The 122,003-nt window shown below is 45.9% G+C and overlaps 2 protein-coding genes across 4 annotated transcripts; one reads left to right on the top strand and one right to left on the bottom strand.

Annotated features, from left to right (window-relative positions):
* Positions 1-4,622: 4,622 nt before the first annotated feature.
* Positions 4,623-32,673, bottom strand: LOC119659002 (probable multidrug resistance-associated protein lethal(2)03659). Of its 2 annotated transcripts, none has more exons than XM_038066887.1 (11): positions 32,368-32,673; positions 20,812-20,906; positions 20,656-20,741; positions 20,412-20,571; positions 13,906-14,272; positions 13,436-13,853; positions 12,987-13,356; positions 6,784-7,629; positions 6,191-6,714; positions 4,943-6,135; positions 4,623-4,860 (listed from the first exon to the last, which is right to left on the bottom strand). In XM_038066887.1, exons 2-11 carry the CDS (start codon positions 20,886-20,888, stop codon positions 4,831-4,833), a joined length of 4,071 nt encoding a protein of 1,356 aa, XP_037922815.1. In that variant the 5' UTR covers positions 20,889-20,906; positions 32,368-32,673; the 3' UTR covers positions 4,623-4,830. The 2 variants fall into 2 exon arrangements, with proteins under 2 accessions (XP_037922815.1, XP_037922816.1); XM_038066888.1 differs by lacking the exon at positions 32,368-32,673 and adding an exon at positions 31,730-32,273.
* Positions 32,674-41,636: 8,963 nt separating this feature from the next.
* On the top strand, positions 41,637-105,516 carry LOC119659346 (probable multidrug resistance-associated protein lethal(2)03659). Of its 2 annotated transcripts, none has more exons than XM_038067392.1 (11): positions 41,637-42,033; positions 82,101-82,206; positions 82,281-82,366; positions 82,829-82,988; positions 93,479-93,845; positions 93,905-94,322; positions 94,396-94,732; positions 94,797-95,627; positions 103,348-103,895; positions 103,952-105,153; positions 105,215-105,516. In XM_038067392.1, exons 2-11 carry the CDS (start codon positions 82,130-82,132, stop codon positions 105,251-105,253), a joined length of 4,065 nt encoding a protein of 1,354 aa, XP_037923320.1. In that variant the 5' UTR covers positions 41,637-42,033; positions 82,101-82,129; the 3' UTR covers positions 105,254-105,516. The 2 variants fall into 2 exon arrangements, with proteins under 2 accessions (XP_037923320.1, XP_037923319.1); XM_038067391.1 differs by lacking the exon at positions 41,637-42,033 and adding an exon at positions 73,240-73,499.
* Positions 105,517-122,003: the final 16,487 nt, after the last annotated feature.

Here is a 122,003-nt window from a genome sequence, read left to right on the forward strand (position 1 = left end):
TGGGATAAGTCAATTTTCGAGCTATCTACATCAATAGAATCGTATTTTTTTTTCTTTTGGCTTGTGTCTAACGGGGTAAGTGTTACGTCCATTACAATGAAGGATATTCCTTTGCAAATCGTGGGTTGATTTGCTATTAACATAGTATGTTGGTCCCAAGTCCAGGTAAAGGAGGAGGATTTGAGACAACGTACTTTGTACTATATTCAGTAAAACAAAAATAAAATGCTGAGATCAGGGAAAGAGATCAATAGAGTATAGTTGGAGTTATTCAACTATGCTAAATCCTACCTGATCTCTCTTGGTGACAGGTCCCACGACAGGCCGACCAAGAAAATGGATACAATGTCATTAGAAACAAAATGATCGGATTGAGTCACTAGCCTCGGAAAAATGCTAGGGCTTCCAACTCAGTCGAACCGACAGGACGGGCCCCGGTCCTCTCAAGAAATGGGCAAGGGTTCTTGACGCATGGACAGCGTCAGGACGTAAGTGTCTGCACCCTAAATGTTAGCACCCTAACTGGAAAGATCGAGGAACCCGCAAGAGCCCTTCGGAAAAGGCGCATTGATATCTGTGCTCTGCAAGAAATCCGATGGTCTGGTGCTAAAAGCCGCGACATTGAACGCGAACGCGGTAAAAAGGCTATAAACTTCTCTATTTTGGTAGCCCACAAAATCAATATGGTGTTGGCGTTACCATCTCAGAGGGTTTCCGTGATGCCATTAAAGAAGTCGAACGATTTGATGATCGGCTGATGAAGCTCATCCATATATCAGCTGACCGCACTATTCACTTCTCCATCGTATACGCACCACAGACAGGTCGACCTGATGCCGAGAAAGATGCCTTCTGGCAACTTCACGATGAAAAGACTTGTCACGTGCCTGCTGACCACTATATTATCATTGCCGGCGACCTTAATGGTCATGTGGGTGAAAAGGCAGACGGTAACAGGTGTGATGGGGGACTACATTTTATAATGGGAACAGTAAAATGGAAATCGACTATATTCTTATAAGACGCCAACATTGTACCACCGTCACTGATTGCAAAGCCATCCCCTGTGAGACCCTGCCTAAGATGGAGCGATGGCGTAGACCAGGACGCCAGTCAGCTTTTAGGGATATCGAATTGGTGGACCTCGGCGCAAAACCGGGATGTCTAGAGTTCCTTATTAAGGCAGGCCTAGACCGGATAGCGGTTGTTGCGCCGTTGATGATGATAAAACAACGTAAGGAACGCACTGCCCCTCCGCGTATTAAATGGTAGCGATTTCGTGAGAAGAAATGATCTCACGCGACTAGCAGCCATTGTGAATGTGGAAGAATCGTCGAACCAAATGCAAGACATGAAACACAAAGCGGCATCTGCTACCCTCGGGGTCACGAAGCCGGGTAAGCAGTACATCAACCGAGGTACCTGGCTTTGGAATGACGATGGTGAAATGAAGGTCCGTGAAAAAAAAGCCACTACCACATTTCTCGACGATAAAGTACTGGCCAATTGGAAAATTTATAAGAATGCCAACCGGGAAGCAAAGAAAGCAGTCACCAGAGCGGACCATTACAAAAATATGTACGATAAACTGGACACTCGGGATGGCGAGAGAGATCTGTATCGACTTGCCAAAAGCCGTAACGAAAGCATACAGGATATCGAACACTTCTGTTGTTTTAATGACAAGAACGGTACTTTGCTTACCAACCGTCGAGCCGCAACCGATAGATGGCGAAAATACTTCGAAACAGTAAAATTTGTTCATCCTCCGCTTCCACAATCATTGCCGACATTTGGACCAGTTCCACCTGTCAGCTCAACTGGTGCTCAGAGGTGGCGGTGAGGAAGACGAGGCGGCAATCTTGTCGGCCAAACCAAAACCAAGTGGTCGAGGAGAACCTCCATAGTAGTGGCACCGGAAGCCGCTGTACTCACTTTGGTCTGCCGGCCGTGATTCAGTAGGCGAATGCTCCAAAGACCTAATTAGGGCGATCAGACCCGAGTCTGCACGGGGACTCATCTAAAGTGGCAAATTGGTCACGAAACCTTACCAGGGGTATACTGGTACCATGGGAACCGGGAAAGCCCCTGGACTGACATACTTCGGGTGAACTCCTGTTGTATGTGAGGACAGCTCGGTTATTTGCGGTTGGCCCCCCTAGTGAGAGTTTCATGGTGGTTGTGGTTGTGCTCAAGCGAGAAGAGACCTTCTGGCCTCGACGTGGTGTTGCGTATCAACACGGGTGCCGTACTCCATAGTTCGGTAGAGATTTAGGTAATTCTTGCATCCACCAGTATGAATGCTAAGCCATACACTTGGTACAGACTGGTACCGTTGTTGCTTGTCTCAGCGGGGCTCTGATTGTGGTAACAAAATCAATCCGTGTCTTAAGAGGACTGTAGGATTAAGTCTCACGACAGGTACCTAGGTTAAACACCATGGACGCAACTGTCAGCGCAACTACACTTTGATCTTAGCCATAAGGCCGAGAAGCTACGCCAGGCACTTGGTATAGACTGGTACCGTTGTTGCCTGTCACAACGGGGCTCTGATTGTGATCACAAAATCAATCCGTGTCTTAAGAAGACCATGGGATTAAGTCTCCACGACAGGTACCCACGTAAAACCCTCAAGGACTCACTGTCAGCGCAACTGAAGTCGAGGAGGCAATAAAACGAATGAAATCGGGGAAAGCCACAGGATCTGACGACATCGCATCTGAGCTCTGGAAAGCGAAGAGATGGGACCTAACACCATCTGACTGGCAAGAAAGTACCACAATTCCAAAATGGAAAAAGAAAGGTAATCCAGCAGAATGTTCAAATTACCGTCCGATCCGGTTACTTTCCCATACCATGAAGATTTTTGAACGCATTCTTGACAATCGTATTCACAAAATCGATGAAATAACCGCGAATCAAGCCGGATTTGTCAAAACTGCGGAACTACTGACGCAATACACGCTGCGCGGTTACTCATGGAGAAACACCGTGAGAAGCATCGCCCTATTTACATTGCATTTCTGGATCTAGAGAAAGTGTTTGACCGTGTGCCACACAAACTCATCTAGTATGCTTTCCGACAACACTTAGGGCCAAAAGAACTCGTGCACTGGGTTCAATTGCTCTACCACGATCCGACAAGTAAAGTTCGAAGTATGGCGGGTGTATCAAAACCGCTTCATGTCTCTGTTGGTATTCATCAAGGAAGCTCCCTCTCACCACTCCTCTTTGTATTTGTTATGGACACCGGCTAAGTTTCTAAAATATGCCAATATATTATTAGCTTTATTTGTGCAGATATCGCAACGGAATGTATTTTGAGGCCTAGATTTCGTTTAGATACACTACTGTGATTTTTTTCAGATTTTTCGGTTGGATAGGTTCTGAGAATGAGACCTGTTACACTTTTTGAGGGTCACATTTTGAGCTCTCACACCCCTACATTTCACCCGATATTAAATATGAGACCAGTTTCGAAAAGTACTGAGCCCTTTCATTTGATATCCCACATGGCCACATTCTATGACAAAGAAAATGTGTACCCTCCATTCATATGTATGGGGAGACCTCCCCCCCCTCTTAAACTTAACATAAAATGGCGTCGTATGTAAAGGGAACAACAGACCACACATTCTCATCAATTTTCGTGATAAAAGGTCCAACAGTTTCCGAATAAATCGGGTGTGACAGACAGACAGACATCGACTCTATTCTAATAAGGTTTTCTTTCACACAAAACCTTAAAAACTAACATAGCTGGCATTGTAACAAAATACAAAATCTAGAAAAAGTAATATAGAACATAACTTAAAAACGTTACATGTGTCTAAACTTGTAGCACGTGTCTTTACTGCACGGGCAGGCTCTGACACAATTTTGCTTGCAAGCACGCACACAACGTTGTGAAACTTACGTGGGTTATCTAAATACAACAAGCCTGGCAACACGGGGTCCAGTGCCCAAAAACTGAGTGACAGGTCGAAGGCCTGGCCAATTCTCGTCCCCACTGGCTGGGCCAGAGATCTAAGCTCTTTCTGTTAGTCTGGCGGGGGGGGGGGGGGCAACTAAAACCTACTACAACAACAACCTTTTTTACATCGTCCTCAGAAATTTACGAAAAAACGTGCACTGGAATTATAGCGGTCCACCACACCAAAAGTGTTGAAATCCGGATATGGCTTGTACATCAAAAGTCCCCATTCAAAAATCACTCCATCATCGTCCATGGTGTCCACGTTCCCGATCTCCAGCCTCGAGTCTTGTCAAAACTTTCCAAGATATCCAGCTTATATCGTTAGAATTCCCGCTCAAGTTAGAAAGAGCGAGCATTCTGAGGACCCTTGCTACCGTTGTCGAGGAGCGTGCACACATTCCAAAATCCAAACCTGATATTAGTCCATATCCAAGGCAATGCTGACATTTTGATAGCTAGTTTCAAAATTTGCAGGTTGCTAGCCCACAAATTTCTATCCCTTTTAGTCGCCTCTTCCGACAAACAGAGAAGACTTTGAGGGTATTCTTAACCCCCAAGTCACTGAGCAGATGCGAACTTTCTTTTAGGTACAATTGAAATAAAAACTTTTCGAACTTTTTCAAAATATATATAATACGAGCAATAATCTTTCCGTGTATGTATGTTTTTGTATATATAATTTGCTTCGAGTGATAATTACATCATAAATCATATAAAATATTTCACTAAATTATAGTCTCGGATGTTAAAAATACTTTAGAACTGTCGATGGCATTTCACGTTTACGTTAAGCTCCATTTACGTTGAGACATACATAAAATTAAGGATGACACAACCGTTTTCAATGCGATAGTTTAGGCTTCCTTCTTATTTGCTTCGTACGACTGGAAGTAAGCAGATATCATGGTGAGCGTGAATTATCTTAGCACACTTTACTATGGATAAACAGAAAAGTAGAAAACTCACCTCCTTTGCTATCTTCAATAGATTACTAAACATTGTTTTCCCCGCCTCTTGCGCCATGTGGCGTAAAATTTTCGAATTCGTCTCAGTAAGCAATAAATAAGGCACACCAGATTCGATGATCCTTCCAGAATCCATCACTATGACCCTATCTGAGTGCATGACAGTATTTAGCCGATGAGCAATAGTAACCACGGTACAGTCTTTGAATTTATTTCGTATTGTTGACAGAATTAAAGCATCGGTTTGTGGGTCAACGTTCGCCGTGGCTTCATCCATGATAAGGATTTTGTTCTCCCGAAGGATGGTCCGAGCTAAACAAATAAGTTGACGTTGGCCCACACTAAAATTCGCCCCGCCTTCTGTAACCTTTGTATGTAGTCCATCTGGTAGTTCAGCAACAACACTTTTTAATTGGACTTCTTCTAGGACCTCCCATAATTTAGCGTCAGAATATTCCTCGAAAGGGTCCAGATTGTATCGAACTGATCCAGAAAATAAAACAGGCACTTGCGGGATTATTGAAATTTTTGATCGGAGATCACGAAGGCTCATCTCTCTTATATTACGACTATCTATCAAAATATCGCCATCGTTAAATGAAAGTCTGAACACGGCGTTGATCAAGGACGATTTTCCGGCTCCTGTTCTCCCAACAATTCCCACCTTTTCCTGAGGATATATTTCAAATGTTAAGTTTTTTAGAACATGTTCTGTTTCATGCGGTACGTATTTCAATGAAAGATTCTCGAAGCGGATGTGTCCTTTTTCTGGCCATTCTTTCGGTGGTTTCTTCTCAATAGCCTTCTCTAATCGGTTTTCATTTTCAATCTTTTCATATTCGGTAACACGTTCGACAGCAGTCATTATATTCTCAAGTTCGGCAGATTGTCGCATCCCCCATTGAACCATTCCAGTCATACCGATTGCTTGTGTGATGGCCAAGCCTACATTACCTGGATTTTCACCGCCGAACACAAAGAAACTCAGCGTTACCAGAGCGATATATATCAAACAAATACTGTCCAGCCATAGTCCAAATGCACGTGATATGGAGATCATTGTGTAAAAAACAGAGCTGTGCGCATCCTGCAGGTCATCAAATTCATGAATGAGAACTGTTTGTGCGTCAAAGGCTCGAATCGTGGATAGTCCGTTTAAGGAAGCCGATAGGTGGGAGTATACAGGTGATCGTGCTAAAAAGATCATTTATAAATACTAATAACGGTTCCAAAATCGAAAACTACTTACAGACTGCTTCCATTCTAGTTACATTTCGTGAGGTTTTCAAGTAGAACCCTCTCAAGAAATAGAAAATTATAACTATAAAGGCAGCTGGTATCAGGAACCATACGTTTACCACACTAATCACTACTAGAATACCAATCAGGGTAAAGAACACTTGTATCATGTCGATTAGGATGGACGGAAGAACTTCGTCGACTTGCCCCATATCTTTCGAGAAACGGTTCAGGATTCTTCCAGCCGGGTTCGTGTTGAAGAAGAACATTGTCGCCTGGCTAATTCCCCGGTACATTGCATCATGTAGATTTTTCGAGGCTCTCATTGCTACTTTAAACACTAGGATACTGCGACTCAATGAAACAATAATTGTGCCTAGAATTAGGGCAGTGAAGATAGCAATGTCAATTGAATCCCTTTCTCTGGGCTGAATTTCGGTAGGAAGTGTATCGTTTGTTACAATAAAATCCATCGTGGAGTGGATTTCGAGAGTCTGATTTTGATGAAGTTCTAGCGAGGCTTCTCTGTCCACCCTAAAAAAAAATTAAAAATTGAGTTAGAGGGTGAAATGCTTTATGAATAGCCATGAAAATAAGACTCACCAATATGCCAAGAAGTAATCGCAACCTGAAGCAAACAATTGTGCTGCTACACAAAAGAAAAACATGATGATAAAAATAAAAGGTCCACCACCCGCCTGCAGGTATCTTTTGTATGTAGCCAACCCAATTGATCCATACTGTTGTACTTCTTGCATTAGTAAACGAGTATCAGGAGCGGCTTCCGTTTCTTCCATTGAGGTTATGGACACAATACTGCTTTGTCGATTATAAGCTTCTCTAAGGAGCGCGGCAGTAGCCACAAGATCAACTAAATCATCCTCTTCTTTCTCGTTCTTATCCTCTTTCTCAGAAAGCAAGTTGGTAAAATCAACTCCGGAATCCTTTAGCTGAGAGTAGGTTCCCATAGTCTCAATTTTTCCTTCCTTCATCACAATAATCTTATCGGCTTGCTCTAGAAATTGGAGCTGATTGGTAACCAGTATGACTATGTGCTTCCGCAGATATTTCCTCATGCATTGTTCAAATAGATGTCGAGCGACGTGCGAATCTACAGCGCTAAGAGGATCATCCAGCAAGTATATTGATCCCCTTCGATAGATAGCTCGTGCCAAGCTTATCCGAGCTTTTTGGCCACCGGATAGTGACTGACCGCGGTCACCAACAATTGTTCGATCTCTGAATGGAAATTGTTGGAAGTCTATTTCTAAGGCACATTGTCTTATTGCTAGTCTATAGCGTCTTTTCTCCATTGGATAGCCAAAGAGGATATTTTGCCGTATAGTTCCGCTGAAGACCCAAGGATCCTGGGGCGCATATGATAGGACACCGTTTGCTTCCACAGAGCCAGACTCGATTTGCATTTCACCGAGAATTGCTTGGATCACACTGTAAAGGACAATTTCATTCAATTATATTTCAGATTGTTTTCCGGAAAAATGCGTCAAAACTTTGAATATCTGTGTTTAAGGCATTCTAACTTTACTCGGGATTGGGGGTTGGGAAGAATAAAACCACAATTTACATATCATCATCATCTGGTATCCAGTCCAGGCCTACCTGCGGCGAAGACCACCAATTTGATATCTCTAAAAGCTATTTGGCGTCCCGGCCTACGCCATTCCTCCATCTCAGGCAGGGTCAACCACGTCTTATTTTTCTATCATGGTTATTGCCTATATAGACTTTCGGGTTGGATCATCATCACCCATATGGATTAAGTGACTCGCTCGCCGCAACCTACCGGGCCGGATTTTATCCACAACCTGACGGTCATGGCATCGCTCATAGATTTCGTCGTTATGTAGGCTACGGAATCGTCCATCCTCATGTAGGGGGCCAAACATTTTTCGGAGGATCCTTCTCTTGAACACACAGCAGCACACACGTTTAGAACAAGGTTTACACACCCGCGAGAAGGGATGCGCCATATGGGCAAGGAGACTTCAAAGGGCGATAAATAAAAACAAATCTCATGGTTGGCAGAACCTAGTCAACGAGGTAAATAAGGACTCGTGAGGACTTGGCTATCAACTTGTCACCCGGAAAATCAGTGCTCTGCGAAAACATGGCGTACTAAGTACCGGCTGGATGGACCACGTTGTACGGGCATAATTCTCTAGACATGGACTTGGTATATTGATGCGGCGTGTTAGCCTTGCAATGGAAAAAACGGAAGTAATCATCTCGAACAGAAAGAGAACTCCCACCCAGCGTCCCATATCGATCGGCGAGTTGAATAGTGTCAAAACCAGTGGTTAAATACTTTGGTTTAATGCTCGACTCGAAAATATAAGCTTCTTTGAGCGCACTGCAGCGGGAGTTTCGGCCTTTTATCCGCTAATGGCGAATATTGGGGGCCCTCTATCTACCAGGAGACGTCTTCTTGTGGGAGCAACGTAGTCCGTTCGGCTCTACGGGGAGGTATGGGCTGATGCCCTTGACAAGGAGATGCATCGTAAGCGCTTTGTTCAAGTGCAGAAACGGGGAGCTTCGCGAGTGGTATCTGCTCAGCGTACTGTCTAAGAATCGGCTGTAATCGGCTGATCGTAGGAGTGATCGCCGTTGTCCTCCTTGCTAAGAAAAGTAAAGGCATCTACAGCCGCAAGACCGACCGATTTAAGAGAAGTGGTTGCCCGTGAAGGACGTCAACGCATACTTACTGAGCGGCAAATTTCTTGGCAAAATGGGTCAAGAGGCCGATGGACTGCGCGGCAATTTATATCCATGGCTGAACCGAAGGCATAGTGGGATTGATTACTTCCTTATCCAATTTCAAAGTGGATATGGAAATTTTCAGTCTTACCTGCATAAGATTTGGAAGGGACGACCCCCAGGTGGTGTGCTCTGCAATGGCATGGCGGACGTCGCCGAACACACCCTTTTCTCTTCTGAAAGGTGAAAGCTCTTTCCGGACAAAATTGTTAGTGAGTTGCTGAAGAGCGTTTGTAGATTGAGTTATGTTGCGTATTACGTTGGAGTTCTTCTTGTTGCGAAGTAGATTGAGCTCGATCGATGGAGGGACCGAATAGCAAAGGGTTTTCTGAACTAGCAACTCCTTCGTCCTCTCCCCTTTCGTTGATAAAAGGAATTCCCTGACTTAGAAGCGGAAGGGGGAGTCCAGTGCGACCCCGCATTGGTTATTTTTAATGCGTCAAGGAATTAGGGAGTGAATAAAAGCCATCTTGAGATGAAAGCGAAACAAGGCGCTTTGCCTCACTATGGTCGAATAAAATTCGCGAAGATTCGCGTTAGTTCGATCACCAGGAGTTCACCATTCCAGAAGCAATACTCGTCTTTTTCAAAGTTCGAGAGATATCGTATGCCTTACGATATGAATATAAAAAAAAAGTTGACAAGGGCAAACGTATCAAAACTATTTGAAATGAATTAAAAGAGGACGAAGGAGGCTTACGGTTTCGTACCAGAGCAGAGGCAACTCATCAGACGGTGCCAAACCTTCGGGGTTGGCTCGATAGAATGTTCGGGCCAATATCAGTTCACTAGTTACCATATCATCAAAGATGTCTCTCTCTTAATTTCACTAAGCTAAGTGCAACTTCATATCGAGCACGGATCATGGTGATTGAGACTGCGACAGATTTTAAATCGCTGATGCATTAATCACAAAGGACGCTAGCCGGGCTGTGCTGATAAGTGATAATTTCACTCAACTCTCAAACTTAAAAACAGAAATTTCCCAATAACAACAACAACAAAAAAGAACCAAACATTCCGATTCGATAATTCAATACCAATCCAATTCTCAGGCACTCCACCCTAGTATGGTGAGTCAACGCAGATCGTGTAAACCAAGGTAACGCCGAGCAAAAGATTCGCTAGATAAGCTTTCAAAATCCATACCAAACTCTTAATAAATTATCCAAACACTGTCTTCATAACCAAGTAGAGGCGTGCTATCCTAACTTCGCAGGCCTCCCCTCTGAGAGAGAAACAGGGGAAGAGGGGTGATTTTCCTCGAGCCCGCAGTTTTCTTAGGAAGCTCTGAGGTAGCAACTTTAAAAAAAGTAGATTGATTGTGCGATTTCGACGGTGTGGCGTAATTTTCATCACAGGCCCCAATTTTCTCTCTATGACCCTGCATTTCTTGCTTGTAAGTACGCCAAGAAGATCCTCGAGACTCAGTCGTGCATTGGAACGTTTTGCGGTAAGTCACTTCGGATGAAACGAACGAAATAGAAAGAGGGTGTTGAGGGGATTTTTCATTTCAAGATTAGCTCCAATGATTCCAAATTAGTATTAGCGGATATATGTCGAATCCAAGAATCTTTTGTTTTCGTCAATGTTCTATAAACAAATCAAAGATTTTGCAGTATTATAACCATACTCGTCTTGAACGAACTGGGGCGGGCACCCTTCTCTATGAAGATGAGCCACTATTTTATTTGGGACACACTCAACTCATCAGACGCTGCCTTACCTCTAAACTGTGAGTATACGAAGTGATTATAGGGCGTTATTCGCTCCCTTTCATCTTATATTCTTTCAGTCTCCTTGCACCCATGGCAGAGGTGACGCAGCGTCTGATGCGATGCATTTACACTGGTCGAAAATGCAAATCGTTTGTTTGTTTTTTTAAATTGGGTGGTAACCTCAAACAGATGGGCCCGTGGACCAAAAAGAATGGGAGAAAAAAATGTTATTTTAGCTTCGACCGGCTTAGGCTTAAAAATTTTACAAGACGGATTTGTGTTCGTTATAATTCATACACATGACGTATTTTTGAATTAATAAAAGAGAACAAATACCACCTGGTAACCACCTCGGTCACGCTGCTCCCAGGGCAGAGGTGAGGCAGCGTCTGATGAGTTGCCCTGGACGAAACCGCAAATCATAAATGAGAGAAATTTTCTCTCTAATAGGTCCGGTGCTTAGGAGGACTCCCTCGATACCAAAACGAAAAATTAATTCAAAAATGCTTTGGAAGGACACATTTGGAATATTGCAGACAATTGCCAACTTTGACAGGGAACATAAACGCTAATTTCGCTGATGGTAAATGTTTGAAAATGTTTTGAAATTGCTTCATGCATCAACGCAACCCAGTTGAAATTGAATTCCAAAATTGCAGTACTTTGTGATCGGCTTGTCAGTGAGCGTATTAAATGCAAAATATACTGTAGCGACGTTCGCCCCTCTATCATAACGTAACGGAGATCAAAATGTTGGGTTGTATCAGTAGCAAAACCTGCTATGATTAAATGAGGACATAATTGCCATGTTATCCGCGCTGATTCGAGCTCACTAAAACCCGCCATCCACGTACAGGCCGGCCCGTTGGTTACGCCAGAGGAGCCCGCTATGCACCCGTCCACCAGATGAACTGAATGCACCATCCATGTACCGGCAAGCCCCATCATCATTAGTTCAACTCTGAACGTGGAAGGAGTTGAGACGAAATTTTGAGATGTTTTTGTGTGTATTTTTCAAAAATGTTCATTAGCTATAAGGAGGCCCATAAAATTCATTCTCACTCACAGCATAAGCAAGCATGAAATCCTCATTCACAGCTTAAACAAACATATCTGGTCGTTTGGCCGAATCATTTTTCATTTGATCAACGGACACCAGAAGAGGCAAAACTGACAGACAATTGTATCCTATCCACCTAACGGCTGCCGGACAAATGCGGGCTATTCAGACGTAACTGACAGGCAAAAGTGCACGTGGATGGCGGACTTAACTAAGGTGAGCCTGAACATCGAAGTGGATAGGAAACAACTCAACTACCAACAGAGATATGGGTTGATAAGGTAGATGGGAATTGAAAAGCCTCTTGACTCCATCGGAACCTTCTTCTTTTTCTTCAGCCTTTGTCCCGTTCACAAGCGGGGTCGGCTTGTCGTGATCAGTTTCGCCATTTTATTTTATCAAATGCCTGATCTAGATGCAATCGTGCGAGATCTCCATCTAGCGTATCAAGCTGCCGTTATTTCGGACTGCCTTTTGGTTATTTACCATCGTTTTTGATGTTCAGACCTATCTTGGCAAGTGAATTCTCGTTAACGCGAATTACGTGACCATACCATCGAAGACGCCTCTCTCGCAATTTTTCCACGATCAGTGCAACTCAATATCGATCACGGATATCCTCATTTCGAATGTGATCAGAAGGTGTCACGCCACTCGTTCAACGCAACATTTTCGTCTCCATTACCGCATGACGCCGTTCATTGTGTTCATTGTGTCGGTCAACACTCGGAACCATAGAGAGCGACAGGACGGACAACATTGCGGTAAATTTTAGATTTGAGACGTTCGTTGATACGTCGATCACAAAGAACACCAGTTTTGGAATGCCATTTCATCCAGGTTGCGTTAATGCGTGAAGCAATTTCATAGCGCAGTTCTCCATTGGCTGATAGCGTTGACCCGAGGTATTTAAATCGCTCCGTTCTGGGCAGGTCACTGCCGCTGACAGTGATTGTACTAGTTTCGGTGGGATCGGTTATCAAAAATTCACTTTTATTCAGATTCAGTCTAAAACCGTGTTGCATGAGGCGATCATTCCATTTTTGGACAAGTTGCTCGAGATCAATTTTGATATTAGATGTTAGGAAAACATCATCTTAACTATGACCAAGAAAAGTGATGAACTCAATATAGATGAGCTATCAAACTGGACACAGGCCAAAGAAGGAAAACAAAAAGAAACCCCTATAAGGATATGGATGATATCTTCTATCTGGCAAAAATGTAACTGAAATGAAATTAAGTGATCCTACCTTGATTTTCCAGATCCGACAGGACCGACGATAGCTATCAATTGACCCGGGTTCGCTTCAAAACTAATGCCATCAAGCGTATACTCAGGTGAATCGCTTTTCCATTTCGCTTTAACATTAGTTAGTTTCAAATAACCTTTATCTATCCCCTGGTCAATTGAATCACGCTTTCTATGATGTCTAGCAAATAATTTTAGATCGACGACAGTATCTTCTTCACTATCTGTATCTGTAATTGAAATATAAGTATGTGGGTCTCCATTCAAAGTAATGTGATCATCGACAGGATGTTTTACTTGCGTCTCCGGATAAAGCATAAAACTTTGGATACGCTTGAGCGAGACAAGCGTTTCGGCCAATTGGGCAATGCCTGCATATCCAAATATAAGGATTCATTTATTTAGTTGTTAAATTTAAAAAGATGGATTGTATTTTCAAAGCTTAGTTACCTCGCGGAAACATGACGGTCATTGTTTGTCGCAGGATACCGTAATAGGCAGTCACTACAAACGCTTTCTCGGCGGTGACGTGCTGTCCCAGGAGAGCATACACGATCAAACTTATGAAGATGGAGAATCGCGTTATGAATATCATAAATGAAAGCATAATTCCTTTGATATACGAAGAGGCACGTATTGATTTGATTTCATTTTTCCTGGCAGCTGCAACGAGCCTTCCAAAACTCTGCTCCCATGCATACATTTTGATGATCTGTATCCCTTGTATGATTTCGTTCATGAGTCGAACTCGTTCATCAGTTCGTGTGGCTGTTTGCGTTCGAAACATTGCAATCTTCTTTCCTAGAATTCCTTGGATTGGTATAAATAGCAACAAGAAGATAACCCCTGCTATTGAGGAGACCCCGATCTTGAAAGAAAAAGTAATTAATCTTCTAAATTCAACAGGCGCAGCTACTTACCTCTCGATATATGAGATATACAATGAGGATAGTTTCAAGGGGTCCAACCCAAAGTGCATTGAATCCAATCAATGCGAAATCCATCTTCCCCACGTCGTTGGTAATTAGATTAACGATTTTCCCAGTTGTTGTATCACCTAAAGCAGTTTTATTCAGTCGCAAGGATTTACGATAGATCATCCCCATTGTAGCGATCCTGAGCTTCATGCCACAGTGAACCTGACCCAGCATAAAAGAATGGTTCAGCGCCACGTTCAGCGCACTGCAAAGGATTACCCCTCCGGCGTACAACCAAGCATCTTTGATTTTGCCGCCAGGGTGTGAATAGTAAGATACTAGGTATCCTATGAAAATTGGTTGTGTTACTCTGGAAGCAAATAGTGACACAATTAAAACTATTTTAACATATTTTCAGTAAAACTTTTGTTTGTAATCATACATACAACTTTGATCAAAAAGTTCCCAGATTTAATAATAATCGTTGGCACAACAATCTATATTGGATCACGGCCTTGAAATGTGTTAGAGCACTTCATTCAAGACCGTAACGGTACACTACAGAACACTGTAGGAGGCAAAGTGGTCAGCATTACGATCGCCCGAGATTATTACCCTGATTTGACTCAGGTACTCATTCACAGCTGAGTCGACTGGTATCCGACGTCAAATCACGATACAAATCCCACTGCCGCCAGCGAGGTTTGAACTGCGACCTTCCGTACGACAGCCTTGTGCTCCAACCACTCAGCTATCCGGACACACAGTTTTACCCTACTTTTTTTTTGCTAGGTTGGCACATCTGTTATTGACATTCCACCTAAATTTCAGGGCCACAGCTCAGTAATTGTGAAAGTGACGCCATATTGAGAACATCTGTCTGTCTTCGTGTATTCCATTTGAACAGAATTTGCAGCATTTTCCATGGCTCAGTGCGCCGCATCAACTAAGTCATTGCTAAAGACGAGCTAACTTATGAGTATGATACGCAATAAAGACAACAGGTAAATGAATTGCATTCTACGAATGAAGAGAGCGAAAAATCAAGTGATGCTCACATGTTCACTATTTTCATTATTTAAAATTGTGTTTTGTATCATGAATTATAAACAGAAAGTCAGACATTGAACAAGGAGTATTACTTGGGCGTAATTTTTTTTTATATAATGATGGCAAAGCTCAGGGGAAATTTTCTGATGCTATAAAGCTATAGCACAGCCTTGGCAAGGAGGAAGGAAGTTAGGGATTGGAATGGGGAAGAGATTGAGCGTAAAGGAAGTGGCGATGCACTCCTTGCCTAAACATCTGTATGTTGTAGTCAGACGGGAAGACAGAAGATGGTAGTTTATTCCACATTCGTATAGTTCGAGATAAGAAGGATTCGTGGTATTTCACGATGCGACTAGCACTGATCCTTAGAGTATGGAGATGGGAGCGGCTACTTAGCCGGGTGTTGTGGTTGGGAGAGGCTCTACAAGGGATAAGATCTGATATTTCCTGGGAGCAGTGACCATTATAATAACGATAAACGAGAGAAAGACATCCAACATTTTGTCTGTGCTCAAGAGATTCATTTTGTGATGTAATGCTCATCGGTAATGTGATGAGTTTAAAAGCTCCTTGTTGAATTTTATCAAGAGCAGACAGTGCAGTTATCCTGTACCCGCTCAAATGTGTAAATTGTTTTTCGCAATGCCGAAGATGTGGTCGGTCCAGCTGAGCTTACTGAAGATGTTAACACCCAGTATGTTGAGTGAGGGTAAGTCGGGAATATTCACACAATCGACAAGAATATATTGCGAGGAGGGGGGAGCATAGAGTTTATTTGAAATGAGACAGCATTGGGTTTTAGACGCATTGAATTGAACACAATTTGCTTTGCAAGCAATAATAGACGATATGTCCTCATTCAATGACTCAAACATGCGCTCCCGTTTAACACGCAATTCATTCAATTAAATCTCTAGAAAGCAAGCTTGCGATACCTTCTACGTGCTAAAGCTACCTGCACCGCAATAGTCTTCATCTGAGCTAAAAGCGCCAACGCAAACAGTGTCCATTGGGGGGTGGAAATAGGCATAGAAGGAAACGACAGCATGTGTTCTGACGAAGATCCCTCCAGAAAGCAAACCTGTCCCTTCAGATTCTCCTCACCCGGCAACAAGAGTGAAAATCCCCAACATCGTTGGATATAAACTAAATGTTTTATCATTTTTAAGATTCCTTAAAGAGCAATGCCTAAAATTGTTATTAAGAAACGCAAAGCAGATAAGACCCTCATTTTGGCTGAGTCTATTGCGGACCACAACAAAATATACTCTTTAATCAGAAAGAAAGGATTAAATACTTCAATAGGTACTCCGCCAGCCTTAAGGACTCAGTCTCTTATTATTAGAGGTCATAGGGAAACGGATCCTAAGGATATCCTTTCGAATTTTAACTTGGAACAAAAAGCCATCCTCGAGGAACCAGAAACACCACGCTGGTGGAACTGCAGTCAAATGGGGCATGCCATCAATTAGCGCGAATATTCGGCATATAAGGATATGGTTGCCAGAAGGGAAACTGGCAAAATTAAAAAAATAACTGATCTGACATGAGTTAAGCAAATAATTATGCAGATGTCAACAAATCTGGTCGAACTAAATATTTCTTACGTCCAAGTCGCCAAAGGAGCCTTTCTTGAAATTGCGGCCCAACCTACTACTCCTTCCAGCGCCTTCCAAAAATTTCGATGAAACTCACACTTCAATCCAAAATAATAAACTTAGAATGTATTTATGGAATTGAATGTCGACATTCAACTCTTTGCCTTTGATATTACACAGCAACTTTTACGGCATTTCAGGGACACATTTAAAGAACAGGCAAAATGTTGACTTCACACTATTTGGAATGACTCCGACCCCAACCAAAGTTGTCATCAAAAACCTGTTCACCTCTTTTGCTGCGGTGGTGATAGTTAAGATCACTGATATTCAACGGATTTTGATAGTGTTCGTCTATATCAAAGGAATATCCCCAACTAAGCATTTGGGCTATAACTTGAACGTCTTGGGAAATCTCCAGTTAAAATCCAAATATGGTACCTCATCTTTCGTGGCAATATGAGTTGGGACTTAAGAATACACACAAAGTCTTCCCTGCTTGTCGTAAAACGCAATTGAAAGGGATAAAAATTTGTGGGCTAAGAGCCTGCAAATTATGAAACTTTACTGCTACCATACCGTCAACAACGCATCGGATACGAACTAACTTCACGGCATCGACCTTTGGCTATCGAAGACGGACTATGATTGATTTCTGTAATGTGTGCACGCTCCTCCATGACGGTAGCGAGAGTATTCAGAATGTTCGCTTTCTCCAACTTGAGTGGGAATTCCAACGATATAAACTGGACATTCTGAGGTTAAGCGAAGTAAAATGGTGGCACTCTAGAGAATATTCCTCTCCCTCTTGCCACGCTAATGGCAGTGTGCTTTTGTACTTCGGAAAGCCAAGTGATAACAAACGCGAATTCGGTGTCGAGTTGCTTCTGGCTTCTCCCGCAAGGGGCGCTCTCTTGACCTAGGAGTCGGTTTCTCACAGACTTCTAACTTCTCTCGCAAGGGGCGCTCTCTTGACCTAGGAGTCGGTTTCTCACAGACTTCTAACTGCACGAGTCGCATCCAGGTTAAGGAGCATCACAATTGCACAATGCTAGGCACCAACGGAGACGTCCGTTATAGTGGAGACGGATGCTATCTACAAGCAATTAACGCAATTTTGGGGAGGCTTCCAAAAGTTAACATTGTGATTGTTATGGGTGATCTAAATGCCAAGATTGGATCTAACAACACCTTGCTCGGACATGTAATGGGGACAGAGAGTTGGCGACCGCAGTGATAATGGTGGGAGGTTCGTGAATTCCTGCAACTTCCATTGTCTTGTTATGGGTGGCACATTGTTCGAGCACAGAGCCTATCAAAAGGTCAATTGGGTTTCAACTGAACGACACCGTATGGGCAATTAGATCGACCACTGTGCGATCAGCAGCAGATTTAAGAGTTGCCTGCTGGATTTGCGTAACAAGGGAAGCGTTGACATCGGCCTGGAAAGGGATCGCTCACGTTTGCTAGCATTTTGCGTAAGCCACTTTTCGCAGGGTTAGAGAGCTGCGACCCCCTAACTTCACCAATGACCGCTTGTATGACCCAGCTGCCGCTCGACATTGGGAGAGCTATCTTGTTGATCGAACGACAGATATACTGAGTAACCTGCGTGAGAATACCGATCACCATTGCGCCGCAATCAAAAGTGCACTTTTCTAGGGTACTACACAGGTCTTCGGCCACATCCCGAAGGGAAGGGATCTGGCTAACTGCGGAATCATGGAAGCGGATCGATGAACGGATGAGGTTGAAGGTTCTACTGACTGCTGCGAGCGATGGCGGGCGTGACGCGGTCGAACTCCCATACCGAGCCAAATTCCGAGAAGTTCAGCGTAATGTATGTCGTGGCAAGAGAAAATTTGCTATTGCACTGGTAAGGGAAACGGAATATGCCGCAGATCACAATGATTACAGGACTGTATACCGCATCACGAAATAACTTGCATGTGGTCGCAAAGCTTTCGATGGTCCTATCAATGACGCCGTCACCGTCACATCTGGTTACGGACTGTTCCTGCAAACAGAAGAGAAATCATTTCAGCCATCAGTACACTAAAATGGAGTTAAGTCACTGAACTGCACCTGCAATTACTACTCTCTTGGGAATTCGAGACTTTTCCCAGAGAGTGGAAGAAGGGGATGATCGTCAAGATTCCAAAGAAGGAGACCTGCTTCGTGTGTGACAATTGGAAGGGTATCTGAGTGTTCCCTACCGTTGCAAAGGGAGCAGGCTGGTTTCTGCTCGGAATCCTCCTACATTTGCCACGTCAACACCTTCATTTTAGAATAATACGCAGAATTTACATCCTTTTTAGGTCCAAAGTGGAGCCCGGGGTTCTGGCGGTTGCATCCTGTCACCGATATTATTTCTTCTTGCTATCGATGACGTTCATTATGCTGCCTTGTCCGGAGGACGTGTAGGAGTTCAATGGACAATGACATCTTTCCTCCAACACCTTGACTATGTTGATGACATTTGTTTGCTCTCCCACCGGGTCATGGAAAGAGAGGCAAGTAGAGTTAGACTCAAGATAAACACAAACAAAACCGAGGCTCTCAATCTGAGGGGCATCGCACTCTCCCTGTCTGCATTAACGGGCAGAACAACGAAAGCGTCAATCAATTTGTGTATCTGCACCGAATTGGATGTTGCCCGACGCAGTAACAGCGCTCGATCTGCTTTTCCTGCCCTGTCGAAAATCTGAAAATGCAGTTATCTCAACACCAAGATCAAGGTGAGACTGTTCTGTGCTAGCGTTCTTTATGTGTTGCTGTATGGGAGTAGCATATGGAAAGTGAACTCCACTGTTACTCAACTCCAAGCTTTCGTCAATAACTGTCTACCTCATGTTACCGGAGTATGCTGGCCTGACACTATCTGAAACGAAGAACTTAGTCGGGGCACAGACCTGGCACTTGTACGCACTGTGATCGGAAGACGGAAGTGGCAGTAGATAGGTCACACTTTATTGAGGGGTACGCCATCCCAAGATAGCTAACGAGGTTGGTCGCCCCGAGGACACTTAGCGCAGAACAGTAGAGGAGTGCAAGCGTCTTGAGAAGTCTTCGCGAGCGTTGGTGCGTAGGTGTCTTTGACACGCTATTCTCCACCGAGGGGTGAATGGCAACCATATATACATTTTCCGTGGCGATTTCAACTCGAGGCACACCTACACAATTAACCAAAATGGGAAAACCCTGTTTGCGTTTACACGTCGCCGGTAGATTCATTTGTTCTATTGAAAAAGAAGACTACACACAGGAGATTCGTCTCCTAGTGCATTGTTTGAATTTGTATAGTGAAAGCAAATCATTGCACTTGTCCGTTCCTTCTTCGGTCACTTGCGCGAGAAAAATTCCGCGCATTTACTCTAGTGTTAGTGCCATGTATTTGATACAAATGTAATATGCTATTATTAACTTTATTTGAGCCGACATCGGAATGGGATATATTTTGAGGCCTAGATTTGACACATTGGCCAGCTGCTTATGGGTTTTCAGATCCTGCTTATTAGATATACTGTGGTGGCAAATGACTAGGAGCATGCGGCATTGCACAGCTTTTTATGGCTTGTCACATGGGGTAGCGAAACACACACAAGAAAACTATCTAGACGCCATAGATACATCCATACACCAAGGCCAAACACAGGAGGAACAAATCAAGTGTAAAGGGGGCACGGAACGTCATTGCGTATCCGTGGGATGCGCTGGTATGAATGCGGTACAGTTGATCGGGATTATTTTGAAGGGGGAAATCGATTTGGATGAATAATCTTGTACATATTCGGATAATTTCGGGGAACTTTTTGATCAAGGTATTAAGGTATTAACAGGAGCTGCTATGTAGATTCTTACTTAAGAAAAAACTCCAAACAAAACATAAAAATCGCTTGCTTTAAAATAATTAGGCGGAATACTTTAAGAGCTACTCGTGCCAACTTTGGCTCCTTGCCTTCTTTTGTCTTTTGTTGTACCTCGTCTTCCCATACTTTCGACATTTTACCAGCAAGCTTACCTATGAAATAATAAGAAGTTACCATAAATATTTCAGTTTTAGTAGCCTCTTTTAGAACTGTATTGAAATAGAAACGTTACTTACTTGCTTTATCCTCGTTTAATGCTCTGTAAAGATCCGATGGTTTCAAGTCTTTCTCTCTCCCTTTTAAAAATGTTGGCATAGTATAACTGTGAAATATTTTTAAATTATTTTTAATTGTTAATAAAATCTAAAGCTGAACACTTTGAAGTCTCTTACCAGAAGAATAGGTTTGAAAGAAAGTTAGCCGATTCCCGCGGGTTGTCGGGAAGCTCTGACAGTCTTATCGATTCCATTCTGAATGTTCAGGGTAACTGCAAATATAAGATAAATAATATAATGTTTAGCGTGGTATTGAAAGCCCCCTGACTACGGTGAGAGATTTAGCAAGGGATATTTTGTTATTTATCTTCAATGACGGTTTACCAATTTCTTCAGCACTCTTGGAAAGAAATTTTTAACGGCCGAGGACAATAATGCCAAGCACATCCTCTGGGGACCCAGAATAATCTCGCCGAAAGACAGACAACTGTACGACACTCTAACCAAATCCAAAGGGCTGGATGCTATTTCTTCAGGGCAACCTAAGTATTGGCCCACTGACCTGAGCCTGGTCTTATCCATTTGGAGTGACAAAAAACATGTGTCGAAACAGGATTTGCGGCGCAACCAAATTTGACTTACTATATCTTCGGATAACTCCCCTGTTAGAATCACTATCACCAGCCTAGCTATAAATTTAAACAGGCCCGACAAACTAACAAATAAGAGGACAAACTGGTTGAAGTACACGAAATACATCAGCGCTCATTTCCAGGCCAGAGTTTCACTGAAAACTTGCCACCACATCGACAGTACTGTCTAGCAATTCAATCAATGCATCTTCGCAGCAGCTCAACACTCTTCTCTACCGCTGAACAGTAGTGGTGGATTCAGGAACATATCATCGATAGAAATCCAACAGCTGATAAGGAGTAAACGAAATTTGAAACATCGTTTCCCGAGACTGAAACAGGAGCTCGCAAAAGCTACCAAGAAGCTAGGATACTTCCAGCACTTCACGAACCGTCTCCGTCCTTATTACAGCACCGACTACTCTCCACAGAGGGCAAACAAAAAGCTGAAACATACAGGCTGAGCCACCATTAAGGCATGCTAATGGAAACTAGGCGAGAAGCAATGCTGACAAAGCAGCAGTATTTGCGACTTAGCTGCAGAGTGTTTTTCAACCAAATTCTTCGGGCAGTAATCCACTTTTACTCAGATTACCCCTTGCTCGCCAATAAGCGAGTTTTGGATAAGAAAAATAGACGTCCTCAATTGCGTACTGCAAGAGATCAATCCGAAGAACGCTCCAGGCCTTGACAACATTACTGGCAAAATGGTTAAAGAGTTCCCACTTATCGCTATCAATTATTTCCCTCAATTATTCAATAGGGTTATTCAGCTCGGTTACCTCCCACAGAGCTGGAAAACAATGCTGGTTACAACGCTAACGCTAGCAACCTAATATCAGCCAATCAGTTTGCCTCCTCCTGGCAAAACTATCATCCTTCCTTGCTGACGGAAAAGTAATTCCTCAAAATCGCTTTCGCTTCCGCAAAAGACATAGCACGAATTATGACGGAAATTAGCAAACCATTAGAGGAGAGGAAGTATTGTTCTGCGGTGTTCCTGGACGTAGCACAGGTATTTGTAGGTCTGGTGTACAAAATTAAGAACCTGGCTCCCGCTAATGGTCACAAGATTCTTTAAAAAGTTTTACCGCGTGTGACTACAGCATCGACGATCAAAGGGTAGTATAGGTCTCAGTGCGAACGTGGATTGGTACCCACAATGGAGCATAAAACCTAGAAAGCGCCTGTTGAACTAACACCAACAGCTCTACTATCAAACCCTATGTCCACCTAAACGTGGTGATGGCTGGGAGTTCTTTCTTAATGGAGTAGGCTTTTTAGCCAGCCAAAAAATGAAATCTGCTGTTATCGACTTTGAAAATATAAGCTATGCACTCTGCGTTGGCGAGGCAAATTTAGAAATATAAGTCTCATAAACGTTCACGCCCCTACAGAGGAGAGTGCAGAGTCGGAGAAAGATGCCTTCTACGAACCAGTTGAGCGGGCATTCGAAGCCTGTCCCAAGTATGATATCAAAATCATACTTGGAGATTTCAACAGTCAAGTAGGTACGGAGCCCGTATCCAGGCGATACGTTGACTCTCATAGCTTACATAGGGATACCAATGATAACGGACTGCAGTATCGCACGAAATGGTTGTTGAAAATATCAGGTTTGCGCGAAAGCGGCCCACAAACATACGTGGGTCTCTCCGGACGGGAGCATTTTCAACCAAATTGATCACATGCTGATTGAACGCCGCCACCTCTCAGCCTTGTTGAATGTCAGAACATATAAGTAGGGAGGCCTATATAGACTTGGATCACAATATCGTTGGCACGCGCGGACACGCGCGGAGACTTATCACAAACTCCGTCGAGCGGAGAAGCGACTTCACAGACGGAAGAAGGAAGCGTGGGAGAATCAACAAGTCTGTGAACTCAAAAAGTACAGGGAGCAGGGAGTTTTACCAACAAGTCAGCAGGATGAAGCCTTACACACCTCATCCTGTCCAGACAATGAGGGAAATCTGATTTCCGACAGAATGGCAATATTGAAGCGATGGGTTGAGTATTCTGATGAACTGCTCAACAACCAAAATATCGGCGAGTTGGAGGTCAAGCCAACTGAAGACGAAGGACAAATACTTCCACCACCAAGTATAAAAGAAAAAGCCCGTGCAATCCATTGACTTAGAAACCATAAACCGATGGATTTACAACCGAATTGGTAAGGACCAATTACATCAAGCGGTTCATCAATTGATGCTCAAAGTATGGGACAGCAAACCAATGCCTGACGACTGGCAATGGGGCATTATCTGACCCATACATAAAAAGGGAGATATCACGCAGTGCAGCAATTATAGAGGTATCACGTTGCTGAGTACCATCTATAAGATATTTTCAGCTATCTTGCTAGGCCGGATAGTCCCATACACTCAGGACATCATTGGCCCATACCAAAGAGGCTTCACTCCAAGCAAATCAGCAACGGATCAGATTTTCTCTGTGCGGCAAGCGATGGAAACACTGGTAGAATATGGCCATCAATTGCATCATCTTTACATCGACTTTAAGGCCGCTTATGACAGCACAGCCAGAGTAAAACTGTACACGGCCATGAGAGAATTCGGTATTCCAAAGAAATTGATAAGACTGACTAGGCTGACCCTGACCAATGTGCGAGGACAGATAAAAGCAGCAGGATCACGATATTGACATTATGGGAAGAACAACCCGAGATGTACAGTCTAACTTCATCCAGATCGAGCAGGCGGCGGGAGATCTCAGGCTGCACATTAATGAAGGCAAGAGGAAGTACATGGTGGCAATGCTGGCGCCAAAAACCAAAGAACGAACAACACCGAATCACACTGGTCAAACGAAAACAATCAAGATAGGAAGCTACAACTTTGAGACTGTCTACAATTTCCCCTATCTAGGGTCGAAAATCACAACCAATAATATCTATGACGATGAAATCCACGCACGGTTTTTGGCTGGAAACAAAGCCAGCTTACAAAAACTGTTTCGCTCGAAATGGGGGTGGGCGGGTCACTTAATCCATATCCATAGCCCGGAAAATCTATAAGGACAATATCTATGGTAGAAAAAGAAGATGGGGCAGACCCTGCCTGAGATGGAGCGATGACCAGAGGTCAGGATGCCAGACAGCTTTTAGGGATACCGAATTGTTGGAACCCGGCGCGAAACCGGCATGTCTGGAGTTCCTTATTAAGGCAGGCCTAGATCAGATACCGGTTGTTGGGCCGTTGATGATGATGATGAAGACGCCGCCTCTGTGGAGGAAATAATATCAGTCCAGCCTCAGGTAGCTGACCAAGGGAAGTCGTCAACATATTCTACAGGCATAAATATTAGTGGTTATATAAAGACTGTCTGAAGAAGTACAAGTCTGCCATCTTGGCAATCAAGAAGCAGTCTTGGTTGGAGTATTATCAGAACATCGAAAACACCAGCAAATCCGCGAGGCTCAGTAAGATTCTGTCCAAAGAACATAGGAGCCCATCCTTTGTTAAAAAGTTGGAAGGCTTCTGAATGGAATCGTCTGGTGAAACCTTGGAGTTGCTGGTTCAGACGCACTTTCCCGCCAGCAAGGAGGAGTATGAGTCAGAGCTTTGCTTGGAGGGTTTGCAGCCACCCCAACCGTGCGAGACTATCAAATCGGAGATTACCGAGAATAAGATCGGCTGAGCTATGAACACTTTCTCCGCATATAAATCTCGAGGTCCAGATGGCATAATGCCAGTCATGCTACAGAGGCAGCAGGAAATGGTTGTGCCGCGGTTTTTCGAGATTTACCGGAGGTAACGGAGGTACGTATCACAGTTTTGGAGAAGCATGCCGAAAGCGGGCAGGCGCGGCCAAGAGTCCGGGAGGAACATTCGACCAATCAGCCTCACCTCTTTCGTTTGAGGACCCTAGAACGCGTCCAGGACATCCACGTAAGGACGATTATGAAGAGAACACCTTTCTCTAAGTCCCAGCATGCCTACCTCCAAGACAAATCCACAGAAACTGCTCTCCACGAGGTAATTGGCACGGTTGGCCGATCACTGCAAGCATAAGCAGTATACCTTAGCTGGCTTTTTGGATATAAAGGGGGTATTCAGCAACGTTAGCACCAACGCCATTAAGGAAGTCTTCACCAGTATTGAATTGGGGGGGGGGGGGGGGGGGGGTATCTTACGCATTAGATTATATTCATGATAAGAACCAGGATAATGCAGTCGAATCTGCGAAGCAACCACCTGACTCCCGCTGTGAACAGAGGCACCCCCCAGGGTGGCGCCATCTCTCCGGTGCTCTGGTTAATAATGATGGACAAAATTCTGCAAATATTGGACAACATCGGGGTGAAGGTGGTGGCGTATGTCGACGACTTGGTGATGTTAGTAACAGGGATGTTTCCCACCACATGGAGCGACATCATGGAGAGGCGCGTTGCGAAAGGTGCGGACTCGGCATAAACCCAACCAAAACGGAAATGATGCTATTCACCACCAAGCCAAGAGTACATGAACTCCATCTACCACGGCTGAATGAACAAGGGTTAGTTATTTCCTCCAATATAAAGTATCTGGGTGTAAACCTGGATCCAAAGCTAAATTGGAGATTGAATATAGAAGTGCGAGTTAAGAAGGCTGTATAGTCTTTCTTGCCTGCAAGAGAACCTTTGCAAAGAAATAGGGTCTCCGGCCGAGGATGGTTCTCCGGATGTACACAGCTCTGTTGCGTTCAATCCTAATGTATGGCTCTATTGTATGGTGGCAGGATTTGAGCAAATAGTATAATAGAACGAAGCTTAGTAGAATTCAAAAAACCGCGTGTGCATGTGCTACTGGGATTCTGCAGTCCTGCCCGGCAGATGCTCTCAATGTACTCTTGCATCTCCTCTCCCTAGACCTCCACATTAAATACGTTGTAGCGTGCAGTGCCGTCAGATTACGTGAGTCCGGATGCTGAACACCGAAGTCCTACGGCCATAGTAACATCCCAGATTAGTACCTCGGGAAACCTGAGCATTCCCCACGGACTATGCCACACGAAAACTGATCTTCACGAGAAAATTTGCTGTGATGTGTTTCAAGACTATATCCGTCTATATCCGAGCCCTAAGCGTAATTAGTCATTCTCACCGACAGCCAATCGGGCAATAAGATCTTGTACTCAGCGACGATATTATCCAGGCCGGTGGGGCAGTGGGGAAATGCGCTGAATGGGCAGCATGCTCAAGGTTACCCTCCTCTCGGTTCCCGGTCAAAGGAACAAAAATAGGAATGAGCGGGCTGGCGGATTGGGCAGCCGGGGCTCTGCTCTTGACAGTCCTTCGGCGGGTACAGTCGGGCGGGTCCCTCGCAGGCGATTGTCAAAGGCGGAATCTACTCGCACTACTTAGCAGCCGCGGACCTCAGAGGGCGGAGGCTTACCACCTGTGCCAAGTCAAGGAGGATTTGGTCCGCTTATAACAAAATCCGATCACGAGAACTTCTGTGCCAGACGCGTGCAAATGTATACATACAAGATAACGCTGATCTCCACGGGGCACTGGCCCCAGGGGGACCACGCTGCCAGGCTCAGCATACCCTACAATTCTCATTGCCGAAGCTGCGGGAAGAGAGGGAAATCCTCAGGCACTTCCTTTGCGATTGTCCAGCTCTAATTAGAGTCAGACTACGAACACTGGGTAAACCATTCTCTTGAGACCTCAGAGAGATTTTTAGCTGCAGGGTGGGAGAGCGGCTTTCCTTCGTGAATGCTACGGGCTGACTCCGAAGGTTTGACCCGGTTGGACTCTGCCTCTCTGTTCCCATAGCAACAGTCACGGTCTTAGGAGTTTGTAGCATCAAAACAGCGCACCACGACGCTAATCGGGCTCCTTGAAGCGGCCTGTTCGAGAAACAGATCATCGAACAGTTTTCGCTGCAGAAATCAAAGAATTAATCCACAACAAGAAATAAACTGCATGAAATGCAAAATGTAAATAATTAATATCTATTGCAACAATTCTTACCGAGTACTAGCAAAATCCAGCAACAATTGCCCAAGAAACAGATCATCAAACATTTCTTGCTCCACAGCAAAATGTTTATGATAGACACACGACACCCGCATAATGCCCATATTCAAGTCAGCGACCTTCACCTTGCACCACAAAACGTGCTAACCAGGTAATCGACCCATATCAACTGTGCCTGCAATAATATAGGGAAGAAAACGCTGACGGAAGTTCATCACGGTCAAGGCGACCGAATTACACCTAAGAATTTTTGATAAAATACGCAATTTAGCTTTCATGAAGAATGGATTGGTGGATTGGTACCCACGATGGAGCATAAAACCTGGGAAATGCCTGCTGAACCAACACCAACAGCTCTACTACCAAACCCTATCTCCACCTCCACGTGGTGACCGCTGGGAGCTCTTTCTTGACGAAAAGCTGCAGACGGAGAAGGATGAAGGCGAGTCTCCCGCGCCTAAAAACGGGACAAATTGTACCAACTGGTCCTCCAGGTTGGGGGTTGGGTAGGGCTGACAACCCTACACGGAAAACAACTCGTTACGAAGCCACAACAGGAGCCTCGGACAGGACGGATTTTAAAACGACGGACAAGGAAACGACAAAGGAACAACGATTTGCGTATTTTCTCATGGAACGTGCGCTCCCTGTACAGAGATGAAGCTGATGAGCAGCTAGCCGATACCCTGTCCCAATATAGGGCTGATATAACAGCGTTGCAAGAGATGCGATGGACAGGGACCGGTTTCCTGGAGAAGAGCCACTACACCATATATTATAGCGGTCATCCAGTAAACCATGTGCTCGGAGTAGGTTTCTTAGTCAGCCAAAAAATGAAACCTACTGTTATCGGCTTTGAAAACATAAGCGAACGGCTATGCACTCTGCGCTTGCAAGGCAAGTTTAGAAATATAAGCCTCATAAACGTTCACGCCCCTACAGAGGAGACTGCAGAGTCGGAGAAGGATACCTTCTACGAGGCCCGAACCCTCGAAGCCTGTCCCAGATATGATATCAAAATCATACTTGGGGATTTTAACAGCCAAGTAGGGAACGAGCCCGTGTTCAGGCGATACGTTGGCTCCCATAGCTTACACGAAAACACAAATGATAACGGACTGCGGACTATTCAATTAGCAGGGTCACACGAAATGGTTGTTGGAAGTACCTGGTTTGCGCGGAAAGCGGTCCACAAACATACGTGGGCCTCTCCAGACGGGACCACTTTCAACCAAATTGACCACGTGTTGATCGAACGCCGCCACCTCTCAGCCGCCTTGATGAATGTCAGAACATATAGGGGGGCCAATATAGACTCGGACCACTTTCTCGTTGGCATGTGCTCCGAGCCCGAATAACAATACCACCTAGAATCCCCTCTGACAATCAGGTGAGAGTGAACACTGAAGCCATCCACAACACAACCCTCCGCGACACCTATAAGAGGGAAATGGATGCCGCAATAACCGCAGTCAACAGAGGACCTGGAGATGAAGCATCAACAAATGATCTTCACAACCACCTGAAGAACGTTATCATGGATACGGCCACAAATGTACTTGGCCCCAGCCGTAAAAGGAGTCGGAACGGCTGGTTTGACGATGAATGTAAGCTAGCAACGGAACGGAAGAATGCCGCATACCGAGTAATGTTGCATTCTCAAAGAACGCGGGCACGCGCAGAGACTTATCACGAACTCCGTCGAGCGGAGAAGCGACTTCACAGACGGAAAAAGGAAGCCTGGGAGAACCAACACGTCTGTGAACTAGAAAAGTGCAGGGAGCAACCGCACCAGGCGCGGAAGTTTTACCAACAAGTCGGCAGGATGAAGCCTTATACACCTCGATGCTCATCCTGCCGAGACAAAGAGGGAAATCTGATTTCCGACAGAATGGGCATATTAGAGCGATGGGTTGAGTACTTTGATGAGCTACTGAACAACCAGAACATCGGCGAGTTGGAGGTCCCGCCAACTGAAGACGACGGACAAATACTGCCACCACCAAGTTTAGGAGAAACAGTCCGTGCAATTCATCGGCTAAAAAATCATAAGTCGCCAGGAGCCGATGGAATTACAGCCGAATTGGTTAAATATGGAGGCGACCAGTTACACCAAGTGGTTCATCAACTTGTGCTCAAGGTATGGGACAGCGAATCAATGCCTGACGATTGGCAACGAGGCATTATCTGTCTCATACATAAAAAGGGAGATATCACACAGTGCAGCAATTATAGAGGTATCATGTTGCTGAGTACCATCTATAAGATATTCTCCACTATCTTGCTAGGCCGGATAGCCCCATACGCCCAGAACATCATTGGCCCATACCAAAGAGGCTTCACTCCAGGCAAATCAGCGACAGATCAGATTTTCTCTCTGCGGCAGGCGATGGAAAAACTGTTGGAATATGGACAACAGTTGCACCATCTGTTCATCGACTTTAAAGCCGCCTATGATAGCATAGCCAGGGTAAAACTGTACACGGCCATGAGAGAATTCGGTATTCCGACGAAATTAATAAGACTGACTAGGCTGACCCTGACCAATGTGCGAGGCCAGATAAAAGCAGCAGGATCACCCTCAAGACCATTCGACATCAACAACGGTCTACGACAAGGGGATGCGCTATCATGCGTCCTCTTTAACCTGGCCCTCGAGAAAGTGATCCGTGATGCTGAGGTGAATGCAAGAGGTACGATCCTCTTCAAGTCCACCCAACTACTGGCCTATGCTGACGATATCGACATCATGGGAAGAACCACCCGAGACGTACAAACTGCCTTCCTCCAGATCGAGCAGGCGGTGATTGGCGCGAGATCTTGGGCTGCACATCAATGAAGGCAAGACAAAATATATGGTGGCAACGTCAGCGCCGAAGACGAATCAACCAACAACATCAAACCGCACTGGTCAAACACAAACACGAAGAAGAATAAGGATAAGAGAATACAACTTTGAGACTGTTGACAATTTCTCCTATCTAGGGTCGAAAATCCCAACCGATAACAACTACGATGATGAAATCCGCGCACGGTTGCTGTCAGCCAACAGAGCCTATTTCAGCTTACAAAGACTATTCCGCTCGAAACGTCTCACCATAGGGTCAAAGCTCTTACTGTACAAGACTATGATCTTGCCAGTCCTCATGTATTCCTCGGAAACTTGGGTTCTTAGCAAGAAAAATTGCGAACTCTTGGCCGCGTTCGAGAGAAGAATCCTCCGAAGAATTTTTGGCCCCCTACATGAGGATGGACGATTCCGTAGCCTACACAATGACGAAATCTATGAGCGATACCATGACCGTCCGGTTGTGGATAAAATCCGGCTCAATAGGTTACGGTGGGCGGGTCACTTAATCCGTATGGACGAGGATGATCCCACCCGGAAAGTCTATAAGGGCAATATCTATGGTAGAAAAAGAAGACGAGGCAGACCCTGCCTAAGATGGAGCGATGGCGTGGGCCAGGACGCCAGACAGCTTTTAGGGATATCGAATTGGTGGACCTCGGCACAAAACCGGGATGTCTGGAGTTCCTTATTAAGGCAGGCCTAGACCGGATACCGGTTGTTGCGCCGTTGATGATGATGATGATGAAGAATTATAATTTGTCGATAAAGCATTTTAAACTAAGCAATAATTTTGTATATAAATCAGAAAGAAATTAATAAACCAGCTTGTCATAATCAATCTGTGGTTTTTGATAGTCTCATTACCCGTCCCAAGGATCGGTAATCTTTGTTGTGGCCTAAGAGCCTTAAGCAATTATCCTAAGGATTTTTGCTATACTTCGACCCAACATGGCCACTGATACCTACTTACTGTTCTCACTATAAAATGTAGGAAAATGAGACAATCGTTTGGTAAGCCATATATTCACAAGTACAAGGTCATGAGTATCCGCAAAATCGACTGTATGCTCGGTACCTTCAATGTGTGCTCAAACCCCTATTCCCCTATGTCACCTGTTGCCGTCTTCCTTTTCACCCACATGACTATTAAGATCATCCGCAATGACGATATAGTCAACAGCAGGAACGTTATAGGTCTTTGCATCGAGAAGTTGTCAGAAGGCATCTTTTTCAGGATTGGATGCTGGATGGACTGGTCGGCATGCAAATGGAACCAAGGGAACTTCGCAGTGCAAAGAAAGAATACGCCTATTTGAAATTGCCTATTACTGACATAATTTGAGATTCCGTTGATATCTTATCTTGACAGTTGCGTAATGAGAGATATACATGTGTGAATGATTGATAAACATTATCAACAGAAACGACTCAATAATGGCATGCGCTCGGAATGAAGGCGACGGCCTAGGTGTTTGTAACCCATGAGTCTTTCCGCTATTTGTTGCACAAAAAATTATTTAATTCACAAAAAATATTGGCTACTGATGACCGGCTATCAAGTGGTACCGCACTCAGAACTTTCCCTGAAATGCCACATTATCGCGACGCTAGTCTAAGGTTGTTTACCTAAGTGATGAGCTCCGTCATGGGATGCTGTGAGGCGGGTACTCGTCTTCAAGATGTGTGGTGATGCGTTCAGCGTCACGACCGCATCAATCCAGACGCGAATGGGAAAAAACCTCAGAAAAAAGTCACTCCACTGTTTCTCATTCCAACCGTCCGTCAACTACGCTTTATTTCAGACTTTCGCGAAGAGACGGGTGCTGACGCCACCCAACCGGCGCTTGTTTGTTTTACACATTAAAACATTATTATCAGCAAAATTATTTATACTCCGGATTTTCAGGTGTTGGTGACTATTATCTGATAAATGAGCGAATGCAGTGAAAAGCACTCGATCAGCGCCGATTCCGCCGTTTTGCACTAGCCCGGCACCGAGATAAGGAAGTAATTTATCCACTTAATCAGTGCAAATCCAATCCTCAAAAATAGATTGGGCGCGATCCACTTGGCTTAATAGAAAAGTTTTTTTTCAGAATGATCAAAACGTCCCAGAAGACAACTATCCATTGCCCCTAATTGAAATGCGTATGGACCACTTAGCGCGTCGGAATGCGAGTTAGTCAGCGACCACGCCGTTCCACTAAATCTTCCATAAATTACCTAAATTAATTTTAGGCACGAGAGACATCTTATCTACGAACCTGCGAGGAGATCCACAGAAGCGATCCGAACTGCGTCTGGGCCTGAATTTGCGCTCCAACAGCATCAAAACATTTATCGTGACGACAATGAGGATGTCTTGCACCGCCCACTCCGCGAAACACCACCGCTATCTGTGCACTAATTAAAGTCAATCGTGACCAGAACAGAGTCGCGGCCAAAGTACTCCACCGACTTGATATGATATGCACTTGGGGGAAAACTGAAGAACGACCCGCACCCGCCAAAGGTTGAATGAAAGCATCGTAAATCTTCCCCGCGGGCTAGAGGCAAATATACTCCTAAATCCAACGGAGATTACGAAACTCTCGCTCTCAGATGTTTACTAGAGATCATTCCATTTTGTCCCCAACGGGCTCCATTGAAGCCCCACATATTACGTTGGCTCCAACTTGCCGGCGGAGAAATGTACAGTGGCTCTCGTGGGAATGCGTACACTGAAGCTGGTACTAGCTAGTATGGACGTTTACGTTTTCGGATAGTATAATATCTAGCTTTAAAAAAAAATTACAACCTATCCAAGCTCAAGGCAACTCATCAGACGCCACCTCACCTCTGCCCTGGGAACAGCGTGGCCGAAATTATTATAAGGTGTTATTTGGTCCCTTATATACTTTCATAAACACGACGTGACTATGAATTATATTCAGAGCAAAAATTGCCTACTAAAAACAAGACTAAACTGGCCGAAGCCGGATTTTTTGTTCGTTTATGAATGTGTAGAGAATGTTTCGAAACGGCCCGACAAGCTGGAAACTAGGCGTTCCCTTAGGCAATTCTAAGCAAAATATTATTCATTTTTGAAATATCTTAACCTTTTAGCGACCATTGGCATTCCAATTTCTGAAAAAATTAATGCCTCTATAATACTAAAATCTTAATAACTCAAAAACTACGACAGGCGGAGCATGAAATAAACATAACATTTTAGCTAAGGCTTTATTCTTAAGAACACAAGGGTGCCTGTGTGTGCAAAATAAACTGTGTAGAAGTAATAGTCCTCCAAAAGCAAATATTTTATTTGACTCCACCAAAATTGAATGGAAAAATCAATCTCAATTTAATTGGGATAATTGATTCTAATTACTCAATTAGAGGCCGTTATAGTAGGTTAAATGGAAAGCCACTCTTTAAAAAACACCAAATACCTGAACCTTAAGATACTAAATAGGTAAAAACCTTTCATTACTGTTACATAATCAATATAATTGATTTGTAATAACTTTCACTTTTTAAAAGTCATCATTAACACTTCAAGTTAATTCGCCTTCATTGCTTATAATTCAATCCGGAAAAGAAAGTTATTAGGTTCTTGCACATGAAATGGGCGATTTGATACTAAAATTTGAAATGACTGTAAAGTTTACGAAAATTTATGTTGCGGATGCTGGGAGTCTTGAGTCCGCACCCACTTGGTGGCGGACCGGACCACTTGGGAAGCAACTTACTTCCTCTTTTGTAGTCCACGGAAACCACCACAAAACTTTATTAAAATTGGTTTACTGTTTATCTGTCTGTCTGTCCGTCTGTCTGTCTGTCTTTTTTTTCAGAAGGTGGAAATCTTCAAAAGACATTGGTCTGGACACACCAGCGTGTGGGATTTTTACCCACTAAAACCACCCCCAACTCCATCTCTGCCCCGCGGAAGCACCATCAGGTATTACATCATTATATTATAATTAATCTCACCGTCGTCTCTCAAGCCACTCCTTGATGGCAGGAATGAGCCTGTGAGTCCACCGACCCTTTCCCGAGCGTTCCCAACACTCTTGCCATATATTTATGGATGTCTCCCTCTCAGCCTTCTTCGTCTGCGATGAAGGAGACATTGGCTTCGCATCGTATACATTCGCCATCTTATCTGCCAAGATGCCAATCGGCATCATTCTAGAGAGGACGAATGCTGCATCATCTGAGACAGTCCTGAAGGTAGAGCATACCCTCAGGGCTGTCCTCCTATAGATTGCACTCAGTTTGTTAGTGTTAACTGAGATTCGCAACGCCTCTCTTCAAACTGGGGTCGCATAGAGCATGCTTGAGGTCACCACCCTGGCTATAAACAACCTAGAGGTACCCCGTGGCCCTCTCACGTTCGACATCATCCTCGCCAGGGCCATACTAGCAATGGATGACTTATCACAAACATACTGTACGTGGTGCTTATAGCTGAGCTTCCTGTCTATCACCACCCCCAAGTATTTGATGGTCGGCTTGGAAGTGATGATATGATTCGCGATTCTAATGCAGGCCTAATTTCTCTTCCGGCGCTTAGTGATGAGGACCGCTTCTGTTTTTTGCTCCGCAAGTGTCAGACCAGAGCTCTCTAGCCAATTTTTAACAGCACTGATTGCCTTGAGTATAACTCGGCATCTTCGAGATGCTTTGCGACAACAACCAGCTCTATGCCGTCAACGTAACCCACCACTGTGGCTTCCTCCGGAAAGGGAAGATTAAGTACATCATTGTACATGATGTTCTACAGTAGTGAGCCCAATACGGAGCTCTTTGGGACACCCGCGAAAACAACGTACTCCTGGGGTCCGTCATCAGTGTCATACCAGAGCCTCCTTTCAGTTAAATAACTATCGACGATAGCAGCGAGATAGGGGGGAATACCAACCTTTGCTAGGGATTTCCGTATTAGATTCTAATTGGCCGAATTGAATGCATTTTTCACATCCAGGGTTACTACCACGCAATATTTGCTGGTACTACCCTTTCCGTGAATTGCATCTTTGGCCAAGCCAGTAACCAATTTGATAGCATCAATGGTTGATCTGGCTTTACGGAACCCATATTGCCGATCTGAAAGGCCGCCTTGGCTCTCAACAACCGGGCGTAATCTATTATAGATTACCCCCTCAAGCATTGAAATCACTCTGTCTGTCTGCCTGTCCGTCACACGCATTTTTCTCGGAGACGGTTATCGCGATTGACACCAAATTTGGTAGAAAGGTGGGAATTGTAAACGCTCACACATATAGTAAGTTACATCCGTTTGCGTTGAATTTAAGGGGGGGTCCCCATACATGAAAAAGGGGGGTGTAAATTTTCTTTCATCAAATATAGTCATTAAAGGTCTCGGTTAGTACTTTTCGAAGCTTCTTAGTTTTAACGTTTGTTGGAAAGGTGGGGCAGGCGGGTGGTTGAAAGTGATCATTTCTTTAAGGGGGCCATTCTCAGAAACTTCCAAACCGAAAAATCTGAAAAAAATCAGACTATCAGACTATATAGACTATAATGTAGAGCATGATCTTACCAAGTGTGGTGGAAATCGCACAATTACTGTCAAAGTTGTTGCTTCTTTGAAAATTGAAGACTTTGAATATCAATATCACCCGAAAGTAGATACTCTCACATAATATAGGGATATAGTATGCGCTACGTACTAAGAAATACACAAAACCTTCCGTACCTGAAGCGTCCAGCTTCCGGTTTCCCGACTTGTTTGAGTTAAACCCAAGTTTTCAAAAAATATGATGAGTTCCCTCTGCCCTGGACGAAACCGTCAGTCAGTTTTCGTTCTTTTTTGAAAAATTTATTTGATTAATCAAAATAGGTGCCAATCGATTCAAAACACTTCCCCCAGCGAGATATAAGAGCATGTATGCCAGTTTGATAGAAGTCCAATTTTTGGGTGTTTATAAACTCGTCGAAGGCAGGTTTGATGGCCTTCTTCATTCCTAAATTGTTTCTCCGACAAAAATTGATCCAAATGCTTAAAAAAGGGGTAGTCGGTTGGCGAAAGGTCCGGTGAATATGATGGATAAGGCTGAGTCTCATACTGCAATTCGTTCAACTTTTGAACTTTTGGATACATAAGGTGCCGTGAAGGAGTATCACACCATCTCTGTTGAATAATCTCGGCCGTTGAATACTCAATTTTTGGTGCATTTCCTCGAGTTGGGCACAGTAAATTTATCGTTTCTCCAGGTGCCAAAAAAGAATAGTGGATAACTCTAGCTGTAGACCACCAAACAGTCACTATTACTTTCTTCGGATGGAGGCTCGGTTTCGACATATGCTTCGGTAGCTCATCAGCATCTAGCCATTGTGCTGATCGGCGACGATTGTCGCATAATATCCACTTTTCATCACATGTCACTAATTTGTGCAAAAAAAGATCGCTTCTGTTGCAGGAGAGTAAAAAACTGTAAATTTTCATTCGAAGCGCCATGTTTTGCTCAGTAAAGGCTTGCGGAACCCATTTGTCGAGCTTTTTCACCTTTCCAAGTTGCTGCAAGTGCCGGGAAACTGTCGAATAGTGTACGCCCAGTTTCTCTGGAATGTCCCTCACAGACTGACGTGTGTCCGATTCGACTAGCAAACGCAGCTCGTCGTTGTCAATCGATGGTCCTGGATGTCCACGTGGCTCACTTTGAAGTCGCCTGACCGGAATTTTTCGAACCATCGCCGTGTGGTTCGTTCGGTTACCGTATCAACTCCAAATGTGCTGTTAATGTTCTTGGTCGCCTCCGCCGCTTTATGACCAAATTTGAGCTCATACAGATAAAGTATAGCTTCTTGGCTCTTTTCCATCCCTTTTTTTCCTTTCTATTCTCTGTTATCCCAACGATGGTCAAAACTGAAATGACTACTTGATTAAATGTGGGAGTATTTATACTTCAATATTCAACACCAATAGCGCCAACTGGTCGTGGTTTAATACACCGAAATCGCAACTAACTTCACTTGATTGCCAAAGCGGCCATGTCATATGCAACAACCTAATAAAAACAAGGCTAAACTGGTCGAAACCGGATTTTTTTCATGTATGTATAGAGAATGTTTCAGAATCACCCGACAAGCTGCATACTAGGCAGTTCCTCAGGCATTTCTAAGCAGGAGATTGTTCCATTTTTTAAATATTTTAACTCTTTAGCTACCACTAACATTTTAATTTCTGAAAAAAATCATCGCCTTTACAAAACTACGACAGCCGGAGCATTGAAATAAGCGTTAGATATTACCTAAGGCTTTATTCTAAAGTACACAAGTTCATTTATTTATTTAATTTATTTAAACCTCCTCAAAGGAAGAAATGGAGGGAAGGGAATCTGACCAACTGTCAAACAACTCTTCATACAGATGAGAAGGGCAATCACAAGGGAATTGTGCTTGCTTGTGTGTGTAAAGTAAACGGTGTAGAAGTAGTACAGGTCCCAGGGCGAAACGTGGATTGGTACCCACAATGGAGCATAAAACCTGGGAAACGCCTGCTCAACCAACAGCAACGGCTCTACTACCAAACTCTATTTCCACCTCTATGTGGTGATGGCTGGGAGTTCTTTCTTTATGAAAAACTACAGACGCAGAGCCTCCCGCGCCTAAAAACAGGACAAAATATACCAACTGGTCCTCCAGGTTGGGAGTTGGGTAAGGCTGACAACCTCAACCTCAACAGATGTTACCAAGCCACGAAAGGAGCCTTGGACAGGATAGATCTTACAACGATGAACCCAGCAATGATAACGGATTAACGATTTGCGCATTTTCTCATGGAACGTGCGCTCCCGTACAGACTGAATGCTGCTGAGCAGCTAGCCGATACCCTGTCCCAATATAAGGCTGATGTAACAGCGCTGTAAGAGATGCGATGGACATGGACCGGTTTCCTGGAGAACAGTCGCTACACCATATATTAAAGCGGCCACCCAGTAAACTATGTGATGGAGTAGGTTTTTTAGTCAGCCAAAAAATAGAACCTGCTGTTATCGGCTTTGAAAATATAAGCGAAAGGCTATGCAATCTATGTTTTCGAGGCAAATTGAGAAATATAAGTCTCATAAACGTTCACGCCCCTACAGAGGAGACTGCAGATTCGCAAAAAAGATACTTTCTATGAGGCAGTTGAACAGACCCTCGAAGCCTGTTCCAAGTGTGATATCAAAATCATACTTTGAGATTTCAACAGTCAAGTAGGGGCGGAGCCCGTCGGCTCCCATAGTTTACATAGGGATACCAATGATAACGGACTGCTGATTATTCAGTTAGCAGTATCGCACGAAATGGTTGTTGGAAGTACCTGGTTTGCGCGGAGCGCGGTCCACAAACATACATGGGCTTCTCCAGACGAGACCACTTTCAACCAAGTTGACCACGTGTTGACTGAACGCTGCCACCTCTCAGCGTTGATGAATGTCAGAACATATAGGGGGCCAATATATCTCGTTGGCATGGTGCTCCGAGTTCGAATTACGACACCACCTACAATCCCCTATGATAATCAGGTGAGAGTGAATACTGAAGCTATCCACAACACAACCCTCCGTAACACCTATAAGAGGAAAATGGATGCCGCAATAACCGCAGTGAATAGAGATCCTGGAGATGAAGCATCAACAAATGACCTTCCGAACCACCTGAAGAACATTATTATTGATACGGCCACAAAGATACTTGGCTACAGCCGCAGTAAAAGTCGGAACGGCTGGTTTGACGATGAATGTAAGCTAGCAACGGAACGGAAGAATGCTGCATACCGAGTAATGTTGCATTCTCAAAGAACGCGGGCACGCGCAGGGACTTATCGCAAACTTCGTCGAACGGAGAAGCGACTTCACAGACGGAAAAAGGAAGCCTGGGAGAACCAACAAGTCTGTGAACTAGAAAAATACAGGGGGCAACAGAACACAATGGGCATATTGGAGTGATGGGTTGAGTACTTTAATGAGTTATTGAACAAGCAGAACATCGACGAGTTGGAGGTCCCGCCAACTGAAGACGACGGACAAATACTGCCACCACATAAGTCGCCAGGAGCCGATGAATTTACAGCCGAATTAGTTAAATATGGTGGCGACCAGTTACACCAAGTGGTTCATCAACTTGCGCTCAAGGTGTGGGACAGCGAATCAATGCCTGAAGATTGGCAACGACACCTTATCTGCCTCATACATAAAAAGGGAGATATCACACAGTGCAGCAATTATAGAGGTATCATGTTGCTGAGTACCATCTATAAGATATTCTTCGCTATCTTGCTAGGCCGTATAACCCCATACGCCCAGAACATCATTGGCCCATACCAAAGAGGCTTCACTCCAGGCAAATCAGCAACAGATCACATTTTCTGTTGGAATAGAGATAGAATAGAGATAGTTGCATCATCTTTTCATTGACTTCAAGTCCGCCTATGATAGTATAGCTAGAATCAAACATGAGAGAATTCGGAATCCGAACGAAACTGATAAAATTGACTACGTTGACCCTGATCAATTTGCGAGGCCAGATTGCTTTTATCTGATCCATGATCCCTCTTGAGAGCATTCAACATCAACAACGTTCTAGGACAAGGGAATGCCCTATCATGCATCTTCTTTAACCTGGCCCTGGAGAAAGTGATTAGCGATGCAGATGTGAATACAAGAGGCACCATCCTCTTCAAGTCCACACAACTACTGTCCTACGCTGACGGTATTGACGGTTATGGGAAGAACAACGCAGGATGTAGAAACCGTGTTCTTACAGATCGAGCAGGCGGTGCGACATATTGGGCTGCAGATTAATGAAGGCAAAACGAAGTACATGGTGGTAGTGTCAGTTCCAAAGAACAAAGAAGCGACAACATCAAATCAGCAATAAAGATAGGAGACTACATCTTTGAGACCCTTGATAGTTTCACCTATCTAGGGTCGAAAATCACAACCGATAATAGCTATGACGATGAAATCCGCGCACGGTTGTTGGCTGCCAACATAGCCTATTGCAGCTTGCACAAACTGTTTCACTCGAAATGTCTCACCATAGAGTCAAAGCTCTTACTGCACAAGACAGGGATCTTGTCAGTTCTCATGTATTCCTAGGAAACTTTGGTGCTTAGCAAAAAAAAAATGCGAGCTCTTGACCTCCTTCGAGAGAAGAATCCTCCGAAAAATGTTTGGCCGTCTACATATGGATGGAGGATTCCGTAGCCTACATGACGACGAAATCTATCAGCGATACCACGACCGTCTGCATGAGTATGATCCAGCCCGGAAAGTCTATAAGGGCAGTATCTATAATAGAAGAAGACGTGGCAGACCCCGCCTTAGATGGAGCGATGGGGCAGGCCAGGACGTCAGACAACTTGGCGGACCTCGGCGCGAAACCGGGACGTCTGAAGTTCCTTACTAAGGCAGGCCTTGACCGGACACCGATTGTTGCACCGTGGATAATGATGATGGTATGATGTAAGAGTTCAAAAATGTCCAGTTACCAACCTGAGTCTGATTAAAGAACGCATATTGATGGAATACTAGAGAGAGCTGTGATATTCATCACTTTGCAAATTTTTGGGTTAACTATGCTCTGATAGTTGACGACAGTTAATGTGGAAAGTGTTTCTGACTATCACCAACTCTACGGTCTATTACATGTCGCTTAGACATTTTCTACAAAACAACAATTAACAAGACAAGATCGTATATACCTGATCAAGTCCAAGAGGCAACCAATAGAAAGTAGGCATAGGGACGACGTTAAATTATCTGAAACCAATACCAAGTGGAACTATCATTTTGGAAAACACTGTATTGATGAAATTATAATAGTCAAAAGAGACATATTTTGAATCTAAATTTAGTTTAAAATTCTAAATTTGATTTAAGATTTACGACTATATTCTGGAGGAATACTCGGATTATAAAAAGAACTTGTTGAAAAAGTTATCAACGGAATGTCCGCGGAATATGCCATTAATACTATGATTTATGGAGAGTTGTAATTGAGGCCTATCTTTCGCTGGTGTGCTCCCCCAAAAACATCGGGTGAGAGTAATTCTGGTGATATCGTTGTGAGATGAAAAAGATGCAGCACTTTCAGAATTACTTTGTGAAGATACAAGATACAATTAAATCCTCGGGGATTAGCATTAATAGCTATTTGCACGCAATTAGGATAGAAGCTTGCCTCTATTAAGATAGTGTGATCTGTTTTAGCAGAATTCTGAAAGATTCAGTTGAACTTATTATGGTTTATAGATATCTTACCTTACTAATGCCTCCGTTTCGGTAGTAACTTCAATAAAAGTATATTTCTGCCTTGGAGTGTAAATTCTACTTCTCTCCAAGGCGCATGATCCGAATTCGTCAAAATCACAAATGGGTTCGATAGATAGAAGTCTATATTTACAGTCAATGGAGTGGAACCGAAGGCAATCTCTTTATTTGTCAGCGAAACCGAGCAAACACTGAAAGTTTGTTAGAAATTCTCGAGAGAGAAAATTCAGAAAGAAAATGCTCGACTCTAGTCAGTATGGCGAGTTCGCCAGGCTAGCTTGGCCTAGATGATAACTTACGAAATTGGGGCATTAAATAATATTTCACTGACCTTCCGCACTATATGCCTAGTTATAGTGCAGTCCATGGACATTAGTGCAAGTGCAACTGGTCCTTCCAGCAGTAACGCGACTCTAATGAAGCTGATCTAGTGACAATAAATTTTGTGGATAAAAGACTAGACATCGTGACTGGGTGGTACAGTGGGCGGTCGGCCTTCGTCATGGACTGGCGGTCCATGTACCATTCTGTTGATACGGATATTATATTCTGTATTTCGCGTGTTATTTAAAATAATCTTTCCGGTTGAGTGCTTGGTGCTATGTTGGTGCTCATTTTCGTCAAATGATTGCCATATTCGACTTGGAAATTCGTTTTTTATCTGAAAAGGTTAGTTATGTCGAACACTAGATCTAATATAGCCAATAGTACGAATGTACATATGTAATCCACAAAATAGTATGAACCCTGAACCCGAACATGAGAACGTTTCCAGAATATGCTTTTTCTGGCGGTATTTATTATTATTATTATTATTCTGTCAAGGGAAAGTCGCACGGCGTCCTTGAAGAACTATTGTACCCCTTTTACTGGTTATAGTGTACCTATTGATCATAGTATCTCAAGCAGGCCTATAACCGTTAGGAACTTTAGTATGTTCCCTACTTCCAGATCTTTCAGCTTTGCATCTGGTATTAAGTGTTCTCCTAGATGCCTCGACCTACTTTATACAAGTGCCGGATACTGTCCCAGCACGTAAAGCTTTCGTCCTCCTCCTCATAAAACCTGCAGGCAGTGTTCGTAGATATCCCTAGCTTCCCTAGGTGAATGTTCAGCCGGCAATGACCAATGAGAATTCCCACTATGATTCGGAGGTTCTTTTTGGTGAGGTTTGAGCAATCCTTTGTGCGTATGGGTTCGTATCCCCCAATAAGCACCCTGGGCTGCTCCATCCCCGGTAGGCCCGCCCAGTATAGTTCCCTCAACGGTTCCTGTTCATTTCTTAGATTCATAGTCATGAAACCGTTTCCGATTCCACACTGTTCTGGCCCGTGTAAAGGCGTCCCTGCTACCTTCTTGGTTAGTTCGTCAGCCCCACCCAAAGTATCCAGACCTTGTTGAACGAGCCGAGTGTATTCAGTCTCCCAAGGCATTCCCACATCAGTTTCATCTGGTTAGACCTAAGTGCCTTGATCGCTGCCTGTTCTGCCCCCTATAGTTCCTTTGCAGATTAAAGGAGGCACATTCGTCTATGGCGTATATTTCCGCTTGGAACATGCTAGTGTACCTGCCCATTGGCTCAAAGTACATTTTCCTTGGACCAATGACACCGGCACCCGCTCCCTCTGCTGTGAGGGATCCGTCAGTGTACTAAGTAATCAGTTGCTGGTTTAAGCCGTATGTCGCAGCCACGTATCCCCCAGTTTGCCTTGTTACTCCAACGTGTTTCAAACTTCTTATCGAAGTGAAACCTCGTTGTCAAATTATCCCTTGGTATCAGTAATTCGGGATACCGCCTAGAAAGAATATCAATCTTCCTTCGATTTAGGCAACTCCCCGCCTCACTCATACTACCGGCCATCCTGAATATTGATCTCCTTGCCTGCATCTGTATGTGCAGATAGAGAGGGGTTATCCCAGAAGGACCTCCAGGGATGCCGTTAGGCATATCCTCATTGCCCCACTGATAAACATGCAAGCCAGCCTTTGGAGCTTATGTAATCACCTGGCTTGTGTGCTGAGTTCGGTTCTTTCTACCCAGATTACCGCTCCATAGGTAATCATTGGCCTTACTATTGCAGTATACTCGTATATCCAAAGTAGTATCTTCGGGCTGCAACTCCATTTTTTCCTGCTATGGATCTGCAAGTCATCAGAGCCCTCGTGGTTTTCCGACAAGTGTTTCCGACATCTCCAGAGTAATTTTTGATCTAGCGTAATTCCCAAATATTTGACCTCTGTTTCTCGTTTCACCTCCACATCATGTAATGTTATGGCTCTCAGGTGATCAAGCTTACGCCTCCTAGTGAATGGTACAATCGTGGTTTTGGCTGGGTTGATCCGCAGTCCCACCTTCCTGCACCAGGCACTAATAACCCTTAATCCAGTTTGGATTCTATCACATAGGGTATCTTCATATTTGCCCCTACAAATTAAAACAATGTCGTCCGCGTAACCCTGGACTTATATTCCAGTATTTGTTAACACGTCCAGGAGTTCATTCACTACCATACTCCACATCAGCGGCGATAGTACCCCACCCTGTGGACAGCCTTGAGTGGTGTTCATGATAATAGAATTTATACCTGTCGGTACCTCTATTTGCCTGCTTTCTAGCATTTTGCCCATCCAGAATACCAGGGTGTTTCCCACTCCTTTGCGGCTCAGGGCATCTTGTATCTCTGTGTGCGATGTGTTATCGAATGCTTCTGCGGGGGGGGGGGGGGGGGGGTGATTATTGAACTTGTTGTGGTAGTTCGTATGTTGGTACGCATATCACGAGCAGAGCTCAGTGTAGGCTCTAGTGTGGAGTTACGCTGCAGGACTCGGTCGCCATACTCCTTAATTGCGGCAAAGGTATCTTTTGTGAATTGGGTAGGTGAATGAGGGTTGGACTCCCGCAATAGTACGCTCTTGGATTACCAACTAAGCATCTCCCAGTCATCAGCGAGCTAGCCTGGAACCGTTTGACACATTACTTCGGAATAGCCCTCCCGCTCTCCCGGCTTTGGGAGCCTTCAAGTCAGGGAATCCCTTTCACCAACAGGAGGGGAGGGGAGGAAGGGAGTTGTTAATTCAGAGAACCCTTTGCCACCCGGTCCCTCCGTCGATCGAGTTCAATCTCGTTAGCAATAAGAAGAGCCCGAATATAATGCGCAACACGACTCCAGCTGCCAGCGCTCTTCAGCATCTCTCTGACAATGTTGTCTGGAGATAGCTCCGCTGCGACTGCATAAAGCTGCTGACGAAAGCCATCCCACCTTTCACAAGAGAAAAAAGTGTCGTCCGCCACTCCATTGCAGAACACACAATCAGGTGATCGCGCCTTCCTCATCCTGTACAGGTAAGACTGAAAGCCTCCGTGTCAGCTTAGAAGCTGTGCAAGGCAGTAATCAATTTCACCATTCGGTTCAGCCACGGGTCTAAATTATCGATGAGCCGCGCAGTCCATATGCCTCTTGGCTCATTTTACCGAGAGAGTTGCCACTCGGCAAGTGTGCGTTGATGTTCTTCACAGGCAATCACCTCTGTTAAGTTTTCGCAGTTACGGCGGTAGATAGCTTTACGCTCTTTAGCCAGGAGGGCAGCGGGAATCATTCCCGCGATCATCATCACGGCCGGCTCGGAGACAGTGCGATAAACAGACGCCACTCGCAAAGCTCCCTGTGTCTTGAGCAACGCATCTGCATCTCTTCGTCAATGGCATCAGCCCATACTTCCGCACCATAGAGCAGAACCGACTGTGTTGTTCCCATAAGGAGACGCCTCCTAGTAGATATGGGGCCCCCAACATTCACCATTGGCTGACTCAAGGCGGAGACTCCAGCTGCAGCCCTGTGCGCTGCTGTTTTAATTTACTCGAAGTAGGTCATTTTTGGGTCGAACATTAAACCAAGGTATTTAACAACTGGTTTTAAGTTTACAGTCAACTCGCCGATCGATATGGGACGCAGGGTGGGGATTCTCCTTCCGGTCAAGATGACCATTTCGGTTTTTTTCCAGTGGCCCTAAGATAGATCCCTCTCCTACTCCCGACATGATCTCCATCTTCCTGTGGCCTTCTAGCCTCTCATAGAAAGCGGTCATTCAGATAATCCCTCAATATCCGCAAGCGATAGCTTGGCACGTAGAATGTATTTTGTAATATGCCTAGCATATCTCTCCATCTTACGGAATTGAAGGCGTCTCTGACATCAAGCGTTATGAGGAGCACTATCCGTTGAGATTGGGGGCTATGTGCCTCGGCTCGATGAACCGCATCTACGACTTCCATAATAGCATCCACTGTGGATCTCCCTGCTCTGAACTCGAACTGCCTTGGGGATAAGTTACTACTCCTGATGAGTTTTTCGAGGACTTTCCCGACCGTGGCATACATACCGGTCGGTAAGCGGAGGACAGCTCCGGGTCTCCTTTTCTTTTGCTTATTAGCGCGAGTCTCGCTGCCTTCCAGCGACAAGGAAAAATTCTCTCCTTCAGGTAAGCGTTGAACGTCCCGAGCAACAAATCTGATTGGTGGCGGTACACCAGTGTCCGCCGGGATGTCTGTCTGGAGAATATTGCAATCCGGTCCATATGGTCGGTACTCAGCCGAAGGGTAAACGAGAGAGAACGTATCCTGCTCGAGGCATTTGCCGAGTTGGATGTTGTACTTGCCATTGTTGGGAATTCATTTACTTTCAGAAGGAGAGGCCTGGGCTCTATCGTCGACCTCATGTACGTGAGCACCGCATTGGCAAGGGGAACTACTTGGTATGTCAGTGAGCATTATACCCACAGCGACCACCAGGCGATTTTTATTATCGATGGTCGATGGTGGGTTCGCAGAAAGCAAGTAGGGATGCCGGGCTGGACGACTAGGGCGTTCGAGCAGAATACGTTCTTTGAAGTTCTGGTGGGTCATGACAGCCTGAATGGCACGGCGACCGAAATGGCATCGAGTGATTCTCGCCATGGGTGACCGACACATGCGACGCTGCTATGTCCCGGAGGCGACAGTTTGTAAGCAAACAGTCAAACTATTAGTGGAATAGCGAAATCGCGGAGCTAAGATCGGCATGCCATCGAGCAAGAAGGCAGTTCCAGCGATCCAGGGGAAGACCTGATCACGATGAGCGCGAACGGGATTATAGGACGTTGCGTGGCAGAATAAAGGAGGCTATACCTTGGAGCAAAAGAGATTGCTTTAGGCAACTGCGTGTGGATGCGAACATAAACCCCCGAGGATGGCCTACAGAGTGGTTGTGAAGAAGTTGCATGGGCAAAGGTCGCTTCAGGAGACCTGTTCACGGTTTCTACAAATAAAGGCCCAATTCGAGGTAGAGGTAATGCCTCGCCTCGGAGGTTTGCGGAAGGATCGGCGATGGCAAGGCTCCCCCCATCCCAGACCTGATTGGTTCATAAATACCTTCAAGGCGTGCATGGTGGAAGGCGTATTTCTTCCACAATGGAAAAGGCACAAATTGGTGTTGTTGCCTAACCCCGGCAAGCCACCGGGGGACCCAGCATCCTATCGGCCTATTTGTTTGTTGGATACTATGGTGAAAATGTTCGAGCGCACTATCTACAATAGATTGCTCCCCATCGTGGAAGATGGGAATGATCTTGCGGATAAACAATATGAGTTTCGGAAACCTCGCTCTACTGTTGGTGTGGTGGGAAGAGTAGTGGACTTGGCTCGAGGGGCAATGCTTTCTGGCAAGTGCTGTGCCGTGGTGACGGTGGATGTAAAGAATGTATTCAACTCCGCCAACTGGGGCCGCATTAAGGAGTCAATGACCAAAATGAATGCACCTGGTTACTTAGCTAAGCCAATCGAGAGTTACTTGTCGGACCAAGTTCTCTGGTACGGAACGGAAGACGGGCCCAATGAATACATCATTACAGCGGGGGTACCACAAGGTTCGGTTTTGGGCCCTCTGCTCTGGAACGTGATGTATAACGGGGTGCTCTTGCTTCCCGTAGCAGAGCAGGCCACGTTGGTCGGTTTTGCAGATGACCTGGTCATAGTGATCGTTGCAAAACTCCCGGAGGATGTGGAGGTCCTGTAAGGTCCTGGCTTGAGGGCACCAGACTGAGCCTGGCGGAGGCAAGACGGAGGCAATCCTCATCACAAATCACCGGAAAAGAAATACGATCAGTCTGTGGGTTGGAAACCATATGAACGTCTCAGAGCCGACTATCAAATACCTTGGCGTGACTCTCGATGTCAAGCTGAGTTTCAAGGGGCATATATCGTACGCCTATGAAAAAGCTCCCAAACTTTTACAGATGTCGTGGGATCCCAGAGGAACCGGAGCATGTGTTGTTTGAGTGCCCGAGATTCCGGGAGGAGAGAAGAAGCCTGAACGAGGCCCTGGGAGTCGGTATGAGCACCCAAAAATTAATCCGGGAAATGCTATGGTCGAAGGCAAACTGGACTTCGGTCGTCCACACAATTGTGCGGATACAAACTCAGCTCCAAAGAGAAGCACGCGCAAGAAGAGTACAAAGAAGTGGAGAGGCTGTACCCTGAAGGCAGAATGAAGCTGCTGAAGGAAGCAAAGAAGCGGAAAACTGCAGAGTTGGAAATATGAAGGCCTACGGGAGGTAAGCCCGCCCCGTGAAGTAATGCCTAAATGATGGTCCCGGGGGCAAAGGCAGGAGAGAGGTGGGGGAGCTTTTTTAGTGGGTGCGAATCCCACACTACATCCATGCCAGCTTTGCCGTTTACACGCCAGAGCTGAAATGAGTGTGGCTTTGTAAGATTTTTTTAACATCTCCGTGTATTAAAAAAAAAATGGTCGGTACTTGGCATATAGGGCCCAAACAGCCCCTATTTCCGGGTGACAAATTTAAAGCCAAGTTCCCACGGGTCCTCATTCACCTCGTTGACCAAGTTCTGCCAGCCGCGAGCTTTGCTCTTATTTACCGCCTCCGGAGTCTCCTTTCTGTTGATCTACACTCCGCCTTTATGGCACATGTCTCCTCGCGGACGTGCAAGCTTTGTGCCAAACGACGGAGCTTATAACACTTCCCCTGTAGGTGGGCAATTTCTGCCGTTCATCGGTGCGTAGAAGGCTCGTCACGGCTGGGGTCCCCCCGAGGCATAAAACCCTCGTACGCTGCCGTTATCAAGTTGATCAGTGAATTTACGACAATGTCAGCTGCGGTGCGGTTCTGCCTGTATCAAGAGCTTTGAAAATTTTCCCGATGTTCACTCTCGCGACATTCCACAGGCAGGTGGAGGGTCGGGTCGGTGCACGCTGGCAAGTAGCGTCAACCACTTCGAATGCGAAGTACTGGTGATCACTTACCGAGAAGTCTTCCAAGTGTCGCCACCCGTTCACTGACGGTGCCAGAGATTCCGACGCGGTAGAGATATTAGATAGGCCTGTCATGCACTCAGTGCAAACCTTGGCTATGGCAATTTCAGCGGAACTCATATTGTAGTCTCCAGATCAATCCGTGTCTGAAAAAAACCGTAGGATTATGTCTACACGCAGCCATTTACGCTGAATTCCCTAGACTTTCATGTCCTCGAATGTGGAAGTGAAATTACCATGCTTCGCAAACTTCGCCAATGCCACTTCAAAGCATGTGTGGGGGCCAGTCATTGGTGGTAAATTGACCTTTCATAGAAACTTCAAAATGCGACTATCATCATCATCAACGGCGCATCAACCGGTATCCGGTCTAGGCCTGCCTTAGTAAGGAACTCCAGACACCCCCATAGATATTGCATTTATAGGCTTTCCGGGCTGGATCATTCTCATCCATACGAATTAAGTGGCCCTGCCACCGCAACCTGTTGAGCCGGATTTTATCCACAAACAGACAGTCGTGGTATTGCTCAAAGAGTTCTACGGAATTGTCCATCCTCATGGAAAGGGCCAAAAATTCTTCGGAGGATTTTTCCCTCGAACACGTCCAAGGGTTCGCAAGTCTTGTACAGTAAGAGCTTTGACCCTATAGTGAGACGTTTCGAGCGAAACAGTTTTTGAAAGCTGAAATGGCTCTATTGGCAGCCAACGTCATAGTTATGATCAGTTGTGATTTTCAACCCGAGATAGGAGAAATTTTCAACGGTCTCAAAGTTTTAGTCTCCTATCTTTATTCTTCTTATTTGACCAGTGCGATTTGATGTTATTGGTTGGTTGGTTTTTGATGGTGCAACTGATGGCCATATTCCAACAGTTTTTCCATTGCCTGCCTTACAGACAAAATTTGATCTGTTACTGTTTCTGATTTGCCTGGATGCAGCCTCTTTGGTATGGGCCAATGATGTTATGGGCGTATGGGGCTATCCGGTCTAGCAAGATAGAGGAGAATATCTTATAAATGGTACTCAGCAACGTGATACCTCTATGATTGCTGCACTGTGTGATATCTCCCTTTTTATGTATGAGACAGATAATGCATCGTTGCCAATCGTCAGGCATTGATTCGCTGTCCCACACCTTGAGCATAAGTTGATGACCCGCTTGGTGCAATTGGATGTCTTCATATTTAACCAATTCGGCTGTAATTTCATCGGTCTCTGGCGGCTTATGGTTTTTAAGCCGATGAATTGCACGGACTGTTTCTTCTATGCTTGGTGGTGGCAGTATTTGTCCGTCGTCTTCAGTTGGCGGGACCTCCAACTCGCCGACATTTTGGTTGTTGAGCAGTTCATCAAAATACTCAAACCATTACTCCAATATTGCCATTCTGTCGGAAATCAGATTTCCCTCTTTGTCTCGGCAGGATGAGCATCGAAGTGTATAAGGCTTCATCCTGCTGAGTTGATAAAACTTGTGCACCTGGTGCGGTTGCTCCCTGTACTTTTCGAGTTCACAGACTTTTGGTTCTCCCAGGTTTTCTTTTGACGTTTGTGAAATCCCTTCTCCGCTCGATGGAGTTCATAATAAGTCTCTGCACATGCCCGCGTTCTCTGGGAATGCAACATTACTCGGTATGCAGCATTCTTCCGTTCCGTTGCTAGCTTACATTCATCGTCAAACCAGCCGTTCCGACTTTTCTTGCGGCCGGGGCCAAGTATATTTGTGGGCGTATCAATGATAACGTTCTTCAGGTGATTGTGAAGATCATTTGTTGATGCTTCATCTCCAGAATCTCGGAGGGCTGTGTTGTGAGTGGCTTCGGTATTCACCCTCACCTGATTGTCAGAGGGGATTGTAGGTGGTGTCGTAATTGGAGCTCGGAGCACTATGCCAACGAGATAGTGGTCCCAGTCCATATTGGCCTCCCTATATGTTCTGACATTCATCAAGGCTGAGAGGTGGCGGCGTTCAATCAGCACGTGGTCAATTTGGTTGAAAGTGGTCCCGTCTGGAGAGGCCCACGTTTGTTTGTGGACCGCTTTCCGCGCAAACCAGGTACTTCCAACAACCATTTCATACGATACTGCTAACTGAATAATCCGCAGTCCATTATGATTGGTGTTTCTATGTAAGCTATGGGAGCCGACGTATCACCTGAATACGAGCTCCGTCCCTATTTGACTGTTGAAATCTCCAAGTATGATTTTAATATCGTACTTGGAATAGGCTTGAAGGGTTCGCTCGACTGCCTCGTAGAAGGTATACTTCTCCGATTCTGCAGTCTCCTCTGTAGGTGCGTGAACGTTTATGAGACTTATATTTCTAAATTTGCCTCGCAAACGAAACACAGAGTGCATAGCCTTTCACTTATATTTTCATAGCCGATAAGAGCAGGGTTCATTTTTTGGCTGACTAAGAAATTTACTCCGAGCACATGGTTTACTGGATGACCGCTATAATATATGGTGTAGCGGCTCTTCTCCAGGAAACCGGTGCCTATCCTGCGCATCTCTTGCAACGCTATTACATCAGCCTTATATTGGGGAATCGCAATGCGCAAAACGTTATTCCGTTGTCGTTGCCGGTTTCGTCGTTGTGCCGTCAATTCAGTCCGAAGTTCCTTCTGTGGCTTCGTAACTTTGGTTTTCCGTATAGGGTTGTCAGCCCTACCCAATCCCCAACCTGGAGGACCAGTTGGTACATTTTGTCCCATTTTTAGGCGCGAGAGACTTGTCTTCATCCTTCTCCGTTTTTCATGGAGAAAGAACTCCCATCGATCACCACGTAGAGGTGGAGATAGGGTTTGGTAGTAGAGCTGTTGGTGTTGGTTCATAAGGCGTTTCCCAGGTTTGATGCTCCATCATGGGTAACAATCCATGTTTTGCCCTGGGACCTATACTACCCTTTGACCGCCCATCATGTAATGAGGAAGTGAAATCCACGGAACATTTCCTCTGTGTGTGCAGTGGGTAGCACCACATCTACTAACGGAAACCTTGCGATACATAAACGAATCCCAAGGGGGTGTATCTGTCTGAGGTGGGCCTAGTTAGCCTATTATACTCTAGTACTAGAGGCGGGAATCGAGTACAATGGGCTAACTAGGTCCACCTCAAACAGATACACACTCTTTAACCTCCTTTTCTCTCCTTATTTCAGTAAATATGTAGCCCCGAAGTAATTAGCTAACTTTACACTTCGCCCGCTCTCCCATCAGCCGTCCATATAGTGAGAGAGCGCCATGAAATATATTTCATTTTTAAAGAAAACCAAAACACATTCAATATGTTTCCTTGATAGATGTCCTGCTTTTGGCGACATTCAATAATTTCCTTTTATGCCTGATTACTTTTCTTCATAACTACTCAGTGCATTATTTGCAGCTCATTGTAGTTCTTTGATCTAACTAGGAACTCTTTTTGCTCCTTAGGGTGGTGTTGCTTTCATTCCGTTAATAAAGGATGCAATATGCTTATAGGCAGTCCACAGGCGAGCAATCAGCCGTGTACCTGCAGGATTCCGCACGGCATCCTGTTTAGACGGTAGGAAGTTAATATCCGCTTTGAAGAAAAATGGAAATTACATTCGACTATCGACTATCATTTTTGCTGTTTGCCAGAGGACAGTGCTTGGTAGTACATTTTCCAGCAGTTTTACACTCGATCCAGGCTAGGCTGTTCCTTTTATTAAGCTATTTATAGTTCATCGAATTTCCCTTTCAACAGCTGCATGCTGTCATATGCTTCATGTCAGGAATGGTGGCATCACAAGTGCCTCTGTCGGTAATTCATTCAGGATGCATAGGGCCTCGGAATACTTGTTCGATGTAGTTTCACTTCCAAGAATGCTGTGTACGTTCTTTGTAATTCGATTTGAACATCGATGGAAGCTCTATCGGAAAGATGCTAATTGATTCATTGATATATCCTTGTAATTTCCATGATGAAAGGGCGCATTTTTTATTCATAGTTATATCGAATGTCCTTTTACTGATTTTGTGCATTATAGCGGGCAAAATGCATACCCCAATTGGTGATACGGTTTACCATTTTCTGGAACATTGGACTTTAATTGTGTCAATAATGACAAACACTAGATTGGACTAGGCTTGGACAAGTAATCTAGGAAAATGGTGGAAAATTCGTTAAGGGGCATCCTCCAATGTAAAGATCTAAGGATGCCAAGGCACAGTGGAGTTCACCCCCTCCCTCTTCAACATTTGGGACAGAAGAAGGATGCGGTGAATACACCCCACCAAGAGGTAAATGGCAACCATGGGGGAAGGAACTGGAACTGACTCCATCGACGGACCCGTTCAGAAGAAGTTCGATTCTTCCCAAATCCCCTCTCATACGGGATAAGCCCCGCTATCGTTACCCCCAGTTGAGAAGTGTGTAGCGGGAGTCTTCGATGAGGAAGAATCCTTGACGCCGAATCACCCGAACAACGTTTTAGGTAACGATCAGTCATGAGCTGGCTTTACTACCCTGGGTAACATTTAGCTGTGTGAATTCATAAAGAATGGAATTGTAATATTTATGATAAGAGGCATCCATTTGACATAAGGCAAGGCCCCGAACGAAAGAGGGGGGGGGGGGGGGGGGGGAGCAGGAAGCCGTCGAACAAAAAATTGAGCCAGGCGACTCAAGGGACACCTGTTCAAAATACGAAAGGGGGAAACCGGGGAAGAGGCTGCACGAAAAGTTGAACGATTTAACAGGCCAAACAAACACCGAAAAGAAAAAAGACTCAACCCCCAAGAAGGCGGGGCATATGAGTACTACGGCTGGACTTACCGGTCAAACTGTTGCAACCGCGACCTCGAGAAAAGAAAGCGGATCTCTAGAGGCCGCTGCGAAGGAAGATTAAACCGGAGGGGATTATCGTTTCCAAACGCGGTGAAGGGTCATCTGCTGACATTGACATTCTAATAAGAGCGAGGGCAGACCCCGAACTCACCAGCTTATGATATAGTGTCAGCCGCATTAGACGGTCCCAGAAAGAAGATCTTATGTTCGAGCTCAAGAAATCCAAGGATGTAACTGCGGACAAATTCCTCAGCCAAATCGGAAAGTCGTTAAGACCGGAAGCCGACGTAAGTGTTAGCACACCGGAAATCATCATAATCTGCAAAGATATAGATGAAATCATCACGAAGAAGGAGGTTCGCGAAGCATTGGAGAAGTAATTCGATCTTGTCGGACTACAGGAGTTAGCGATGAAAATGCTAAGGGAAGCTTATGGGGGAACACAAACAGCCATCATCAGCCTACCAGTAGAGGACGCACTCAAACTGTTAGCAGCAGGGAGAGTAAGAATAGGCTGGGTTTTGTGTCGGCTTAGCGAGCAGGTGCTACTGAAGCGATGCTTTGGATGCCTTTGGTTCAGTCACATTGCGAAGGGATGCACTAGTCCAAATGGGGTGCTCAGAGGTGGCGGGGAGGAAGACGGGGCGGCAACCCTGTCGTCTGAACTAAAACCAACTGGCCGAGGAGAACCTCTACGTGCTGGCACCGGGAATCGCTGTATCGCATTGGCTTGCCGGCCGTGATGCAGTAGGCGAATGCTCCAAGGCCTAGCAAGGGCGATCGGACCCGAGTCTGCACGGGGACTCATCTGAAGTGGCTTCGGTCACGAAACCTTACCAGGGGTATACTGGTACCATGGGAACCGAGGTAGCCCCTGGACTCTTATACTTCAGGAGAATTCCTGTCGTATCTGAGTACAGCTCGGTTGGTTGCGGTTGGCCCCCTTGTGGGAGTTTCATGGGGGCTGTGGTTGCGCTCGAGCGAGAAGAAAACTTCGGGCCTCGACGTGGTGTTTCGTATCAACACGGGTGCCGTACTCCATAGTTCGGTAGAGATTTAGGTAATTCTTGCATCCACCAGTATGAATGCTAAGCCATGCACTTGGTATAGACTGGTACCGTAGCGCTTGTCTCAGCGGGGCTCTGATTGTGGTCACAAAATCAATCCGTGCCTGAAGAGGGCCGTAGGATTAAATCTCAAGACAGGTACCTACGTTAAACACCGAGGACTTCACTAGTCCAAATGGCAGGTCGAAACAATGCAGGAGATGCGGAATGGAAAGCCATATCAGCAAGGACTCTGCAGCTGGCCCAAATTGCTTACTGTGCAAAGGGAAGGAGCGTATGGACCATCGGCACGTTGCAGGTAGTGCCAGGTGCCTGGAATACAGAAGAGCCTTTAACACAAATCGCAGATGAGGTTGGTAAAAATCAACCTCAACCACTGCGAGGCAGCCCGTGATCCACTCTCGCAAACCATCCGAGAGAAACACATCAATGTGGCCATAATCAGTGAGCCATATCAAAATCACGATGGTAGCATTTGGGTCAAAGACCAAACGGGCCAAGCAGCGATATGGGCTTGTGGAGAACAAGCCTTCCAGGAAATAATGGAGCACCTGGAGGAAGACTTCATCAGAGCGAAGGTGAAAGGAATGCACATCTGCAGCTACTACGCTTCACCCAGCGTTACACTTGCCGAGTATGAGCAGATGCTGAGCGTTCTGGTTTTAGATGCAAGATTACATTGGTCGACCATAATAGTAAGCGATTTTAATGCCTAGGGTCTTGAATCGGGCCGCCGGACAACTAACATGATACTGGCGAAAGTTGGGGCCTCGTACAATTTCCTGGGAAGGGGTCTGGGGTTTACAGTGGACCCGACATTCGTGAGGGCCACTTTAGCCAGTAGAGTTGGTGGGCATGCCAGTGAGGACTATACTCATACCGACCACCAGGCAGTCTGCATGAAAATCAAGGGTGGAGCGAGCTCGAAATGGAGTTCTCACATAACTCCGGGTAGTATGCTCGGCCAGACAGCGAAAACTTTAGAGTCGGACACGTTTTCTGTGGCGCTCTAATCCGACATATCCCTGAAGTGTACGGCTAGAGAAAAAGCCACCCAAATCTCCCGCTGGGTGACGGAGGCATGCAATGCTACTATGCCCAGAAGGCGATTGCTCCCCAGTAGGCCAACTACTGGTGGAACAACAAAATTACAAGTTTGCGAGCCGGATGTGTCCGGGCAAATTAGGCTTTGCCAGAGGCTCAGGGGAAAGCTCGGTGGCAATGGGCGCCAGGAGGCACACAGGTAACTGCGCGGGTGCCCAAAAGAAACCATTCGGAGAAGCAAAAAAACTGTTTCAAACAGCTGTGTGACCATGCCTATAAACCCTTGGGGCGAGACTTACAGGGTGGTAATGAAAAGGCTGCGAAGATCACCCCATGTGACCTATCCACCCTTCCTGAGCAAATTGTTATCACTCTATACCCTCACCACGAAGATAGGGGATGACCAACGGCTGTCCAGATAAATGAGGGCATAATACCTCCAGTAACTGTGGAGGAGCTGCGGGTAATATTTGGTAGGCCCCAGGTTTGAATGGCATTCCCAACTGAGCTTTGAAACTGGCAGTGCAGACTAGACCCATCTTTTCTATCAACACCTTTGAGGCGCGCCTAAAAGAAGGAATATTCCCTGTCTAGTAGAAGAAGCAAAGGTTGGTGTTGCTTCCGAAACCTAACAAGTCACATGGAAATCAATCACCGTATCGTCTTATCTGCCTGCTGGATGCGATGGAGAAGATGATGGAGAGAGTCATCTATAACAGACTCATAAATATCTCCGAAAACCGCAATGGCTTGTCGGGGCCCCAATAGTGAACCTGGCAAAAGATGCACTGATTTTTGCCCGCTGCTCTGGTGTGTTGTCAAGAACACATTCAACTTGGCCAACTGGAACAGAATTAAAGGGTAATTTGCTGATATTGACGTTCCCGGGTATTTAGCGAATCTGATGGAAGAGTACCTTTCAGAGAGAACTCTTTGGCGCGGGACGAATGAGGGCCCCAAACAGTACATTGTTACCGCCGGAGCAACACAAGGATCGGTACTGGGTCCCCTCTTGTGGAATAGCATGTATGATGGGGTGCTTGCTCTTCCCGTCTCAGACGAGACTACGATTGTCGGCTTTACTGATGACCTAGCTATGGATGTTACAGAAAAACACCCGCCGCTGGAGTGGTGCAATCCTTACTGCTTTGCTCGTCACCTGTGTGGGCAGAAGCGCTTGTAAACTGTCAGAGACGGAAGCAGGTGAACTCGGTTAACTGGCTGATACCTTTGAGTATTTGCAGTGCAGTGAGGCAGATCAGTTGAGGCAATATTGGTAGTGGTGGGCATGATCTCTATCGACATTCTGGCGAAAGAAATGGATGTGTTGAACCATGCAACACGTATGGAGGAGCACACAGAGCGTAGGAATACGGCAAGGTCATAATCGCATAATTTCTGGCAACGCAGAAGGACGAGTCAACGAAAGGTCGACGGACGCGTAGGCGCATGCCCAACATTAGAATGTGACTTGAGCAGAAACATGGGGAGATCAAACTACCATACCACACAGTTGCTCACGGGACACGGTAGTTGCTGCAGTATCAGCACCGCTTTGAGGTGGATATTTCTCCTAATTGTCCTAGATGCGGTGGCATACAGGAGGATCCAGAGCATGTTATGTTTCAGTGCCCAAGGTCCGCAATGGGGAGGGGGAACCTAAACCAAGCGTTGGGTAGGAGCATGAGCCGGAGAACTTAGCTGCAGCGATGCTGAGGTCGAAGGCGAACTGGCTTACGGTTTCCCCCGCAATCGTGAAAATACAGGAAAAATTGCTTAAGGAGCAAAGAAGGACAAAAGCTGAAATGAGGGGAAGAACAAGTGCCTAAGTGCAAACCTACCCCGTGAAGTAATACCTAAATGGTGGTTCCGCGGGGCTCGAGAATGTAAGGGTTGTTTTTATTGCGCGTCCGCTCGAGCTCCGGCGTTTGTGCGGCGGTTATGCCGTCAACCACCAGAGACGGAAGATCTAAGGAAGGAAGGGGGGTATTTGATTTGAAAACATTGCACTATAATCAAGTGCATTCTCTTCGAGAGTTTTTCTATGAGAAACAATCCTCTAGCCAAATACATCAGGCTACCGTCATGGCAGATAATAAATTATCTCCTTTGAACTGGAGAAGCAGAGAATGGGATCCCATGTCGAATGTTACTTCAGTCCAACAGAAGATTGACATGTGGAAAGAGAAACCCATTCACGGGGGTAATATAAAAAATTTGTCGTTGCCAGACATTGACATCGAAGCCTCCAACAAATGGTTGACTAATGGTGTACTTTTCTATGAGACCGAAGCCTTCTTAACTTCAGTTCAGAATGCTTCACTTCCAACAAAAAATTACAAACGGTACATCCTTCATGACTCTTTTGTCACCAACTCCACTTGTAGGTTATGCAACTGTGAAGAGGAGACCTTCCAGCGCATAACATTTGCGTGCGGGATGTTGAACAGTACCGAGTACACCAATCATCATAACTCCGTCTGCAAGATTCTCCATCAAAATCTTGCGTTGAAGTAAAACTCAGTGGCAACTTACCATCATTACTACAAGTATACTCCGCAGACAATCATGGAAAATGATAGAGTCAAACTATTGTGGGATCACACTATGGCCACCGACCACAGTGTTAATCACAATAGACTCGATCTAGTTCTGATTCTCAAGGAAGAACAAGCGTGCTTCATAATTGATGTAGCCATACCGTTGGACCGGAACCCTGTTGACAAACTGCAAGAAAAAATCCAGAACTAGGACCCTTTGGCGGACGATACAACAGTTTCGAAAAGCCGAAGAACCCTTTCATTTGATACCCCACATGGCCATATTCTGTGAAAAAAATTTACATTCGCTTATTACATGTATGGGGAGCCCCCTTCAAACTCAATACAAAATGGAATCATTCGCTGCATGTAAAGGGACATATAGATCACATATTCTCACCAAATTCCGTTCAGCCGTTTCCGATAAAATCGGGTGTGACAGATAGATGGACAGACGGGCAGACTGGCGATTCAGAGGCCGTTCATCTCCGCAAATCACGTGTCCTACCTTCTTGCTGGAAATCACCCAGAAATTATTCCCTCAGCAAGAGGAGGGCACCGACACATTCCAACCACCTCTGAATGTGACGGCAATTCCGCCAGTCACCAGAGACGAGCTACTAGAGATCTGCAGTAGAATAGGAGACAATAAAGTGCCGGGCCTGGACGGGGTACCAAATAAGGCCCTTAAGCTCAAGCTCAAGCGCAAGCCGTCAAATTCAGACCGGTCATGTTCGCTGAGTTGTTCGAAGCTTGCATGTCCGAGGGGATATTTCTAGCGCCACTGAAGCGGCAGAAGTTGGTATTTCAGCCTCGCCCTGGTAAACCTGCAGGTGAACCATCCTCATTCAGACCTATATGTCTTTTGGACACTGTGGGGAAAATGTTAGAGCGAGTAACCTATAATAGATTACTCCTGGTTGTTGAGAGTCAAGGCGCCCTTTCAGATCGACAGTATAGGTTCTGTACAGCCAGATCAACCATTGATGCCAAAAATGCTTTCAATTCGGCCAATTGGAATCTAATACGCAAATCTCTAGCGAAGATTGGTATTCCCGCCTATCTCGCTGCTATCATCGATAGTTGATAGACAAGAAGCTCAGCTATAGGCAGCACGTGCAGCATGTTTGCGACAAATCATCCACTGCTAGTATGGCCCTGGCAAGTATGATGCCAAACTAGGTGCAACCATGTTGCTTATAGCCAGGGTGGTGGCCTCAATCATGCTCTATCCGACCCCAGTTTGAAGGGAGGCGTTGCGGATGTCAGTTAACACTAGCAAACTGAGTGCAGTCTACAGGAGGACAGTCCTAAGGGTATGCTCTGTCTCAGATGATTCGTCATCTCTGCAATGATGCCCATTGACATCTTGGCAGATGAGATGGCGAACATATATAATGCGAAGCCAATGTCTCCCCCATCGCAGACGAAGCATGCTGAAAGGGAGAGATCCATAAATAGATGGCCAGAGCAGTGGGAACGCTCGGGAAAGGGTCGGTGGACTCACAGGCTCATTCTTGCCGTCAATGAGTGGTTGGAGAGACGACGGTGAGATTAATAATAATCTCACCCAGTTTCTCAAGGGCCACGGAGGATATCACCAATATCTGCACAGGTTTAAATTGAATACCTCACTCGACTGTCCAAATTGCGATGGAGTCCCAGAGGACCCAGAGCTTGAATTCTTCCACTGTCCGAGATTTGTGGAAGAAAAGAGGAATCTAGAGGAGACTCTAGGAGTGGTGCTGGAACCAGCAAATCTGGGGCCGAAAATGGTAGCGCAACAAGAGAACTGGGATACGGTCAACTCCATGATCGCATCTAACCAAAATAAATTACGAAAGGCAGAGGAGAGGAGAAAAGCGCGGTCATGTACGCCGCGTATAGAAAAAAGGTCACTAATCTAGAGTGAGCTGACTCCGCCCCGTGATGTAATACCTTATCGTGGTTTCGCGTGGTAGGGAGGGAGTCGGGTTTTAGTGGGTAAAAATCCCACACACTGGTGTGTCCAGGCTAGTGTCTTTTGCCCAAGATGCGGAGAAGAAGAGCATATTGCCAAAGATTGCAAATCCCAAATGCCTGCTATGCAGAGAAACACGCTGCTACGCTACGCCGAGCCTCATGCTAGATGAATTCGTACTGATGATGGAAAAATTAGCCTCCGAAGCAAGTCGCCACAACCCAATAATAATGGCTGGCGATTTTAACGCTTGGGCCAAAGATTGGGGTAGTTGCGAAATAAATGCTAGAGGCCGCATATTGCTCGAAGTATTTTGACGTCTGAATATCGTTCTGGCATATACTGGCGGCGTCAATGCTTTTCGGAGACGGAATACGGGATCGGTGATAGACCTTCAAGTTTCAAGCGACTCAAACTTACTGTCCAGATAGATCCCGATGAAATTCCCGAGGTAAGCACTGAAGAAGTCCTGGGAGCCGCGAAGAAGATTGCCTAAAATAAAGCCCCAGGTTTAGACGGCATTCTGTCAAAACACTTCCAAGGTGGTTCGCTGGAACATTTATGACGTGCCTCATAGATGGGATTTTCCCAGAAAAGTGGAGGAAACAGAAACTTGTGCTAATCCCGAAGCCAAATAAACCTTCGAGTGATCCTTCATCTTATAGACCTATATGCCTGCTAAACGGCATCGGAAAACTCTTCGAACGGGTCATCTTCAATAGGTTTGTACGAATCATGGAAAAGAAGAGTGGCCTCTCAGACAGGCAGTTCGGATTCCGAAAGGCAATGCGATCAGCACGATAGTTACTCTCGACGTGAAGAATGCCTACAACACGGCAAAATAAAGTAAAATAATTGCGGCTTTAACCAAATTGGGCGCTCCTAAATACCTGGTGCATATAGTCATGGAATTTCTCCGGGAGAGGATATTGTGTTACGATTCGGACGATGGACCTAAGACGTAAAAAACAACCTGCGGGGCTCAGCAAGGATCAGCCCTCCGCCCTCTCTTGTAGACAATAATGTATGACGGAATTTCAAAATTGCAACTGCCCAAAAGAGTGACAATCATTGGCTTCGCAGATGACATCGAGGTGACTATCGTGGCACAAAGTATTGATGAGATCGTGGTACTTACAAACGAGGCAATTTTTGAAATCAGGTCTTGACTAGAGGAAGCTGGTCTGACGCTCGCAGACCATAAAACGGAGGTAGTTTTGAACACCAAGCGAAGGAAGCAAATGTCGATAAAGGTCAGGATTAGTGAACACATTATACAGCCGCACCCAACGGTTAAATACCTAGGAGTCATGGTTGACCAATGACCGAAATTCAAGTCCCATTTTGAAAATTCAGAAACTAAACCTTCCGGGTTGGCTACATTGTTAGCAAGAATGTTACCAAATTGGATCTAGGCAAAGCCATCGGCTCCTTATCTCGAGAGTAGTCAGCTCCATCTTGCTTCATGCAGCTACAATCTGGGCACCATCTTTGAAGTTGGAAGCAAAGAAGGAGAATCGCAGCTCAATACCGATTGAGTGCATTGCGAACATCATGCGCTTACCGTACAACGTCGGACGAAGGAATCTGTGTGATAGCAAGCATCGTCCCCATCGACATCTTGGCAAACGAGGGGCGACGCCTCTATGACCCATCATATACAATCGGGGAGTCCTACATTTATCGCCGGCAATTAGCACGAAGTGAATCTATTTTGGAATGGCAAAAAAGATGGGATGATTCACCTAAAGGACGGTGGACACAGGATTATTCTAGATGTCCCAATATGGATCAAACGAAGGCACGGTGAGGTTAGTTACCATCTAGCTCAATTCCTAAACGGACACAGAGGGTGCTGTGCATACCTTTATCGCTTCGGGCATGACGACTCTCCGTATTGCCCGATATAAGTGATGATTCCAAAGGATGCGGAGCATCTTGTTTTTAACTGTGCGCGGTTTACCCCACACAAAACGGAGGTGGTAATTGACACCGGGGCATGGTGAACACCCGACAATATCGCGGACCACTTGCTAGCCTCTGAAACATCTTAGAGGGTGGCGGAAAAATTAATGGAGGCGATTCACAATCTACTGGGGAAGGAGTAGCTACGGAGGAAAGTTGCAAATAACGACACGAAGTTCGACAGTTCGTAACTTATCCTGCCCCGCGACGTAATACCGAAATGTCAGCACCGCGGCGTAAACGAAGGAGAAGGAGGTGGTTTTAGTAAGCAAACTTCTCACATAACTGTATGGCAGGAGCCAGCGGTAGGTTTTGAACCTTTCCAACTTCCTTTCCTATTGATCTGAAAATATGTATTCATGCACTTTGGTGAGTGGGCAAGGACCCATTCAGAAGAAGTTCGTCAACTTTGAGATCTCCGCCAATGCCAAACATCAAAAAAGATAAAATGGAGGGAAATTCAATGAATGCAAAATGTGAAGGACTATTTAAAAGTAGTAATCCTGTTAGGACTCATGGAGAGCAGAGCCCTGAAGCAGAGGAATTACCCTTCACACAGCTTGGTGTGAAAATAATTGTGCTGTCTGAGTTCATCAAGGACAAGCACAACGTGCACCAAGCCATAAAAAATATGGTGAGAGCTATTAAAGTGCTCTATAGCAAATCGCAGCAGGAGGAACGAAATTCTAAGGGCAAGTCGAAATCTGTTGCCCCAACGGTGTTAAAGGCGACCCAAGTGGCACCTAAACGTATTGTAATCAACCTGCCAGCAAACAAGAGAGTGCGGGAAAAAGATGTGGATCCTCTGGGAAATCAGCAGGCGCCTAAGAGGAAAAAGACCATACAAATAGTTCCGAAAAACGAAACTAAAAGCACCGAAGAGAGAAAGTAGGTCCCCCAACTACGAGCTCCGGCAATCGAATCGGCAAAATCTAAGGGGAATGAAAACGATGGATGGACCAAGGTTGTTAATAAAAAGCCGAAGAAAAAAGGAAAAGTGTGAATTCGTCCAGTAGCAGTTGTGATGTCCAGCAATGGAAGTTTGTCCTACGCGGAGATATTGAAAAAGGTCAAAGCTCACCCCGACCTAAAAGATCTAAGCGAAAATGTCAACAAGATTCGAAGGACCCGGAAGGGTGACCTCATGTTTGAACTGAAAAAACAGTTTGGGAAAAATTGATGGTTGCCGAACTCAGGTTAAGAACTCACTTGGAGAGGATGAAGTGACATCCAAAGGAGAAATTTGCACGGCCTCGATGGAACAGTTCAAGTTGGAGGAGCTTGCCGAGGAGTCCATTGTGAGTTTGCGGAAAAACTATGGCAATGTTCAAACCATGATTACCAGTCGACGCAGCACAGAAGTTATTGGCGGTCGAATCGGGTGGGTTTTTTTGCAGTCAACCATTTCGCGCTGGTGCATGCCATTTCGCGAAGGCATGCACCAACGGCATTGATCGGTCCGGTGGGTGGGGTGGGGGGAGAAAAGCCATATTGCTAAAGCGTGCAATAGGGACCCCAAATGCTTATTGTGTGAAAGAAGTGACGGACAGGATTACCGGCATATTGCCGGAAGCGCTAAATACCCGGAACTTAGGAAGGTGCTGACTTACTCGAGCAGACCTACGAATCCAAGGTAGAAATTGTCATCATTAACGAGCTCTATAGAAACCATCACGGTGGCGTAGGGGTTACAGATTCGACTGGTGGAGCGACGATATAAGCATGCGGTCGACAAGACATACAATGTACTGCGAGTCAGACATGCAGCGGCTTTGTGTGGCCGAAAATAAATGGGGTGTATGTACTGCTGTTACGCCCCACCATGTCTGACACTGTCCGAGTTCGAAGAAATGCTTGACAGTGTTGTTCTTGACAAAAGGGGTCGTAGTTCAAGGGTGATTGCTGGTGACTTCAATGCTTGAGCCCGTAAGCGGGGTAGCAGCGACACAAATGCAAGGGATCGCAGTCTATTAGACGCTTTTCTACAGTTGGATATAATTCTGGCCAACGAAGCTTATGTCAACACCTTTCAGAAAGGGGGGTCTGCCTCAATCGCAGAGCTAACTTTTGTCAGCCCTGCACTGGACGAGCAGACCTTCATAGAGGTGTGGCTAGACAAACCTAATAAAACAGGCGCCTCTACGGAAAGAGCAGTACGTGTGGCCCAATGCATCGCCTAAGAATGTGACGCGTTCATGCCTAGAAGGTGTTCATTCTTCAGTAGAAGACCAGACTACTGGTGGAATACTGAACTGACCAGCCTTTTATCAGCCTGCCACAGAGCCAGAAGAGCGGCTCATAGAGCGGTAGACAGAATCGATCAAGGGCAAAAAGAGCGCGCCTATAAGGAAGCCCGCAAATGCCTCAAGCTCCAAGGAATGCTTTAAGGAGCTCTGTTCAGAAGCGGACGTAGACCCCTGGGGGAGCGCCTATAGAATCGTGATGGGGTGATTCAGAGGCCGTTCATCTCTGCAGATCACGTGCCCTTCACTCTTGTTAAAAATTATCCAGGGGTTATTCCCCCATTAAGAGGAGGGCACTGACAGCTTTCAGCGACCTCTGAATGTGGCAGCAATACCGCCAGAGATCTGCGCTAGAATAGGAAATAACAAAGCTCCGAGTCTGGATGATGTGCCGAATAAAGCCCTTAAGCTTGCCGAGAAATCCTGACATGTTTGCTGAGTTGTTCGAAGCATGCATGTCCGAAGGGATATTTCCCACATAATGGAAGCGACAGAGGTTAATACTACTGCCTAAGGCTGGTAAACCTCCATATGAGCCAACCTCCTACAGACCTATTTGTCTTTTGGACACTGTAGGACAAATGCTAGAGAGAGTAATATACAATGGATTATTCCCGGTTGTTGAGAGCCAGGGAGGCCTCTCAGATCGGCAGTATGGATTCCGTAAAGCCAGAGCAACCATCGTTGCCATCAAAATTGTTACTGGCTTGGCCGAAGATGCAATCCACGGAAGGGTTAATAATAGCAAATATTGCGTGGTGGTGACCCTAGATGTGTGAAAAGCATTCAATTCGGCCAACTGGAATCTAATACGGGAATCTTTGGCGAAGATTGGTATTCCCGCCTATCTTGCAGCTCCCACAAGGCTCCGTACTGTACCCACTGGTATGGAACATCATGTACAACCATGTACTTAATCTTCCTCTTCCGGAGGAAGCCACGGTGGTGGGTTACGCCGACGATATAGCGCTGGTTGTGATCGCAAAGCATCTCGAAAATGCTGAGTTATACTCATGCGAACCGATCAGTGCTGTTAAGGGTTGGCTAGAGAGCTTTGGTCCGACACTTGGAGAGGAAAAAACGGAAGCAGTCCGGGGGAATGGGGGGAATCATATCATCACTTCTCAGCCTGCCATCAAATACTTGGGAGTGATGATAGACGGAGAGCTTAGCTATAAGAAACACGTGCAGTATGCTTATGACAAAGCATCCACTGCAGGTGTGGCCCTGGCGAGGATGATGCCGAAAGTGGGAGGGCCACGGCATGCTTCCAGGTTGCTTACAGCCAGGGTGGTGAGTTCGATCCTGCTCTATGCAGCTCCAGTTTGAGGAAAGGTATTGCAGGAGATCTCTAAATAGATGACAAGAGCGTTGGGAGCGCTAGGGAAAGGGTCAATGGACACACAGCATCATCCCTGCCATTAAGGAGAGGTGGGAGAGACGGTACGGTGAGATTAATTATAATCTTACTCAGTTTCTCATTGGGCATGGAGGATATCGCCAGTACTTGTTCAGGTTTAAACTAGATACCTCACCCGATTGTCCAAATTGCAATGGAGTCCTAGGGGACCCAGTGTATGTATTCTTCCACTATTCAAGGTCTGTGATAGAAAGGAAGAACCTAGAGGAGACTCTAGGAGGGATACTCGCTCCAGAAAATCTGGTGCGAAGAATATTAGCATATTAGGGAGACTACGATGCGATACACTCCATGATCGCATCTATCCAGAGCAAACTGCGAAAGGCAGAGGAGACTAGAAAAGCGCGGTTACGTACGCCGCGTAGAGATGAAAGATGACCAAGCTAAAATGAGCAGATTTCGCCCCGTGAAATAATACCGTATGGTAGTTTCACGGGGCGTGGGTTAGTCGGAGGCGGTTTTAGTGGGTAAGAATTCCACACGCCAGCGTGTCCAGGTCAGTATTTTTTGAAGATTTCCGCCTCCTAAAAAAAAGACGATCAGACTGACAGACGGACAGACTGGTTCTGGTATTGGGCAGGTGGTGGCTGTTGCCAAGTATCTCGAAAAAGTGCAACTTTATGAAAGTGAAGCCATTCATCTCATCAAATTATGGTCACCAATGGTTAAACTCGTCTTTTTGAGTGAAAAGTTAAGGCGGTCCTTATTACCAATTACTGTCAAAATCCGGGTTGGTGATTACGAGATTGTTTCAAAATCAATCATTAGATACCGGGGGTAATGATCTACACCAAGTTGAGTTTTAAAAGGCGCTTAGAATATGTGCGAGAAAGGGTTCAAAGGCTAGTTCATTTCTGGCAAGGGTAACGCCTAATATTGGAGTCGACGCCTGCATATCGCTGGGGTGGTGATATCCATCCTGCCATACGTGGTTTCTGTCGAACGAGAGCACTGACAATGCTGTGAACCGAAGAAGAGTGAATTCGACATACCGGCCAATTGTGCTGAAGCTATGCAACACATATAGGACAGTATCGGGTGGGGCAGTTTATGGCGTCGCGGGACTGTTTCGCTTGGATATTCTAGAAAATGAGGCGCACTGTTTTTACCAGAGAAGGAGAGTGATTCCGGTCGATGCATTTCACAAAGCTATTAAAAAAGAGCTATTCCGGATATGGCAGCAACGGTGGGATGATTTCTTGTATTGAAATTCAATTACCACCTTACACAATTCCTTATTGAAACGGTGATTACAGGAGCTCTTTACATCGCTTCGGATTGGACCAAGATTCGTAGCTTGTTGTGTTCCATTTTCCGAAATTTAAGGTTGAAAAGGGGGTTGAACAACGTCCACAACCCACTTATCGGACCCCATAATCTCGTGGAGTAAATTCTGAGGTCGAAGGCAAATTGGAGCGTGGCACAATTTTTTTTTGGGAGTAGGGTAGGTGAATGCGTTTACGCACAGAGTGTTAGATTCCCGGAACAGCACGCTGACGGACTACCAACTAAACACCTCCTTGTCATCAGAGAACTAGCCTGGAACCGTTCGACACATTACTTCGGGCTTGTCCTCCCGCTCTCCCGGCTTTGGGAGTCTTCAAGTGAGGGAATTCCTTTCACCAATGGGAGGGGAGGGGAGGAAGAGAGTTGTTGTTAGTTCGGGGAACCCCTCACCGTCCAATCCCTCCGCCGGTCGAGTTCAATCTTCTTCGTAATAAGAATAGCCCGAACATAATGAGCAACACGATTCCAGCTGCCAGCACTCTTCAGCATCTTTCTGACAGTGTTGTCTGGAGAGAGCTCCCCTGCGTCTGCATAAAGCTGCTGGTTGAGGCCGTCCCACCTCTCGCAAGAGGAAAAGGTGTGTTCAGCATCGTCCGCCACTCCATTGCAGAACACACAATCAGGAGATCACGCCTTACCAATCCTGTGCAGGTAAGACTGAAAACCTGCATGCCCACTTAGAAGTTGGGTAAGGAAATAATGAATCTAACCGTGCGTTCTGTTCAACCATGGACCTAATTTGTCGATGAACCGCGCAGTCTACTTGCCCCTTGGCTCTTTTTGCCAAGAAAGTTGCCACTCGCTAAGGGTGCCTTGACGTTCTTTACGAGCAACCACTTCTCTTAAGTTTTCGCCCTTACGGCGATAGATAGCTTTGCTCCTTGGCAAGGAGGGTAACGGAGATCACTCCCACAATCACCATCACAGTCGGTTCGGAGACGGTGCGATAAGCAGATACCACTCGCAAAGCTCCCCGCCTCTGCACTTGAGCGAGGGGTTTATGATGCACCTCCTTGTCAAGGGCATCAGCCCATACCTCCGCACCATAGAGAAGAAAGGACTGCGTTGCTCCCATGAGGAGACGTCTCCTAGTCGATATAGGGCCCCCGACATTCGCCATTAGCCGACTCAAGGCCGCGACTCCAGCTGCAGCCCTGTCCACTGCTGCTTTGGTTTGCTCGAAGAAGTTCATCTTCGAGTCGAGCATTAAACCAAGGTATTTAATCGCTGGTTTTGACTCTATAGTCAACTCGCCGATCGATATGGGACGCAGGGTGGGGATTCTCCTTCTGATCAAGATGACTACTTCGGTTTTTTCCAGCGCAAGGTTGAAACCGTGAGCAGTCATCCATCCGCTTACCCATCGCATCAATATGCCAAGTCTGCTTTGCGCCTGTTCGACAGTGCGTCCAGCAATAAGTGCCGCAACGTCGTCTGCATAACCGACCAGGCGCGACTCTTCAGGCATATCGAGTCTCAGCAGACTATCGTAGGAAGCGTTCCAGAGGTACGGGCCTAGGATGGATCCCTGTGCTACTCCCGACGTGATTTTCATCCTCCTCTGGCCCTCTAGCGTCTCATAGAGCAGGGAGCGGTCTTTCGGATAATCCCTCAATATCCGCAAAAGATAGCTTGGCACGTGAAAGGAGTTCTCTAGTGTGCCTAGCATATCTGTCCGTCTTACGGAATTGAAAGCATTTCTGACATCAAGTGTTATGAGGAGCACTATCCGTCGAGGTCGGGGGCTGTGTGCCCCGGCTCAATTACGACCTCCATAACAGCATCCACTGTAGATTTCCCTGTTCTAAACCCGAACTGTCTTGCAGATAAGTCCCCGGCAGCACGGATCGCATTTTTCCGGCCGGCTCCGGGTCTCCTTTACCCTTACTGATCAACGCGAGACTGGCCACTTTCCAGCGACAAGGAAGAATGCCCTCCTTCAAGCACGCGTTGAACACTTCAAGCAGCAATTCTGGCCGTTGGCGGAACACCAGTTTGTAAACTTCCTCCCATTCCCTTCCTGCCATCAGCACCTGGCGCCTCCCAGTTTTTCTTAGTGAGAACCGCTTCTTCGAGCTCTCTCATTGTGAAAAGGGGGCAATCCACGACCCTTTCCGCGCTATTTACATCAACCCGTACAGGGTGTCTGGAGAACAATGCACGCACAATGCTTCCGCAGAGCCCCGATTTTCCGGGTGACAAGCTTATAGCCAATTCCCCACGGGTCCTCATTAATAAGATTCTGCCAGCCGCGAGCTTTGCTCTTATTTATAGCGCTGCGGAGTCTCCTTTTTGCTGCTCTATGTTGTGCCTTTATGGCACATGCCTCCTCGTTGGCGTGCAAAGATTGAGCCAAACGGCGGAGCTTATGACACTCCTTCCGTAGGTCGGCAATTTCTGCCGTCCACCAGTACATAGAAGGCTTGTCGCCCCTGGGGCCTCTCCGGGGCATGGACGCCTCACACGCCGTCGTTATCAGGTTCATCTTTGAATTTACGACGGTGTCAGCTGCGACACTACCACCCCCCGGAGTGCCCCCCAGCGCGGCCCTACCTGCTCCAAGAGCTTCGACGAACTTCCCGATGTTTACCCTCGCGACATTCCACACGCAAGAGGAACGTCGTGTTGGTGCTCGCCGGCAAGTAGCGTCAACCATTTCGAACGCAATGTACTAATGATCACTTGCCGAAAAGTCTTCTAGGATTCACCACCCGCCCACCGATGATGCCAGAGATTCTGACATAAAAGTGATGTCAGAAATGCTTCCTTCACAACTTGGACGCCGAAACGTTGGCGTGGATCCGGTGTTTTAAACTACGAGCCCGGTTCTCGCCGCCATTTCCAGAATTCGTTTCCTCCTGGAGTCTGACTGGCAAGAGCCCTGGCATTAAAATCACCGCCAACCAGGATTCGTCCCTCCGTGCTCGAAACGGCATCCTCCAGAGCATCAAGCCGGAACCGAAAGTCCGGAATCGACTCATTCGGCGTCAGGTAAACGCTAAAAAACGTTATCCCTACACATCGGATCCAGACAAACCCTTCCCCCCGACATTCGGCAAGAACAGGAAGTCGAACGTTGTCCCGAACCCAGATGGCAGCGGTGCCCGATAAATCGAGATGCCATGAGGATGGGTCCTTGTTTCGGTATTGCTCGCTAATCAGCATTAGATCAGCATTTACTTCCGCAGCGAACTGTGATAACAACTGGTGAGCGGTTGCACTCCGGTGCATATTAATTTGAAAAATGCGGATCATGCCGTTCGCACCCTAGCCCTCTCCAATTCCGCCCTGAAGATCGGACACCGCCCCGAGCCCGCAGTGTGTGCGACGCTCTCACCAGACGCGCCACGATCCCTGCAGAGAACGCAACTCTCACTTTCCTTGGAGGTCTTCGCTTGATGTGCCCACTTGGCCGCATCTCCGGCATGCTGACCTCCTGTCCGGACCCTTGCAAGCTGCTGTCGTGTTCCATAGTCCAGACACCTGTAGCACTTGATGGGGACTATCCGCATTCGTACCCTGCATACTACCCATCCGATTTTTATTCTCCTGCTATTAAGGAGTTTCCTCTCATATTGCTCGGGGACTTCCACCACGGCGAGCTTTTGGCCTCGAGCATTTACAGAGGTAATACCTACCCGGGCATTGATTACCTCTGGACATTCACGCTTTAGCGCCTCCTCTACTTCAACCTTTTCTATGAGGCAGTCAAGCTGCCGGATTTCTAGAGAGCACATGGGTTCTAGGCTGGAAACAAGTGCCTTCTCCCCCAATAGTCCCTTGACTGCTTCGCAGAACGTGCTCTTGTTGGTCGTCTTTGGGCCCAGTTCGACAAGAACTCCACCACTCCTCGTTTTCTGTATCGAAGACACCTCTGCTCCGTTCTCTTCGGGTTTCATCCTGTAGCGGATTTCACTAAGGACTTCTGCAAATGTCTTGCCTTCCGTCGGCTTAATGAGCAGAGCCGACGGCCTAGTCCTTCTTCGCTTCCTCGTTTTTTCCGCTCTTGGCTTTTGGTTGGCAGCCTCCTTGTTTTTGGACGGAGTCCGTTGTTTCTTTTTTTCCTTTTTCGCCATTTTTTTTTGGACCCTGGAGACTACTTCGATAATTCCCCAGTTCACTTTGCAGAGGGCTATCTGCGGTCCATTTGATGCAAGCAACATTCTCAGCGGGGAGTGCGACTGTTTCTTCTCTACAATCATTTTCCGCTGCTCTCCACGTTCGCCTATAGAAGGAGATGCGGTCCAGTAATTCCTCCGGTTTCATCAGCCCGTTTTTGATGCCTTTGCTGACGTTCCTCTGAAAGAACGTTGCCGACCTCTTCGGCTCTAGCGAGGACGGTCGAATGCACTTCCACTCGATTTGTGTCCGAATCCATCTGCTCAGGACTAGCGATTCTGACTGAGCTTACTTCCAGAACAGGGGCACTGCAAGGTATTGGAGTTGCCATCTCCGCACGGTCAGTCGCGCCACTTGATGAGGCTTCCTCTTTATTTGGGCGCCCCGGTGTCACATCGGGTATGTCAGCCCTCGTTGCCTCTTTTGCTGATCGCTGCGGAGAACGACGCATTTTTGTGCTCCGCCCAAACGCACTCAGCTCTACCTCCTTGCCTCTTGTTTCGTTGATTTTTTTTATAAGTTTATGAATATTCTTCATGAAAAAGTAACCAGCGCATCGTGTGCAAGGGAGCGGGCTACAATAGTCAGGAACGGATATACCCTCGGGAACACAGCCCCTACCCCAGTTCCCTGAGACTTGACCTACGCTTAGCTGATCCCGGAATTCACGGACGGATCAGCGCTCGCTACTAAAACCGGTTCAATGCACACTTCCCGATCAGGGTCCCGAAGGGGCTGGCTCCAAATACCCGTCGCAACTACCACCTTGGCAAAGTAACGCTCACATCACCCCGTTGACGCCGACAGAGAGTTGTCGACGGCTCCGGAAACTCTCAGTGTGTCCCGACGTGTACCAGTCATTCGCGGTTCGCTCTTCACCGAGAAGCTTTCTCGAGGCTACTGCCTAGGACGCAGGTATGCTGCCAGCTAGGGGGCAGAACTACTTACTCTTGGGGACGTCACACCCCGTATCGTAAGCGACCCGTTAAAAGTCACTATCGACCCCTGAGGGAGGGAGCGTGGCACAATAACCGGGATATAAGAGAAACTGCAGAAACTGGATGGAACCTACAGTCTGCCACATTTAATCGTGCTGGTGTAGACCAGCACCTCTCCCCGTGAGGTAATACTTCACGGTAATCCTGCGTGGCTATGAGCGAAGAAGTGGGTGTGGTTTTAGTGGGTGAAAGTCCCACACACTCTGGTGCAGCAGAGTCTTTTCAAAATTTACACCTCCGTCCATGCAGAAAAAATCTTATTAATATTCTATGATAGAACAACAGTGAACTTATCAGAGGGCAATCTTCGATTACCCAACCAAACCGGCTGGATGAGGTACTCAGTTGTAGTTAAGTTTTTGTGTGGGTCAAAAATTTTCCATTCGCGGTAATTTTTTTCGTTTGGGGTCTTCTAGCAGGGTTTAGCCTCGTCCTAAACTGAAATGGAAAGTAAAACCGCAAAAGCCTTTTTACTGGAATCTCCTAACTTCTAACCACCGATTTGTATCTACTTCTCCATACTGTATTCTAACCATTACCAAAAATCCGTAAAAATTCGCAGCTAAGATACCTGTATTGAAAATGTGCACCACAAACTCCTAATACATCAGCAGATTTACATAGATTTAACTTATCATCAAAGTAATTACCTTATTTATTTTCAAATCTCCATTATCTTTTTGTATTTGATGTATCTGGTTACTTTATCTATTGCTGCTTCTGCCCTTCATCAAAATCACAGTTCACCATTCTTATTAATCTCTGAATTGAATCATAATGAACTTGTGTTTATTTGCACAGATACATTGTTGATATGGTATATATGCATGTAGCCGGTACGATTTGCTACTAAACGTATGTAATCGTATTTTTCCCTTGTTATTTATTATTTCAATAAAAAACTCTCTTCAGTTCACAGTCCAAGCTTTTTTGAATAAGGCAATATCAAATAGCGTGAAATCAAACTCATATTTTACTTCTACGGAAAGTTAATCAACATTGGAACACATGAAAGTATCTAAACTTGCGAAGAGAGTATCTGAGCGCTAAAACGCATGACTCCTCATGGACACATTAAGTACATAAAGCTCTGAACATGTGGTTTCTGTGCTCTTTCGAGGAAGCCGCTAGCATTGTCTAGTGGTTCCCCAGCTGAACCAGTTGATAGCTTACTAGCTTCCAGTACTTAGTCGTATCTAGATAGTATCAAGTGATAGACTTAGTTTAGAATAATAGTAGCCAACTTAGTGAAGTGAATCTGCTGTGTGGTGCTGTTTTATGTGGAACAGGCTATCAGTGAGTGGAGTGGGTGGTTGCATCGCCAAACGTTTCAAACCATTGGAAGATTCAATCTCAATTGCATTTTTGCTGCTTCATTAGAAGGTAAGAATCTCTCTTCAGCGTGGCTTTACTATCTTTTAGCACAATGATAGATGGATTGGTGGAGTGTATCAATACTGAATGTAGGTTGAAGTACTTAGCCATTTGCCTAATTGACAATGGTATTACACATATACATGTGTTAACATGCAATCAAATGCATTAAAAAAATGTTGACCCGATTGGAACTTCTTACGGTGATAGCAGCAATCCAAGAAGAACAATGCAAATCAGAAGTGACTTATTTCCCAATACTCCATAATCTTAACTCGATAGTTACCCCACAAAATCGTCATACGTATGTAAGTCGTATGTGAGTAGTTATCTTCATAGTCATGAATCTCGGAATCCGATTTAGATATGTATAATCAGTGACAATGGCAAAGTTTCTTATCAGTAACGCACTACAGCTGTTTTTCTGATAAATATTCGGAACTTCTTGAAAATATTTGCATTCACTCCTTGGAATTAGATGCTAAGAGCAAACACCTTGCCATCAGCCGTTAACGAAATGAATTTCATAAGAGTAATTTTATCTGTAGCGCAAATATCCACGCTAATGTTAGCTCTGCGACTTCTTGTTTCTCACTTAATCGAAATGTTTGTAAACGTTTATGGTCGCCTTATATGGAATCTCAGGCCAGGGGTAATGCTCCCATCTGTGGTATGTATTGGACCAACTGAGTAGCTGTTGGCAATTCTCAATCTATCTGAGTATCGATTCATAGAAGACTCTTTTACCAGGGCTTTCGATAAAAGTGAACGAATAGATCTAATATATTATATCTAATATCTTTGGTGGCAAAGAAGTACAAGGAATAAAAACCGGTCGAGAAACCCGAAACTGGATGCTGACATCAGTTTTTTCGAAATAATTGGTGGTGGAGTCAAATCCGGGTAGATCATATCTAAATTGTCGGACCGTTTCAACATGGTCGGGACGTCTAGGGTGGCAATTTGCTTTTGCGTCTTCCTTCCCTAGGGGAACGAACCCTCCAGTTTTTTGGGAGCTCGCGTTTTTTAACTCCATAGCCTTAGCAAAAACGATGTAACTCCCCCACGCACTCTTGCCACTGGTGTCCCAGACCACTGCAGTTCCAGTAACTTCGGGGCTGTAGAGCTTCGACCTCCACTTCCCAGATCACTGCAGTTCCAGCAACCACGGGGCTGTACAACTTCGACTTCTACTTCCCACATGTCATGAAGATCCTGGTTGGCCCTTTCGCAAAAAATTTCGGCTGCGTGCACTTCCGACAAGTGACGCTTTGGACCCGAAAATTTAACCAGATCCTCACAGGACGCGAAAAGGCAAAAAAGGATCTCACCGGCAAAGGGGAACGCAAACAAAGTTGCCAAAATCGTGGAAACTGCGGTGCCGGCCCCAATCGGCCCAAGGGAGGTAAAGCCCCAAAAAGGAACCAAGGAAGCATGGTTCAAGGTTGGCGGAAAGAAAAATGCGACACATTAAAGAAGATTACGGACCGAATTAATTATCTCCAAAAAAGGTGATATGACTTACACCGACATCCTCAGGAAGTTCAAATCTGATCCTGAGCTGATGGACGTTGGAGAAAACGTCAACCGAATCAGACGCTCCCAAAAAGGAGATTTGATGCTGGAGCTGAAGAAGTCTCCGGTCAAACGGTAGAAAATTTCTTCGAGAAGGTGGAAAAGTCCTTAGGAGAAGAAGCACCAGCATAGGCCAGAAAACAGGAGATTTTTATACAATGTAAGGACATTGATGAAATCACAACCAAGGAGGATATCCGCGAAAAACAGTTTGGATCACTTGGCTTTCAAGATTCCACAATCAGGGGACTGAAGAAGGCATACGGAAGCACGCAAACGACAACTATAAGCTTACCAGCTGAAGCAGCGTTCAAACTGCTGGCGGCTGGTAAAGTAAAAATAGATTGGGTCGTTTGCCGGCTCAGGGAGCAGGTGTCCCTCAAGCGCTGCTTTAGATGCCTGGAATTTAGCCACATAGCGGCGAAATGCACCGGTGACCATTATAGGTCAAAAAGGTGCAGAAAATGTGGGGTCATATGTTCAGGGAGTGCAAGGCCGAGCCTGAATGTATGCTTTGCAAGGAGAAAAAGCGCGACGACTGTCGGCACGTTATAGGCAGCAGCAGATGCCCAGTGTTTAGGAGAGCCCTGAATGCAGTAAAGAAATGAGGTTGATACAAATCATCCTCAACCACTGCGAGGCAGCGCAAGACCTTCCGCAGACCATCTACGAAAAGGGAATCGAAGCTACCATAATCAGCGAGCCTTATCGCAATAATAAAAGCGGTGCCTGGACTGCAGATATAACTGGCAATTCGGCAATATGGGCGTATGGAAAGCAAGCTATTCAAGAAGTGATGGAGTTTTCAGAAGTTGGATTCGTCAGGTCAAAAATAGCTGATGTCTATATATATAGTTGCTTTGCTCCACCAAGCGCGACGAGAGCAGAATTCGAACGAATACTAGGTATGCTAGTCTCGAATTAAAGTCCTGGGGGTTTAACGTGAGTACCTGCCGTGAAGGCATAATCCCACGGTCCTCTTCGGACACGGATTGATTTTGGGACCACAATCAAAGCCCCGCCATGCAAGCACAGCGGTCCTGGTTTATACTGAGTGCAGGCTCAGCATTCATACCAGTGGATGCGAGGCCTATCTAACACCTCTGCCGCAACTAAGGAGTACGACACCCGAGTTGTTCAGCGCAACTCCACGCTCGAGCTCCGAGGAGCTCTGCCCGCGATGTAGGCATAACCACAACCACCATGAAACTCCCACTAGGGGGCCAACCGCAAATAACCGGGCCGTGAGCACATCCTCCAGGAATTCTCCGGAGCATATGCTCTGAGAGGGCCATCCCGGTTCCCATGGTACCAGATAACCTCCGGTGAGGCTTCGTGGCAGAGCCACTTCAGATGAGTGCCTTGCAGACTCGGGTCTGATCGCCCTCCTCGAGTACGTGGGGACGGAACTCCTAGTCTCGAATTCAAGAAGTCGAAGCCCGAAGATCATAGCGGGTGATTTCAACGCGTAGGCCGTGGATTGGGGCAATCGCACTACGAACACCAGGGGCCGTATCCGAGTCGAGGCTTTCGCGGAGCTAGACTTGGTGCTTGCCAATACGGAAAATGTTTCCACTTTTCGTGGAACAGGGTCGGGCTCAATAGTCGATCTGACATATGTGAGTACCACATTGGCGAATCCAAGTCTCCGAGGAATACATAAGGACTGGCAAGATCATTGTCTTGTTCAGTAAGAGCTTTGACCCTATGATGAGACGTTTCGAGCGGAACAGGTTTTGTAAGCTGAAATAGGCTCTGTTGGCTGCCAAAAACCGTGCGCAGATTTCACCGTCGTAACTATTATCGGTTAGGATTTTCGACCCTACATAGGAGAAATCATCAACGGTCTCAAAGTTGTATTCTCCTGTTGGCTGGACTTAAAGAGGATCGTACCCCTCGTATTTACCTCAGCATCATGGATGACTTTTTCCAGGGCTAGGTGCAAAACGACGCATGGTAGGACATCCCTTGTCGTAGACCGTTGTTGATGTTAAATGGTCTCCAAAGTGATCCTGCTGCTTTTATCTGGCCTCGCCTGTGGATGGCTTCAGTGTTAACTCTCACCTGATTGTCAGAGGAGATTCTGGGTGGTGTTGTTATTCGAGCTTACCTGGGGCATATATCGTATGGGGCAGGCTTCGAGAGTTCGTTCTACTGCCTCATAGAAGTTATCCTTCTGCGACCCTCCAGTCCCTTCTGTGGGGTCGTGAACGTTAATGAGGCTTATATTTCTAAATTTGCTCCCAAGCGCAGAGTGCATGCCTTTCCCTTATGTTTTCAAAGCCGATAACAGCAGACTTCATTTTTTGGCTGACTACGCAATCCACTCCGAGTACATGGTTTACTGAATGGCGACTGTAATATATGTTGTAGTAACTCTTCTTCAGGAAACCGGTCCCTGTCCAACGCATCTCCTATAACGCCGTTACATCAGCGTTATATTGGGACAGGGTACTGACTAGCTGCTTGGTAGCTCCTTCTCTGTACAGGGAGCGCACGTTCCGTGAGAAAATGCGCAAATCTTTATTCCGTTGTCGATTCGTCGTTGTAAAGTACATCGAGTCCGAGGCTTCTTCTGTGGCTTCGTAACATCGGTTTTCCGTGTAGGGTTGTCAGCCACACCCAGGCCCCAATCTGCAGGACCAGTTGATACAATTTGTCCCGTTTCTAGGCGTGGGAGACTCACTTTCATCTTTCTCCGTCTGCAGCTTTTCGTTAAGAAAGAGCTCCCAGTGGTCACCACATGGAGATGGAGATAGGATCTGGTAGTAGAGCTGTTGGTGTTGGTTCAGCAGGCGTTTCCCACGTTTTATACTCCATTATGGATACTAATCCATGTTCCGCCCTAGGACCTATACTACCCTTTGACCACCAAATGCCTATTGCGCGAAGAAAAGAAGGGACGGGATAACCGGCATATTGTCGGAAGTAGTAAATGCTCGGAATTCACAAAGGCGTTGACTGCAATGAAAAAATGAGGTTCATTGAAATAAACCTCAATCACTGCAGGGTGGCTCAGGATTTAGTCGAGCAGACCACCCACGAATCTGAGATGGAAGTTGCCTTCGTAACTGAACCGTACAGGAACCGTCACGGAGATAGGCGCGGTAGGCAAGCTACACAATGCACCATGAGTCAGTCGGTCAGTGGCTTTGTCTTGGCAAAAATAAGACGCGTTTACGTACAGTTACTACGCCCCACCCAATCACATTGTCTGAGCTTGAGAACATGTTGAACAACCTTGTTAACGACGCAAAGGCACGAAGTCCGAAGGTGATTGCCGGTGATTTTAATGCTTAGGTTCTGGAATGGAGAAGCAGAGAGAATAACGCATGGGACCGAAGTCTATTAAAGGCCTTTGCCCAGTTTAATATAGTTCTGGCCAACAAAGATAACCTAAGTACCTTCCGGAACCTAACCTACTAAGACTGGCGACCGTATGGAAAAGCCCTACATGTCACACAATGCATGTAGCACGTCCATGCCAAAGAAGTGCACATTCCCCAGTAGAAGATCCAAATACTGGCGGAATAGTGAACTGGCCGCGTGCGTTCAAGGAATCTCGCAAAAATTTCAAGCTGACTATCCAGCTGAACAAAAGGGAATGTTTTAAGGAGCTCTGCTCTGAGGTGGATGTAAACCCGTGGGAAATATTCAGAGGCCGGTTATTTCTACAGATCGCGTGTCCTTCCTCCTTCAAGAGAGGGTCGCTGGCACCTTTCAGGAAACTCTGGATGTGACAGCAATTCCGGCGGTAACCACAGACGGGCTGTTGGAGAGCTGCGGCAGAATAGGTGACAACAAAGTTTCGGATCTGAACGGAATCCAGATCATGCATGTCTGAGAGGATATTCCCTACAGCATGGAAGCGAAAAAAATTGGTAGTGTTTCCTAGGCCTAGCAAATCTCAAGGTGAGCCATCCTCTTCCAGACGCATATGTCTACTAGACACTGGGGAAAATGCTAGAACGGATTATACACAATAGATTGCTACCGGTTGTCGAGAGCTAAGGGGGCATTTCAGATCGACAGTATATCTTCAGAGCCGTATTAACCATTGATGTCATCAAATTGGTTACCGGCTTGGTCGAAGATACAATTCCTGGAAAGGTTAGTACTAGCAAATATTGCGTGGTAAAATTGAAATCTAATACGAAAATGTCTGGCAAGAATTGGTATTCCCGCTTATCTCGCTGCTATTGTCGATAGTTCTTTAAAAAGAACGGACACCCTGGTATGACACCGATGACGGACCCCAGGAGGATGTTGTCTCCCTGCTTAATCTTTCGGTTCCGGAGGAAGTCACGGGGGTGGGTTATGCCGGCGACATAGCACTGGTTGTGGTCGCAAAGCATCTCGAAGATGCTGAGTTATATTCATGCGAAGCGATCAGTGCTGCAAAGGTTTGGCTAGAAAGTTTTGGTCCAACACTTGCGGAGGAAGAAACGGTCCTCATCACCAAGCGCCTTAAAAGAAATTATGTCCATATTCAAATTGGGGACTATATCTTATATATTCCAGGCGGGCAATCAAATATTTGGGAGTGGTGATAAACGGAAAGCTCAGCTATAAGCAACACGTGTAGTATGTGCGACAAAGCATCCATGACAAGTATATCCTTGGCAAGGATGATACCGAACGTGGGAAGACCAAGGCATACTTCTGGGTTGCTTATAACTAGGGTAGTGAACTCGATCTCGCTCTATGTAGGCCCAGTTTGTGGAAAGGCATTGTATATCGCAGCTAACGCTCATAAACTGAGTGCAGTCTACAGGAGGATAGTCCTTAGGGTGTGTTCTGCTTATAGGGCTCTCTCAAATGATGCTGCGTTCGTCGTCTCAGAAATGATGCCGATTGACATCTTGGCAGATAAGATGACGAATATATGCAACGCGAATCATATTTCTCCTTTGTCGCAGATGAAGAACGCCGAAAGGGCAAAAATAGATGACAAGAGCATTGGGAACGCTCGGGAAACTATCGATGAACACACAGGCTCATCCCTGTCATCAAAGAGCGGTTGCAGAGATGGCACGAAGAGATTAATTATAATTTTACCCAGTTATTCAGTTATTTACCTGTACAGATTTAAACTGAATACTCCGCCCCATTGCCTAAACTACGATGAAGTGCCAAAGGACCCAAAGCATATATTTTTCCACTGTGCAAGATTTGTAGAAGAAAGGAAGAACCTAAAGGAGATTTTTGGAGAGGTGCTAGCACGTGAAAAGGATTGGGATGCGGTGAACTCCTTGATCGCATTTATCGACTGCAAATTGCGACAGGGAGAGGAGATTAGAAAAGCTCGGTTAGGTATGCCACGTAGAGAAGAAAGGTGACAAAGCTAGAGTAAGCTGACAGCGCCTCGTTATGCAATCCCTTATGGTGGTTCCGCGGGGCATGGGGGACTCGGGGATGGTTTTAGTGGATGTCCAAGCCAGTGTCTTCTAAAGATTTTCACCTCCTCAAAAAAAAGACAGACAGACAGACACCCTCACAGCAGGAGTACCACAGAGCTCAGTGTTTTGTCATCTCCTATAGAACGTTATGTATAATGGGATCCTTGACCTTCCCGTGCCAAGGGAGGCCACGATAATTGGTTTCGCAGATGATCTAGCCATGGTTGACGTCGCGAAACAACCTGAAGACTTTGATGTGTATGCTAAAGAAACCATTAGCGCCATAAAAGCGTGGCCGGAGATGGTTCAGCTTAACCTTGCCGAACAGGGGGCGGAGGTGGTCTTGCTTACCAACCGTAGGAAGAGGAATTCGATTAGTATTTGTGTTGGTGGCCACATTATCACTTCGTCGGTTATCAAATACCTGGGGGTGATGATTGACATTAAATCAATTTCAAGGTACACCTGGACTATGCTTGCAAGAAAGTGGCAAACACTAGCGTATCGATAGCGCGGATGATGCCTAACATTAGGGGCTCAAGATACAAACGCAGATTACTTGTGATTGGAGTCGTTGGCTTAGCACTGTTATACGCGACACCTGTTTAGGAAGAAGCACTAGCGTGTGAGAATAATCGGAGGAGAGTAAACGTGACTGACCACTTAATGATGCTAAGGATGTGCCATCTGTACGAGAAAAGAAGAATGAATCCACATAAAAAGAATACCGAAAGGCGAGAGTCGCTGGAAAAGTGGCAGCAACGGTGGATCGCTGGACCCACACTTTGATTCTCTGTATTGAGAGGTGGATTCAGGGGCGACACCATGAGCTTAACTACCGCCTGGTATAATACGTGTCAGGGCATGGCGGTTACAGGAAGTATCTACGCTAATTCAGGTTAGATAATTCTCCCTTTCACCCTGAATGTGGTTGCACACCTGAGGAGCATATCATGTTTCAGTGTCCACGATTTCGTTCAGAGGGGAGAAGCCTGGAAGAGCCTCTGAAAATCAGCATAAGCCCGCAGAACATCGTCGGGAAAATGCTGCAGTCGGAGGGAAACTAGTGAACGGTAAACTCTGCAATCAAAAGGATATAATCCTAACTTGGAAAAGCTTAAGGTGCAAGGAGGATGCGAAGAACGGAAGACTTGGTTGCTTGAAGCGCAGTGCTCTCCTCGAAGTAATGCTTTGTTGCGGTTCCGCGGGGAAGAAAGGAGGAGAAAGTGAGGGTGGTTTTAGTGGGTGAGAATTCCACATACTACTGTAACTTAGCGCGGCAATGTCTCCATAAGATTTGCACCTCCATCCATAAAAAAAGATAGACAGACAAACAGACAGTAAACCGATTTTAAAAAGGTTTTGTTGAAAACAAAAACAAGAAAGGTTAATGATCATTTTTGAAATATTTGAAAAAAATTTAGGTGTCAGAGACTCGAGAAGTTTAGAGAAACTAAAGGGTATTTAATAGTAAATTAGGAAGAATTTTGTATATTAAAAAAGATGAGTCTCTCGCCAGTTCGCCACAGGTCAAAGCGAAAGAAATTGTACCAATTATAAATAAGGTTTCGAAGTAAGGCAACTATTTTAATGCTCAACATGAAAATAATAATTGTATGCTTTCTTTTCGTTTCAGGTAGTTCGTATTTTATACATAAATTAACAATGGAGTCAACAAAGGCTGTGGAACTTCCCGAAAATCCAATGGTGAAAGCTAACATATTGTCCAATTTACTATTTTGGTATGTATTTGTAAATAGGCCTCCGTTTCAGCAAGAAGTTTAATAAAAATATTTTTGGTTTCTTTCACACGCAGCTACACGTTACCAATCTTTATCAAAGGTAAAAAGAAAAATTTGGAGCCATCAGATCTTTACCGGGCTTTAGATGAAGATAAATCAAGTAAGTCGTGTTTTGTCCAGATTTACTGAGTTCTCTAGATAACTATTGGGAATTTGGATAAATTCTTGCTGTTTTCAAACAGCATATCCCCATGTGAAACGCCATCCGCTTATAAGGGCGCTGACCCCCGCGATCTTTGTATACCCTCTCCATCCTCTCTAATTAATGGCTTAGGGTTAAAAATTCAATTACCTAAAGTTTTTCCTGACAGGAAAACCGGTGAACAGCTAATTATCTCTTGTGAATTTCATTCAGTAACGTTGCACTGATAAGATCTCGGTGGAATGTATCCGGAAAATTTCCCTTACAAGTGTAGAAAAGGTGGCGCTTAATAATGAACAAAAAATAGCGAGAATTTATTCAATGTCCCTTTATATTTTCTTAGCAGTTAACTTACTACTAACTCCTGGTTAAAATATATTTTTAAAAAAATAATTCTAACGAAATTATCTTTTTTTAAAGGTACACTTGGAGATCGAATGGAAATAGCTTGGCATAAAGAAGTTGAAAAACAAGCTTCCCGAGGAAAGGACCCAAGTTTGCTAAGAGCTACGCTGAAAGTTTTTGGATGGAATATTATAAAATTAGGCCTCGTCCAACTTTGTATAGAGTTTGGCTTGAAGTGAGTATACCCGTTTCTATTTTGTGCTTTAGGCATTAGCGCATTGAAGTGTATCACTGCTAGCAAGGCACTGGCTAAAATCATAGATACCGTCCACCACGTGAACGCCCATGTCGCCTATATTACGGATGTCACAGTACGATGGGTAGACACAGAGGACGTGAAAGGGGTCCTCTGAGTCTGCCCCACACAGAACACAACCCAAACTGGATAAAAGGTTCCGCAAGAAGAGAAATTCATTCAAGCTATCATGCCCCTTAGGAGGAAGCCCATCTCAAGCCCTAAGTCCACGACGGAACTTCCTCTGGCATTCATTCATACGTGACCCGACCTTTCCCACATTCGTTCCATCTAAGCTGCCACTTAGATATTACACTCTCATTTAACACCCTTTTGATTGCAAGCGGTCCTAGACTCTCCACCTGATTCACACTTACTAAGTCTGTTTGCAGCAAAGGTACGCTGTCGACACCGTACGGCATACAGGAAGACACGCTAACAACGCGACTAACTGACAAGCGTAGAATAGTTTCCGGCCCTGTGCCGTCATCGCAAAATCATACAACATAGGGGACCCGTACGTAGAACATGCAAGAAAGAGTCCCAGATATATGGATCTAGAAGCTCTCCTGCTTAGATCCCACTCACACCTCATCACACGGCTCAACATACACACCAATTTAGTCAACCGTGGATTCAGCTCGCGCAGGTGCGTTCCGCGATCGTGGCTCCCAAGTATATCACTTTCTGCCGATATTTCAAAGAAACTCCATTCAATTTAACCAACGGCAGACGACGTAAGCAGCTTTTCAGCATTATCGCGACGGTTTTATCCGTTGAGACCGCGCTTTAAAAGACCACGCGTTAACGGTATGCATATACTCAGTACCTTGCTGCTCGAGCTAAAGTCGGCTGTTCCCCTCAACAAGAATGAGTAGATCATCCGCGTAGGCAGCACATTCAGCAACGGTAGAAAGCTCACCCAACAGTTCGTCCATCATCAGGTTCCATATAAATGGGCCTGCGATAGATCCCCGTGGGCAGCCACGCTCTACGTTCACCCACACACGATTGTTGACCAATGCTTTCCTACCATGGAAGTAGCTCTTCCACAGAGCGAATTCCTGGCAGTCACACTCACAAAGTTTCGACAACACGGACGACCAACTTAGATAATCAAATGCGCCTTTGAAATGTACGAACAATCCAAGAACGTACTTTCTATGGCAACGAACAACAAAGCTCTTCACATACATGAAGGCCTCGTCGGTGGACCTGCTAGTACGGAAGCCATACTGTCTGTCAGGCACCAGATGAGATGTTTTCACCCCCAGTCGCTGGGCCATAACCATCTCCAGGACCTTGCCAAGGAGTAGCGTTGAGGAATTGCTCCAAATGTCGGGGAAGTGGAGGATGAACAAATCTTCCATTGAAATTTGGTCGAAATATTTTCGTCATCTTTCCGTTGTGGCTCGGCGGTCGGTAAGCAAAGTATCGTTCTTACTATTAACGCAATAGAAGTGTTCGATATCCTGTGTGCTTTGGTGCTAGCTTTTGACAAGTCTCTCGTCATCGTGAGTGTCCCGTTTATCGTAAAGATCTTTGTAATGGAAGGCTTGGGTGACAGCTTTGCTTTCTTTGCTTCCTGATTGACACTCTTGTCAATTTTCCAATTGGTCAGCATTTTATCAACGAAAAACTGGTAGAGGCGTTCCTTTTCACCGACGTTCATTTCAACATCGGCGTTCCAAGACCAAATATCTCAGTTGACGATCTGCCTCCCTGGCCCACCTATACACAAGTACATGGTCATGGGTGTCCACGAAATCGCCTTTTCGACCCTTTTCCCCCATGGTACCTGTTGCCGTCTGCGTTTTCACCCACATGATATAGTTATCAGCAGGCACGTTACAGGTCTTTGCATCGAGAAATTGCCAGAATTGAAGAAGTGAATAATGCGATCAGCTGACGAGCTTCATCAGTCCGTCATCAAATCGTTTGACATCTCTAACGGCATCAAGGAAACCCTCTGTCAACACCATATTGAGTGTGTGGGCTACCAAAATAGAGAAGTTTATAGCCTTTTTTTTCCACGTTCGCATCTTTTGGCACGAGACCATCGGGTTTCTTATAGAGCGCAAGTATGTATTTTCCGAAGGGCTCTTGGGAGTTCATCTGGACTTGGGACCAGCATGCTAGGTAAATAACATCGGGGCATTACATACTCTGTCCTCCTCATTCTCTCTCTATTGCTCTGTCTTTGGCTATAGATTTGTGTAATCTGGTTGTTTCTGTGGTTTGTTCACTCCCTTAACAAAGTTCCCTCAACCTGATTTGTTTCGTTTCCCTGATCGCGTTGTTATACGCCGTCAATGAATTTTTGTACCTCGGCCAGCCTCCAGTTTTCGAACCTTTGCTCTCATTCTGCCAAGGTTCCTGTTCCACTAAGGTACATCTATTGATCACTTAACTGCCTTATCCGGCCTCATATGCGTCAATTACAGCTTTTTTGAGGTCTTACACCACTGTTGAAGTGGAACTGGATCCAGTTAGCCACCGATGTCCCAGCCTCTTTGTAGATGAGCCATGTTGTTGCTCAGGTGTTTTGCATATTTTATTTCGGAATTGCTCTCAGTCTCGAATCAGATTATTCTGTTATCTGACTGGAAAGCTCATCCGACACCCCCACTCCTTCTTTCGCAGAATTTCACCAGTCTAGCGACTAGCTCAGGTAGGATCCGGATGTCTCCTCCTTGGAAGTAACCCGATGCCACGCTTGCCTCTCGAGTTCTTAATCCTGCTTCCAGTGAGACTTATACAGCCACGTTAAATTCACGAATCTACCGCCGATACTCTCAGGGCTGCAGGGTGTAGTTTTTGCTTGTTAGAGATTTACCTGGGCTATCTTAGCGCTTAGTACTTAGTGCACTGTGCACGTACATAGGTAAGTTACCAAATCTATATATGATGGGGCAATTTCGACTTTTGATTGCCTCCAAGGATGGGCCATCTACCCGATCGTGAGGAGCTTACCCCCTCCCATCTTCTCCATCCTGCTTCTGAAGACTCTCCATAATCGCGTACGGAGATCATTATCAATTAGGAGGCCCATAAGATCCTCCGTCTCTAGCGCTGCGGCTTTGCAAAGAAACACTGTATATCGTCCCCAGCATACTATATTCGGACAATTCTACTCCTTCCTGGCAATTTAGGGACTATATTCCTAAGCCATTCCACAGTGTCCTCCGTCGCGCAGTCCACCAGTATATGACCTAGTCGAAAGCGTATCCTGTTGAACACGAGCTTCACTCTCCATCCCTTGCACATCTGGCTGATGACAAGGTCTTCGATAGTTTCCCGCTTCTCACCTGTGAGTATTTGCTCCGGAAACGATTTTAGCAGTATGGCCAGTCGAATGCCCTAATGTCGGGCTTCCTGGCTTCTGCCCTCAACCCTTACCTACCCGGGATTTCCCCCATCTTATGTTCAGTTTTGAGCTTTTTGGAGCATTCCCTCATGAGGGCTAATCTCCGCTGCTCCCCGCTTTCTTGACACTGTAAATGGTGGCTTAGGTATATCCTGAGCGTTCTTGAGGGTCTCTTGTGGATTCAGATTTTCCTTCAAATAACGTAGGCACCGTTTAGCGCCTGCACCACTGAAGCCTGCCTCCTTTCTGACTTTTGATATACTGATCTCAGACGTGCTTTGCTTGTCCCTGTTTTTTGTTGACTCTGTTGGTTGTATTTCTTAGCTCCACTGCTTGTCGCCCTGGGTGTAATCGCCGGATCGTGGATGTACGGTACAGGATTCCGCTTGCTTGTTTTGAGTTTTTTTTGTGTTCATTTATGTTCTCATATGGGTCCCACGAGTATGGGGGTTAGGAGGTCCGTCGTACCACAGCCCCCTGTGGCTCGGTAAGGTCATGAGGTCACTGAGGCGACTCGGTATCAGCGGGCATAGTTCGCATGACAGTTTCGATTGGGGAGGTATCTTTCGACTCCTCAGTATAGATTCATAGCGTTTTGTTAATAGTAGGGTCACCTCGTATAAGGTGTGGCTATCACCACTTGCTAATAGTCTTGATAGACGAAAAGCTTGGCTCCTGGAGAGCCACATACTATCCTCCAGGAGGGACCATCTATTCTGCAGTCCACTGCTTGACTTCTCATTCCTAACAAGCTTTAAACAAGTCGGGAAACCGGAAGCTGGACGCTTCAGGTACGAAAGGTTTTGTATATTTCTTAGTACGTGGCATGTAATATATGCATATATTACGTGAGAATATCCAGTTTCGGATGATGTTGACATTCACAGTCTTGAATTTGCAAAGAAGCGACAACTTTGACGTATTATAACTTTGTTAGTAATAGTGCGATTTCCACCAAACTTGGTAAGATCATGCTCTATGTTATACTCTATATTGCTGCGAAATTTCGTGGTTCGAGCATGAACTTAAGGGGGGTTTTGAAGCGAATTACTGAAAATTATAGTAATATACTATTATTAACTTTATTTGTGCAGATATCAGTGTGGAAGGTATTTCGGAGACCAGGCACCATATAGTGGCAGCCTCTTGATTTTTTTCAGATTTTTCGGTTTGGTAGTTTCTGAGAATGGCCCCCTTAAAGGAATGGTCACTTTCAACCCCCCGCACTCCCCACCTTTTCAATAAATGTCAAAACTAAGATCGGCTTCGAAAAGTACTAACCGAGACCTTTAATTTGATACCCCACATGACTATATTTGATGAAAAAAAATTTACACCCCCCTTTTGCATGTATGAGGACCCCCCCTTTAATTCGTTGTAAAAGGATGTAATTCACTGTATGCGTGAGCGTTCACAGTTCCCACCTTTCCACCAAATTTGGTGTCAATCGCTGCAACCGTCTCCGAGAAAAATGCGTGTGACGGACAGACAGACAGACAGACAGACAGACAGACAGACAGTAAACCGATTTTAACAAGTCGGGAAACCGGAAGCTAGGCGCTTCAGGTACGAAAGGTTTTGTGTATTTCTTAGTACGTAGCACGTAATAAATGCATATATTATGTGTCCACTTTCGGACGATATTGACATTCATAGTCTTGAATGTGCAAGGAAGCGACAACTTTGACGTATTATAACTTTGTTAGTAATAGTGCTATTTCGACTAAACTTGGTGAGATCATGCTCTATGTTATACCCTATATTATCACGAAATTTCATGGTCCTAACATGAACATAAGGGGGGTTTTGCAGCCAATTACTAAAAATTATGGTAATATACTATTATTAACTTTATTTGTACAGATATCAGTATGGAAGGTATTTCGGAGCCCAGGCACCATATAGTGGCAGCCTCCTGATTTTTTTCAGATTTTTCGGTTGGGTAGTTTCTGAGAATGGCCCCCTTAAAGGAATGGTCACTTTCAACCCCCCGCACTCCCCACCTTTCTAACAAATGTCAAAACTAAGACCGGCTTCGGAAAGTACTAACCGAGACCTTTAATTTGATACCCCACATGAATATATTTGATGCAAAAAAAATTTACACCACCCTTTTGCATGTATGGGGACCCCCCCTTAAATTCCACGTAAAGGGATGTAATTCACTGTATGCGTGAGCGTTCACACTTCCCACCTTTCTACCAAATTTGGTGTCAATCGCTATAACCGTCTCCGAGAAAAATGCGTGTGACGGACAGACAGACAGACAGACGGACAGACAGACAGACAGACAGACAGACAGACAGACAGACAGACGGTAAACCGATTTTAATAAGGTTTTGTGTTTACACAAAACCTTAATAAGGTTTTGTGTTTACACAAAACCTTAAAAACGAGGACTTGCATTCGTTCAAAGTAGAGAAGCTCACCTAAGGGTGAGGCTTAGTTCTAAACTAGGTGGTTTTGTCCTCAATATGGCGTGTTTATGAGTCTATATAAAGGGGTATTACTAGAAATGACAGCCGCTTCCCCCCCGAACTTGCTCTCAATAGTTGGAGCTATAACGCACTCATTGGTTTGATTTTCGTTCTTTTGGTGATGAGGAAGGAGAGTGGGAACAAATTCTTCGAGAAAGCACGAGTACGCCCCTTGAGTAATCTTTGCCCTCGCAGCCTTCCCGTTATCACGTTAAAAGTCCTCCTAAGGTCAAGCTACTTTCAAGACAAGGGTGGGGGCGCGTTTGTTCTGGTGTCCTTGCTCTGGACGAAACCGTAAGTCGAATAAAAAATCGGAAGTAGTTCCTCTCAAATTGCTCCCATTCGGCATCGAGTGGATACAGACTCGGCATGCCTCAACCCTTAAACAATCTCTTTGAAGCTGCGTGAATACTAGGTACCATCTATTCGCCAACGCTTTTGGGGCGCGTCTCAAAGAGGAATATTTTCCAGCCATTGTAGCAGTGCAAGCACTCAATTCCGCTAACTAGGGTCAAATTAAAGGCGCATTTATCGAACCAGTTGCTTTTGGGTACTTGCAACTTTGATCAAAAATTACCTCCCGAAAAGGAAGGAACGGGTGAAAAAAAAACCAGAGAATACATCGTTTTGAGGGGGACCTCAAGGTTGCATAGTGAGCATTATACTGTTAAATGTGATAAAAACCGGGGTGCTCGTACTTCTCGCCCCAAAAGAGGCTACTATTGTTTACCCATGGTTGTTCCAGCGAAGCATTCCGACAATGTGGAGGTCTAAGCATCGAAGACTTTGAGAGAGATGAAGCGCTGATTATTAAGAACCGGACTGACTTTGGCTGATAAGAAAATGGAAGTGGTCTTATTCGGTAACCATAATATACCTACAACCCCGCCTCGGATAGGAACTATCGTCGCTAAGCCGAAGATCAATCACAGGTGATGACCGACGTCAAACTAAGATTTAAAGAGTATCTTTATACATGCAAACTTGCAGACTGGAAAAGCAAGTTCGGTTAATTTACTGATGGCTCAAAGAGCCTGCGGCGCTTTCAGAACCGCACTAGATGAAGCTGTGCTGGTAGTGCCGAACTTTATCCCAATTGACATACTCGCGCAGAAGTGACTTTGCTGCACTAGATAGGTCATATGAATCAGTACACAGAACTCATGGATACGGCAAGAATAGAGTTACAGGATCAGATGGGACGAGTTCTCGAAGAGTGATTGGGCACATGAACCTGAAGAAAATGGCTTAAGCGAGAAGATGAGTGGACCAACTACCGTATCTCCCACTACGACATATAACAGGAATGGTTTTGGATGACATTTCATAAGATACAGAATTTTCCCTGCTTACACTAAGCGGGGACTAAAAGAGATAGAAATTTGTGGGCTAGCATCCTGGAAATTTTGAAACTCAATTGCTACCGAAACGTCAACAACACCTCGGATAGGGATTAACCTCAAGGTTACAAACTGGAATGCACGCACGCTTCTCCACAATGGTTGCGAAGGTTCTCTGATAGCTCGCTTTCTCCAACTTGAATTCAAACGATATAAGCTGGAAATGTTGGGCCTAAGCGTAGTAAAATTGATGGATGCTCCCTCTTGCGGCAATGTGCCTTTGTACTCTGGAAAGCCAAGTAGTAGCTGATGCGAATCCGGCCTCGGCTTGCTTCTGACGTCTACCGCAAGGCGCGCTCTCTTGACCTGGGAGCCGGTTTCTCACAGACTTGTAATTACGATATTCGAGTCCAGGTGAAGGAGCAGCAAAATTGTACAATGCTACGCACCAACGGAGACTTCCGATATAGTGGAGAAGGATGCTTTCTACGACCAATAAAACACAATTTAGATCAGGCTTCCTAACCGTGACATTGTGATCGTGATGGCTAATCTAAATGCCAAGGTGGAGTCTGAAAACACCTTGCTTGGACATATGATGGGAAAACACAGTCTTGGCGACCACAACGGTAATGGTGGGAAGTGGGATTTCTCCCATTTCCACCGCCTCGTCATTGGTGGCACATTGTTCGAGCACAGAGCTTGCCGTAAGGTCAGTTGGGTTTCACCTGACCGACGCCGTACGAGCAATTAGATCGACTGCTTCGCGATCAGCAGTAGATTTAGGAGTTGGATTTGCGTAACAAGGTAGACGCTTACATCGGCCTCGAAAAGGATCACCATCCGACGATCAGTTACGTTCGCTTGCGTATTGCGTCCGCCACTTGGAGAACTGCGACTCCCTTAGTACAACATCGATGGTTTTTACAACCCTTGAAAATATCGATGAGCATTGGACCGCCATCAAAAATGTTCTTTTCTCGTCGGCTACATCCTGGAAGGGCGTCATAAAATCTGCCTGATTACGGAATTGTGGAAGCGGATCGGGAAGCGGAAGGGGTTGAAGGCTCAATTGACCGCTCCGAATGATAGCGACCATGATGCACTCTAACTCCCGAACGAAATCCCGAGATGTCGTGACAAGAAGTAATTTGCTTTTGCGCTAGTCAGGGGAACGGAAGATGACGCTGATCGCAAGGGTTTCAGAACTGTATACTGCATCACACAAGACTTTGCATGTGGTCGCAAATCCCTCGATGGTCTTGTAAAAGACGTCAACGGTCAACTTCTCATCCACGATGATGAACAATTGAAGAGGTGGAAAGAACACTTAACCATGGTTCTTAACCGTATTATTTCCGGTAAAGTCCCCCCCCCCTTGTGGATGAAATGACTGGTCACTGTAACATGTGGATATTCACTTTTCCAGCAGAGGAGAAAACATTTCGGCCATGAATACACTGAAACAGAGTAAAGACGCTGGGCTTGACGGTCTCCCCGCAGAGTTATTTATCGCTACACCTACAGTTACTTAAGGTCTGCTGCTTTCACCCGTACGTAAATGATGAGAATCCGAGACCTTTCCCAGAGAGTGACAGAAGGAGATGATTGTCAAGATCTCAAAGAAGACGACCTGCTTTGAGTATAACAATTGGAGGGGTATCTGCGTGCTGCTTGCCATCGCACAGATAATGGCCAAAGTAATCCTGGAATGCATCAAAGAACATCTTGAAAGCTTGATCGATAGAGAGCAGGCCAGTTTCCACTCCGGATCCTCCTGTATTGACCAAATCATGATGGATCATTTTGGAACAGTGCGCAGCGTTTTGATCTTCGCTGTATCTGCTCTTCATCAATTTCGAGAAAGCTTCCAACAGCGTGGGCAGAGAGTGTATCTGAAGTGCTATACGTGCGAGGGACATTCCGCAGAAACTAATAGCTATTATAAGAGTGGCATATAATGGCGCAAAATGTAATGTGCTGCATCGAGGTAAAGTCACGGAAAACCATGAGGTCGAAAGCGGAATCCGCCTATATTGCATCCTGTTACGGAAATTGTTTCTTCTTGTTATCGGTGACATTCTTCATGCTGACTTGCCTGAAGGACGTGGAGGAATCCAATGAACGATGACGTCTTTTCTTGAATACCTTGAATACGCTGATGCCATGTGTTTGCTTTCTCACCGGGTCATGGACATTGGCTAAACAGCTCTGGATTTGGAAAGAGAGGCATGTAGAGTTGGACTGAAAATAAACACCAACAAACACAAGGTTCTCAGTATGACGAATCATCGCACTCTCTCTATCTGCAGCAATGGCCAGATCATCGAAGGTATCGATCAATTTGGAAATCTAGGAAGCGTGGTTCCTGCGGACGGTGGTATGGAACTGGATATCACCCGATGCATTAACAGCGTTAGATCCGCTTTCGCTGCCCTGTCCAAAACCTGGAAGTGCAGTTATCTCAACACTAAGATCAAGTTGAGACTGTTCTCTATTAGTGTTCTTTCTGTGTTGCTATACTGTTACTCAAAGCCTCCAAGCTTTCGTCAATACTGTCTGGGTCGTATCATCGGAGTACGCTTGTCTGGCACTATCTGAAATGAAGAACTTGGTCGGCGCACCGACCTGGTACTCGTACGCACTGTGATCGGAAGACGGAAGTTGCAATGAATGGGTCCCACATTAAGGAGGGGCGACAATTGCATTGCTGGCTACGCCATGCAATGGAATCCACTCTTCCAAGATGGGCGACGAATGGGTCGCCCCAAAGACACTTGCTGCAGAACAGTAGGGGTGGAGTGTGAGTGTCTCGGAAAGTCGTGGGGGTGCTGAAGGGCAGGTAACCGCGAACGGTGGCGCGTAAGTATGGTTGGCATGCCAGACTCCATCAAGGAGTGAAAGGGTGAACGTATTTTTTTAAGATGTTTAAACCAAGTTTTTTTTTAAGATTTTTTAACCAAGTTGTAGGATCCCAAAAAAGTTACTTCAGCTAAACGGTAGTAAAGACACTCCCTGTATTGTGAATGATTTCGTAGTAAGTTTAAATAATAGTTTAACCCTCACCTATCTAAGCTCCCAGAGTTGAAGAATGCCCTGTCCAGCTCTACAAAGTTGTCTCCCTTGAACCCATGCGTCTGTTTTCACAACATTAGTGACACCACTTTGGAATTATTATCCTTTCCATAATCAGATTCACTTTTTCATTTTGCAGTTAATTATAAAGGATTCTCTTTTTCTTTACAGAGTTACCCAACCACTTTTTGTCGGCGGACTTGTTATTTACTACATGCAACCCGATGGAAACATTTCAGAAGCTTATTGGTATGCGGGTGGCGTAATTTTATGCAGTGCCCTAAATGTCCTCACTCAGCATGCTTTTATGCTTGGACAATTTCACTGTGGAATGAAAATTCGCATATCCCTGATCAGCATTATCTACAGAAAAGCGTTAAGACTAAGTCAAACCGCATTGGGAAACACGACGGCTGGACAAATTGTAAATTTACTGTCAAACGACGTAGGCAAATTCGACAGTGCCTTAATTGGAATGCACCAGTTATGGGTAGGTCCTTTAGAGATCGCACTGGTGGTATTCATCATATATCAGCATGTAAGTAAGGTTACTGGATGACTCGTTTGCTTTTTGACTAATCATGTGTATCCTTACAGATAGGAATCGCCGCTTTTGCGGGTGTAGGCTTTCTCATAGTCTTCATCCCCTTTCAAGCCTATATTGGCAAAAAGATCTCAACGTTTCGAGCGAAAACAGCCATTCGAAGTGACGAACGGATACGACTCATGAATGAAATCATACAGGGAATCCAAGTGATAAAGATGTATGCTTGGGAGAAACCATTTGGGAAGCTAGTGACTTCTGCAAGGAAACGAGAAGTGAATATGATTCGCTATGCGTCCTATATTCGCGCCATTATGTTGTCCTTCACCGTATTCGTTACCCGGTTCTCAGTGTTCATTAGTCTTACAATGTACGTTCTTTTGGGCATGATCCTAACTGCCGAAAAGGCATTCGTGGTCACCGCCTATTATAATATATTAAGACAGTCAATGACTGTGCATTTCCCAAGAGGTAAGTTACGCCAATATTATAACCATCCAGTATTGTATTTTTGAGCCCCGACTAACACATTTAACATTTTCAGCAATTTCGCAGTTAGCCGAAACCCTAGTTTCATTTAAAAGGATTCAGCGGTTTTTGACTTACGAGGAGGCAAAAGTAAAACATCCTGTGGATGCGCAGCTTACTTCAAACGGAGAAATACCTGTTCAACTTTCCGTTACGAATAAGGATATAATGAACGACAAAGAATTATTAAATAACTGCGAAAAGGAACCAGCCGAACCCTTTTTGGAATTGTTGCGTGTGAAGGCTAAGTGGAATCCAGGATTAACAGATTATACTCTTGATGATGTGAGTTTCACCGCAAAGCCAGGCGAATTGGTGGCGGTAATTGGTCCGGTGGGAGCCGGGAAATCCAGGTAATTATGATCTTCCAGGATAATCTAAATATCGCTAAAGGTTTCTATTTTCTTTCCTCTGAAGTCTTATTCAGGCGATACTAGGTGAACTACCCACTGAATCAGGATCGATTGAAATGAGCGGACAGGTATCCTACGCATCACAGGATCCCTGGCTTTTTGGTGGAACTGTTCAGCAGAATATTTTATTCGGACAACTTATGGATAGGAAACGATACAGGGAGGTTATCAGGCAATGCGCCTTGGAAAGAGACTTCGACTTGCTGCCATTCGGGGACAAAACGATAGTCGGAGACCGTGGCCAGTCCCTATCTGGAGGTCAAAAAGCTCGAGTCAATTTGGCCAGAGCAGTTTATCGGAAAGCTTCCATCTATCTTTTCGATGATCCTTTAAGTGCTGTCGATACACATGTTGGGAAGCATCTATTTGAGCAATGCATGAGGAATTACTTGAAGGATCATATTGTGATTCTTGCCACGCATCAGCTGCAATATTTAAAACAGGCGGACAAAATCATCATCATTGATCATGGAAAGATATTAGCGATCGGAAAATACACGGATTTGAAGGAACAAGAATCAGATTTCTCAGATTTGTTACTGGATAATCAAGAAGAGGAAGAACAACTGGAAGTCAGCTTTGAAATTTATGATAAACCTGGAGAAATCCAAAGTCGTCGGAATAGTGAAACATCAGTGGAGACAGTAAAAAGTGAAAAATGCGCAGACACCCAAATGCAAGTCAAAGAGATACAAAAACGAGGAGCAATCGGTTTCGAATTATATGTGAAATACTTTCGATCAGGAGGTGGAGTTTTCCTTTTGCTTATTGCGACCTCATTTTGCATTTGTGCACAGATTTTGGGATCAGGCTGTGACTTTTTCTTGTCTTACTGGTAAGTAAAATTATTTAATTTTCATTACTGATTTTAGGAACGCCTATTCTATTGTTATTCTGGGAATATATATTTCGACTCCTGCCCCTATTGTTATCAAAGTTTTGTGTAAAACAAAGCCTTATATCTGTCTTATTTATATACAAGCAGCTCTTACCTCCACGCTAAAAATTGGTCAGTAGAACAAATTTCTCTAAGTCCTCCAAAGCATCTACACACATTTTGCAAGAAGGACTTGCTTTCTTGCGCAGTTCAAGTAGTTCTTCGACGATTCGCCAAAAATTCGAGTAATAGTGTACTTGCAGTGATAAACCGAAGTACTATGTATATATCTTTTTTTTTGGGAGTAGGGTAGGTGAATGCATTTACGCAGAGAGTGTTGGACTCCCGCAACAATACGCTGTCGGACTACTATCATAACTAAACACCTCCCTGTCATCAGAGAACTAGCCTGGAACCGTATGCCACATTACTTCGGGCTAGGCCTCCCGCTCTCCCGGCTTTTGGAGCCTTCAAGTCAGGGAGTCCCCTTCACCAACGGGAGGGGAGGATAGGAAGGGAGTTGTTAGTTCAGGGAGCCCCTTACCATCCGGTCCCTACGCCGGTCGGGTTTAATCTTCTTCTAAGAAGAGCCCGAACATAATGCGCAACACGATTCCAGCTGCCAGCGCTCTTTAGCATCTTTTTGATAATGTTGCCTGGAGAGAGCTTCCCTTTATCTGAAATAAAGCTACTGACGAAAGCCGTCCCAGGTTTCACAAGAGAAAAAGGCGTGTTCAGCGTCGTCCGCCACTCCATTGCAGAACACACAATCAGGAGATTGCGCCTTCCCAATCCTGTGCAGGTAAGACTGAAAACCTCCATGCTCGCTTAGAAGTAGGGTAAGGAAGTAATCAATCTCAGCGTGCGTTCGGTTCAGCCACGGGTCTAAATTGTCGATGAGCTGCGCAGTCCATCTACCCCTTGGCTCATTTTGCCAAAAGAGTTGTCACTCGTTAAGGGTGCGTCGACGTCCTTCACGGGCAACCACCTCTCTTAAGTTCTCGCCCTTACGGCGGAAGATAGCTTTGCGCTCCTTGACAAGGAGGGCAACGGGGATCACTCCCGCGATCACCATCACCAGCGGTTCGGGGACAGTGCGATAAGCAGACGCCACTCGCAAAGCTCCCCGCCTCTGCTGATTTTTTGTCTGGATTCTCCTTCTTCGGTTTTTTCCAGCGTAAAGCTGAGACTGTGAGCAGTCATCCATTCGCTTACTCATTGCATGCAGCAGTGCGTCCGGCAACAAGTGCCGCAACGTCGTCTACATAACCGACCAGGCGAAACTCTTCAGGCATATCGAGTCTCAGCAGGCTCTCGTAGGAAGCGCTGCAGAGGACCGGCGCTAGGATGGATCCCTGTGCTACTCCCAACGTGATTTCCATCCTCTGGCCTCTGGCCCTCTAGCGTCTCATAGAGTAGAGTTTAAGATAATCCCTCAATATCCGCAAGAGATAGCTTGGCACGTGGAATGAATTTTCTAATGTGCCTGGCATATCTGCCCATCTTACGGAATTGAATGCATTTCTCACATCAAGCATTATGAGGAGCACTATCCGTCGAGATCGGCGGCTGTGTGCCTCGTCTCGATGAACCGCATCTTCCACTTCCATGATAGCATCCACTATGGGTCTCCCTGTTCTGAACCCGAACTGCCTTGGGGATAAGGCTCCCGGCAGCGCGGGTCGCTTCAGCGAGTCCATTCCTGATGAGCTTCTCGAGCCCTTTCCCGGCGTGTCAAGCATACACAGCAGTCGGTATGCAGCCGGGAGCTCTGGGTCTCCTTTACCCTTGCTGATCAGCGCGAGATTGACCACTTTCCAGCGACAAGGAAAAATGCCTTCCTTCAAACAAGCGTTGAACACGTCAAGCAGCAAGTCTGACCGTTAGCGGAACACCAGTTTGTAAACTTCCGCTGGGATGCCATCAGGACCTGCCGCCTTCTTGTTTTTGATAGTGAGAACCGCTTCTTCGAGCTCTCTCATTGTGAAAAGGGGGCTTCCGCGTTATTGACATCAACTCGTACAGGATGTCTGGGGAACAATACTTATACAATGCGGGCCATCTGGTCGGTACTTAGCATGCAAGGCTGAGTCCTCCTGATCGGGTGACAATCATAAGCTTGTCAAGCTGTAAGCCAAGTCCCCACGAATCCTGACTCATCTCGTTGGCCAGGTTCTGCCAGCCACGAGCTTTGCTTTTATTTATAGCGCTGCGGAGTCTCCTTTTTGCTGATCTACACTGTGCCTTTATGGCGCATGCCTTCTGGTTGGTGTGCAAATGTTGTGCCAAACAGCGGAGCTTATGACTCTCCCTATGTAAGTTGACAATTTCTGCCGTCCACCAGTACATAGAAGGCTTCTCGCGGATGGGGTCCCTCCAGGCCATAAAAGCCTCACACGCTGTCGTTATCAGGTTCATGATTGAATTTATGACGGTGTCAGCTGCAACGCTAGCACCCCCCGGGAGCGCCCTCCAGCGCGGCTCTGCCTGCTCAAAGAGTTTCGACGAACTTCCCGATATTCACCTTCGCGACATTTCACAGGCAAGGGGAGCATCGCGTTAGTGCTCACCGGCAAGTAACCTCAGTCACTTCGAACGCGATGTACTGGTGATCACTGGCCGAGGAGTTTTCTAGGACTCGCCACCCATCCACCGATGGTACCAGAGATTCTGACGCAAAAGTGATGTCATGGATGCTTCCTTCACAGCCTGGGCGCTGAAACGTTAGCGTTTCCTGAATCCGTCTCCCTTTGGAGTCTGACTGAGGCACGCCCCATTCAAGGGCCCTGGCACTAAAATCACCGCCTGCTAGGATTCACCCCTCCCTGCTCGAAACGGCGTCCTCCAGAGCATCAAACCGGTGCCGAAAATCCGGAATCGTCTCATTCGGCGTCAGGTAAACGCTAAAAAACGTTACCCCTCAACACCAGATCCAGGCAAACCCGTTCCTTCGACCTTCGGCAAGAACAAGAAGTCGAACATTGTCCCGAACCCCCGGCATGCTGACCTCCTGTCCGGACCCTTGCAAGCTGCTGACGTGTGTCCATAGTCCAGACACCTGCAGCACTTGGTGGGGACTATCCGCATTCGCACCCTGCATACTACCCATCCAATTTTGATTTTCCCGCTGCTAAGGAGTTTTCCCGACCAATATGCAAGGTCAGGGACCACGGCGAGTTTTTGGCCTCGAACATTTAAAGAGGTGATACCTATCCGTGCATTGGTTACTTCTGGACATTCACTCTTTATCGCCTTTCCCAGTTCGACCTTTTCTGTGAGGCAGTCAAAATCCCGGATTCCTAGAGAGCACATGGGCTCTAGGCTGGCAACAAGAGCCTTCTCCCCCAATAACCCCTTGCACGCTTCGCAGAACGTACTCTTGCTAGTCGTCTTCGGGCCCAGTTCGACGAAGACTCCGCCACCTCTCGGTTTCCGTATGGAAGACATCTCCGCTCCGTTGTCCTCGGGTTTCATCCTGTAGCGGATTTCACTAGGGACTTCCGTAAATATCTTGCCTTCCGTCGGCTTAATGAGCAGAGCAGACGTTCTAGTCTTTTCTGTTACTGACTTTTGGTTTGTGGTCTCCTTGTCTTTTCGACAGACGGGGCTCTGGCAGCGTAGTCAGTTGTTTCCTTTTTTCCTTCTTCGTCTTCTTTTTTTGGACCCTGGAAACTACTTCGATAAAGTCTCCTTCAGGCACATCGTCCTCTTTCCGTTTTTTCCCCAGTTCACTTTGAAGTGGGCTATCTGCCGTCCTTTTGACGCAAGCAGCGTTCTCAGCGGGGAGTGCGGCTGTTTCCGCTGTCCAATAGAAGGAGATGCGGTCCAATAGTTCTTCCAGTTCCATTAATTCGTTTTTGACGCCTTTGCTGACGTTCCTCTGGAGGAACTTTGCCGACAGCATAGGCTTCACCACTGCTGCGCATTTCCTGATTAGGATGGTCGGCTGCACTTGCACTTGGTTTGTGTCCAAAGCCATCTGCTCAGGACTAGCGATTCTGACTGGGCTTTTTTTCGGAACAAGGGCACTACAAGGTATTGGAGTTGCCATCTCCGCACCGTCAGTCGCGCCACTTGATACGGGTTCCTCTTTATTTGGACGCCCCCACATGCGGGTATGTCAGCCCTCGCTGCCTCTTTCGTTGATCGCTACGGTGAACTACGTATTTTCGTGCTGCGCACAAACGAAGTCAGTTATGTCTTCTTGCCTATTTCGTCGATTTTTTTCATTAATTTATCTGTATTCTCCATGGAAAACTCACCAGAGGATCGTGTGCAAAGGAGCGGGTCGCAATAGTCAGGAATGGATATACCCTCGGGGATACAAACCCTACCCCAGTTCCTTGAGGCCTGACCTACGCTTAGATGATCCCGGAATTCACGGACGGATCAGCGCTCGCTCGGAGCAGTCTACTAACACCGGTTCAATGCACACTACCCGACCAGGGTCCCGAAGGAGCTGGCTTCTAATATACGTCACAACTACTACCTTAGCAGAGCTAGGCTCACATCACCCCATCGACGTCGACAGAGAGCGGTCGACGGCTCCGGAGGCTCCCAGTATGTCCTGACGTGTACCGACCATTCGTGCTTCGCTCTTTACCGAGAAGCTTTCTCGAAACTTCTACCTAGGACGCAGGTATACTGCTAGCTAGGGGTTCAAAACCACTTACTCGGGCACTTCGGGGACGTCACACCCCGTATCGTAAGCCACCCGTTAAAGGTCGCTGATGGCCCCTGAAGGGGTATATTAAGTGTATTAGAAAAGAACGGATTACCGATTGCTTCAATCGACGTTCTCTCCGGCCATATTCAAGTAAAATAACATGGTTGTGATTTACCTTTTGAAGGGGTTTAGCGCATTAACCACACTTACCCGCTATCGTTCGCGGTTACTTGAAATCCCCTTCAACTCCTCCCTCGATTTCCTGAAATCCCTGCAGTCCTTCTCTACTGTCCTGCGCCAAGCACCCTTGCAGCGACCCATCCGTCGGCCATATTGTGAGAGTGAATTCCACTGCACGGCGTAACCAGTAATGCAATGACACGCATCATCTTGGATAATTCCTATTTTGAACATATGCCCAGCTAGTGTGACCAGTCAGAATGCCCGCAATTTGCCTGCTTTTCGACAGGATAAACTTTGCAGTATGGTTGTTTGGTTCTGACAGGAAAAGTTTGGTGTGTCTAGCAGCATTAAGGCTTCGCCACCTGTCATTATGGGAAGCTTGCTTCCAGTTCTTGATAGCAGTATCAGCCATTGCTACTGACACCCTAATTGTTGGTTCCGGGCCGGGCATGGGGAACTTTGAAGTTTCTTTTGCTAACGCATCCGAGAATTAATTTCCTTCTTCACCACAATGACCAGGTACCCAGAGTAAATCCACCGTATTGAATCTAGAAACAGAATTCAATCTGTTTCTACATTCCTGAATGATTTTTGAATTGATCAAAGTACCACTCAAAGCCCTCAATGCAGCTTGACTATCACTACAAATTGCAATGCGCCTGCCCTTCAACCGCTCGTCAATCGTCCAGGTTGCCGCCCTTAGGATTGTACACACTTCAGCTTGAAAGACCGTTGTGTATTGTCCCAAAGAAAAAGCCCACTTCTACTTTTTATTCGAGAGGTAGACTCCTGCTCCGGAACCATTTTCTGTCTTTGAGCCATCTGTGTAGAAGACGTCAGTATATCCTGACTCGCATTCTTCTGGTTCGTTGAGCTGCGGCGCCACGTTCAAATTCCAGTTGGGGGTAGTGAGGAAATAGAGAGAGGTGGTGCTCAGGGAAGTTCGAAAGGAAGAGATCGAGAGTTTTTGGAGATGTTAAAATTTAGGGCAGAAGAAGTCTCAAAAAAGTGAAGCGATGGCGGCTTTACGGTTTCTTACCAGGGCAGAGGCAAATCGTCAGACGCTGCCTCACCTCTGCCCTGGGAGCAGCGTGACCGTAGCGGCTCGCAGATGTTGCGTGCTCCTTTATATAATTCGCATATGCTCCTTTATATGGACCAGGAAAGAGGGAGTAAGTTGCTTCCCATTTGGTCCGGTCCAGCATTAAGTTGATGCGGACTTAGGACCCCATCATTCCTAAAACGAATATGGCAGAAGAAGTGTTCATAAATGAAAAGAGTAGAAGGGAAGAGCGGAAGAGATTATAAGGAATTGGGAGGCTAGGACGTCTAGGCCAATTGAGCATGGGGAGGTTAAAAATCTCCGCAGAGGAAGAAATGGAGGGAAGGGAATTTAACAGTAAGGAGATCCAACAAGCTGTCTAACAATTCTTCATACAGCTGGAAAGAGCTAGCACAAGGGACGTAGATACAAGATACAATAAACGAGAGAGAGTAAGGCCAGGACATACGTAGGGCAACACAATCATATGGTAAGCCAAAGAAGGAAAAGACGAGTTCGACTCGTATTTGATCCTTAATTTCAATTAGGACTCCACCACCGGTGGACTTACACGACACATCGCAGACCCTGTCGCAGCGAAAAATGATATACCCTTCGGGGAGCTCAGAGTCCAGTATATTGTCATCAAGCTAGGTTTCAGAAATACAAATTACATGATGTTACTGAGACAGCACGGATAGATTGAAGGCACCCAGCTTGGTTCTTAAACTCCTGACATTTTAATAAAACAGACGGACAGTGAACACAAAATTAGTTAGATTGATCGGCAAAGCAGGTGAGTGACCTCGTCCATAGAAGTGGTGAACGCAAGTCTGCAAAGAAGCAACTCTTTTGATGAGGAGGCCACCTTGGACCCGGGACCGCTGGTACGATTGAATGAAGTGACAGGATTTAGAGCAACAGCGGGGATTGTTTCGTAGTCTGCAGAGGAGGTTGCGGCATTGAGGGCGCGCGGGAGCGAGAGAGCATCAAAGATTTTTCGGAATTGCATCGCTGTCCAGCTGCTCTGTTGGAGGCTGGGCCGCAGGCAGACCAACAGTCTGGATAGCAGGCGGTGTTATCGGCTGAGGAGCAGTGAGACGCGTTTCAGGCGTCTGAATTGGAACCTGCCAGATACCTCAACACCCGCAATAAAGTTGAGGTTGTTCTGCACCAATGTTTTCTTCGTGCTGTTTTATGGGGACAGCCAATGGAAAGTGACAACTCTGTTAATCAGAAGCTCCCAGCCTTCGTTCACACCAGTCTCCGCCGCTGGCTAAGTCGTGCCGTGAAACCCACTTCCCCAAAGTGGCCGGCAAGTTGATCAGTTTTCTTCAACGAAGAAGCTGCACACCCTCTTTCTTTGAAAGATGATTGTTGATGCCGGAGACGGGAGACCATTGGAAATCCCATTTAAGGGTAGAATACAGTGGAACTAACAAAAAGGCCTGAGTCCTTCAAGCTGCAGCTCCCACCATTAAACCAAACTAACTGACTTAGAGAAAAATCCAAACATTGGAAAAACACACCAAATTCCAACGAAGTAGAATATACTACCTGCAATAAAGTCAAAAACAAATTAAGGACTTCACCGACGACGTAGGCAAAAGTCTGCATTCAAGTGTCTGGTTTGTCGGAGTCTCCAAAGGCAAAACAAATCCACTACGCAGCCATACTTTCCTGATTTGAAATCCAATTTTAGGACCAAATTTTTAAGGAGTTACATTCCTTGCTTACTTTTATATCTACCAACATATTCATTATTTTCCATTCTCCATAAATTACAGGGTCAACAAGCAAACGGCGTTTGCTATGAATATCACCGTCACCGATACACCGATTTCCGTAAATGCCACTGATGCTGAAATGACCACCAATGCAAGCTACCTTACGAACGACACGGTTACTGTCGAACCCTACGAGAATCGTGATATGGTGGATATCTACATTTTCAGTAGCCTCGTCATAGCAACAATCATTGTAACACTAAGCAGGGGCTTCCTTGTGTTCAATGTGGCGATGAGAGCCTCACGCAAACTGCACGATGCTATGTACCGCGGTGTTTCCCGGGCCACGATGTATTTCTTTAACACAAATCCGGTAGGAAGGATCCTTAACCGCTTCTCTAAGGACGTGGGACATATCGACGACTTGCTTCCAACTGTTATTCTCGATGTAATCCAAATCTTCCTAACGTTGGCTGGTATTGTGGTTGTCATAATAATAGTGAATACGTGGTTCATTATTCCAAGCCTGTTGATGGTAGTTCTCTTTTACTACCTAAGGAGCTTCTATTTGAAAACTTCGCGGGATGTCAAGCGAATGGAAGGAGTCAGTAAGTATTTCAGTCCGGGTTAGCCACAAAATTTCTAATTTCTTTTTGCTTTTCAGCACGCTCCCCCATTTTCTCTCACCTTTCCGCATCACTCATGGGACTATCCACGATTCGAGCATTCGAGGCAGAATCGATCCTCTGTCAGGAGTTCGATCATCACCAGGATCTTCATAGTTCCGTATTTTTCACGTTCGTCTCTACTAATCGCGCTTTCGGATTTTGGCTAGATTGCATTTGTGTTATCTACATTGCAATCGTGACTCTCAGCTTTTTTGTCCTGGGCGAGGAACAGGCGGGAAATGTTGGACTAGCCATAACACAGGCTTTGAACATGACGGGCATGGTGCAATGGGGCATGCGACAATCCGCAGAACTGGAAAATACAATGACATCAGTAGAACGTGTCGTTGAATACGACACACTCGAAAAAGAAGGTGAATTGGAATCTGCTGATATACATAAACCACCTAAACACTGGCCACAAAAGGGACAGATAAAGTTCCAGAAACTCTCACTTCGATACTTCCCTGATGCCAAATCAGACGTTGTTCTGAAGAATCTCGAATTTGAAATTATGCCAAAAGAAAAAATTGGAATTGTTGGTAGAACAGGGGCCGGAAAGTCATCTATAATCAATGCCCTATTCCGTTTGGCATATAATGAAGGCTCTATCGTTATCGACGGAAAGGACATTAAGCACTTGGGTCTTCATGATCTTCGCTCGAAAATCTCGATTATTCCGCAGGAGCCGGTTCTGTTCTCCGGAACAATACGTTACAATCTAGATCCATTTGATGAATACTCCGATCCAAAAATCTGGCTAGCACTTGAACAAGTCAAACTTAAAAGCGCCATATCAGACCTACCCCTTGGCTTACAGACAAAAGTCAGTGCAGGTGGCAGTAATTTCAGCGTAGGACAAAGACAGTTGGTCTGCTTGGCACGCGCGATTTTACGAGAAAATAATATTTTAGTCCTGGACGAGGCCACGGCGAATGTTGATCCGCAGACGGACAACCTGATACAGACGACGATCAGGGAGGAATTCGCCGACTGCACAGTGATCACCATTGCTCACAGGCTAAACACAATAATGGACTCAGACAAGGTCCTAGTGATGGACGCTGGACACATTGTTGAATATGGTCCGCCCTATCTCCTCCTAACGGAGCCAGAGTATGAAAGCAACATTTTCTACAGTATGGCCCAGGAGACGGGTGAAGCCACTTTTAAGGCTTTGATGCAAGTCGCAAAAGACGTAAGTATTGAGGTGTTCTAAGGATTGCAGTGAACAGAAACCTAATTTTTTTTTTTCGCAGGCATATGAGTCGCGCACTAACATTTGTAGTCCGGAATAAATCCGTTTTATTCCACCATTTTCTGGTTCTATGTTACTCAAGCCAAGTGGAAACCATAACGTTCCTGTCTGTGACCTCACGTGTACTTGGATGGAAATATGTACTTGATGGTCTCACCGCCCAACTTTAGTATTATTTTATCCTTAAGTGTAGTAAAACTAGATTTTATAAGATATTGATTGTTGTTAGATGTAATTACCAAGTGAGCGAAGCAATTATATGCTGCTCAGGATCAATAAAAGAAACATCCCAATAAGGATGGCATTTAATGACTTGTTTTATTTTTAAGGTTTCGAGTGAAACAAAACCTTGTTAAATCGATTCAGTGTCTATCTGCCTTTTTCTCCTTAGGTGGAAATCTTCCAAAGACACTGGTACACATGTGCCAGCGTGTGCGATTTTTACCCACTAAAGCCACCCCCTAAATCCTGTCCTCTTCCCCCGGAACTATCGCAAAGTAATTCGTTGCGGGGTTGACATGGCTCTAGTCTCTCTCTTCGCCCATCGATTGCATTCGCAAACGCATCCTCTGCCTCACTCAACTTGCACTGAGTCCGTCCTACCATGTCGTTCACTACTTTCCAGTTCTCCTGGCACGCATGCATTAACCCACCACTACTTACTATAATTTCCAGTGCTACAGTTCCTCCTAATGTCTCCTCTAGACTCTTCATTTCCTTTACGAATCTAGGACAATGGAAGAAAATATACTCCGGGTAATCCGGAATACCGTCGCAGGTGAGATAGTTGGGTAAGCTGTCCAGTTCAAACCTATAGAGGTACTTACGGCAACCCCCATGCCCCGTGAGAAACTGCGTGATATCACAGTTTATCTCACCATGCCTTCTCTGCGTCCAAACCTCGATCCTGGGAATCAATCTATGGATCTATCGACCCTTTTCCCCCATTCCCAACATTGCTGCCACCTGCTTAACAATTCTCCCTTTTTCACGTTTTTCACGTGCCGATCAGAGGAAGAATCGGGCCCATCATAGATGCCCGTCATCTCATCAGCCAAAATGTCGATCGGCATCTTTCCGGCAAGCTCCATGGTGTCCGATAGACATACAGGTCTGTAGAAAGCTTACCAGATTTAGGCAACAACACTAGCCTTTGCATTTTCCATGTCTCCAGAAAGATTCCATCTGCCAAGCATGCTTCAAATAACTCTTCGAATATGTCTGGCCTCGACTTAACGGCCAGCTTAAGGACTTTATTTGAAATGCTGTCGAGACCCGGTGCTTTTTTGTTTCCCAACCTACCGCAGATTTTCAGTACTTCTGTCGTCGTTGCTAGAGATATTGCAGCCACACCTAACGGTGTCTGTAGACTGTAACTGCCGTGCTCTCCTAAGGAAAGAAACCCTGAACAATTTTCAGTGGGAGATCTGGATATGTAATTTGCGGAGTTCATCACAACCCTGTTGGCGTTTCCCCATTGGTCTATATCTACCTCAGCACACAACTTGAAGCAGTCCGCTTTGTAGGTGCACTGCTTCACCTTCTGATCAATCCTACAAATTGCTCTCTGAGCCGTTCGCCTGCCCCGATGACACGTCGACCGAAGTAAGTATAATGTTTCGGCATCGAAGAGCCGCGATACATTCCGGGATATGGACGGCACGTTCCGAGGGTGTGCCTGGCATAGTGTCCTGGTCCAACAGCACATCAATGAACGTTTGTTCGTCAATTGCTCTCCTCATTCTTGGATGAGCAGGTTTCCCATTGCCTGACTTGCTCTTCAGGTCAAAGACTATTGCCTGATGTTCATTGTGGCTATGGTGTTCACTGACGCTCCAGGACATATCGCGAACCAGTGAAGGTATAACAAAAGTCAGATCCACAATCAGACCGGACCCATTGAAATAGAAATGTGTAGTCACGCAAAGTCGTAGAGTTATCATATGACGAGTGACCGTTTGCGGAATCTTTGTCTCGCTCTTAACTATCGAAGTATTAGGAAAAAGTCGGTACTTGATCGAAATTTTATAAAGTGACCTACCCCCCACCTAAAATAGCGCCACCAAGGAGATTTGAACCGCGACCTTCCGCACAAAAGCCTTGTGCGGAAGCTATCCGGACACAGGCATCAATAACTTACTCTACTTTATTGCATATACATCGATAAATCATGGGTAACCCGATTACTGAATTCGCTCGACCACCCAGTTAATTGAGTCAAATAATTCCTTTTCTGCTCCGAATAAACGGAGAGCGCCTGGAGGCACTGGAAAAGGTCAACTAGGTAAAAGTGTTCCGCTCTGCAAAACCGGACGACGACCTAAATTCAATCGACGTCACCAACGAGCTGTTGGAGGAGATGAGGATCGACGATCCGACGGGGACTCAAAAACCCCCCACGTAAGCAAATCATGCTGAGGGTAACGCAGATAAATCTGGAGCACTCGAAGTGCGCTTCGGCTAATCTAATTGTCTTCCTCTTGGAGGAAGACACCGACATCACACTAATACAGAAGCCTTGGGTCGTAAGCGATCGACTCATCAAAGGGCTCCAAAGCAAACATTTTATTTTATCCCACAGCACAGGAGACGCTGATCAGGACAGAACTAAAGCATGTATCCTAGCGAGGAAGAGTCTGCACGCTTTGCTGTGTCTGGACCTGAATTCCAGCAGCCTAGTCGTGGTCGAGCTGAAGCAGGCAGGGACAGATAACGTGTATATTTCCTCGGCTTATATGGCTCACGACCGACCAACTTCGCCAGAAGAACTACAACATCTGAAGAACCGCTTAGTAAAATTCTGTCCAAGGAACATAAGAGGCCATCCTTTCTTAAAAAGTTGGAAGGCTCCTGGACGGAATCTTCTGATGGAACCTTCGAGCTGCTGGTTTAAACGCACTTACTCCCCAGCGAAAAGGACTGTGAATCAGAGCGTTGCAAGAAGGGTTTGCGGCCACCCCAGCCGTACGAGGCTATCAAATCGGTAATTACCGAGGATAAGATCGGCTGATCTATTATATAAAGAACTTCTCTGCATACAAATCTCCGGGCCCAGATGGCATAATGCCAGTCATGCTACAAAAGCAGTAAGAAAAAGTTGTGTCGTGGTTTGTTGAAATTTACCGGAGTTGCATCTCTTTAGGCGCACGAGTGGTTTTCATAGCTTACACGAAAAAACAAATGATAACGGACTGCGGATTATTCAATTAGCAGGGCCACACGAAATGGTTGTTGGAAGTACCTGGTTTGCGCGGAAAGCGGTCCACAAACATACGTGGGCCTCTCCAGATGGGACCACTTTCAACCAAATTGACCACGTGTTGATCGAACGCCGCCACCTCTCAGCTTTGATGAATGTCAGAACATAACATCACTATCTCGTTGGCATGGTGCTCCGAGCTTGAATAACAATACCACCTAGAATCCCCTCTGACAATCAGGTGAGAGTGAATACTGACCAATCCATAACACAACCCTCCGCGACACCTATAAGAGGGAAATGGATGCCGCAATAACTGCAGTCAACAGAGGACCTGGAGATGAAGCATCAACAAATGATCTTCACAATCACCTGAAGAACGTTATTATGGATACGGTCACAAACATACTTGGCCCCAGCCGCAAAAGGAGTCCGAACGGTGGATGATGAATGTAAGCTAGCAACGGAAAGGAAGAATGCCGCATACCGAGTAATGTTGCATTCTCAAAGAACGCGGGCACGTGCAGAGACTTATCACGAACTCCGTCGAGCGGAGAAGCGACTTCACAAACGGAAAAAGGAAGCCTGGGAGAACCAATAAGTCTGTGAACTAGAAAAGTACAGGGAGCAACCGCACCAGGCAGCAGGATGAAGCCTTATACACCTCGATGCTCATACTGCCGAGACAAAGAGGGAAATCTGATTTCCGACGGTATGGGCATATTGGAGCGATGGGTTGAGTACTTTGATGAGCTACTGAATAACCAGAACATCGGCGAGTTGCAGATCCCGCCAACTGAAGACGACGGACAAATACTGCCACCACCAAACATAGAAGAAACACTTCGTGCAATTCATCGGCTAAAAAATCATAAGTCGCCAGGAGCCGATGGAATTACAGCCGAATTGGTTAAATATGGAGGCGACCCATATTCATCAACTTGTGCTCAAGGTATGGGACAGCGAATCAATGCCTGACGATTGGCAACGAGGCATTATCTGTCTCATACATAAAAAGGGAGATATCACACAGTGCAGTAATTATAGAGGTATCACGTTGCTGAGTACCATCTATAAGATATTCTCCTCTATCTTGCTAGGCCGGATAGCCCCATACGCCCAGAACATCATTGGTCCATACCAAAGAGGCTTCACTCCAGGCAAATCAGGAACAGATCAGATTTCCTCTCTGCGGCAAGCGGTGGGAAAACTGTTAGAATATGGACAACAGTTGCACCATCTATTCATCGACTTTAAAGCCGCCTATGATAGCATAGCCAGGATAAAACTGTACACGACCATGAGGGAATTCGGTATCCTGACGAAATTGATAAGACTGACTAGGCTGACCCTGACCACTGTGCGAGGCCAGATAAAAGCAGCAGGATCACTCTCAAGACCATTCGACATCAACAACGGTCTACGCCAAGGGGATGCCCTATCGTGCGTCCTCTTTAACCTGGCCCTGGAGAAAGTGATCCGTGATGCTGAGGTAAATGCAAAGGGTACAATCCTCTTCAAGTCCACCCAACTACTGGCCTATGCTGACGATATCGACATCATGGGAAGAACCACCCGAGACGTACAAACTGCCTTCATCCAGATCGAGCAGGCGGCGCGAAATCTTGGGCTGCACATCAATGAAGGCAAGACAAAATATATGGTGGCAACGTCAGCACCGAAGACGAATCAACCAACGCACTGGTCAAACACAAACACGAAGAAGAATAAGGATAGGAGAATACAACTTTGAGACCGTTGACAATTTCTCCTATCTAGGGTCGAAAATCACAACAGATAACAACTACGATGATGAAATCCGCGCACGGTTGTTGACAGCCAACAGAGCCTATTTCAGCTTCTAAAAACTGTTCCTTCCTGTTCCTGTTCCTCTTACTGTACAAGAACATGATTTTGCCAGTCTTCATATATTCCTCGGAAACTTGGGTTCTTAACAAGAAAAATTGCGAACTCTTGGTCGCGTTCGAGAGAAGAATCCTCCGAAGAATTTTTGGCCCCCTACATGAGGATGGACAATTTCGTAGCCTACACAATGACGAAATCTATGAGCGATACCATGACCGTCCGGTTGTGGATAAAATCCGGCTCAATAGGTTACGGTGGGCGGGTCACTCCGTATGAATGAGGATGATCCAGCCCGGAAAGTCTATAAGGGTAATATCTATGGTAGAAAAAGAAGTCGAGGCAGACCCTGCCTAAGATGGAGCGATGGTGTAGGTCAGGACGCCAGAAAGCTTTTAGGGATATCGAATTGGTGGACCTCGGCGCAAAACCGGGATGTCTGGAGTTCCTTATTAAGGCAGGCCTAGACCGGATACCGGTTGTTGCGCCGTTGATGATGATGATATAGTATAAGAAGTACTTTCATTGCTTCGGATTGGATGAGTCCCAGACTGTCCCGAACGTGCCGCTATATCCGAGGACCCGGAGCATGCTATGTTCCACTGTCGGAGATTCGCGAATGAAAGAGGGAGGTTAAATGACGCCTTTAACGCAGTTATCGGGCCCCATATTTTCGTGGAAGAGATGCTGTGGTCCGCAGCAAAGTGCGATAAAGGAAAAGCTGCAGGAACTGGAACGAGCCCGCAAATCGCGACGGACCCGTGACTTATATGTGCTGGTGTAAACCAGAGCCCTCCTCGCGTAATACTTGACGGCGTTCTCGCGGGGATATGGGCGGAGAAGTGGAGATGGTTTTAGCGGGTGAGGATCCCACACACTGCTGCAACCTGGCGCTGCAACGTCCTTTTAAGATTTCTACCTTCACCTATAAAAAAAAAATGATGTTGATTGCCATGTGTCTGAAAATATTAGAGCCATGGAGATCAACAGAGAGATTAAGTACATAGAATCAAAAGGTGTACCCTATACTTTGCATCGCTCCTCTATATTTCAACCAAATTATGAGAAACACAGCTTGACTTTCTTTTAGCGCGAAGCATACATATGTACATGGGGAGCCTACGTATGTTATCAATTTATTACTGAAATACAGATTCACAAGCCTTGTAACCATTAAATTCTGTCTTCATATAGTATACGGGTGGAAGCTAATCTTTCAACAGGTGGAATCTCTAGCGGCGCTGAAACGGTTCAGGTGAATACATACTTAGTTCGGTGCAAGTGAGGAGGCTTTCGGGCCATGAAAACATTATTCAGTTCGTGGTATCTTCCCCTCAGTGTACACTATAAATAACACATACACATATTTCGGTCGAGCGCAGATCAATTTAGCTTTAAACGAGTAATTTCCCTAATCCAAGATACATAAATGAATCAAATTCTACGCTGCAGCTAAAATGGATTGATATTTTTATAGATTGCGGTTAGTGCACAGTAATCATGCTAATTTTTGCTATAATTCACTCAAAGTTTATACCAAAAATTCAAGTGCATGAAGGGAATCATTCACCTGTTTATCCCTGGGCAAGTTCAAACTTACTCCACCTAGTTCACTGCCAACTATTACAATGGATATCTTTGCCACAAAGAAGGATAACTTCTCTCTGGTTGGAGTCCATCAATGTCTATCTATTGTAGAAGTCAATAAACTTAGCGATTGAACGCTCGATTCCAGTCAATTTTCATTTCAACTTCTTAAAATATACTTTATCCATACATATGTATGTACGTCCCCTTTAAATCGCACACCACATCCAATTGTGTGTGTGTCGGAAATATGATAAATCTTATATTAGAGATCTAAAAACAGACACAAATTTGATTCTGGAGAGGGTGGGGTTTTTCTCCATAAGAACTGCCCCCGGACTAGTATATTTCATACTTCCATTAAACGGGGTTTCCCCGAATAAACGGCTGTTTGTCCGGCGATTCATACCAATGAAGTTGTTCTCGCGCTTGTGTATCTGATATCGCGGTTATGTAGAAATGTGTGCTACTGCAGAAAACGTGCATTGCAGTCCACGCACTGTTTTGCGCTATGAGTAATTGTTTAGATTGGAATTATTTAGAAATTGATTCCAAAGAAGTGAGAAAGATTTCGAGCCATTTCACAATTGTGTTATTGCTGCACACAAGCGGCTGCCAATATTTTATGTCATTGGAAAAAAAAAATCTAGACGATTCAGTCACAACTATTTAGGAGTGTTGGAGGAATCAATTTTTTGTTTTTGGCGTCAATTGTATCCAGATATATGTACAGCTGCGAAAAAAATAATAGCAGTCAGTGTTGAACGACAATTCAAATGATTGTGAGTCTGACTTGGTATTCAACTTTTATTACTTTTTAAAAATCGGTTTACTGTCTGTCTGTCTGTCTTTTTTTTTTGAGGAGGTGGAAATCTTCAAAAAACACTGGCCTGGACACGCCAGCGTGTGGGATTCTTACCCACTAAAACCACCCCCGACTCCCTCCAAGGCCCGTGGAACCACCGTACGGTATTACATCACAGGGCGGAGTCAGCTCATTTTAGCTTGGTTACCTTTCGTCTCTGCGCGTACGTAACCGCGCTTTTCTAGTCTCCTCTACCTTTCGCAGTTTGCTTTGGATAGATGCGATCGTGGAGTTGATCGCATTGCAATCTTCCTGATATGCCAACATTCCTCACACAAGATGGCTCTGGCCATGTATTTAGAGATTTCTCCCTTTCGACGTTCTTCGTTAATATAACCTGCAATGCCTTTCCCCAAACTGGAGTTGCATAGAGCAGGATCGAACTCACTACCCTAGCTATAAGCAACCTGGAAGCATGCCGTGGCCCTCCCCCTTTCGGCATCATCCTCGCCAGGGCCACACCTGCAGTGGATGCTTTGTCATAAGCATACTGCACGTGTTGCTTATAGCTAAGCTTCCCATCTATCATCACTCCCAAGTATTTGATCGCAGGCTTAGAAGTGATGATATGATTCCCAATTTGAATACGGGCAAAATTTCTTTTACGGCGCTTGGTGATAAGGACCGCTTCCGTTTTTTCCTCCGCAAGTGTCAGACCAGAACTCTCAAGCCAACCCTTAACAGCACTGATCGCTTCGCATGAGTATAACTCAGCATCTTCGAGATGCTTTGCGAAAACAACCAGCGCTATATCATCGGCGTAGCCCACCACCGTGCCTTCCTCCGGAAGGGGAAGATTAAGAACATCGTTGTACATGATGTTCCACAGCAGTGGGCCCAGTACGGAGCCCTGTGAGACACCCGCGGAGACAACCTACTCTTGGGCTCCGTCATCGGTGTCATAGCTGCAAGATAAGCGAGTACACCAATCTTCACCAGAGATTCCCGTATTAGGTTCCAATAGGCCGAATTGAATGCATTTCTCACATCCAGGGTCACCACTATGCAATATTTGCTAGTACTGCCCCTTCCGTGGATTGTATTTTCGGCCAAGCCAGTAACCATTTTGATGGCATCAATGGTTGATCTGGCTTTACGGAACCCATACTGCCGGGCGTAATCTATTATAGATTACCCGCTCTAGCATTTTGCCCACAGTGTCCAAAAGACAAATAGGTCTGTAGGAGGTTGGTTCACCTAGTGGTTTGCCAGCCTTAGGCAGTAGCACCAACTTCTGTCGTTTCCATGATGTAGGAAATATCCCCTCGGACATGCACGCTTCGAACAACTCAGCGAACATGTCTGGTCTGGATTTCAAGGCAAGCTTAAGGGCCTTATTCGGGACGCCATCCAGACCCGGAGCTTTATTATCTCCTATCCTAGTGCAGATCTCCAGCAGCTCGTCACTGGTGACTGGCGGTATTGCCGTGTCGTTCAGAGGTCGTTGGAAGCTGTCTACGCCCTCCTCTTGCTGAGGGAATAACCCCTGGATGATTTTTAACAAGAGTGTAGGACACGTGATCTGCGGAGATGATCGGCCACTGAATCGCCCCATCAGGATTCTTTAGGCGCTCCCCCACGGGTTTACGTCCGCTTCTAAACAGAGCTCTTTAAAGCATTCCCTCTTGCTCCGTTGGATGGCGAGCTTGAGGGTTTTGCGAGCTTCCTTATAGGCGCGCTCTTTTTGCCCTTGGTCAATTCTGCCTACCGTTTTGAGCCGCTCTTCTGGCTCGGTGACAGACTGATCGAAGACTGGCCAGTTCAGCATTCCACCAGTAGTTTGGTCTTCTACTGGGGAATGAGCACCTCCTCGGCATGGACGCGTCACATGCTTCGACGATGCATTGGACCACATGGGCAGCTCTTTCCGTAGAGGCGCCTGCTTTATTAGGTTGGTCTAACCACACCTCCATGAAGGTCCGCTCATCCAGAGCTTTAGCGGACCAGCCTGACATCTTTCTCGGTTTCGGGCATGATGATCTTATGCCCGGTGACTCCATCCATAGCCGAAAGAAGATTGCCTGGTAATCGCTGTGGGTGTAGTGGTTGCTGACACACCAAGACATACCACGTGCCAGTGCAGGGCTGACAAAAGTTAGGTCTACGATTGAGGTAGACCCCCCTTTCTGAAAGGTATTTACACCTCCTTCGTTGGCCAGAACGACATCCAACTGTGCGAAAGTGTCTAATAGACTGCGGCCCCTTGCATTTGTCTCTCTGCTACCCCATTCACGGGCCCAAGCATTGAAGTCACCAGCTATCACCCTTGGACTACGACCCCTTGCGTCGAGAACAAGGCTGTCAAGCATTTCCTCGAATTCGGGCAGTGTGAGGCTTGGTGGGGCGTAACAGCTGTACACATATACCCCGTTTATTTTCGCCCACACAAAGCCGCTGTATGTCTGATTCCCAGTACATTGGATGGCTTGTCAACCGCATGCCCATATCGCCGCTCCACCAGACGAATCTATAACCCACCACGCCACCGTGACGGTTTCTATAGGGTTCGCTAATGATGGCAATTTCTACCTCGGATTCGTAGATGGTCTGCTCGAGTAAATCTTGAGCGACCCTACAATGATTAAGGTTTATTTGAATAAACCTCATTTTTTCATTGAAGTCAGCGCCTTCCTAAATTCCAGGCATTTAACACTTCCGGCATTCCGGTAATCCCGTCCCTCACTTCCTTCGCATAATAAGCATTTGGGGTCCCTATTGCACGCTTTGGCAATATGGCTTTTCTCTCCACACCTTCTGCATCGATCGGACCGATCAACGCCGCTGGTGCATGCCTTCGCGAAATGACCAAACGCGAGGCACTTGAAGCACCTCTTTAGAGAAATCTGCTCTCTCAGACGGCAAACAACCCATCCGATTCGAACCTTCCTGGCCGCCAATAACTTCTGCGCGGCGCCCACTGGCAATCGCAATGTGGCCGCCTGACTATTGCCATAGGCTTTCCGCAAACTCACAATGGACTCTTCGGCAAGTTCCTCCAATTTGAACTGTTCCATCAAGGCAGTGCAAATTTCTCCTTTGGATGTCACTTCATCGACATCCTTGCACTGTATATAGACGTGAAGTGAGCTCTTAACCTGAGCTCGGAAGCCATCAGTTTTCCCCAAGCTGGTTTTTTTCAGTTCAAACATGAGGTCACCCTTTTGGGTCCTTCGAATCTTGCGGACATTTCCGCCTAGATCTTTTAGGTCGGGGTCAGCTTTGACCTTTTTCAGTATCTCAGCGTAAGACAAACTTCCATTGCTGGAGATTACAATCGCTTCTGGGCGAATCCGCACTTTTGCCTTTTTCTTCGCCTTTTTCCTAACTACTTTGGTCCAACCACCTTTTTCATTTCCCTTGGATTTCGTCGAGTCGATTGCCGGAGCTCGCACTTGGGGGACCTGCTTTCTCTCTTCGGTGCCTTTAGTTCTGTTTTTCGGAACTATTTGTATGGCTTTTTTCCTCTTAGGCGTCTGTTGACTTCCCAGAGGATCCACATCTCCTTCCCGCACTCTCTTGTTTGGTGGCAGGCCGATTGCAACACGATTAGGTGTCACTTGGGTCGCTTGTGACACCGTTGGGGCAACAGATTTCGACTTGCCCTTGGAATTTTGTTCCTCCTGCTGCGATTTGTTGTAGAGCACTCTAATTCCTCTCACCATATTTTTTATGGCTTGATGAACGTTGTGCTTGTCCTTGATGAACTCAGACAGCTCCACTATTTTTGCACCAAGCTGTGTGAAAGGTAATTCCTCTGCTTCAGGGCTCTGCTCTCCATGATGATTCCTAACCAGATTACTACTTTTAAATACTCCTTCACATTTGGCATTCGTTGACCTTCCCTCCGTTTTATCTTTTTTGATGTTTGGCATTGGCGGAGATCTCAAAGTTGACGAACTTCTTCTGAATGGGTCCTTTTCCTGGTCCTGGAGTACCTCCTGTTGCTGCTCCTCTTGAATATGTGCGGTCGATGTTGTTGCTGTTTTTGTTGTCCAACGATCTGCTTTCAATTCACCGTTCTTCGGTTTTGTTACTGGTGTCCTTGGTAAAGTGGTACTTCGCTTGAATACTTCCTTTTCCAAATCTAAAACACTTGTAGCATTAGATGGCACGGTGGCCAAGTTGTCCCCCACCGAGGCACTGCAGTCGAGGGATATCGACGGCCGGGAGCCCGCTTGCTCACTCCCAAAAGCCGCCGGTACTGGGGTTCCGAGCCCCTGCACCGTAACTTTACTCCTTCTCAATTCGTCCATGTTGGTTTTATTTTCTGGGTGTCCTTCCCATAGCCATTTTGGTTCGCGCACCAGAGATGAGCAGACACTAGCCCATGCACAGTCAGAAAAGAAAAGTGCATGAGCACATATTTACACATCAATAGGTATGCCCCAATCCGCCGGCTGGGGTCGCGCCTGATGGGAGATCTGGCCACTCCTCACAGGTCTGTCTGCCTGTCTGTCTGTCCGTCACACGCATTTTTCTCGGAGACGGTTATAGCGATTGACACCAAATTTGGTAGAAAGGTGGGAACTGTGAACGCTCACGCATACAGTGAATTACATCCTTTTAATAATAATAATAATCGTTGGCGCAACAATCCATGTTGGATCAGGGCCTTGAAGTGTGTTAGAGCACTTCATTCAAGACCGTAACGGTACACTAGGAGGCAATGTGGTCAGCATTGCGCTCGCCCGAGATTATTACCCTGATTTGACTCAGGTACTCATTCACAGCTAAGTCGACTGGTGTCCGACGTCAAATCACGATACAAATTCCACTGCCACCAGTGAGATTTGAACCGCGACCTTCCGTACGACAGCCTTGCGCTCTAACCACTCAGCTACCGGACATCCTTTTACGCCGAATTTAAGGGGGGGGGTCCCCATACATGCAAAAGGGGGGTGTTAAATTTTTTTTCATCAAATATAGTCATGTGGGGTATCAAATTAAAGGTCTCGATTAGTACTTTTCAAATCCGAAAAATCTGAAGAAAATCAGGAGGCTGCCACTATATGGTGCCTGGGCTCCGAAATACCTTCCATGCCGACATCTGTTTAAATAAAGTTAATAATAGTATATCACTACAATTTTTTGGAATTTTTGGTTAGAAACCCCCCTTAAGTTCATTCTAGTACCATGAAATTTTGCAGTGATATAAGCTATAATATAGAGCATGATCTTACCAAGTTTGGTGGAAATCGCCCTATTACTAACAAAGTTATAATACCTCAAATTTGTTAAAAATTGAAGACTATGAATGTCAATATCACCCGAAAGTGGATACTCTCACATAATATATGGATATATTACGTGCTATGTACTAAGAAATACACAAAACCTTTCGTACCTGAAGCGTCCAGCTTCCGGTTTCCCGACTTGTTTATTTTTAAATGACAGAAAAACTATCCAGTAATGGTATTCAAAAGAAAAATAAACGCAATCTTTTTTTTTTGTTTAAAAAAATCGAACAAAGGACACGGTCAGCAGTACGGAAAACGAGCGCTCATACTTCCATTAAAAAGAGCGAACTACTAATGACCCATACACGCCGGGACACACTAGGAGTCCCCGGAGTCGTCGACAACTACCCCCCGTCGATGGGATGATGTGAGCCTAGCTCTGCCAGATTGATGTTGTGGCGTGTATCAGGGGCCAGCCCCGTCGGAACCCTGGTCGGGTAGTGTGCATTGAACTGGTATTATAGACCGCGTTGCCCGAGCGTGTGTTGATCCGTCCGTGAGTTTCGGGATCAGTAATCGTAGGTCAGGCCTCAGGGAATTGGGGTAGGGACTTCGTATAGGGGTATACCCGATCCTGACTATTGCGCGCTCCCTTGCACACGCGGGTAGAAAACTTAAATGGCGAACAAAAACAAAACGAACGTGGAGATAGTTGAAATGGAGAGTGAGCTGGCTGAGTTTATAGGCAGCACGAAAATGCATCGTCCGCCCCAGCGCCCAGCGAAGGACGCAATAAGGGCTGAAATACCCGACGAGATATCGGGACGTGCAGACGGAGAGAAGGACTCGCAAAGTGATGCGGCACCTGCAACAAAGACAGGAACCCAGACGTTACCACGCAGTGCTATAATTGCGGAAAGAGGCACAGTGGATACTGCCGAAGCTAACCAAATGGTTTCGAATATAAGCCGAGTGGGAGGGCTGTCGACTACTCTGGCACAAGCTGAAGAGGAAAGACTTATTAAGAAATGCGCCGCAGTTGTGAAGCACATGTGATCTGCGACGTTCCTCCAGAAAACGGGCTTATAGAACTGAGCTCCTGGACAGGATTTCATATTATAGGCGGACACGGAGAGTAAGAGAAAATCCGCGGGAAGCAGAAACAACCGCGTCTCCCGACGAAAACACTACGAGTATCAAACGGATCGTAGACAGCCCATTGCAGAGCGAACTGGGAAAAAAAAACGAAAGGAGGAAAGGACACCTAAGGGAGATTTCACTCAGGTACTCTCCAGGGCTCAAAAGAAGAAGGCGAGGAGGAACAAGAGACAACAACACGTCGCGCCATCAGAAAACCCGCTGCTTAAAATTAAGGCCGATACGAAGGACGGAGCACCAAAAGAAAAGGTGGGGAGACGAAGGAGAACTAGACCACCAGCTCTGCTTATTAAGCCGACGGAAGGCAAAACTTTTGCGGAAGTCCTCAGTGACATCCGTTACAAGATCAAACGCGAAGATAACGGAGCTGAAGTGTCTTCTATTCCTAAAACGAAGGGTGGTGGATTCCTAGTCGAACTAGACCCGGGGACAATAAACAAAGTTACGTTCTGTGTAGCAGTCAAGGGGCTTCTGGGAGAAAAAGCTTTGGTTTCCAGCCTGGAACCCACGTGTTCTCTGGAAATCTGACACTTTGACTGTCAAATGTAACGGATGTTTGGATTATGGACAACCCCTCGCAGACCTGAAAAAAGGGCAACACGAACACCTGCAATGAAAAGGAAAGCTGCGTCCTATGCAGGGATCGTAGCGTGTCTAATGAGAACGTTCAGTGTTCAGAGCAGAACTGGAAAGAGCTAGGACGCGGTCAAGATGATTCGCATCCTACAAATCAATATGCACCGGAGTGCAAGTGTCGACGAGTTACTAGCGCAGTTCGCTGCGGAGACCAAAACTGATTTAGTACTAATCAGTGAGCAGTACCAAAACAAGGGCCCAGTTTCATGGCACCCTGACATATCAGGTACCGCTGCCATCTGGGTTCCAGGACGGCACCCTCCATAGGCTTCTTGCCCAAGGCCGAGGGGACGGCTTTGTCTGGATTCGGTGTTCAGCGATAACGTTTTTTAGTGTGTATCTTACGCCGAATGAGACCATGTCGGACTTTCGACGCAGGTTTGATGCTTTTGCGTTCGCTATCTTAGGCACAGATGTAGAGAACAGGACTGGTAGTTCTAAACACCAGATCTAGCCCAACGTTCCGGTACCCTGGCTGTGAGGAAAGCATTCCGGACGCAACCTTCGCGTTCGAGTCACTGGTGTCGCGGGTGGTGAGTTCTGGAAGACTTATTAATAAGCGACCATCAATACATTATGTATGCGCCACCCCGGCACTCTTTCTGTACATGGAACGTTGCAAGAGTGAACACCGAGACCCTCTGTCCCATATCGTTCGGCTAGCCGGTAATCGAGTCAAAACCAGCAGTAATGTTCCTCGGGCTGACTCTTGACTCAATGATGAGCTTTTTTGAGCAGATCAAAGCAGCAGCGAACAAGGCTGTAACTGGAATTTTGGCGTTAAGTAGGCTAATGGCAAATATTGGGAGTCCTCCTGATGAGTTCAATGCAGTCTCTTCTGCTCTACGGTGCAGTGGTATGGACTGATACTCTCGGCAAGGAGATATAATACATTGTAAGCGACTTTCGCAACTACAGAGACGGGGAGCTTTGTGGGTGGCCTCTGCATACCGCACTGGCTCTTGCTAAGGAGCGTCATGTTATATACAAGAGCAAGGGAGAAGGGCCAAGGAAGACGATTGGCAACTTTTTTGGCAAAATGAAACTAAAAGCAGATGGGCTGCGCGGCTAATTGGCAACTTAGGTGCTTCGCTAAATCGGAAGCATGGTGAGACTGACTATTTCATTATCCAGTTCTTTAATTGGGCATGGAAGTTATCAGTCTTACCTGCATAAGATTGGAAAGGCACGATCTCCGGATTGTGGATTTTGCAATGGAGTTGTGAACGACGTCCCATCACACTTGTTTTTCTTGTAGAAGGTGGGGTGGGATTCGCCAGCAGGTCTATTTAAACACAGGAGACCTCTCCCCAGATAACATTGTCTAAGAGATGCTGAGGAGTGCTGACAGGTGGAGCCGTGTTGCCCATTACGTTCGGGGCCTTCTCGTTGCGAAGAAGGTAGAGCTCGACCGTTGGAGGACTCCGATAGCAGGGGGTTCCTTGAACTGACAGTTCGCTTTCTCCTCTCCCCTCTCGTTGGTGAAAGGAATGCTTTGATTTGGAGACTCCGCAAGGTGGAAGAGTTCGGGGACTAGCCCGAAGTAAGGTGACAAACGGTTCCAGGCTAGTTTTCTGACGATGGGGCGGTGTGTAGTTGCAGGAGTCCAACACTCTGTGCGTAAATGCATTCACCTACCCTAACCCCCAAAAAGAAAGAAAAAAAAATACGGGTGCCTTAAATGAAATATTATAACGGTAATACCGATTCTCCACTACTTCGATAGACCACAGGTTTTATAGAAATATGTATATATATAAATGTGATCAGCTCGGAAGAGAGCGACCTTATACCTAAAAAGTACTTTTCAAGAAAACCAGTTTTAAAGTTGCGCGTGTTGACTGACGCCAGATATTTCGACCTGATTGAAGCGTTGCGGAAAATCCATGGTCGGTGACGAAGTAAGTGCATCGAGCAATGCAAGTAGTAGCGATGAAGAAATAATTTCGGGAATCTCTCTGAACAACAAACTTAACTTAACTTTCCGCCTTCTCTGTACGAGGATTTCTTCGACAGATTATCAGAGGCCCTAACCGTTTTGTTTCCCTCCCTTCCTTTCATCCTCTGTGGTGAATTTAATCTTCCTATGCTCTCCTGGCCCGTTACTCCTGGCCTTCTCTCCCTCCCTAATAACTCGACCCACCCTTCCCTTCCTCTATCCACTTTCATGTACACCTGTGGGGCCCTCCAATTTAACCTTTCTAGAAATCACTTAAATCGCACTCTTGACCTTGTCCTCTCTAACCTTCCTGTACGTTATCTTTCCCAATCCCTTCATGCTCCGTCTTACATTGCCCCTGACGCC

The sequence above is a fragment of the Hermetia illucens genome, chromosome 6, assembly GCF_905115235.1.
Source record: "Hermetia illucens chromosome 6, iHerIll2.2.curated.20191125, whole genome shotgun sequence".
In the NCBI taxonomy this organism is placed as follows: domain Eukaryota; kingdom Metazoa; phylum Arthropoda; class Insecta; order Diptera; family Stratiomyidae; genus Hermetia; species Hermetia illucens.

Excerpts from the sequence above, each read along its gene's own strand:
- LOC119659002 (XM_038066887.1), bottom strand. The coding sequence starts at position 20,888 with ATGGAATCGATAAGACTGTCAGAGCTTCCCGACAACCCGCGGGAATCG. Across the intron at positions 20,742-20,811 it reads CTTTCAAACCTATTCTTCTG|TTATACTATGCCAACATTTT; the intron begins GTAAGAGACTTC and ends AATATTTCACAG. Across the intron at positions 6,715-6,783 it reads GATTACTTCTTGGCATATTG|GGTGGACAGAGAAGCCTCGC; the intron begins GTGAGTCTTATT and ends ATTTTTTTTTAG.
- LOC119659346 (XM_038067392.1), top strand. The coding sequence starts at position 82,130 with ATGGAGTCAACAAAGGCTGTGGAACTTCCCGAAAATCCAATGGTGAAA. Across the intron at positions 93,846-93,904 it reads TATTCATCATATATCAGCAT|ATAGGAATCGCCGCTTTTGC; the intron begins GTAAGTAAGGTT and ends GTATCCTTACAG. Across the intron at positions 94,733-94,796 it reads GTGGGAGCCGGGAAATCCAG|TCTTATTCAGGCGATACTAG; the intron begins GTAATTATGATC and ends TTTCCTCTGAAG.